The sequence below is a fragment of the Carettochelys insculpta genome, chromosome 8, assembly GCF_033958435.1.
Source record: "Carettochelys insculpta isolate YL-2023 chromosome 8, ASM3395843v1, whole genome shotgun sequence".
Taxonomy (NCBI): domain Eukaryota; kingdom Metazoa; phylum Chordata; order Testudines; family Carettochelyidae; genus Carettochelys; species Carettochelys insculpta.
Window position 1 is genome coordinate 5,112,457 of NC_134144.1, and position 109,545 is coordinate 5,222,001.

Genomic DNA, 109,545 nt, shown 5'->3' on the forward strand with positions numbered 1-109,545 from the left:
CTAGGCTTGATGATTGTTCAGGGTCCCATCCAGTTCTATGAGATCCGTATATCTACTTGGTTGGGTTTTCTTTGGGCATGAGGGAGGATATGGTGCTACAGGATGGCTGAGCTACCAGCACGTCCTCCCCAAACAAGGAAGGCCTGACAAAAGAACGATTTGATGTGAGTTATTCAGGACTGGCTCGTATTCACGTGCACTGTGGCTCTTGAAGTATTGGTTTTGTAAGTGAATTTGACTAAACGGCTCTTCGCGCTCTTGCCGTTGCAGACCCCTGATCTAGGATAGGTAATGTCCCCTCTCTAGAGCCAACACACACACAGAATCATAGAATCATAGAACTGGAAGGGACCTCAAGAGGTCATCCAGTCCAGTCCCCTGCCCTCTTGGCAGGACCAAATGCCAACTAGATCATCCCCGATAGGTGTCTGTCTAACCTGCTCTTAACTATCTCTAGCGATGGAGATTCCACAACCTCTCTAGGTAACTTATTCCAGTGTGTAACCACCTTGACAGTGAGGAAGGTTTTCCTAATGTCCAACCTAAACCTCCCTTGCTGCAGTTTAAGCCCATTGCACCTTGTCCTTCCCTCAAAGGCCAAGGAAAACGATTTTTCTCCCTCCTCCTTGTAACTCTCTTTGAGGCACTTGAAAACCACTATCGTGTCCCCTCTAAATCTCTTTTCTAAACTAAACAAGCCCAATTCGTTCAGTCTCCCCTCAGAGCCCATCTTTTCTAGACCTCGAATCACTCGTGTTGTTCTTTTCGGGACCTTTTCCAATTTTGCCACATCTTTTTTGAAATGTGGTGTCCAGAACTGGACACAATACTCCAACTGAGGCCTAATGAGTGCTGAGTAGAGGGGAAGAATGACTTCTCACAGATAACCCTCTTACCCTCCTCCCCAGGGGCCACCTGGAAACCCTCAACCCCCTTCCTTGCCTGAATCCCACAAACAAATTCTCTCACGGGGGGGGTCATTCTGGCAGGCCGTGTGGCCGATTTGCTGTATCCCCACCCGGATAATGCACCATGCTGGCCAGCTCACTTGGTGCTCAATGTACCTCCTGCTCGACCCACTTCTCCCGGGCAGGCCCGGTGCTCTCTTCAACTGCATCTGCCTTGGCGTGTTCTGCACCAACTCTAACTGCCAGACAGATTTTATACAACTGATGTCTTCAGGTTCTGGGCAGGCAGGAGGCCCCATACCTATAATAACTAATCGTGCATTTGTTATTTATTATGAGTTAGTTAATGCAATAATTATTATGGATTTAGAAACACAAGGGGGCGCAATTTTACAGTCTTGCATGAGGTGCCAAATTAGCCCTACGGCACTGTAACCTCGCCCTATCACTTGGAAGTGGGGACCGGCAGCTTCTTCTGGGTTCTTCCCTGCCTTGGGCAAACCCTCATATGGCTGACTGGGCAGAAAGGCTTAGGTGCTGAGGGGACGACACAATGTTCTCAGGCAAGAACTCACGTAGCCTACACCGGATTAGCAGACTAGGCTCTCATCACCGGCCTTGAGGGGCAGTGCTTTTTCCTCGCAGTAGAGTTTGATGCACCCACTACCTGACAGTGATGGTGGTCAGTGCTTATTCTCAGAGTAGGCCCACTAGTGGAAACCATTACCTTTACAGGTCGCAGCTGTCTAAATGGAGCCCTGCATTGGCTAACACACACCAAGTTTTTTTGGAACTGTTTATTTTTTTTTTAAATACACAGTGGACCAGTGTAGGCATTTTAGCTAGAAAAGGAATTAGATCCTATTGCAGCATTAAGAGGACTGTACTGCGTCCGTCATGCACGATTGCCCTTGTGAAGCTATGAGAGGAGGCCGTGCTGCCAGCCATCGGGGAGAAGAGAGGAAAGTGCTGCTGTTTATATGGGTGACTGAGCCCTCTCCCTGCTCCGCGCCTCCCCCCAGCTCCATTCCTTCCCAGGCTCTTGAGACAAACATTACTGAAGTGGACACCAGAGCAACGGGGGAATGAAGTAGCCCAGAAGTACCAAGCTTGCTCACCAGCTGTTGAGGCACAGGAGAGGGGCATTTTCAAACATGGGTGCCTGACATTAGGCATTTAAATCCTTGCCAAGTGATTGGCCCTGCCCAAGGGCGGCTTGTCAGTACCTCACGCTAACATCAGCGACAGCCGCACGTGCTCAGTGGGCGTGACAATCCGGCTGCCATTCACCCACAGCGCCTCCTTCCTGCGTTTTAGACACCAGACAAGTGAGGTGCGCTCTTTGCACGGTGCTGCAAATCCTGCGACAGACAAGCAGCTGCCTGACCCAGACTCATGGCCTCGGGCTGCACTTTGCAAAATGCATTGAAACCCCAACTAGAGCTAGTCGCTTTGGGCTCCGTTTTATTACCAATGCAATTGTGTTATGCCATTTTATGGGCCCTCTCTATCATGCGGTGGGGATGCTAATGACTTTACTCCATTACCACCCCTTTGAAACCATTCCCCTCCCCGCACAAGTGGTGTTCTTGTACAAATTCACCCCAGCCTCCAGAAAGCAACAGGGCCAAGGAACAGATGGTTTTAATATGACCCTGGGCCTTCTTCCTGCCTTGGGGAGTAACAAGGGTCAGCCAGATCCCAAGCATATGTTTGCCAACAGCTCACTGTGCTTGGGCTCTGCCAGCTTGTCATCCTCCTGTAAGTTCCCACTAATTCAAGCCCCGCTACATCTGACTGCCAATGAGCAGCAATCAGCCTCCCTGGAAGGCAGCAGGGCGCATGCATGGACTAATCCAATGCCCCTTGGCACCACTGTGTGGGCTGCAGAAAAAGGTGGCTGCTCCTGGTCACAGTGCCCCAGTAACACAGGGCACCTACTGACAACCAGGCCACAAGAACAGATGCATGGAGGTATCAGAGGCGGCTTCAGGGCACAGAGAGGGACTTAGGAACCACCAGACCTGCAATGGAAACAGGAGGTGCTGGGTAGGTGGCTGAGCTGCAGGCCTGGGGCTGACTCTGGCACCTGCCACTGGGCGTGGGGGAGAGAACTTGGCACCACTGGGCTGAGCAAGGTTATTTAGGGAGCTAGGAGTGCATGCAGCCGAACAGGGATGGCCACCTCCAGCTGCGCCATTGTCCCATGCCACCCTGCACAAGGCCACTAGAGGCCCTTGGGTTTAACTAGGAACCTGGTGAGGTTTGCTGGCACTGTGACAGTGGAAGGAAACAGAACAAGCGGCTGGGGGTGGGACCTGTGCACCAGAGCTGCTGCTACAGGGCTATCCAAACCAGCTGCCTACAGGAGCTTCTGCTGATTAAAACAGACTCTTATTGCAATAGGAATATCCTTCCCCTTGTCATTCAAGGAAAGTGGGGTGGGGGGGGTGTTGATCTGCACCCCCGCTCGGCTTGCAGAACCAAGCCAGAGCACGTGAGGTGGCTCATGCATGCAAAAAGCCTGGGTTGGGAGGCTATAGATACAAATGGCAGAGTAGACTGGCAGTCAGTGTCACCCAGCCTGCTCTGTGAATTAGGAGCGGGTAGCTTAACAGAAAGGGAAACTATACTGGGACTTACCTGCTGCTGTGTCCTCGATCTGGAAGGCAGAAGGTGCTCATAAAAAGACCCAGTGGGGATGAATTTGAACTGCTGATACCAGCCGTACGGTTGATTTCAGGATCCGCTTACAAAGAGCAAGCAAGCGACTTGGAGAGACTTGAGGGGCAGAAAGTAACAAAGGGAAGGGAGAGAGGACGGCCTCATGTGTGCCTCTGACTGGAGCCCCTGCAGGGCTGACAGTTAGGTGTCGCCCCTGAGAAATGGATGGCCTCAGCTTACCCCATTAAAGGGCGAACACAGGGCTGCAAAGCTAACCCTGGGTCTGCATTGTCCATGGTGTACTCTGACTAGGGCCAATGGCACAATATTGTTACAACCAGATTTTTTTTTTTTTTTTTTGACATCCCAGACTACGGCTCCAGTCTTGCAAGCAGCTTTGAATGGCTAGATCTGCAGCACTTTGGTGGGCTATTGAAGTTAGGTGAGCTCCGTGTAACTTTAAGCCAGAAGAAGCAGCTTTAAGAATACATAACCTAACTCTGCCAGCTATGTACCAAATTATTTTGGCCATACAATAGGTAATTTCACTGTCAAATGAAAGCCCCAAAGAGCAATGAAACTAAGATGGCAAATCAGAACCAAGTCATCTTGCAGGTGGTGCAAAAAGTAACTGTTACAGGTGCAGTCAGCATATATATATATGAAACCACAAACATTTATTTTGCTGCTTCATCTATTTTATTAAACTTGAATGGACTCAGTTTCCGCTCGCTGATCCCACCATGCAATGCACGGCAACATTTATGGCTTGATCCATTCATTTATCACTAGGCCAAACAGGCTCTTGAGCATCATTCTGATTAGCACAGGTGAGTAATAAGAAGCCAGAGCAGACAATACACAAACACTTTTCACAGCACTGATTCCAAATGATGCTTCATGCCATTCGTTTTGAATAGATTCTTTGCAGGAGGGATTTCCCCAGGTCTTCTCTGATGGGTGGGTGATTACATGAAGAGCGATTATAGCATATCATTCCTTCAGCACAACCCCTACCACGCCCCCTCCAGAATTAAAAAATAAATAAAACCTAGGCATAGACATAATACAACAATTGGGCAGTGTGTATTATTTGTTATTTCTTATATGCACTAACAGTACACTGCTCTGAGGGCAACAAAACACACAGAGGGGTCATTCACTAGAAAATTAATCCAAACACCATCCTCACCAGTTTAACAAGCTTCCAAAATTTCCTCTCCATCTGTGGTTCCAAAAGGCCTGTTTTGAAACATTAGACCTCCTGTGCAATTGTGCCGATTTTCTCCCCTCATACCACACATTTCTAGATTAGCATACATTTCTCGACCATCTTCCACAAACAATAGAAACTAAAAGTACGGTAGCCCAACTCAAAACTAGCAACGTACAAGTCACAAATTTGTGACAAAAAGTACTAAGATCAAACAAAACATTAGAATTTCAGCATTCAATATAACTGATTTTATGCATTCTGACTAGGCCTAACGACTTCTGGGGAAAGTAGATATTTCTGCTTCATCAAAGGCAACAGTACAATATTTGGTTGAGAGGGGGACCATTTTATTGCCAACATGAAGTGTTCCAGAAACACATCACTACTTTTACTAGGCAAGAAGAAAGGTGTAGTACAACTTTAATAGTGATTTCTTCGAACTCTCAAGCATATTTCATTAACAAGATATACAGTACAGTTTCAGAAGAGCAAACATTTTAAAAGTAAGCAAACTACTTTTTGTAACCAACATACACAATTTCTTGCTGTATTTATGTTGAACTGTCTATTTAACATAGGCAGTTGTGGAGTTAGTTTTCTTCTTCAGTACAACATGGACACAGGACTAGTACAATCTTAGTTTGCTGCTGTTGTTTTATAAGTTATAAAGACAACTCTATAGTATGAAATCCATGGTCCTGCCATCTGTCTCCATTCATCATCTTGCATACCGCTTAATGTAATCTTCAACTTTATTCCGAAAGTCCTCCTAGAGGAAAGAGGAAGAAACATTATATTACCTACATTAAAGAAAGCCTACAAGTTCTGGGGGGTGAAATTTCCATGTACGGTACCCAAGGAACTTGGTCTGCAGTTTTCTCTCATTTGCATTTTTGGCATTGTAGCAAAAGCTCAGGGAAAAATAGCGCATACCACACTTAGAATCCTTGACATTGTACTACGGACAGTTGTCAAGAAAGGTACTCAGAGCAATTCTCACAGGATTCCCTTCCCATTCGGTGGGGTCAAAGCATGAATGTCGCATCCCATACAAAGCAAAAACAGAAATGTGGCACTTTAAAGACTAACGATGATTTTTTTCGGTGATGAACTTTCATGGGACAGACACACCTCATCAGACCAATCTTAGTTCCAATACAGACTGACGTAAGTACAGAGGACCAAAATTTGCAACAAAAACTGACAAATCAAGTGCTACATGACTGCTTTTTTGTTTTGACAAATCAAACAGGACTGAAGAAGGGGGACGTTAAACGCTCCTGCCTGAGATAACTACAAACAAAGGAAGGGAAGCAGTCCTTGCAATGTGTGAGGTAACTGAGGTCTCTGTTCATACCACGTGTGTGTGTTGAGTTTGAATATGAATTCAAATTTACAGCCTTCTCACTGTAATCTGTTTTTAAAAAATTCTTTGTGCTCTAGGACACAAATCCTCAGGTCTTTAACAAAACAGCCCACTCCCCTTAAGTGCTCACTGACCCACTTGTGTATTGAGTTTCTTGATGTCTGCTCTGTGTCCATATATTCTTTGGCGAAGGTTTTGCCACATTTGTAGATGATACAAAACTACTCAAGATAGTCAAGTCCCAGGCGGAATGAAGACCCTACAAAAGGATCTCAAATCTGGTCAACAAAATGACAGCTGATATTTAATGTTGATAAATGCAAAGTAATGCACACTGGAAATCATCATCCCAACTAGACATAAAATGATGAGAAGTCCTGTGGCACCTTATAGACAGATATTTTGGAGCATAAGCTTTCGTGGGCAAAGACCCGCTTCATCAGGTGCGGGGGGGGGGGGGGGAAGAGAGGGAAGAAGGCATGTTTGAGAGAAGTATTTAAATACTGCCCCCACTCATGCATCTGATGAAGCAGGTCTTTGCCCATGAAAGCTTATGCTCCAAAATATCTGTTAGTCTATAAGGTGCCACAGGACTTCTTGCTGTTCTTGAAGATACAGACTAACATAGCTCTCTCTCTCTCTCTCTGATTATATATAAAATGATGGGGACCAAATTGGCTGTTACCCCTCAAGAAAGATCTTGGAGTCACTGTGGATAGTTCTCTGAAAACATCCACTCAATGTGCAGTGGAAATCAAAAAAGTGAACAGCATGTTGTGAATCATTGAAAAAAGGACAGTTAATAGGAGAGAAAACATCACATTGACTATAGACATCCACGGCAAGCCCACATCCTGAATACCGCCCACAGGCGTGGTTGTCACATTTGGAAAAAAAAGTTTTGGAACTGGCAAAGGCTCAAAAAAGGGCAAGTACCATTATTAGGCACATGGAATGGCTGCCGTACGAGGAGCGATTAAGACTGGCACTTTTCAGCTTGGAAAAGAGATGACTAAACTGGGATATAATTGAGAGCTATGAAATCATGACTGCTATGGAGAAAATGGATAACCAAGTGCTGTTTTCTTCTCATAACACAAGAATGAGGGGTCACCAAATGACATGAATAAGCAGCGGATTTAAAACAAACAAAAGGAAGTGTTTCTTCACAGAGTGCACAGTCAACCACTTAGAGAATGTTGTGAAGGTCAGGACTATGACAGGGAGGGGGGGAAAAAAACAAAATTCACAGAGGACAGGTCCATTAATAGCTATTAGCCAGGGTGGGCTGGGATGGTTTGCCTTGCCTCCGTTTGCCAGAAACTGGGAATGAAGGGGAGAGAGCACTTTACCATGATCTGGTCTGTTCATTCTCTCTGGGGCACCTGGTATTGGCCACTGTCAAAAGAGAACACGTGGATGGAACTTTGGTCTCGCTCAGTATTATGCTCCTGAAAAATCTCAATTAAAGCTCAGGCAAGTCAGGAGGCCAATAACGGCTGAAGAAATCATGGTATCAATAAAAAAAGTCTTCTGAATGGGAAAGCACTAGCTTATGAAGCAATTATGATGGAACTACTAAAAATATAATGAATGAAGAGCCTTATGCACTGTCAGAGGGGGCGCAGAGGTCATCTGAGATAGGATAATAAGATTTTATAACCTCATTGCAACTTCAAATCCCGCCTCTATTTCTGCTGTAGTGACAAAAAGTCTGAGATTTCCTATTTGGTTTTATTCTTTGCAGCTAAAAAAAACCAATATCTGCCAAATACTCAGGAAGTTGAGACTTCAATTCCTCTGCAGAAGTGTGCATTGTTGGGAAGAAGACAGGAAAATGAATGAATTGGTTCAAGTGAAATTCTTCAACTGAATTTGGGATGTAGAGGTAAAGACACTATCGCTATGGAGGCGACTGGACAATGTCCAGAGGCTCTGTCATCATCATGCCAAGATGATCATTCTTCATATGCTGTCTCCACCCCAGCACAATCCCTGGAGCATCCACTGGCCTGTTTCCTGGCCATATTCTCTGGATCTGGGTGTACCTGCGCCATCAGCAGACTGCAATAGGGACCATCACTCTGGGAAGTTGCTATGGTTCCAAAAAAAATACATCCCAACTTAGCAGTCCTCTTCCCTCTCACAGGAAAGGCCAGATGAGTTTAACAATACCGCATTCAGCAAACACCCTCCTACGGCAACTCCGATTGTAAGATATTAAAATTAGAGCTTGTTGAAACTTGGGGTTTCCAGCTTATGAGAAGTTGTGGCATTTCAAAATCTGGTTTTGTTCCAGACTGGAAACTGAACACTAAAAAGCTTGAAAAAATAAAATAAAGTGTTTGAGAAACTGACAGAAGTTGTCTCCCAAGAGTGGCCGTTGCTGACTCAAAAGGACATGGTCAGTTTTGCAGCTGCTAGTAATGTTTTGGAAGCCTGTCAAACCCAACTCTCCTTCATAAAAATACCTCAAACCACCACACGCTGGATTCAACAAGCTGACGGACATTGTCTAACAAAGCTCTTCCATTGAAAAATTTCTGACGGGCTCTAATTGAAAATACACTTTCTCCCAGCTCCTCATTAGGCCTCACCTCCCATTCTTCGAAAACAGATTGATCACTGGAATCAAGACTGTTCACAACATTTTAGCGGGCCCGCTTAGACGAGTCACACAAAACTTCTTCTAAACGCCCTGAAAGAATTCACCCATTCCCGCGCTGACTCAAGATTAATTCCAGCCAGGTATATTCTCAAAAGAAAAACACAAAAAGAAAGATACTGGAAGGGTACAAAGTCACGTCAACTGACTAGGTGGTGCTACTGGCAAGAAAGAATCGAGAGCTCTGGAGATGGAAGACCATCCATCTAGTCACAAACCACTTACAGCCCAGAGAGCAGCAGTGTCCTGCCCATAGGCCTCAGCTGTTGTGGAGGTTAATTCAGCTTCTGTGGTAGCCCAGTTCTGTCCCATCCAGGCTAACCCATGCCTAAGTCCCAGTTAATGCTAACTAGTTCCCTTTCTATTTTAGAATATGAAACTTGGTATCAGGTAGCCATGCCAAACCTTGACTGGGATCACAAAAACAGCGCTTCCCTAGTCAAACTACCCCAAAATAAATTAGTATTATGGAGACTGCAAAACAGTGTGAATAGTTTCCCGACTTCCCTGATGCAGCTTGGTCTACTAAAGAAAAAATTAACCAGTCGTTCATATTTGTACGCAGTATCAAGGATGCTACAAGCTACCACATTACAAACTCTTACTGTTGCCACTGAGAACGCTTAAGCCTCTGACTACCGCAACTCATCTGCAGAGGCGCTTCTTGTATAGTGGGGAAATTACAAACAGCCCACTCACCCATTTACAAGTGAGTCAATTGCAGGACTCCTGGACTCATTGCCTTGTCTACTGAACAGTACTGAGCTAACCAAGAGGAAATCACCACGAAGAAATTAAAGGTCAATCTTGATGAAAGTAAAAGTCATTTTCATTTTTTGGGGAGAGTGTCAATATTATAAAAGACAAGCTTTGCAACGAGCTAACATACAATCTGCTTCAAGCCTTAATTCAAAGGAAGCGGCGCCGAACTGCTGCACTGTCCCCATTAATAGCCACATGCTTACTTTATTACGGCTCACCTTGACAATGTCAAGGCACTATACCGAACAGCAAGCGGCAAACGAAATTAAGAGGCGGGGGTAAGGAAGACACACAAACCATTACAAATGACTGCATAGTCATTACTGACTAGAATAAGACAAGTGGCTACAGCAAAGTACAGGGAGTTGAAAACCACCGAGTCCAAAGCGTTATAACACAAGCTCCTCTGCCTTCCATTAATGCAGAGAGTATCTAAATGGCAAAGATGCTCCAGAAAAGCAGGCTGTCACTTTTACTTACCTTACTGATCTAGGAAGTGACAGCCTTGGCCACCGTATATTGAGTGTATCCTGTTTCATGTAAATCTATTTACTGAACAGACGGTTCTCATTACACAACTGTAATACTCTAATTTTAGGTACAACATATGGTTTAAAAGTTTATTAACCCTGTATATTTGTCCATGTGTTCATCTGTTTATGCGCCATTCTGAGCAATCAAAAGCAGAAAAAGATCAGAGTACATGTTTTGCATTAAAACTGGTTAATGTGTAATCTCAATATCAACACTGCAAAACCTTGAGAATTCATTTTAAAAAGAGTGAAAACTGTGGAATGTCAGTATAGCTAATCCGGAATAATATTTCTCTATATAAAATTGTATAACTGCATAGACAAGTTTAGAATATGATGAATGTACCACATGACATTTTTTCCCCACATACAGTAGAACCCCGAGATACACGAACTCAAGTTGCACATGTCTAGGATTAATGAGACTGAGTGGTGGGGAGCTGGAGCCTGGTCCCAGGCTGCCCACCACCAAGGGGAACTAGGAAATTGACCAGTGCTGCTTTTAGCTGCCACCCTTGACAGGAGTGGAGAAACTGACCAGTGCTGCTGAGATGGTCCTTTTCCTGACTCCCCAAGTTATGGGAAGTTTAACTTATGTAGGGATGTGCAAGAACGCAACCTCTGTGTAAGTCAGGGGTCTCCTATACATTGCTTTTTTGGATCTGCCACTGTTAGGTTGAGGAACAACAGGCTTCCCATTTTGTACATGTGAAAAATTAAAGGGAGTGGACCCATCTCTAACTGCACAATATATTACAAAGTAGCAGACTAGACATCTCTTGCCACAATCGTCTGCGTGCTCCTCTGAGCATCATTAAATCTTCCAACATTACAATTCAGTAAAATCCACACAAAGAGAAAAAACAGGGAATGTGTTTTGCTAAGGATTGTAGACTATAGAAATGGCCAAAACACCTGAGGGGAAGATTGTGGGACATGAGGAACACGTTAGAAAAAGAAAGCTTCAAGTATTTATACACAAGTTGCAGCAGACTGACAATGAATAGATGTCAGAATCTTTAACAAAAGATACAGCTAACCTAAATAATTAAGTCCTTTGAAGTTATGCAGGTTCACCAAGAGAAGAAGGGACATCCTACACAACTCAGTTCTAATATAAAAGTCTTAAGGGTGGAGATAACTAGTAGACAAATTTATCAAGCTGATTCACAAAATAGTCCTTTAAAAAGAAAAACCCGTTTTTTCATTAAAAAAGAGTAAATGGTCAGAACTGCGCACACGCGCACACACACAAATCTGAATAAATACTGCATTCCAGAATAGCTTATTTCAAAATAAAGCTGCTCTGTAGAGATATACCCTGGTGTGCACACTAGTATAACAGCAAGCTCTGCTTTTGTTGGTAGTGTTAACTCCCTCCCCGCAAGTGAAATTGGTACAGTCCACTGGCAAAACTGCACTTTTGCCAATATAACTGCATCTGCACAAGTGGTTTTTCCTGAGGCCTCTCTTCACACGTACCAGCCCTGCAGGCAGAGGTCTGTACTGTAGTGCTGCACTGGTTGCAGTCGGTGACATCTCTGCAACCAGGAAAGTTATAAACTAAGGCCAAAATTTTCAGTGTGGATGCCTAAGCTACAGTCTTAAATTCCTACTTAAGCATCTAGATTAGAAGTGGCTTGATCATGAGAACAGCTGAGCACAGGCACTTGCCTCAACAGACCAATGCTCATGCATCTGAATGAGGCCCCTTTTAAATCCTACAGAGCCCAGTCTGGCCTGACAGCATTACAGACATTCAAAACTGGATCACCAGAACAGGCTGCAGCTGTCATAAAAGTGAAATGACACTGAGTGGTTCAAGTCGGTGCATGTGGGGAGAACATCACTTCCCACAGCACATGTGATGTTTTGCTGTTTTTCACCCTCTGATATGGGCATTGTTACACAGTCCTTTGTGGCACAGACTGAACTAAGGCAGAGCCCTTCAGAAAAATCTATTCGCTGCTGGTAGCTTGAAGGTTTGGCACAAAATGGTTTGGAAGTTTTAAAGAATTCTGAAGAACTTATTTATATGCAAAAAGACAGATTCAGTTTGCATGAAATACTTAAGGTATTTTGCAGATCTGACATTATTCAAATAAAATTACAGTCCAAACGTGTGTCAGTCATTTCAACAGTTACATGTTTTATGCATAAAATAATTTGATTCATGCTGGTGATCCTAAGATTCATATCCATGTGCCACAGAACAAAGAGGGGTTACCTTAGAGGAGGAATGTTTATTATCTGCAACAATAATTTTGCATACCAATAGTTATGACCAACGGAAATCAACACCACCACCACCACAAGGGGGTCCGACCTTCAGATGAACTAAAAGATTTTACTACCACCTAACTTGGCATCAGTTTCTGGACAATGAGGTTAGGCTCTCTTCTGACAAAGTCATTCCTGTATGTTTGGGTAGCCCTGAACACCCCCAACCCAATTACACAAAACCTCACAATCCACTGCCTCTTATGAATTGTGATCAAAGAGTGCTCAAAGAGTATTTTCTATGGTCTGTTTGCTACCCCGAGTCCCTAGCATGCATTTCACTCTGTTCTGTTGACGGACAGCTCTTTCCTCTAATTCTTTTCGTTCAATACTCAGAATTGCTCTTTTGGAATATAAGCATCAACACATGTAATCATGTTGAAAGCACCAAGCGGCACCTCTCTACCCTGTGAGCAGAGAGGAGGGAATACCAGAGATGTCACTTGCACTATTAGGCAGAATTGCGTTCCTAAACCCAGGCCTTAGAGTGAAGAAAACCATGACACACGATGTACACAACAATGGCATCATCTAACACACAAATTATTTCATCATCATCATAAAATAACCGTGGGCTCAGGGCCCATTGGTGTCTGATGCCTCTCTCACTATTACCTTCCATCCTTCCCTATCCAGTGCAGAGTGGCTTAGTTTCTGTAGACTAGCTCCACACCAACCTACTACATCATCTATCCATGCTCTGTGGGGTCTGCCTCTCCTATTCGAACCAAATACTAGGGTCTTGATTTTTCGTTCGTTGTTCATTCTGCAAATATGTCCAAATAATTGTAGCTTCCATTTTATAACCTTCTGCAGCAGGTTCTCTTTTGGCTTGTATCTTTCTATATAATTCCTCATTGGTGACCTTCTGCATCCATCCTATTCTTGGAATCTTTCTATAACAGCTCCTTTCAAATGCCAATATTCTTCTTTTTGAATCTTTCGTTATCACCCATGTCTCACATCCGTACAATATGCTGCTGAATACACGTTTTCAAAGACGCCCAGCTTTGTTCTTATGCTAGTTGCTTCCCTTTTCCAGACCTGATCCATCGCCTTCAAACTCGCTCCTGCTTTCACTATTCTAGTCGCTCATTCCTTCTTACAGTCTAGATTATGTTATGTTGCTTCCCAGATGTGAATTTCTCTACATTTTCCAGTTCAATAGCATTGACACCGATCTTCCTTCCTATTTCCTTGTCTCCAAATACCGTTGTTTTTGTAAGTGTATTTGCCTAAGCAACCATTTTTCTAATGCAAACAAGAGCTTCCATTTATATAAAATGCCTGTTTCTATTGGATTTTCAATTGCTACTGGAAAAAGCTGACCTCTTCAAAGCTTTCAACCAACTTAAGGAATTAGAAAAGTAAAGTTCCAAGCATAGGTTCCAATGTTTACAAACAGATGGCTTTTATAAATACTTTTAGCACCATGAAACTAATCTCTTATTTATATCTATTAGCACATTGAGCAGATTTGCTGCTATTCATTCAAATATGGGTTTATTATACTGTAAGCTCATTAGGCAATCTGCATGTGCTGCATAAAAGAGAGAAGACAGATAGAAAAAAAGTAACGCTATAAGATACTTTGTAGTTCATTAAACTACTGATAACTGAAATACTTATTTTCACTTGCAGATGCTAAAATTCCTTGGAATTGAAATGTTTCATTTGGCCTCAATATTACATTGAAACTAACTGAAGGATACAAAATGCTACAATAGAACTTACATCATTTCAATGAGGAAACAAATATTTGAAAACCTTTAAAATCAAGTTCACTTTCAGCACATAAAGGTTTGAAACATTAAAACAAGTCTTTAAACTAATGGACTCAACTCCTCTGTTGAAGAGTTGATAATCAAAAGGAAAAAGTTTTAAAATCAGATGCCATCATTTTATAATGAGTAGGTAATTCCCAGCCAAAAAGACCAACCTTCAGAAACAGAGGCTCTGAATATGAAATGGAATCTTGGATATATGAAAATCTCAAGTCTCCGTATCAGAGGGGTAGCCGAGTTAGTCTGTATCTTCAAAAAGAAGAAGTCCTGTGGCACCTTAGAGACTAACAGATATTTTGAAGCATAAGCTCCTGTGGGGTAGAGACCTGCTTCATCACATGCAAGACTATAATTCCACATCCTCAGCTAATGTGGGTGGGGGGGGAGCCTCTCAGCCTGGCATTTCCTCCATAGCCCTTCTAACCTCTTCCAGAAATAAACACCGATATGCTAACAACTAATAAACAAACCATTATCTGTCAACTGTGGGTATTTGGTCTTTGTCCTGGGAAAAGCCCAAAGCATAATAAAAACACAAGGCCCTTTCGGAGATTCACAGCCAGTCAGCCAGACAAACGTTTATCGTTTGCCCGTGGATTCTCTCGGGTGGTGTGTACATGTGACTCCATAAATTACCGCTGTAGCGTGAAGCTCATGCTTTAAAGACACTACAGTTGTGCCAACCTCCACATTTCCTGGGGTGGCTGCCTACAACAAAACCAAGTCTATACGCTACAAAATGGTCACTACTATTTTTGGACTCACCAAAACATTTAAAGCCACTGTTGGTTGTACGCTGGCAGCGCATTCACAGGGACACAATAAAACTCAAGATCCAATTCCACAGATGTTCTCTCTGGATGATTTTAACTACAGTAGTGCCTTATCCTCACAAAATCTTAAACAGTCACTTTTATAAGAAAAAGGGAAATGACTCCATTCAGTTTGCTACAAGGTATGCATGGTTCAGGCAGGTTGATACAGAGAGTTAAAAAAATATCCAAGGCCCTAATGAAATACAGGCCTCTACAGAGGCATTTTCAAACACACAGACAAGGACATGTTTCCAAACATTCTTCAGCAGCTGTTTTCTTTTGCTATTATTGCAGATGGTGGACTTATGAAAGGCCAGCCCTTTCTCCAAACTCATCCCTCCCCCCGATCCTCTACTAAAGTCAGTCTTGTGCTGGTGACATTCCCCCCCCGCCCCCAATGGAACTACTGTGATTTTAGAAATTCAGCATAATAATTGAAAAAATCAAAGTACAAGGGTAAAATGAACGGAGGGAGAGAAAATCCTGTTTGATAATCTCAAACTAGTATATGCAGCAGATTTTTTTTTTTTTTTTTTTTTTAAATAAACCAGTGAAGCTCTAAAGAGGGAGCAAAGGTGAAAATTTAGGACGACATTTTCGGGCAAGCAGTTGACAGGATACATGTAAGTGGAGCATCAGGTATAAGAAACGTATGCCTTTTCTACTAGTCTGGAGAGAGTCACTTGCATGTCAAAAGGGCTAACAGCAAAGTCCGGACCCTAATTACCATAAAAAAAAGCTGTGGAATACATCTATTGGCATGGTAACAGCCATTAGTATGCAATACCGTGAATTAAAGATAAGAGAAAACATTGGTTCTGCAAAAAAGTCAGAAAAATTGGTACATACAAGAGCCTGATTAACAAAACCACCTTGACGTCTTTCTTTGTAAAGACAACACGAAAAAACTCACTAGCATCAATTTCACACACACACACACACACACACACCACACCAGCTAACACCCTGGTCAGTAAAAATAAGATGGTATCTTAATGACTCATTTATCTGGGCATAAGCTTTCCTGAGCAAAAACCCACATCGTCAAGGGTGAATGCTTTTATTTGTAATCCGCTCCGGCTCCACTCTAGAAATTAAACAAAGCCTCCTGAACCTGGGATCACATATTCGTGTTTTCATCCATTTCCGGCCTCCATTTCCTGTTTAAAAAGCAGCTGTGGGGGGAAATATTGGAACAGCAGCAAGGAACAGACAGCTAAGTGACCAATGACCTAGATACTAGCAGCGTACATTCATATTTTCAAAAGATCTGAAACTTCAATAGCTCTCCTTTGGATGCCTTTATTATAAAGTATTAGATTATTTTTCAAAGTGGCAACATCAAGCCATTGAAACGGAGATCAGGAGTTGCTGGCTGCTGAAACAGTATTTGAAAATCTGGCCAATATATTTAGGTGATACAATTAGAGCTGGTCTCATCTGAAAATCCAGTCCAAAATGTGAAAGTGATTCTGAAATCTGATCCACCTGTAATAAGGTCATTTGACAAAATTTCCTCTGTCTTCTAACAAAAACACACTTTCAGATTTTCTGAAACTGAATTAACCACTCGCTTCTTTCCCCTCACCTGACAAAAGAAACTGAATGCTTGCTAAATATTCCTTCCCATGTATATTTTGAAAGTGCATAGGGAATAGGGCATTAAATAGACAAACTACACTCTTAAATGGCTGAGTGTTTCTTATTAGTGGGATAAACAGGAGTGGGAGAGAAAAGAATGACAGTAAGCCTTTTGCAGCTATATTAACAAAAACAAAACCCCACACAATCTAGAACTAGGTTACTTCTTGCACCCTGTAGAGTGCTGGAAAAAACTTGCTAGGTGTGTATTTCGTCATTTACATTATACTCTTTCACCTTTGGGTTTTCTGTGAGGTCCAGAACTGGCAGTCTCAAAAATCACATTACATTTTTATAATAAAAAAGTTAATTATAGGAAAAACAAACCGCAGCAACACTACGGCTGACATTTCAGCCACACAGCAAACATAGGAATATTGCTTCTTAAAATTGAAATGTTCCGTTCTGGATTAATGGAGGAGTAAAGTTTTGAGCTAGCCAAGGTTACTAATTCCTTTAGTCTCAAATGTATACGAAGACTGCAGGAAGTGTATTTTGTAACTCACAAAATCATTTAAAAGTCCTCAGAAACAAACTACCTATAACCCATCCCTGGATTTTCTTTTTGCCATAGCCAATCACATTTTTGCAGCCTAGAAATTTTTAATTTGATCAGCAAATATTACTTTGAACTTGAAGCATCTGAATTTCTGTATCTATCTTCACTCACAATAAATTTGCATTAATTAACCAGGCAAAATTGATTGCCTCTAAAGATGTAGGAAAAGTCATTATTTTTACTTTCAGTATTTCAATGACAAAAATACCTGGACTAACCAGGTTAATGTTCGGTAGATTGACAGATTGTCGTAATTTTTTTTTTTTTTTTTTTTTTTTAAAAAGGTTCTATACAGACCTGTCCCCAACCTCAATAGCATGCATAAGATTTTCTTTTCAGCTAAGAAACTAAAAAAACATAGCTCCCATTAGAGCACCTCATTATTTCAACTGAGGTCACCACGGAGCAACAAAAAGCAACTGTACTCTAGCAGCCCATGGAGAACACAGTGAAAGATCTAAACCTTCTCTATGGCATTGAGAGGCACTATGAGGATATCTGCATTTTTTCCCCAACAAGAATTTTAATTTTTTTAAACCCCCACAATGTTAACACTCGTACTTATTGCCTTGCCAGACGTTGTTCACCCTATTCGCCACATGTGGCTGGTTTTTATGTCATAAGGTTGCATAAAACAATTGGGAATTTTTAGGACTGGGCAGAGGTGGACAAGGGTTGATATGCTGATAAACCTCTTACTACAATTGTGGCTGTATCTCCAGAATGTGGGAAAGGAAAATGCAGATTTCTGCAAATTTGCTGCATTTGAACAGAAAACATCTAAACCGCATCTATTTACAACAAGGTGGACTTCAATGTCAACTGTAAAGTTAGTGTTTTTGATGTTTTCACTGCATACATTTATTTTTCTGTATTGGGCTTGCCACGTTTGAAGGCTACATAGTCTGACAGATGTATCTTCATCTATCGACTAGCCTCTTGAGAAAAGAAAGCTATTATGTCTCAGTAAATTGGAAAATAAATTAGACAAAAGCAGTTATCTAAACAAGAAGCAAAGAGCTGTCAATCATGAATTCAAGGCCACCGACAAGCACTCAGCAGGAAACCGCACTAAAAAGAAATATCAGGTCCCACAACTTATCCATACACTTAACAAATACTATGCTACTTCCACTGCCATCGAGCGAGATCTCTTATAGGAGCCTTCGGTAACAATGAAGTTACATTTTTAATCTCCATTCACTTATGCAAGATTGTGTTGGATAATTTTAAGAATGTTGTTAACAGCTTGCTTCTCTCTCCATATTGTAATTAGTCCTTTCTTCCTTCCATAATGTAGGAAGCTATGAATGACAGGCAGCAAGATATGAATGACAGACAATGGGCATTCTGACATGAAGAGATTCTTTAGTCTGGCAGGGATATTGTTATGCATGTCAATGTGTCGGGCTGAATCAGAAGCAGGACAATTTATCTTACGATGTGGAACAGCACCATAATTCAATCAGAGCAAAACCTGGGCCTGACACTGCAAGAGTCTGAATGCTGTCTTTTATTTTGGGTGTTCTCATTCTCTCTCCTCTGCCCTCCCATGCTACTCCACAGCCCATCTGCGACTATGGCTTCAGCCCCATCATGGCAGGGCTTCCACTTCAGCTCTCTGACCTGGGTCCCAGCCAATTTAACAGCAGCCTGGCTTGACAGACCCCACGAAATCTACTCACAGACCCCCAGGGGATGCAAACCTCCGACTGAGAACTGCTCGTTTGTTTCAAATGGGAAATGAAGGTGCTCAGGACCTAGCAGAATAAGACTCTCAAAGACCGATTTATTTCTAGCATACAAGTGGTACACAGCACGGGGAGCTAGATTCTTCCTATTACATGATAAAGATGTTTGCCACCTCCTCAGAACATGGAGAACTTGTATTTACCATTATCTAAGCGCTGAGCATTATGTCACTAAATCAGACTCAGTGGTTGATTTACTCCCCCCCAGGGTCTGGCTTGTTACAGGAGGAGGATTACTAGTCACTGAGCACTTAGAAGTCCAATGCTGAAAGCAGATAAATTGTGATGCTTTTCTGATCCAGTCTGAACAGAGGTAACACTTCAGAACGCTCGGAGTTAACTTTCCAGGCCAGGAAGATACTGAATTATGACATATGTTAAGGAGGACAATGAACATTGAGATGGAATTTGATATTCCCCTTAGGGAAGGATATGGATAGAAGATGGAAAGGGGAGGGGGGCAAAAAAAAAAAAGATAGTGGCACTTAACAAGGGAAATCAGTTCTCCAGTCCACCTAGCAAATGATGGCAACTAGGAAGGCAGTTTTAAAACGACAATAACTGTAATAAAGTCACCCCCATAAATCCCAAAAAAACCAAAACACAGATCCAAGCAAGGCACTGTCTGAACAAATCTCTAACAAAACAGAGAAAAAGTCGCCAGAAAGGACGAAAAGCCATATCCTGATCTGAGATGGATGAACAGGTTTCAAAGACAGCTGAGTAGTGGACAAAGAGGGATCTGACCTTTCAAGAATCTTTATTTATCCTGCTAGTGGAAAGAACATCTTCATATTCTGAACTGTGCAAAAATTCAATAAAGACAACTGCAAACTACTACAATTAGGAGAAAAATTGCAAGTGATCAGCTATAAAATGGGAACAACTGGGGAGGCAGCAGTAATGATGAAAACAGTCAGGGTTATAAATTGCATGCAACTCTTAAACTGAATACAACCACACATTGAATCGGACTGACATTTGTACCACAGAGGAAGGAGGTAATTGCATCCTGTCCTTGGAGCTACCCTTTAAGAAAGAGGTAGACAAACCAGAGAGAGTCCAAAGGGGAATAACGAAAGTGATAAAAGGTTTAGAAAACCCAACCACTGCAGAAAGTGTACATGGTCAATGTTGAGCAAAGAAAATGGGGGGCGGGAGGAAAGAAGGTCAATCTTCAAATATGTTCAGGATAGAAGGCAACTACGATAGAACAATTAATCTAGGGATGGAAACAGTAATTAGGTTAAGATGCAGCAAAAGATTGATGTTAGATCATAGGGAAAATGTTCCTATCTATAAGCATAACAGACTGGAATAGGCTTCTAGGGGAGATTGTGTGATCCTGGTCATTCGAAAATAAAAGTTAGCCTTAACAACTGCTGTTTTTCTGTCTCTAGGAGGGCTGCACGGCCCAGGACAACCCTCTCTCGTGCACCACAGGACTTGCAACTGACACTTATCCCCATTGCTCTGCCCGCCCCCACCAATGTCCCTCCCCCTACCTCTTCCTGTCTTATTCCCCCTCCCCAAAACACCACCAGGAGCTGGTTGGGCAGCACAGAGCAACATGAGCTGGGGCTGGGTGCTCTTGGATGCTGGCGCCAGGCCCCCGGGACCTCTTCATGCTGCCTGGCCCCAGCACGGCCCCCATCACTCCCAAAGCATGGGGCCAAGGCAGTTGTTCCAGTCTATCCTATGCACAGAATGTCTCTGCCAGGCAGGGATGGGTCTTGTCTCACCACAAGAGGCTCGACTAGATGAGCTCCTGCCAGCCCTATATTTTTAGGTTTCAGTTTTTCAATCTGACTTTATTTGAAAAAACTGGAGACCAGGAAAACAATATTTCCTTCCTGTTACGACATTTTAAAGGCACATTGTTTTGAAATTCTGAATTTAAGCATTTATTTTCAGAGGAATTTTTGTATTCTGAGGTTGGTTTTCCAGCAGCCTTAAACCATCCCTAACTTTTACATAAGTGATCAATGGATAACCACTTAAATAGCTGCCATTTACATTTTTTGTCATTTTTCCCAGAGTGTACTGAAATTTCAGAACAGTACACGCAGAAAGTGAAGAAAAGCTCTGATGGCAAATTATATATATTACTCTTACAATTTTGCCTTCAGAATGATTTATGGAATAACAGTTTGTCAAAAATGAACAATAAAGGAAACATACTATTATCAGCATACAAATGTTATACATTAGCATCCCCCTTTTGAAAGGGGGGGGCTAGTGTAGACACAGCCAATGAGACACTTCAGGATACACTAATGAAGTAATGCAATGAATATGCAGCACCTCATTAGCATAACGGCAGCCACGGCGCTTCGAAAGTGCCGTGTTTCGATCGTGTGATACTCATCTACACGGGGTCCTTTTCAAAAGGACCCCATGCATTTTGAAATCCCCTTATTCGTATTTGGTTATAGGAATAAGGGGATTTCAAAGTGCACGTGGTCCTTTTGAAAAGGATCCCGTGTAGACGAGCCATGCGTGATTGAAAGCGGCACTTTCAAAGTGGCGTGGCTGCTGTTATGCTAATGAGGCGCTGAATATTCATTGCAGCACCTTATTAGCTTATCCCAAAGTGTCTCATTAGCATCCCCCTTTCAAAAGGAGGGCGGGGCGCGTTAGTGTAGACACAGCCATTATTAGGAAACCATGGCTGGTGATTAGATTACAGCACACCCACACTCGTTTACTTTACAAAACTAGAACATTTCATCTGTAAACAAAGAACACTCTGTCAGAGGGGACCATGCAGCTAATTCAGATACCTCATTTGCTTATTTGACTAAAAGTATATTTAATTATCCAGAAAAAGCAAGTGCTTGTTTAGAGTTTTCATGCAACTGTTGTGTGCCATGTGTTATCAGCTTTTCCATGATGCAGAGTCACTAAAAACCTGTTTGTGGGCCATCAACCATTTGATAATACTCAAATGACAACAAATGTTTTACTGTGAAGTATTCTTCATTAAATTTCAATCAATATCCAGGAAAAATTAATTTTTGCGATGCTGCTAATTATTGCAATTTAGTATACAAAATTTGGCATCAAACATTTAGTACATGGGATAGCTACAAAAAAATGAATGGCTACCAAGCATTAGAAGATACAAAGAATTAGCGTCAGCCAATTTTGCGGATCTCTGTCTCCAACCCATAACCCTAGAGATGTGACTGGAGAGGGTTATTCACAAACCACATAATGTCATAATTCCGAGATTAACCGAACTCAAAATGTTTTAAGAAAAGATAGTGTACCCCGAAAGAATGAAAACTCTTATCTTGATGCCCCATATGCCACTTCGCCTTTTATGATGATCACAGTATATTGACTTCTATGTTCTAATAGGATCAATATGCATTTCTGAGATGAAGACAAAGCATTACAGATTTTCCACTAACATTTAAAATTTTGTGCAACACAGGTGTTTAAGCTTCAGTTCTTCCTTTGTCACTTAACATGCAAGTCCTAAACTAAGACTGTAAATGCAATCAGCATCCAATAATTTGTCTAATTTTTTTTTAATTGCTGCTATGTTTTGCTATGAAATTCCTTAACTAGAGAGTAAACTCTGGGTTCATTTTTAAAATGCTCTGTGCATATTTAATAGGGACAACGAACTGAAATAAAAATTAGGTTGTGAGAGTCCAATGGCTTACATTTCAAATGAAGCCAAAAACAAGATGCAGTCAGATAAACTTCCCCACCTAGACTCTTATAAAAAATAGAAAAAAGAAGATACCAACACTCTTAGCTCTAAACGCTTCCTGAACATTATGGCTATATCTACACTAGAAGCATCTGTCTACAGAAGTTATTGTTGGAAGAGATGTTCTGACAAAACTTCCATCAACAAATCCTGTCTACACATAAAAGCAGATCGATCTTCTGATCTGTTCTGTCAAGAAAAGGGCCTGCCTGGAGCATCAACACAGCTTTTTTGTTAACAGTATTGGTCTACACCACACATTTTGCACGTAGACCCCCAACAAGTTGTCCACAAAACCCCAGTTTTGTTAATAAAACTCTAACAGAGGAAACCTAAAAGCTCTGGCCCTGAACCTAGAACATCATGAGCTCAATCTGTACCAACATGGTTTTCAATGCCAGGCTGATTTGTATGGGATAGCACCTTATCCAAACTGACTAAAAGGACAGGGCAATGAAAGTGATGAATTGTTAACACCTCTTGGGATAGAGGATATCGTTTTTTTTTTCTTCACCAATCACAGTGTAGGATTTCAGGGTCACTGTTACAAAAGCGCTAGGTTTCCACAAATTCAGCACATTAACACGTGGTTTAAACGGGGATGGGAACTTTGAGTCACTATAGGGGCTCATCTGCATATTTGGCTTAATCTAATTCTTGACCTCCCCCCCCTCACCCCTCCACTCTGATTTGCTCACCTGGATCTTTTTTTTCTGATTTGTCCTCCTTGATTACTGTTTTTCCTTCTCTGTGCCTTAAATATTGAGTCTGGTCTGGTCTGGCTATGGTCTGAAGAAGTGGGTCTGTCCCACGAAAGCTCACCTAATAAACTCTTTTGCTAGTCTTTAAAGTGCTACATGACTGTTTTGTTTTGATAGTGTATTGACTCGCACAGCTCCCTCTGTCACTATTCGTTATTCGGAGTGGAACTTCAGTTTGAAGTCCGGAACATCACAAATGTGTTTTCAAACTTTACCTAAATCCAAAACTAATGGTGGAACTGCCCTCCGGATAGCCCAGAAAAACAGAGGGATTAATTTAATTAAAAAAACCTAACGTGCGTCCCATTCATGTGCCTTCAACAGCACATCAAACAATGTGTCTACCAAGCACAACAGCTCATCTTTCTAATTGTTTAAACCGATTAGCACATTCAACAGGCAATTGAAGAATTAGATTATTGGTAAGTAAACAATTCTGCTTTCAGTCATTTCCAAATGCCCCTTTTTCCATCAATCTAATTTGTAGCTGGTGTTTGGAGGGTGGAGACGAAGAAAGCTGATGTTGTTTCTCATTAGACAGAAGATTCACTGCAGACAGCTAAGTTATGACTATTTCCCACTAATGATCACAATCCTAGTATATGGCTACTGATGGTAGGAGTAAGCACCTAGTCAGTTTCTATGGCAGTTTCACTCTACACCCCAAGAAATGATCAATCTGCACTCTAGACTGGGGTGAGCAAACATTTTATGTCAGCCCCCACTTTTCATTCCTGCAATTAGCAGCCCTCCAGAACCTAACGTAATTTACACTGACTGAAATTTTGATTATGCTCCTAGGGGGGAAAAAAGCTTTCAGCATGTGTAAGAAAATATGCGGAATGGGAAAGCTTTATTGGTTGGTATCTAAAAATTGGTATAAACAGTAACCTCTTTCAATATTTTTAATGAGATGGATGAGCCTAAGACCCAGCAATTAACTGTGTTGCAACCCCACCTTATGAAATTTTATGCATCCAAGCGGGGTAGGGGGGCACCCCCCTTTGCACCCCCCTGTTCTACATCATTTTCATACCAAAGGATTTAAGATAGGATCCTCCACAAACCCCAAGTCAATGGCTTTCTTTCCATTGACTTTAAATCAATTTTGGACAAGGGCTGCAGGGATTTGACACGTATAATCTCTTCTAGAGGCAAAGTTTAATATCTACCTCAAGACTTACATTTTACTTTTACAAAGTTCAGCAAAGAACAAAGCTGTACAAATAAAATGTAGGTTCCTTACCCCCTAAAGAGTACTTTCATGATTTAACTATTAGTATTTTAGCACCTAGAGCCATGCTGGATGCTTAATAGTATCAAGCGAAGACAAGAACCTTGCTTTGTAGGACTTGTAATTTTTTACAATTCTCATGTGAGAAGATGACACAGAAACAACATAGGGTAACTGGAGTGGTCGCACAAGGGAGTCAATAAGATTATGTGTTTACTATAAATAAATTTGGTTTTGTTTATACCATACAATCCAACAGAAAAAAGTTATAATCAGAGACATTTCCTTCAGATTCAATATTTAAATACAGTTTATATAATTCATGATTCTTTTGCTTCAGTCATGGATGCTTTGATGTATAGTTACATATGCATTTATGTTCATATTGTGCTTTTCATAAAGATGCATCAAAGAAGCTTTTATGTTAAGACAAATTAAGTTTAATGCAAAATCTACTAGTTTGGCTAAATTCTATCTACAGGGAAAACTAATCTCAAAAGCTAATCAATGAAAAAAGATCAAGAGTAATCTACATTTGAACATACTCCTGTTTCAAATGCTTTGCTGAACAATTAGAACCAACAAATGGATTTTCAAGGGAAACGTTAAAAACCTTAAGAGCTGAATTTTCCTTCTTGTGTGTTCACACTGAGATAAAAAAGCCAGGAGATAAAAGTATAGCTAGCTCTGGTGTTATATAAGAATCAGCATTACTACAATCACACATCAGCAATACACAGTGGGCAAGCAGCAGTATAGTTTATTCATTTAAGGGCATACCAGTCCCCCAAGGACAAGATCATTTTAAAATCTCTGCACAGCTGAGAGCTTGTCTTCACTACACAGGAAATCAATGCTGCTGCAATCGATGCAGTGGGTGTTGATTTAGCAGCTTTAGTAAACACTTGCTACATTGGAGGTCAGAATGCTCTCCGGTCAATGCCAGTACTCCACCACTCCATGAAAAGTAACATAAGCCAACAGAAGAGCAGCTCCCAACAACAGTGCAGCATAAGCACATGACAGGAAGTCAAGAGCTCAGGAGTTCTATTCCCAGACCACAGCAAACATTATTTTCGACTGTAATAAATACATACATAGTCGTGTGCCTGCTAAAGCTATGACAAAGCAGTTTTCGTACCGAGACTTCCATCTTGTTTAGAAACACTGGAATGGCAGTATAGATGAAATCACAATACCAGTTCCTATATATATAAAAATCGTGTTGTATTTATTCCCTATCAATTGTTTTTGATCCTCTGCTACAATTCAGATAACCTTATTTCTGATTAGTAACTGGGTGATTATTAGTTGAAAACACTGCAGTTAGTTACCTAGGTAATGCAATGGAATAGACTAAGTCAGAATCTTATTAAACTGTTTGTGAAGGACCCCTTCCCCCTGCTTTATGAAAACTGGTTTGTGTGACTATAAATATGCATAACTTGAAGATGCTTTGGGCAAATATCTCATAAAACAATCAATTTTAATACTATGCTCTGCCAAATCTGTATATTTTATTTTTGTGTCTGTCATTCTTGTATGCTGCTAGGAATATGAAGCATATGCCTGTTTATAGTTTTAAATGTGCTAAGGAGCATCATTACTGGTGCCCCAACCCTAATAACTGGTTGATCAATTTACAGAATAAACAAGGTTGTTTACAAAGTTAAGTCTAGAAGGTTGTTGGTGCTAGAAAGACATGTGACCATACCACCTGGTACTAAAAGCCATTTTGATCCAGTGGTTGTCCATTGGAAAACAAAGCTTCCCCTCCCCCTCCCCCGCCATGGGAAAGGCTATTTAAATAATGAAGACTATCAGGCTTTTGTCTTCAGACTGTTCTGGAATCGGCCTGACATACCCCAGGAGGAAACAGAGCCATGAAAGGCTGTTGACCCAGATCAGAGAAAAAGAAGTTTGGTCGTGAAGATTTTACCTGACATGAATGCTACTCTTTAGGATAAAAAGTCCTTAAGGAAGACAGAACTAGTTATACATTTTCTTTTCATTTCATTTTAATAACTAAACTTTGATCTATCTGTTTTCACTTATAACCCTACTGTTTAAGAACAAACCTGGTGTAACTAACTACTACCCTGCTGGGGGGCGGGGGGGGGGGGGAGAGAGAGAGAAAAAGTGCCAATTTATCTCCCTTTCATTGATCAAAGGGGCAAACTGACGAGCCCTCTGTGTGCAAAAATTCTGCAGGGTGAGAGATTTATTTGAGCATAGGTCTACACAACAAAACCAAACCAAACCAAACACTCCCTACATCCATGCAGCACAGTCTCCAAGCCTGGGTCTAAAGATTTGGGATTGAGTTATGGCACTAAAAAAGCCATATAGACACCAAGGCTCAAGGCCAGGGAAAGGAATGGATGTCAGAGTACTATACTTTTTGGGTCGTAGTGCAAGCCTGAGTCTATAGACCAAGGCTTTGAGACTGTCTTTTTTTTTTTGGGGGGGGGGGGGGGAGCCATACACACCGTACCCTTCTAATCCTTTGCAATAGTGTGCTGCTATCCCAGAAGGTTTAACTGAAGCTGGCCCTTGATTGTGGAACTGAAATAAGAGGCCCTTTAAGAATTTAAGTTATGTCTGTTTAATAATAGGCAATCCTACTCAAGCTGGGACTCTCTAGCTTTGGCATTTCAATTTATTTGTAAAACGAGTGTGACAAAAGGCAATGTAAAAGATTTTCATGTGGAGAAAGCTGTCCATAGATTCAGCTATTCCATCTCAAATGACACGGAAAAGATGTTTTCCCATGCACTGAACACCACTAGCCAAGTTCTCACTAGCAGCTGTTGGGGAAAGATCTTAAAGAGTGATGCACAAACCAAAAGTAATGCTTAGGGTTCGATTACTGAACAGCATTGAAATCTGACACACAGATGGGTAACTAGACAAAGGTGCTTGCTAACTTGGGAGTTGCCAGCAGTTATTTTATTGTTTGAAGTACATGTTTTCCTTGTTAGGTTTAAAGATTAAATGCAGTAGAGATAACATGGATGAAAAGATCGGCATATTAGCGCCAGCCAGACACGATGGAAGTTTCACTTTTACAAAGCTTTGCCAAGTAACCTCAATCTTGAGGCAGGATGGTCTCACCTGACCAGGCAACACACTATTCTGCTCTGCAGGCACACACTCCTTCACACATTCTGCACCCCCCATGCCCTCACGTACCTGCTGGATTAATAATGCAGTTCCAATGCCCAGTTTTATCCTTCTGAATTTTGTGGCAAGAAGTGCCTCAGACCAAAATGCACTATTTTCAACGTGGAGGAGTGGCCATGACTATCTAAGAGCAAGTGTTGTCATTGAAATCAGAGAAATGACCTCACAAGTGCCTTCCAGCCCATCTCTTACAGCCTCTGCCCTGAGCATGGACCAGCTATACCTGTACAGCCCCTAGCCAATCTGTTCTTAATGACCTTAATGACGAGGAAAGCACAACCATTCTTGCACGTCCGTTCCAATGCTTAAAGTTTTTCCCTTCATATTTACCCTATATTTCCTGTGCTGTGGATGAAGCTGATTATTCTTGTCTTACATTCGTGAACATTAGAACAGATGCTGTCCTCTTCGTAAGAGTCCTTAGCACATCCAAAGACCTATGCACTCCCACTCCAACTTCTTTTCTGAACACTAAACGTGCTCACTCCTTAAAACTTTTTTCCAGAGGCCAGTTTTCTAAACCTTTTAACACTTTGGGGTGCAGGTCTGGGTGGGAGTGTGGGCACTGGAGTCAGCTCAGGTCAGGAGCAGGGAGTTGGGATGTGGGGCAATTACCTGGGGCAGCTCCTGTTTGGTGGAGGTGGGGTGGCAGGGGGAAGAAGCAGGTGGCCCAGTGTAGGCTGCACTGCCCAGCCAATGGAAGCTGCAGGGGCAGGGAAGAGGGCAGAGCCTGCAAACAAGCAGTATGGGGATGGAGCTTCCCCCAGCACTCATGGCAAGGTGGCTCCAGCCCAGCAAGGGGAGTGGCAGCACATGGAGATGCCACCACCTCCCTCTCCCCAGCCCAAGCCAGGCAAGGCCAGACAACACACAGGGGCTTTAGTGCCTGCAGCCCAGGAACCCCGGGCTAAGAGGGCCTCACAAAAAGATCTGGACTTCTGGCGGCCTGGAGATCTTTTGGTGGGCCCTTCCACCTGAGCCTGGGCCCCTGGACTGTAGCCTCTAGAGCCCCTTTCTGAATCTAGCCCTTCCTGCATCCCCCTTGTTCCCCCTTTCATAGATAAGTATGGTTTGTCGTCTTGCAGCACTCTAGGACTTGAACCCACCCACCAAGATTTCTCAAAGATCGTTGCTAAAGTTCGCAGATCACTTCGGAAAGTTCCTTAGGCACCCTAAGATGAAATTCATCAAGCCCTGATGACGTCAATGCATGTAACTTACCAAATAGTTTTACCTGTCTTTCCTATTTTGGCTTGTGTTCCTTCCCCCTTGCTAACACTAATCATATGGAGTATCTGGTTGCTATTAACCAGTGCTCCCTGTGGGCTGAGTGCTTGGGCAGCCACCCAGGAGCCAGGTGCAGTCCAGCTGACTAGCAGAGCTCCCCCCAGCTGACAGTATGTGTTTCTACTGGGCATCCACATATGCCCACGCCCACACACCATATTCTACCCATGGATGCAAAAATTAGAGAGAACACTGCTATAAACCCCCTTTAATGAAGATGGGCCAAAATAGGTATTAAACACTTCCACTTTCTTGACATTGTCCATGATTAGCTCTCCTTCCCCTCTAAGTAGAGGGCATTCCTTGGCATTTCCTCTTGCTGTAACGTATTTAAAGAGCCTCTATTGCCTTGTAGATGTCCCAAACTAGGTATAACTCATCTTGTGCATTAGCCATTCTGTTTGTTATTCTAAAATTGCCTCATTACCTCTCTCCCCTAATTTGGTCGTCTATATTAGACTTTCAGCTCATCTGCCTCTCACCTCCTTTGGAACCTCAGAACAAGTGTATTCCCTCTTGATGTGACCACTTCACCTCCTTTCTCCCTCCCTGTTCTTCCTTTAGAAGCTCTACCTCTCTATACTAATATTCTACTCATGAGATTTATCCCATCATGAGTGACGCCAATTAAGTCATGCTTTATCTAAAGCTAGTGCTTCCACTAATACTCATGTTTATTCTGCAGTACTCCTGCATTTGATGACAACTGCTATCAACTCCTCACCAAGTAACCAGGGGACTTGAACATGGGAGGTTTAGTTGATAGATAGCAGGCCTATGGAGTTGTCTGAAATAGGCCTCAGTGAATATTTTCTTCTCCAGCATAACAAGTCTGATGCCCGAACACAGGAATTTCCCTTCATGTTGGCTCTTTAATAAGTTTTGAACAGCACTCAGAAAACTTGAGGCCTTTGGGAGACTAGCAGGGATAACTGAAAAATACCAGCTCAGTTGATGTTTCTAGTGGGACCAAACAGGCAGCTTGCTTGAACCAATACTTAGAGTCCTCAACAGATACAAAATTTTCATTTGCAAGAAATAAGCCATGGAGATCCATATTCACATCTGTGTATATCAAGTGGGTAGCTGCAGTTTGCAGGGCTCTACCAATACCATCTAAAACTTTCAATGATATGGAAGAAAAGTAATTTGACAGCTCATTTGGTAAAGTGAGCTTATTTGAACAGTGCCTTTTTTTTTGAATACATTCAAGTGCAAGATCACGTAGCCAGTAACAAAGAATGGAAAGTCACACTTAAGACAGGGGACAGTGTCCTAGAATGAAGACACTGAAAAGGTCTTTGGTTTATGGTTTGTGAACATCTGAACATAAGCACCCAATGGAATGCTGTAGCTAAGGCGCACAATTATTGCATGCATAGTCAGGCAAATCTTAAACTGGAACAGGGATGTACCACTACCCCGGCATATGACAGTGATACCATTCCTGGAATACTGCATCCCTGTTCAGAAAAAGGGACAACAGTTAAAGTCAAAGCTAGACAAATTCCCAAGGTTATGGGCTTGATGCAAAAAAGTTACTGGGCTTCCACATTATAGGATGTCAGATTAGATTATTAGTCTCTTCTGGCCTTAAAAGCTGCAACTATTAACTGTAGAACAGATTCAGAGGTATTTCCCTATTGCTTAGCTCTCAAACGAAAGACGTCTTTTCTAAGCATAACACTGGAAGTGTTCAAAATTTGCGCCTTAACACAAAATTAATAAAAAGGCTTTTTTCGAGACTCAGAGGACAGACATCTTTGCCATGTCTTCACCCAATCTAATGAGAAATATAAGCTTCAGTTTTTCCTACATAAATAGCCAGAGGCAGACTTTTAATTAGCTGTAACTATTCCTATCAGACAGGCATATTTAGTTAAATTGGCAGCAGAAGTGTCTCAGCACTTCAAATTTAAGTCGAGGGAAACGACATCAATAAAATAACGAATCACGCCCCTTAGTGAATCACAAGGGAACACTTAACAAGCTGGAAGCCCAACACACAACGCTAACTGCAAAAGCTCTTTTCTTGAAACATTTCTTTCAGACTCCAGGGCTGTGTTTGAAATTAAAGACATGTCTAAAAAGTATCTCATTAGTAAAAGTTACTCATTAGAAGTCTCCCTAACTTAATGGGATGAAAGCATTTCCGAAAATACATCTGATGAGACAGGACAAAAACCACTGCAGAAATTTAACTTCATGACAGTATGTACACTACATAAGGCATCCACGTCAAAAACAGACCTAATCATCAACCTTGTCTCATCTCATCTCCTGCTCTGAGGGTACATGTCTGGTATACTAACTTGAGTTTACTGTAAACATTTCTATTCCTGATAGGTGGCAGCCTTTACCTTGGCTGCTGGCATGATACACCTTTAGCTAGTGTAGATCCTCTGCTACTGCTGCTGAGTCATCTCAAGGTATGTCTACACCAAGGGGAAGATCAACACTGCCATGCGCCATCTTCCAGGGTTCTCTTCAGTGGGCCTCATAGGAATGCACTAAACTGAACTCTGAGGATGCCCCTCCATTGACCACAGTACTCCCTGTTCTCACTGTCGTGAGGAGTAAGAGAAGGCAACAGGAGAGTTTCTCCCGTCATCCTCCTGCAATGGGCCTGCACTGGAATTTCGACTTAAGATAGATTGATTCCACCTATGCAATTCTCCTAGCTGGAGTTGTATATCTTAGGCTACGTCTACACGTGCACCCAACTTCGAAATAGCTTATTTCGATGTTGCGACATCGAAATAGGCTATTTCGATGAATAACGGCTACACGTCCTCCAGGGCTGGCAACGTCGATGTTCAACTTCGACGTTGCTCAGCCCAACATCGAAATAGGCACAGCGAGGGAACGTCTACACGGCAAAGTAGCACACATCGAAATAAGGGAGCCAGGCACAGCTGCAGACAGGGTCACGGGGCGGACTCAACAGCAAGTCGCTCCCTTAAAGGGCCCCTCCCAGACACACTTTCATTAAACAGTGCAAGGTACACAGAGCCAACAACTAGTTGCAGACCCTGTATATGCAGCACGGACCCCCAGCTGCAGCAGCAGCAGCCAGAAGCCCTGGGCTAAGGGCTGCTGCCCACGGTGACCACAGAGCCCCGCAAGGGCTGGAGAGAGAGTATCTCTCAACCCCCCAGCTGATGGCCGCCATGGAGGACCCCGCTATTTCGATGTTGCGGGACGCGGATCGTCTACACGTCCCTACTTCGATGTTGAACGTCGAAGTAGGGCCCCATTCCCATCCCCTCATGGGGTTAGCGACTTCGACGTCTCGCCGCCTAACGTCGATTTCAACTTCGAAATAGCGCCCAACACGTGTAGACGTGACGGGCGCTATTTCGAAGTTACTGCCGCTACTTCGAAGTAGCGTGCACGTGTAGACGCAGCTTTAGTGTTTCATTTCTAGTGTAGATGAGCCCTAAGTAACTGTCAGTGAGACACCTTCTGATAAGCCCTCTGACCTTGTGGGATACATTCATAAATTAAAGCAGGTCTCTGAACGATGAAACATGATGAAAAATATGAACAGAAGATGCACCTGCTACAAAAGCAGCAAGAAATCCTGCGGCACCTTATAGATTAACAGATTTTTGGAGCATAAGCTTTCAAGGGCAAAGCAGCAGGTATTTACCCATGAAAGCTTGTGCTCCAAAATATCTGTTAGTTTATAAGGTGCCACAGCACTACTTGCTGTTTTTGAAGATACAGACTAACTCTCTGATAACTGCTACAAGCTAACCTAAGTAGGGCTTTTACTAATTTTTAAGACTGTGTTAAGAATATCAGCTTCTGCATAATAGAAAAAAAGTGAACAAAAAATGGTTTGAAAACTGAGACGATGTGTAACCTGATAAACCTTCCCAAGCCTGCCTAAAACCTGGAGAGAGATAAAGTGGGAGCGATAATATCTTTTATTGGGCCAACTTCAGTTGGTGAGAGACAAGCTTTTGAGCCATACAGAGCTCCTCTTCAAATATGGGAAAGGTACTCCCAACAGCCTGTTGATAATCCCAAACCACTCGTACAGTGGTAGATTTTCCTTGTATAAAAAAAAAAAAAATCAGCACGATACCAGAAAGTCAGTTTTTTTCTGGAACTTCAAAATAAGCAGTAAAGTCTGTGTGTTAAATTATACTTTCAGGGACTTCTTTGAAGCCTTATCGCCATCAGAAACTTTACACAGATTTAAATGACTTTATCTGAGAGCTTGTCTTCACTTCTGTGAAGATTGACCCAGAGTTCGATTTTGCACAGCTGGTAAACATGTGCAAAATTATCTCTGGGATCAGCAGTTGACCCCTGTACTCCTCGCTATTGCAAGGCATAAGAGAGGTTGACAGGAGAAATGCTCCCATTGACTTTCCTTAGTGAAGACAGTCAAATAAGTCTATTCCCAATATGTTGAACCCAGCAACGCAATTGCCATAGCTAGAATTGCATATCTGAAATCAACTTATTTTCCTACTATAGACCATGCCTGAGTGCATCGTCTTAAACTGCAAGAGAAGGAAGAAAATCCAGCTCACTCTTTCAGCTGTACTGACTCCATTTTCGTATCTTTTCCAATTATGGTTAATTTTTCTCATATTTAGTGGCTAGTAAAAGCTCCATGACACACCGCTCAAGAAGTGTTCTCGTTTTGTTTTTATCCTATTCCAAGGGACTAAATTCTTTAAAAGTGGCACCCATGGCAGGAGCTGAACTAAAACTCCCAATTCCGTGCTGAGCATCTCCACTCAATTTTTCTAAAAAGCATAAATACTGATTAGTATGAGAATTTACTGGATTGTCCTAAGCAGCAGCAGGAAAACTAAGCGAGATATACTGCTACTTCTCTTAAAGAAATTGCACTTGCTGGCTGACTTCTTGTTTTATCCAAATCTGAAGAATTGCCCTAATCGTCGTGCTTAACTTGAACAACAAAAAAGCCAGAAGTGATTATTTTGTAATTCATACTAAACCATAAGCATATCAAAGCCCTGTAAGTGCAACTTGCAGGCTAAAACAGGCAACTGAAACCATGAACCCAATCTTCTGCAAAGACCTCCATATGACATTTTAAAGCCTCACTAAAATCTCAGCAGACTTCATCAACGTTCCATGACAAAAATTGATTTTTAACTAGTTCAAATGAAGATGCTATCAAGTCTGCAGGTATATATGAGATACAGCATGTCCCTCAACAATGTGCCTGAGCAGCAAGACAATTTTGAGACTTTAAAAAAGCAGAAACAATTTGGATTCTCTGTCCCTGAAATACAGATCACAGGAACAAGAATTGATGTTAAAAGATATAGTTCTGGTCAATTACAGAGTCTATATCAGTTTCTCTCTTTTTTTTTTTTAAATATATATAGCACTCCATTAAAAAAAAGTTATAAACCGCCCCCCCGCCCCCAGGCTTCCCTCACACATCCCTAATGGCACACATACCAGCAGTTGAGAAATATGGTCCTAAGGTAATCTGATGTCTAGAAACAAGTGCCATTCAACATTTCCAGATTACTGTACCCTTTTTAGGAGTCAGATTAGTTTTGTATACCACCAAGTTACACCTCCTTTAAAGACTACTTACTTACAAAATCACGCAAAAATATCACTGAAGACCTCTCTCGAAAACTTACTGACTTACTACCATCTTATTAGCAACGAACTGAAATCGAAATATTGTACTTACAATGCAGTGTAAGGCATACAAAGCAGCAGAAACAAGTCACTGTCAGAATGAACTTTTATATTTTACTGACTTTACTAGCATTGCTATGTAGCCTGCTGTAAAACTAGGCAAGTATTTCAATAAGTTGACATAGTAGTAGCATCCTTCAGTCTACGTAGCATCCTTCAGTCTATGGAACGTGCCCTTCGTAGTTCCGTTTGGCATCCTCATTTGCAGTGTCGACTGAAGACCCACGAGAGTGACAGTCCTTGCTGCATCTGTGGCATATGTAATGGGTGTCTGGCAGGTCCTTGCTGTGCTTTCTGTGGGCTCGCTTCTCCTTTGCTAGCTGTCTGATCCTCAACTCACCCTTCTGAAGGCCCTTGTATAGTTCCTGCCTCCATCTGCTGCGATCGTCTGCCAGCTCCTCCCAGCTGTCTGGCCTGATGTCTGCTTCCCTGAGGTCTCTCTTGCAGACATCTTTGTAGTGCAGTTGAGGGCATCCGGGAGGTCTTTTGCCAGAGGCTAGCTCGCCATACAGGATGTCTTTCAGGATCCTTCCATCATTCATCCTGTGGACATGGCCAAGCCAGCGGAGCTGCCGCTGCCTGAGGAGGGTGTGCATAGTTGGGATTCCAGCTTGCTCAAGGACGGTAGTGTTGGACACTCTGTCCTTCCATGATATTCCAAGGATGCACCTGAGGCAGCGCAAGTGGAAGACATTCAGCCTCTTTTCCTGGAGGGCATACAGGGTCCAAGTCTTGCTGCCGTAAAGGAGGGTGCTGAGGAAGCGTGCCACGGACACTCTCCTGGAACCCCTACATGAGCTACTGTGCCTGTGCTGGAGAGAGGGAGAGGTTCCACAGGACATGCGTGATGCTAACATCATAACCTTGTGTAAGAACAAAGGAGACAGAAGCAACTGCAACAATTACTGTGGAATCTCCCTCCTAGGGAATCACTGGTAAACCGTTCGCTCGCGTCATCCTCGGCAGACTCCAGAAGATTGCTGAGAGGGTGTATCCTGAAGAGATCTACCGTCGACATGGTCTTCTCTCTGAGGCAGCTGCAGGAGAAGTGCAGGGAGTAGAGGAAGCCACTCTATATTGCCTTCATCGACCTAACCAAGGCCTTCGACTTGGTCAGCAGGGATGGATTGTTCAAACTGCTCCACAAGATAGGATGTCCGCCACGCTTACTCAAGATGATCCAGTCTTTCCATGAAGACATGAGAGGAACCGTCCAATATGATGGCACATTATCGGATGCTTTGAGCATCAGGAGCAGCGTCAAACAAGGATGCGTCCTTGCTCCGACATCATTCGGGATCTTCTTCGCACTGCTCGTTAAACACGCCTTTGGATCTTCAACAGAGGGCATCTTTTTGCACACAAGATCTGACGGGAAACTGTTTAATCTTGCAAGGCTGAAAGCTAAATCTAAGGTGCGGAAAGTCCTCAGAGACATGCTGTTCACAGATGACGCTGCTGTCGTGTCACACACAAAAGACCAGCTTCAGAAGCTGCTGAATTGGTTCTCCAAAGTATGCAAGGACTTTGGGCTTTCCATCAGCCTAAAGACGACAAACGTACTTGCTCAGGACGTTGCTGTTTCTCCATCAATCAGCATTGACAACTATACATTGGAGGTCATCCACGAGTTCGTTCACCTCTGGTCCACCATCACTGACACACTGTCCTTGGAGACTGAGCTAAATAGGAGGATCGGTAAAGCAGCCACAACTCTGTCCAGACTCAGCGAGAGAGTGTGGAACAACAACAAGCTGTACACTCGCACTCAAAAGCTGACATATCCCCAGGAAGATCTCTGTGTACAACACATCCTTTAAGAACAACAAAATAATTTATTAGGTGATGAGCTTCTGTGGGTTCTGCCCCACAGAAGCTCATCATCTAATAAATTATTTTGTTAGTCTTTAAAGTGCTACATGATTGCTTTTTTGTTGTTAGGATAGAGACTCATATGGCTACTTCTCTGTTACTATTCAATAAATCCTTTGAGTTTAGGTTCAAACAGACTCACTATCTTTAAGTCTTCAATGACATTCTCAGCTTAAGAGGCACAGTTTTTTAATATTGTTATTAGACCAGTATGTTGTTCATTGGTAAACTGTATTTTGATTTGTGCAGTAATTATTTTATAGCACAAATTTTACTTCTCTCCACCCGCCAAATAGCAGAACTGCTTACCATCCTTAAAAGCCTCTTCTTCCCTCTGGCTTACTATAAACATGAAATGCAGGGTTTGTGTAACAGTTTCACAAGAAACAGTTGTCTGTCTTGGGAAGGCAAAGGAGGTGATTTGCTTAGGACAGTAAACGTACATTTAGGGCAATACCAGATAGTTTCAGAACTATTAACCATCTGATCCACAAAATCCATTAGACTCTTAGACAGTGTACCTTGGAAAGATTTAGAGATCAGTTATTATATCTGGGTAAGTGTTAACATAGCAGAAATACATGCAACAGATCACATTCTGACAAATAAGCACCGTATACTGGAATCATCACTATTATAATAAATTATGGTGTCATATTTTGTTTTAAAAGCTGTTCTATGAAATCACTCTGCTTTCTATCGTTAGACAAGCGCTGATTTAGAACACTCAAGCACAAGCCATACATTGGTTTAGAAACAACATCCTTTCAGTAAGTTGCTGACTCACCTTGTCCCGCAAATGATGTTCTGCAGCCTCAATATTCAAAGGATCATCAAAATTCAAGAGATCCTGGAAAAAAAGCCAAGTGGTTTTTTAAAAAAGGAAATAACTATCAAGTTACTGTATTGTGCAAGTGGTTAGAAACACATTTAGCATGACAAAGTTAGATGAGGTCAGTAAGTGCATTGGGCTTAGCAGTATAGCTTCTTTTATGCTGGAGATCTCTGGTTTAGATTCCTTGTGCATATGTATTATATAGTGTTGAATCACAAGGTCCTGTGCCTCTAACAGCAGTAAATTCAAAAACTCAGCTGTTGGTCAGCGTCCAGCCCTGGCTTAATTGATAGCCACTCAACTACAGTTGGCGACTGCCATTGTTAGCTACACTCAACTTGATTGACTATCACATGACTATTTTTGAACACAACCTCTGGCCAATTTCAACATTTCCAGGAATGTTCTAGCATCAGTTGGCAGCTTTTGGCAAAAAGGTGAAAATTAGAACATGATTTAGAGGAAAATCAGCCCCACAAATTGGCTGGTCCTGCTGGCAGGAAAATCTCTGGTGACCTCTGCTACTGGCTACAGATATTGGAGGTACTCTTCCTGGGAGGTGAGATTGCACAGTTTAGCATCTGCCAGACATGAGCACCGTAGAAAGAGCGTTAGAGAGAAGCAGGGAGAAAAGAATGAGGAAAGCATCAGGCCCTGCAGGAATGGGGTAGTGGGATGTAATCGTCATGTAGAACTCCGATCACAGACTACTGGAAGTGGAAAGGTCTAGGGAGCAAAGGGATCATGGCCAAACTGGGTCACCTTAGTTCTCACTGTTATCATACCTTTCGCCTGCAGCAAGGGTCACCCGAGGTTCCTGGCATTAATCTAGGATTTTAAATGTTCCCACCAGTTCACCCCTAGCTACACTGAGCTCTAGGCAGCTGTCTCTTCTAGCTCAGAGACAAGGGCTTGCTGCTCCTGCCTACTCCTTGAGATCATGTGGGATCATGAACATTTTAGTTCAGTGTCCCATTTAGGATGGGAGATCCAGGGACCCCCCTAGCACCTCCAATTTGTGTTTGTAATCACAACTATCAATAATGAAACCTATACTGGGCAACTGTTTAACCCAACCCTCAATTTTTCAGGGTGACAGCAATGCCAGCTACCTGCCAAAGTAACCCTCACATTCCTTCCCCTAGCCCTGCACAATACTTGCTGAACGCATTTAGGTTTTGTGGAAAATCCTAAGTAACTCATTACCAAGGGTGACACCCTAGACTTAAAAGTAAAAGGCAATGTTAAGGAAGGCAGCATGTACCCTTCTGTGTGGTCACTCACACACTAACTATACGAAAAGGGAGAATGAATTGTTTAGAATTATACGGGACTAATTAAACACCACCAAGTCAGAGGAAACACAAATATTGAGAGAGACTGGATCAGGTCGATTCCACATATTTCAAAATCCACCTGACATGGAAAACAGAATGGACTGTATTCATTGCATAGACTCACTTACTGTAAATAAAGAGTTCAATCCCCAAACCACATCCTGAAAAAGGAAAGAGTCAGTCAGTCACATGCATTTAAAATACTTGGACATTTTAACACTTTATATTTCTATGAACACAGCAAAATAATGGAACAACTTAAAACCAAGGAAAGGAAGAGTGTTATTAGGCAGTTTTTCTTTACATCCAAAATGTTTAAAACTTTCCAAATACTTATTCAATACATAACGTGCCAAAGAGGGACTTATCCAGGGCTCTGAGTACCTCTGACACATTTAAAACCATCAAGTTTAAGTAAAGTTTCATGAATAATTTCTGTGAACAATATCATTTCCATTTAAAATTTTGTACCAATGTTCACTCTCTGCGGCCACAGTCACACCCTTTCTGTGTTCAAAGAAAACAAGCAATACCAAGTGACCAAACGTAACCATGAGAACCGAATTTCACTGCTCAGCTTTCAAATTGGTGGTATCAGACACATGGTGAATGGCACGTGACCTATCCCTAACATACAAAACGATTACAAACCATTTGTCAAATAGACACAAAGTATCCTATTTGAGAAAACTGATGTGTGTGTGTGTGTGTGTGTGTGTGTGTGTGTGTGTGTGTGTGTGTGTGTGTGTGTGTGTGTGTGTGAGAATATGCTAAGAGGCTAAATTTATCAAGGGATGTATTCATTGCAAAGTATTTGCTCACTTCTATCTTCAAGTTTTCTATAACCCAATAGGGACAGTTGTGCATTTACATAGTCGCAGTGAGAAAACAACTAGATGGAGTGTTGTCTGCTGAGATTCTATTTAGTGGCACTTGATGTAACATTTTCCACAACTGCTGTTCCACTAGGGTCTAGCCTATGGGTTTGTGTCCTGAATTACAAACTTCACAGGCTGACAAACAAGCATTAAGTGGTTAGACATTACTACAATTGTTTGAACAACATTGTAAAAACAGAGATCCTAGGAAAAACCTCTCAGATTATGCCTTCAATTTAAAATACACTAAGCTCTTTCATATTTAGCATTCTATCATCCGGAAACTTCAAATAACTGGGATTTTAACCATCAGTAAATTTGTTACTTTTTCCGTAAGTACAGTGTAAGGAAAGCAAGCACAACTAATACAGCAAATACAGCATAAGTTTACCGTGTACAATACTGTTGTTGGTAAAGTACTCAGCATACATTTGTTTATCAATATCTAATCTTGTTTTTCCTTTAGTGTTATGCATTGCTAGGTACACCTCTCTATTACCCAGAAAATCTGAATATCCAACCTCCTCCTGGTTCCAGGGCTGCTGGATATTCAAGAGTTTTAGTTAAAAAGAGGGGACAGGTTTTATAAAGCAGGTTGTCTTATGCACCTTTGCCATCCCACTGCAAATCACTACTGGAGATGAAGCACTGTAGTTTTTACTGTGAAATACACAAATTCACCACTGTATCTCCCGGTCTGGATCTGACCTTCCCTAGTTTACCCCTCCGTAAAACTATGGTGCTGTGGCTTCCCTAGGATTCTATACCTGGAGAACTAAAGGGGAGTTAGTTATCCTATTCTAAACTGACCCCTTTTTGGCCATGCAGCTAAGCGCTTAGAAAAGAGGACCATCCCACTACGGCATAGAAATCAAAATGCATCTTATGCTCATTTAACAGGTAACATCAATTGCTTATACAAAAAGTTGAGGGAATGGATGCATTTTAGCTTATTTACTACTCTGGTCTCTGAGCGGAGTCAAAATGACGACCAGTTGTAATATTTAACAATACTTTAGCAACAGTACCAGATACAAAGGCTGGCAGAGGACAAGGTGTCAGCATTCCCTAATCAATAGGGGTTTTTTTTTTTGCTTCCCATTTTCCCTGGCCCTGTTAGTTTTTCCTTTTTTTTTTTTAAATCTGAAAGCACTCTCTGGTCATCTATTTTTAATCACGCAGATCTGCAAAGTAACATTAGGAAATAATATTTTAGCTTGTTCAGCACTTTCTTCCAAAGTGAGTTTCTGAAGTCATCAATGCTCGGAAAGTCTGCATACCTTGAAGTCACATACTGCACAGGGACAGACCAACATTTTAAAAAATTACAGTCAAACAGTAAAATTCTCAGATGTTTATGGTGCACAAATAGCCTATAATTCTTCAGGAAATAGTGGTGAGCAGTCACCCTCACCAGCAATCTAATTAGCATCCTAGAATTCATTTTTGGGGCCAGAAAACAAAAGCATTTGGGGCAGGGAGAACTTAGCAGCCACCACCACTTTTTTTTTTTTAAAAAGGAAAAAGGATTTTTTTTTTTTTTAAATTCTGCCTGTTTCTAAAGAAGATTTGTGAAAGAAAAACATAGCTAAAGGCTGACAAAATACTGCAGAAACTTACGTAACTCCAAGGGGAAAATTGGGACTGACCAAAATAAAAAGGTGGGAAAGGCAGGTAGGGGACAGGAGAAATTCTTGATTTAAGGCTGTGGCTTGGTTTTGGCTCTCACTGCTCCTAGGTGCTGCAGAGACCTCAACCGCAATTAACAGAGGGACTAATAGGAAGGATATTTCCTTCGTGACGTGACAAGGATGAAAAAGCCAGCCCCAATAGCTGAGGAAAGAGGAGGATCCCCATTCTTCCCACAGCCTCCATACAGAGCCCGGGTATGCGTAAACAACCTTAACCCTCTTCACTGGGCCCTTCAGGAGTGTGATAGTATGTCTATATTTAACAGAGGATCGACCCAGGTAGGGTTGCTTCTGGGGTTCCATTTAGCATGCCTAGTGCGGATGAGCTAAATCGAACCATCTGTGCTGGACAGTCAGCTCTGGTGGCACTCATTCTCATGCGGAGGAAGAGAGGCCAACAGGAGTGATTTAAAATACAAACCGTTGCTTCTGAAATAGCTTCTTCAGGAAGACCTACTTCTGGTCTAGAGGTTGTTCTTCGCAAGGAGGTAACACACACCCACTTCACAATCTGCTATCAAACCAGTATCAAAATAATGCCTTGGGAACGTTGCTTTTGATGTCTGAAAGATTAACTACACCGTGTTTTTCAAAGTGTAAAAATGCAAGTTACAAAAGCAAGAGCTTCTTTTTGCATGCAAGATGTATTAACAGATATATTTAATTTAAAAAGGCAGACAAAGGCAGCTAAAGGACTCTGCCAAGGAAAATCCCCAAAGAACACTATTACAAAGTACTCTTTATCTAATAGACTCTAGCTAATTATACTGAAGACTGAGACTGTTACATCTCAGAGCTAAAACATGTTTGACAAGGCATTTGGTAAAACATTGATCCCTTGGAATCAAGAAGAGGAAAGTTGTTCACACTCAGACCTCTCCTGTTGTTTTTTAACTAGTCATCAACAGTAAAAAAGTTTATTTCCATACACTGTCACTTAATGCCTGACATTACATTGTTTAAAATGGTATTTTCATTTAAATAATAGAATAAGAAAAGCATTTACTTTAGCTGTACTTCATTCTCCTGGTATTTATGTAGCTGACAGTATTTAAAAGAGCAGCACAAAATAATTCAGCATGGAAGGAGAAGGAAGACAGGGAAACAATTCCTCCTATGCTCACTCATTTTCTTCCCTTGGAAGAAGCATTTCCAAAGCAGCAAACAAGGTCTGTTTGCGTTTTGGACAGAAAGAGGCAACCAAGCATGTCACACGCTCCAAATGTGTAACAGTGTGCAGATAAAACACTTTTTATTAGAGCCTTTGATATATTTGTCCCTAGAGTTCCATTACAGCACAGAAGACTTTTATAAACTGGCCCCATTGGATTTCTGAACTAGCTTCTGAATGAACAACGTTACAATAATGAAAACTAAAAGCAACAGCCCCCATGGGACCAGTCAACAGGCATATAGTCCCACTAGAGGGCTGAGAAAGTATTACCAAAGATTTCTGGCAAACAGAAATGGCTTAATTAAACCCTTAGTATACTTTGCCATGTCTTTTACAATATCTGGGAGCAATAATTACCCCCCATTCAAAAAACAGAAAACTTACACGAAGCAATTAAATGAAACAGTTTGCACATTTCCTTATAAAGAGAGAGATCATTAAAGGTGTTATTTAAAAAAACAAACATTTAAAATAATTTTTCCAGAAAGAAAAGATAGGTGCACTGTGTTACGCATTTCCTGGAACCAATAACACTATAAGCTAACTTCCCATCAAGCGTAAAAAATAAAAAGTGACTTCTTCAGAAGTCGATAATGCAGTTACACTGTAGAAATCAAAACAGCACAATTAACTCACAGCCCTGTGATGAGGTAAGGAGAAGCATGAGCTTCAAAATGGAAATATATTTCACGACAATAGCAAAGAAAACAGTAGGTCCTCAGTTGATGTGTATCCCACAGGGTGAATGTAGTGTTGTGGGCTGGTTCTCCAGGCTAGAAGACATTAGATTTCCTACAGCGTGCCTTCCTGATAGGGAGCAGCTCACCAGCACCCCAACACATGCAGGGACAAATGTGGTGATTTTTTGAAAGGCTGATTTTATAGCCCCATCCAACACTGCTCAGAAGACATGTGCCTGTGATGACCAATGGTAATTTGCCTACAAACAGCCTGTGTCTCACCTGTTATGGGAGCTCTGGCATAAGAGAGGTTAACCTGGGGATTTGGGGGGATTTGCAGGATGTGGGGGTAAAGCTTGGGGATGGGGGACAGATTTGGGAGCAGAGGGCTTGGGTGGGTAACCTCAAGATGGGGGGGCGGGTTGCGTGCAGGGTTGATGAGAACCATAGCTCCTTCCTGATTAAGAGCCTATCCCCAGGTGCATTGCCTTCCTCGTCCTCATTTGTGGACCAAGCCAGGGATGAAATTAACAACCTTCGTGACTGGTACAAATATCACGGTGTAGGCACTGTTCTTAGAACAGGGGCTATAAACAGCACCCGGATGTTTATTAAGGACTGCCTTATATTCACATGCATCATGGTTCTTGAAGTATTGATTCTATAACTGAATTTGGGGAGCTAAAAAAGCTCTTGTTGCTATTTTGGTTGCAGACCCATCCTATGCCCAACAGAACTTCTATCAAAACTAAAGATTCTCAGGTGTAACACACAAAACCAAGCTAGATATGTTTTCTAACTGTGGCTGCCTGAACCATCACCCTGTCACAAGGTGAGCTGGAAAAGATAAACGCCGAAATTCCCAACCAATCAGATTAGTGCACAACCTCTTATTTTGTTCTGTTAACACTGCTTTGAAACATTCAGTTTCACGTGATCTCAAAACACTAATTAAATCATCCTCCAATACTAAAAACAAAGGTAAACTTGCTAGCACCATTCTGTAATGGAGCCTCTCTCCACAGATGATTCTGATTTCTGTGCACACTGGAAACCAAATTTAATTGTACAGGATTATTATTTAAGTGGGAAATTACTTTGGCATGCATGTAGCAGATTTCCTTTCACAATTCAAACACCACTTCTTTCCTCCAGCTGTATATATTCTTGCTTGCAGGAAAGACTAAATCCCTCAGAACATTCATACTAACACAAAAACTTATTCATACCAATGATTTCCACACAGAAATGTATAATTAAAATAGAGTGATAAATACTATATAAAGCTGACCCACAACTGAAAAGTTTTCAAATGTAATCTTAAAACAGGTCCTTCCTGTCTTGCCTGTGCCATCTAATTTGTACCTTCCTCCATTATGACTACAAATACTTCTGTTTAAAACAATGGCTTTATATTTTAGTATTCTGTCACCTATAGTATATGCTGCCTGATGTAATTCCGCACAACATTTTGCATTAATAGTTTTAACAATTTTAGTTTGCATTGATACAGCAATAAATATGAATTTGAGTTGCCCAACAAAATGTTTAATATTTTGAGTACTTATTGATGACACTAGTAGAATGACATCTATCAAACCCCTATAATTGTTTTTAAACCAGATTTCACCCACTCTCTTCTATACCAGGATAGCCTTAATTTTATTTAGATTAGATTCTTAAAGATAAACCTTCCTCTTCCATTTACTAGACATGGCTGCATTTCATTAATTGGTTCCAGAGATAAACAATTAGACATAACAAATCTGATTCAAAGTAGATTAAAGAAAAACAAAACGTCAACTCAAAGAGCAAACAATACATTTAAAAAGCAAGTCTGCAGTGTGGACGATTGTTAGCAGTGATTAATGCAGTACAGTTTCATGATTCCATTTTTTTTTTTAAAAAACATATTTGTCAGGATTATATTTTGTTCTGTTGTATCCTAAAGTACAGGAGAGGATGATATCTGTTTGCAGCACAGCAAAACTTGCATATAGTTGTCAAGTGGTCATTCCTTTAGTATGCAGATTTAAATACCTCACAAATTTGTCAGATCAATACTTTCACCTTTTATGACCTGATTTTTCAGCATACATAGCATTACAGAGCACTCCCCAGGTTCAAAGCACAGCTTCCACTGACTGCAGCTGCAGCTCTGAGTACTTATTTCTGCAAATCAGACTCCAGGGTCTCGAGCTAGGCACCCAGAAAATGAGAAAGATCCAATTAGTTACCACCTGTGAGGAGTTTGGTTGAATTGACTTGTTTAGCATCACATAGCAACTCTGTGGCAGAGGCAGGGACAGAACAAAATTCTCCAGGGCAACCTTCAACTGCCTTAACTATGAAAACATCGTTTTCTTCCAAGAGTCACCTATTTAGCTCTCCACACACCTTCCAAGCTCAGCAACAAATTAGACAGGGTACCACAGAATACTATTTTTAATCACAAAATCTGACCGCTCCTCTGAGAAATTCCATCTTGTTCACTGAAAGAAGCAGGGATCCTGGGATCTCGCGGTTAATACATACGCAGAAGGAAGACAAATTAAAAAACTGCCCAGGAAATCTTAATTCCTAACAAAAGCTTGACCTTGAAGTCTTCATGTTCTTTTAGCACCCATTTATGCATAAGCTGTGAAGCCTTGAAGTTTTGCAGAACATTCAATGGATTAGAATGAAATCAACATTAAAGAATCAATGATGATTTTAATATTCAATTGTGTCTACTTCTGATTTTTCACCCAAACAATTTTTAGATGCCACTCTTCCCATCAGAACCTTGATAGAATCTACTCTGTTGAGTCACTACTGTTTCAGAGAAGGGAATACAATGTCCCAGATGGAAAGATAATGTGTTTTAAAGGTTTTGTCAGGATAAACTCATGCTGGCTGTACGATCAATATCAATAAAACCGCTATACAAATACAATCTTGTAATGTGAAACCACCACATTTAAAACACAGCCTGTTTTATGTCCGACTGAAAGATCATAATTGGGTGATTTTGGATCAAAAAAACCAAAAACAAAACCACCCCCCCAAATCACCAGCCCAGAGTCCAATATGAAATATTGAACTCGAGTCACTGGTAAAAGACTATTACCCTTTTCGCACAAGAAATTCATGACTTTGGGGAAGAGAACAGAGTATAGCAGATATGGGAGACCAAGTTTCACAAAATGGCAGCTGTTTGATGAAGTTCAGGAACATGGAACATTAGAATAAATACTAGGAGATGGACTAGTGGTCAGAGGCAGAAGAAAGGGTGACAATACACTACATTTATCACCACAACTACAGTTTTACAGACAACTCAACTTCAGGTTGCACCTCTCTAGGCTGGCAACATCTGTAATGTGTCATGAATTTAGTTGGCTACATGACCAATTAACATAGGTGTGGCCAACTTTCCCATGGTCCTGTACAATTTGTTTACAGCCACCAGTCCTGGCTCTCCATGTTCTCTGCTATAATTTACCCCCAAGTCTCCTAAGAGCTCAGTAAGCAGTGGGAGTGTTGGTAACGCTGCGACAATACTGACCTCATATTCCAGCAAATTCTCTCGTTTGGCACTGGTCAAGTCCCAAGGGTGCCGGACCAGAGAACAAAGGGTACACTTTTTTTTTTTTTTTTTTTTTTTTACACTTATTATATAATTTATACTGTATATCTTGTGTGTATGTCTAGTAACCATTCTTTGAATTAGTTTACACACACTAAACATACATTTCCATGTGCCCAATGAAGAATATAATTCTCTTATGTGGCGGTACCCACGGATCTGTTTTACAAATGCTGAAAAACACAGGCGCGAAATGCCTGTGAGGGAGGCCAGGAGGCATAATACTCATTTTATGGATGCAGAAGCTCAGCTGCAGAGTTTAGGTGACTTATCTTTGGCCACCCAGAAATCCATGCCAGGACTGCTTACAAACTTTTTTCCATCTTTGATATACAAATTGAAATATTTTCATTTCCAAACACTGTACTCATTTTGTGTATACTAAATTTGCAAAAAATGCACTCACTGGATGGACCAGAAATAATTAGAAGGGAAAGAATTAGTCAGCCACTGGATTTTTACGCAGTCACATTTGACATCCAAAAATCAAACTACAAGCATTTGCCATTACCACAGTGGCTAATTCAGCCTCAGCACTTATATCTTAAAACCACTTGTGTACTGAATAGAAGAATGAATTTACTATGCTCCCATCTGGGGTCTAATTTTCAAATCCCATCTGCAGGTTTTGTTGGAATCTATCACAATTATCCTGAACAACTGGTGAAGCCAAAACAGATCTATGAAATTTCTTTGCACTTCAAGGTATTTTCACATCATGCACAACAGTGTGACAAATGAAAAAAAGAATGAATGAAAAACTGTTTCAAAAAGGAGAACATTTTAGAAGAAAATATGCAAAAAGTTAAGATGCAAAGGCTTTACACTTAGGTTATAGGTGAGTAAGAAGACCTTCAGGGAAAGTATGATTTTTTGCTCTAAAACAGCATCCTGACAATTAGTATTCGAATCCCAACAGATATTCATCTGCTACAAGAACTAGGCAAATGATTCAACTCATTTTCTTTAAAGGAATTAAACACTACCTGTTCCTTTGGTTTTGCTGTATGCTAACTTCAGTTTTATGAAAACCATCCACATGGCAGGTTCTTTTCTTAAAATGGGAAGAGAACATGACCAACTTCACCAATAAGAAGAGCACTCTAGCCTAGAAGCATATATACGATTTATAGCTTGTAAGCTTATATCTCCAACCCTACCTATTCTCCTCCATCTTTCACTGTTTTATTCTATTCCAGCAGTAATGCAAGGACCTACAGGGGAAAAATACCCTGTAAGAAGTTAGTTTTAGCAGTAGTTTAGACAGGTATTAAGGTGATTTATAAGTAAGAGTTAAAGATTTTTTGTCTTGTATTTTTACATTTAGATCAGTGGGAGTATGTGGAAATTTCCATCCCTTCTAATGAGGTTATTCTAACTGCACTGGGGTCAGTGTGTTGATGCAGAACACAACATTATCTTGTGGATCTTTTGAATGCTCCAAAAATAGTGTCCCAGCCAGACTGGATATCCTGCTTTACCGAAAAGTACAGGTTGGGGTGTCGTGTGGTGTTTCTTGGTATGCTAACCACAGGGCCCCCTTTTAGAGGTTTGTACACAAGGGCATGAAGAGACATCTTATGCGTATTGAAAGACGTGTCCTAGTTTAATCCTGCAATCAAACGTGAACACTTCAGAATCTTAGGGTTTGGAAGTCTGGGTTTGGGGGGCTTAGCCCAAGTGACACAAGGTCTATAACATTCCATGGCCGATAGCGTTAGAGAGGGTTTGTCTTCCTCAAACATTCCTCTACTTTATCTTAAATCTTTACACTTCCTCTGCTATAACACTTACCCAGACCTCTGTCAATGGAGTGAGGCTGGTCCTCCCACTCCAAGGCAGCATTTCCCAACTTTGTGCGGCCGCAAATCCCTTGTTAAACTGGACGTAATTTTGTGGAACCCCTAATAACTCCTTAACCTGTCTGAGCCCCAAACCCACCCCCCGCCCATCCAACCCCAGGCCTAACACTTCTGAGCCCCAAACTGCTCCCCACCCCATCCCAAGACCTAACGCTTCTCAGCCCCAAACACATCACCGGACACAGCAGATGCATCTACCTCGGGCCCTCAGGACCAGAGTCGGAGGAGCAAAGGCAGGACCATCTGACTCCCCTTCTGGCAGCGGCAGGGCAGGGCGCCACAGAGAAGTCAGTGGTGGCAGCCCCTGGAGCCACAAGTCACTCCATATGGCCCGTGCCCTGACCACGGAACCCTTACTTTCACTTGGCGGAACTCCAGGGTTCTTCAGAACACCAATTGTCCTAGGGTCTCCAGGAGGGAGCACGAGTAGAACGTTATACTAGGCCTTTGCAACTGTACACTCAGGCTATATTTAGGTTACCAGCTGGGGCAATCGAATCCATGTATATGATTGTTGCCTTGGGTGTGATTTGAATACCTGTTGTTCTGATTTGGTACTGTCCCTAGTGTACATGTGACTGCTGTGGTTCCTGAGGCCTGCTTCCAGACACACAGCTTCTTAGCTCCTAATGTTTGTAGCCAGAGTGGAAGGAAAACTTAGATTCTCTGGTCAGATAACTTGGCGAGCCCACACCCAAACCCAATACTCCTAATCATATTCCCAACTCCAGTCAACACAATCAACATTCAGAGAGGCAGCTGTGTTAGTCTGTATCTTAAAAATCCTCCTCTGAAACCCTCCAACCCCCATGCATCTGAAGAAGCAGGTCTTTGCCCACGAAAGCTTAGGCTCCAAAATATCTGAGTCTATAAGGTGCCACAGGACTTCTTGTTGCTTTTACAGTCAACATTCTGAGTCTGCTACATGTAAACTTACAGGATACTCACTCTATGGAACTAATTATGCCTAACCGGATGCTGTAAACTAAACAATAAAGATGATTCAACCAAGAAGAGAAATGAATAAGTTAAAGAAGAGAGATAGAATTTATACTCTTCAAAAGGGCTCAAGAAAAATTATTTGCAGAATGCTTTGGAGTTCAATAAATCCAGGCTCTAAGGAAAAGGATTTGTCCTTCAAGAATGGTCCTTCACAGTACATGTCAGCAACCTCCTCTCTCTTACCGTAGAGGGTTTTAGCTTCAATGCCTCTGATCACAACTGGTATATAAACAAATCACTGTGGCATGTCAGCATCCTAATAGCTTCACCTTTATGTCAAACACACCACCTTAACCTCCATCCAGCAAGCACTGGGTAACCAGCATGGATCTCAAAACATGTATGTCTGAGGTTTAGCCAATGAGCATTAGTCCAAGCTTATTCTAATCTCAAGCATGGCCCTGTACGTGTTGCATAAGTTTAACCTCAATGTGACAATGGTCTGGGTAGCAATCTCTAGGACGACCTCTGAAAGGAACAGTTTTGTCATGGTGGCAGCCTGAGCATTTATAGATCTAATAAAGAGGCCCCAGAGGCCAGGACTACAACAGACATCAAATATTGCTATCAATACATTTCTCAGAAGTAAGCAATGCAGTTTTACAGACCTAACGCCTTTCCTCTCCCTCTGGTGGGGCTTCTCCTGTCAACATAATATACCTTCCTGGTAGTTAGCAACCATCTCCATCAAGGGGAAAAGCTCATCCATCATTGTAATAGCTTCTTCACTAATGCTCTGCTGCTGCAACATTGCAACACTGTATGCAAGCCCAAGCCCCAACAAACAAGAAATGGGCATAAGAGAGAGAGGTGGTTATATCAGAAAACTGACAAATTAAATTGTTAGTATCATCATCATCAGTATGACAAAGCAAAAAAATTGGGAACAATATGAGCAAAAAATTGTGCCAGTAGGAACATATTGTTCTTTTAGATGACACACAGTCCATTTGAATGAAAGTAAGGAATGGAAAGAGTGTGCTGTATAATCACAGCCTGCCCGTTGTTTACAGGCACATATGTTCAACTCTGATGTGTCTGTCATTAGGTGAGTCCTTTTAGTCCTAATCTTCCTCTCAGGACACTCGCCTGTAAACACTGGAAGATCCTAGATGTTTTCGTTAAACCGTATGTCAAGCTTGCCGCAGATCTCTTCAAACCCAACTGACTGAGTAGACCTCCAACTTCTGGGTGTGAAAGAACACCTTTCTTCAAAGTACAACAAACATAGTAAATGCTAACAAAAACCTTTCCTAATCCCGCATCCTCAGTGATGCTGCATTCTCTCTTCCAAAAAGCCAAATGACCATCCTTCAAATTCAACGCCCCCTTCCCCTCCCCACCCCTGCCACTAAGTTCCAAAAGGGGTAGTCAGAAAGAAGCTTCTTTCTAGGAGGCCAAGTTTCTGTTTCTGTGCCACCAGTGGCAAAAGTTCTTGTTGGGTTTTATTCCACAATATTCACCATCATACAATTTTGCTTCACATCACGTATCAAACTATTTCAAGTTATTAGTCCCCTCCCTGAACTTTTTGCAAATAAAAGAAGGCAGAGCTTTTACAGATTAAAAATATAATAATAGCATATTTTTGCATATGTGCATGTACAAAACAGGCACTGTGATGTAAAGATGGAAACTGAGGATGCAGAATTTCCTGTTGGAAATCAGCTTCTCAGGGAAGAAGGCTGAAGAGTTCTAGTCGGTACAGTTGAATACATGGTTGTGAAAATTATTAGATGCACGTGAAGTAGACTAAGTACTAGTTTTCAGGTTGTTCATATTCCCGAATGCAGAAGGAAATAAGGCAATTAAATCAGACTTAAAAAGTTTAGATTTGGCAGTATTTCCTGCCAGCAGAATAATGGGGGTGGCAAGAAAGTCTCCTGAGTGCAGTGGGAAGGGAACAGCACTAGCAATATCTTCCATAAGAGACACCTAGAAGGTGGAGTGTTTGCACTGGCTGGTGAACAAGTGTGCTCATTCTGCAACAGATCAGTCTGTTCTGTTTTCTAGGCTACTAGAGAGAAGTTCTTATATTGTACTCAGACCTGAGACCTTCTGGCATCAAGCCATGCAATTTAACTACACATCTGTCACCTGCTGTTTTCTCATCCTCTCTCAAGAGTGAAAAGCATGTCCCAGGGAGCAAGTTCCTTGGACAGGTTTTTCTTTCTTGGGTCTTTTTATCTGAAATAAACATCCATTACTATATATTTAATCGAAGGGAAGAAAGGTCCAGGAAAGGCACCTTGCACCTGAGGCAAAAGATGGAGAGGTCCTGTGTTCCTGGGGGAGTTCAAGTGCAATATAAGTTCTGCCCTTCGACAATACGCAACATTCACATGCGGAAGGCTTCCACTGTAGCAGAGGAACATAGCTACCAATTTCAAAGAGGCCTGGATTTCACATTAAGATTTCAGCGTCTCATGATGGAAAACTGGATATTCAGAATACTCCGTCCTGGCTACTGGGCTCTGCTCCGAGGCTCCCCTCCCAGCAGCTGACCCTGCTGCTGCTTCCTGCCCCAGCCAGGCTTCTGGCTGTCAGCTCCTCTGCCGCCGGACTCCCAGCCAGCAGCTGCCCAGGCTTTTGGTCTAGCAACACCTGCGGTCCTGACAGGTCACGGATGTTGCCAGACCAGTGCCCCAGACCAGTGAGGTTCAAGTGTATCTCAAAGCATACTACAAACATCAGCGAGTGATGGCATTGGCCACGTGGCCAGTTAGCATGCAGCAAAATTAGTGCACTAGGATATATACCACCCCCCCCCGGCATACTAGACACTGTCTCTATGCAGACAAAACCAGAAGTCTCCGTTTCATTGACGTCAACTAGGCTACCCACATGAATAGGGTTTTACAGGGTCTACAGAAGTGGGTCCTCTATAGTTCAGACTTCCATCATCTGGCAGCATCTATGGTCTGGCATCCCCGTGGGTGCTTCCAGGATAGAGCACTCCCAGGAAAAAGCAGGGCCCCATGCTCAGCAACTCCTCTCCTGCCCTTCATGAGGTTCTGGGGCACAAATATAGCTTACTTGCGGTGCTCATGCTCCGTACAGGAAGATGCTTGGAAGCAGAAGGCATTGAAGCTCTTCTAAAGATAGAAACAGTAAACTAATGTTCATAGTTTTTTTGCCCTTATCTGGCAAAGAACATGTTACATACACATGGAACTGTTGAAAAGGTAACTACATCAAAACAGATGTTTGTATCTTACGAAACAAATGGTACCTTTAATGTTCTAGTTGGAGCCCAGCCAGTGCCATCAATTGAATGTTCTCTCAATAAACTGGAACAGACAAGGAAGCATACATTATACAAGACAATCTTAACAATAGAAAAGCAGTTAAGTTTACTTAAAATTCTGACTGCAATGTCTTTACAAAGAAATTCAGAGCACTAAACTTTTATACCACTCAGAAAATTAGGAAATATGGTCATTGCTGGGGTGCAGAAATTACAGCTTTTTAGTATTATGTGAAGTATCTGAATCGTTAAAAACCCACAAACAATTGGGGGAAATCCCCCCCAGATAACTTTGTTCGATTTCATTTCGGAACTCCTGATCTTCACAGCAAAATTCAAAATATGGAACTGCAATCCAGAGCGTTTGCAACTAAGAAAAGAAAACCATGATAAGTACCTACAGATACAAAAAACAAGATGAGCCTAACAATGTCCCTTCTCATCTGAACCACACATATGCACAGACATGCCTGAGAAGTTTCTAATATGCCCCATTCATTCATAGCCTGGGTGAAAAGAAAAGAGAAACTGGGGGTGGGTTGCCAAAAGTTGGCTATTTTTTTTTTTGTCAGTAGCAGCAGCCTTCATGTTGAAAGCTGCATTTTCAGTACCACTTAATCAGGAATGGGAAAAAACTGATTTTTGTTAAGCAAAAAATTCACATAGTACTTTGCAATAGCCAGAATTTTGAATTATGAATTTATGTCAAACCCATATGAACACATCTAAGAAAAAGGTCAAAGCATCATACAATCCCTTGTTGGTTGCTCTTCCTTTTTTATGCCAAGTAACCTCCACCTTCAGGACCTCAGCTGATCAACAACTGCACCATGTGCCTAAAAATGTTCTTACAAGGAAGAAGGAGAAAAATTATTTTGCTCAGCAACCGACGACAAGACAAAACCAATGTGCTCAAATTGCAGCAAGGAAAGCTTAAGTTGGCTATTAGGAAAAAAAACATTTAGGATGCTTAAGCACTGGAATAAATTGACTAGGGAGGCTGTGAAGTCTCCACAATCAGATATTTAAGAGCAGGTTAGACAAACAGCTGCCAGGAATGGTCTAGCTGGTGCTTGGTTTTGCCATGACTGTAGTGGACCAGACTCGATGATCTCTTGAAGTTCCTCCCAGTTATATAAGTCTATGTATTCACAGGATTTTACAGTACTGATGTTTTATGTTGCTATCCTTTAGTGTCATTCATGACCACAACAAAATTCTTAAAAACATCCCCCCCTGCCCAAGTTCCCTAAATTAGAGTTGATAGTTCATCGCTGTTATCCTTATAAGAAAGCTTTGATTACTCCATCATACTTATGTATGCAATCTAAGTATGTCATTATCCAGTATTCCAACTACAGATGCATGAGATTAACGTAGTGCACCAAAGGCACTAAATTAACCTGGGCTAAAAACACCCTGATTTTCCTAAAATTCATTTATAATGACACTAGGCAATGTGACTCCATCCTATATGTGCCACTCAACTAATTATCTTCATCATCTGTTACCATAGTGCTAATCTTGTTGCTATGCCTTGATAAGAAAATTTTCAGTTGTCATTGTATGAGTCAAAATTTATTTCAGTAGCACAATGAACCATGGTAGCGCCTGAGAGTTAATCACGCCTCAGGAATGGAGACTGCTTGTAACGCTGAACAAAATGTTAGTTCAAAAGTTTATTGTTGAACTTTGACCTAATACAGCTTTGAAACTTTACTATATGGAAGGAAAATGCTGGTTCCCTTTTTTAAAGAAAAGGAGTTTGTTCTTATGCATTTGCTTGACTTTTGTTTTCGGTCTCTACTGCTGTCAGATTGCATACTCCCAGTTCCAAACAAGGCGCGTGGTTGACTGGTCAGTTCACAGCTCCGGTGTTTGTCACCAAGGTTCTACTGTCCTATACCGTGGTACTTATTTCTATTTTTCAGTCCTGAGGAAATTCTTCGCACACAACAACATTTTAAAATCCTGTTCTGGCTAAAAGCCCAAGTCTCATCATGCCCATGTGGTTGACAGCCCTGCTATGCCCCGGAGGGATGAAATCTACCGCAAAGAAATATTTTGGTAGAAATCACGTTCTGCTGGTGGGGGGCGGGGAGAATAGAGATCTGCAGGGAGCATTAATTCTGCTCAAATTTGGCCCTGTGCAGTGGTGTAAAATTCCCCCAGGAATTTTCACAGCAGAAGGAAAAACATGAATGATCTGAAAAAGGGATTATTTTTTATGAGTGTGTAAACGATACTGGTATTTTTGGCTTGATTTTAGAACTGCTGCCCACATAAAGCTTTTCTAAATTAACAGAATAGAATTCATTGGTGGGCTCGGTCTTGGACGTGACAAGTATCCTCAGCTTTCTGGTTCTTGCTCACAAGTCAGAAAAGAATTTTTACTCAGGTCTGATTGGCAGTGACCTTTTTTGTTTTTTGTTTTTTTTAAAAATCCTTCCACTGCATTGTGTGGGTGCAGATCACTTGACAGAATTATCCAGGTATCATTTAATCATTTGTCTGCAGGACCTCTGGGACCCATACATCTCAGCTCCCTCCTGTTCTCTTCCTGGGGCACTTCAAGTGTAATCTCCTGTGGACTGTCAAACTTTGGTCTGCTTTCAGTTGTTGGGTTAGTGTATTGGGGCCGGTGACAAAACTTAGACAAGGTGATCTGGTGGTTTAGAACTCTATGACAATCTCCAAGCCTGTTCAGATAGTTTACAGCGATTTAAAATTAGGTGAACTGCAACCACTGGGAGCTGCAAGTGGCCACACTCAGGGACTCAGGTAAACAAAATGTTTGACACCATCCCCACCCATCCCGGCCGCTAAACCAAGGGCAACACATCTGGTTCACAAGCCAGTTACTGATCACCCCAGTCTAGATAAAAACCAAGCTAAGCTATTAATTTTCAAAAACTAAATTCACGCCAATTGTTAGAATAATAGAAAACTGGTACAATTTTGCTGCCCCCTACCCCCGCCCCGAAACCAGATATGGGGATTTACAGGTGATCAGTGAGCCTCTCTGTCCTGGCCGTGGATCACACCTGAGTGCATGCAGTGCAGGGCTGCCTTGTCTTACACACCTCTCCTTCCCTGCCCTCACAGGGGCAGTCTCCATCTCGTCACTATCTGCTCCCCTAGGTACAGTGTCTGAGCCAGGAATATGAAAGCTAGTACATTTGAAAATTTCCCCGATTTTCCTGAGTCTAGGCAGGCAGAGAACTTTCACGCCAACTTCCTCTCGGTGGCCACCCCCCCACACCTCAAAATGGAGTGCCTCTTCCCGTACTTACCTGGGGTGCTTGGGGTTTATACTCCCTCCAAAGGTGCGAGGGAGGGCCAGGGGAAGGATAAAGCCACTAAAAATCTAACCCAGATTTCCAACAGCACATACTGGACAGAAGACTAACAAACTTTGGATTTAAAGGAGCAAAAATGGGTTCAGCGCGCTTCAGGCTGGAGCAGAGGGTTGCAGAGTGGGATGAGCTGAGGGCTCTGACTTGGGGTACAGGCTCTGGCATATAGCTGGAGATGAGGAGTTTGGGGTACAAGACAGGGTTCCCAGCAGGAGGTGGGGATGCTTACCTCAGGCAGCTCCCATCTGATGGTGCAGGGGGGGGCTAAGGCAGATCCCCCCCACCCACCCCCACCATGCATCACTGCTGCTCCTGGAAATGGCAGGCACACCTTCCCCACTGCCCATGGCTTCCACTGGCCACCGGTCCCAGACAATGGGGGCTGTGGAGATGGAGTCTGCAAGTATGGAATGTCCCTGATCACTGCAGTCTAACAGTTTCTTTTCAAGAAGTTTCTTTTGCTTCAAAGGATCAAATTTAAGCATGAGACATATCAGCCTACTGGTGCCAAACTGAGAATTATGGAGAAGGGTAATGATCTCCACAACAATTTTGAAGTAAAAGTCAAAGAAGGCTGTTACCTACCTTAAACAGATTTCACCCGTCTCGGTGATGTTTGGATGCCAGATTCTAGTCAAGCATTTTACCTTTGGAGGCTGCCAAAGTGTTAAACAAAAAAAAACAGATTACAATGCCCTCTTTTAAAATATGGAACATCAACAAATCGCCGAGTTGTACAGTTCCTGGAACCTAAATTTAAAAACGTAAGTGACCTCAGTCCAGGTACTAATGCTAATCTAGCAGCCATGCAAATTGGTGAAATACCTTATAAAGCAGCCTATAGTGAGAACTGCAGTCTATTAAACTACAGCAACACCGAGGCTTTCCCATTTCGTGTTACATTCAGGTCTTTGTAAACAAGGAGATGAAGAGAAGAGATTCCTTTCAGTGTGATTTCACCTGCTCAATAACATTTTGGGTAGGAAAAGTATTTCCTGTTTTTAAAAAGGTTCACAAAAACACAGTCAGGACTTTTGTTCCACTTTACTACTTCTTGGTGTGTGTGGGTGGTGGTGGTGAGGGTGTTCATCTTGGTACAGATTTGTATTTTAGTGATATCACTAAACACAATTCAGCGGACACTGTCGTTCATGCTTAGTGATCGAAAAGCAGATTCCAAGACAGGGCCTCATTGCTCCAGTTTTGAAAGTCAAACAATTCTAATTGCTACGGCAAGTCAATAGTCAAATTCTCCATATTACAAGATTTGCTTTTCAAATCAAGCAACCGGTTTTCTCCAGCTGATACACAGGATTTCCCATCACCACCCAGTATGCTTCATAAACTTCAAATAAATCATGTACTGTAACACTCAAACCTTTTCCCCCTTCAGATTCACCGTAGTTTACTATAAAAATCCTCAGGCAGGAGATAAAATCATTCTGACTGCACTGCTCCACAGAAATCATCTTCCTGTGACTCGTCTCACGCATCGGTCTCTGCTCCTTTTAATCTGAAGCCTTCATGGTCTTTAAAAAATTTGAGGACACATTCTGAACTGTTAGTCCATTTCACTGTGGATTAGGTGAAGGGAATAGAGATGGGAATTCATAGCCTTTGCTGTGCCTGTTCTGTAACCAGAGGACTGTGGCCTTGAAAGCTGTCAATCAAGCAACCTTTGCAATTACTTACTAAAACAAAAACAAAGAAAAACACCCACAGTGTCAGACACCTAAAATTCATATTACTTTTTAACTAGAAGATATCTGTTTCTACATGGGTGCATTTAATTATGTTATTCTGACATGACTACTCAGATATTAAAAACAGCCAACAGAGATCTGGCAGAGGCTTATAAAAACTTGACTGGCGTGGAGAAAGTGCGTAAGGAACTGGGATTTCCTTCTTCACAAAACACAATAACTAGATAACACCCATGAAACTAACAGGCAGCAGGTTTAAACAAATAAAACGCAGTACTTCTCACCATGCACACAGTCAACCTGTGGAACTCCAGGCCCCAGGGGATGCTGTGAAGGCCAACACTACAGCAGAGTTCAAAAAAAGAACTTGATCGTTTCATTGGGAGTAGGTCCATCAATAGTATTAGCAAGGATGGGCAGAGATGCAACACTGTTCCCTTAGTGTCCTTGGCTTATGTTTGCTAGAGGCTATGAACAGATGACCAGGGACCGATCACTTGATGACTGACTGCTCTGTTCATTCCCTTTGGGTCACCTGGCACTGGATTGTGGTCTAAAGGCAGATATTGGACTAGATGGACCATTGACCTGACCCAGTAGGGCCATTCTTATGTTCTGATGTGCCCCCACTGACCAAACACAGTTTATTCTGTACCTTTACTCTCCACATATTCCACACACACTTTCTGGCGAGTGAGAAATGTAACTATCTGCTCTATGTCATCACTGTTCCTCCTCAAGGGATGTAAATAAAACTGAACCCCCTGACTGAAGTACACCAGCATATAGATCTTAGAAAGCAGATGTTTTTATTCTCCCCTAGCAATATATAGATTTGCTATAGGAATGCTTAAGTACACACGCAAAGTCAGAAGGCAAAGGGAATAGGAGGGATTCTCACAGTGCATAGGAAGTCTTACACGTGTGATAGGGTGTTTAGAATACTGAGCAGGCTATTCCAGACCGCTGCAAAAAAAAGTCTACAAAACAGATCTTTTCATCTGCAAGGGAACATTAATTTGAAACTTTAGCCTCAAAGCATAAGCTTGGTGACATATGGGAGATTGTTACCTACAATACTGCAAACACGTCTGAACTGCAATTATGTGCAGAAAACGCGAAATGACATCACAAGAGCTCTAGTGTAAGATCTGTGAAAGCCTCATGCTGGTCCAAGAAAAGATATTACTTCATCCACCTTACCTACATTTACGAAAATGAGTGACACTCACCACCATGTTATAGGCATCAGGAACTTCAATTTCAAACTGAAATTTTCCTCCTTGGTAATAACCCTCATCTATGGGGAAAAAATGTGAAAAATTAGAGTCAAGAAAGGAAAAATGAATGTCATATGACCAAAGAAGATTCACAGATTAAAGATCACAACACGATTGAAATATTACCATTATACTTGCATTATATTTTTCTAATGAATGTGTCATTTTACTAAAACGATATTTGAAAAATCTCTAGCAGTTCTGCTTCTCACAACTTCAGGAGTTTGTCAGCCTGATGTATCTAATCTTTCTTGCCTAACAACCTTCCCTGAGCAAATAGAGCAAGGCCATCATAACCATTTGTTTTAATAAATAATTAGGTAAAACAGAGGCATAAGGATAGAGTGGAAATACTTTTAGCTGAATGTCTGAAACTGCTTCATATGAAGGTACAAGAATGTGTGTCAGGGTCAAATGACCAAAATTCAGGAAAAAGCATCAAATATCCATTTTGTACCATTTGAGTTTGAGAATATTTGCAATGTGTGTTGTAATAAATAATATACGTTTGAAAAAGCGGGAAAGCATTCCAAACTCTCTTCAACTGGTATTCTAGTATTGCAAATATTTGTACTGCAAAAAGAAATAGTATTTTTCAAGATACTTCATACAAGTACTGTAGTACAATCACTACTGTTAGAAGTATAGGTGTTTTTAGGTACATAACTGCACTCAAGAACAATGTAAAACTAGAGAGTCTACAAGCCAGCTCAGCACTTGGCTAAAGTAGTAAGACTAAGACAAACAGGTTTGTTTACATTTGCAAGACAATGTTGCTCACTTTCTATTTACAGTGTCACCAGAAAGTGAGAGGCGGCATTCGTACGTCAAACGCTAAACATCTGTATATGCCCCTTTATGCTTTAACCACTACTCCTGAGGAGGACGTGCTTCCATGCTGATGATGAGTTCTGCTTGATAATGATTCAAACCAGCTCTGACTTAGGTTCATCACGTGTGTCATGTCGATTTTTTCCACCCCAAATTCTACAGTTTGTGCTTTGCAGCCTTGCTCCTTTGCCTTCTGACAGCATGTTTCCCTTCTCAGCCACCTCAGTTTTTGGAAGGCACCTCAGATGCTTGAAACTTGAGTCAAATGCAGTACTTATCTTTAGAAGTCTCATACTGGTGCCTTCTTTGTGTTTTGTTAAATCTGCAGTGAAAGTATTCTTTAAAACGAACATGTGCTCGGTCATCATCCACGACTGCCACAACATAACATTTATGGCAGAAAGTGGGTAAAACAGAGCAGGAGACATAATTCTTTCCCACGTAGTTCAATCAAAAAAAATTAATTAATGAATTATATTTGATGACCAGGACCAGCAGGGAAGCATGTCTTCTGCAATGCCGGCCAAAGAATCAGAGACATACGAATGTTTAGCTCATCTGGAACTTAAGTACCTTGTGATGCCAGCTACAAATGTGCCATGCGAATGCCTCATCTCATTCTCAGGTGACATAAGTAGCAAGCAGCATCATCTCCCATAAATGTACACAAACTTGTTTGTCTTAGTAGTTGGCTGAATATAAAGTAGGACTGAGTGGACACGTATGCTCTATACTTTAACATGGTTTTGTATGTGAGTGCACTTACGTAACACCACCAACAAAAAAAAGCAACATTTATAAGTTGCAGTTTTGCAAAAGAGATTACACTGCTGAACTTGTATGAAGTGAACTGAAAAAGTATTCTCATTTTTGCTGTGAATATATTTGTAATAAAATAATATGAAGTAAGCACTGAATACTTTATATTCTGTGCTGTAACAAATTATATATTTGAAAAATGTGGAAAAGCATTCAAAAATACAATGAACTTCAACTGGTATTCAGTTATTATTTAGCAGGTGTGATTAAAACCGAGAGAATCACAATTTTTAGTTAAACTGCAAGAGTTGATTGACAGCCCTACAGAACTTTCTAAATGCATGTTCTCCTTAGATAAATCCTTACTAAAAACAAAAATCACTCCCCAAGACCATAACTGAATAGTCTTTCAATAAAACATCAGATTTAACTTATGCAACTTGCTACAGAATCAATCCTTTTCTCTGACAAATTAAGATTTTCACCATCTTCCTTAGTATTTTTGAGTAAGGAGGAGTTCTCAATATACTAACCATAGTAATAAAATGAACATATCACTAACTTCCAACCATTAATTTCTTTTGCCACAATGCTGCTAGTGTTCAATAAATAAATTTTATGCATATGGTTACTAATTATTCTTGGCTAAATAGAGACAACAGCCAGCTTCTTATCATTGCAGCAAGTTATCAAAAACAGCTGAACTTGAATCATTCTGTTACAGCACCCTTTGGCCTTGATTTTCAAAAATGGATGCCCACATTTCAAGCCAAAGGTAGCTGCTGGATACTCAATACTTTGAAGGTTAAGCCCTTATTCAGCTGCCTAAATGTGGATTTTAAATACAGATTTTTAAAACCTATTTAGAAGTACCCACTTTTGTATTTAATAGCTAGAAAGTCAAATCATTTCTCATACAACAATCTCCTTTACAGACTATTTACACAGACATGCGTAGTTGCAGTCAGTGTCCCATATAACAGTTTCTCAACCAGGAATACGGGCACCCTTGCGGCTACACTGAGGTCTTACATCAATTCATCTAGTTATTTGTCTAGTATTACAAACAGGCTACATTAAAAAATCCACAAGCAACACTACTAAAGTCAGTACGATCTAACAGTTCATTCAATGGCTTGTTTCTACTGCTCCATATGCCTCATGCTCAAACGTAAATAAAACGTTTATTGCGATCTATTCATTTGACAATAAGATGGTAGGAAGTCAGCAAGTTTTCAGTCCTAGTCTTCTGTGATATTTTTGCAAGTAAGTAGATTTTGAGTGACATGTAACGTGGTGGTATGCAGAACAAATCAGATCCCTGAAAAGGGTGCAGTAACCTGGAACGGTCGGATGGCACTTGCTTGAAGACCTCAGATTATTTTAGGACTGTTTCTCAACCAGTGGTACGCGTACCCTTCAAAGTGCACGAGAGAAAGGTTGAGAAACATGACAGTATAACATAGGGTTAGAAATAGAATTGGCCAAGGACAACATGCAGTGCACTCAAGGGTATTGAATCTCAAGTGTGATAGATAGCTTATCAAGATAAGAGATCCATAAAAACTCTGCATGAGTCACTGGTGACAATGTGCTTCTAACTGGTAAACAAACGCTAGATTCCACTAGACTACAGCAGCCCAATTTGGGGGAGTTATCCTCCTATAAGCTGCCTTCTGAGCACTTTGGAGAGATAGCTACAGCACTGTATCCACTTTCAACTAATTCTCAAGTGTTCTGAAGATCTCCGAATACAAAAGCAAACAGTGTTCGTGCTCAGATAATTATTCAGTCATGTCAGGCCCTAGAGAGGGAACTCACTCAGAAGGTTACTAGTATATACACCACACAGTTGTCAGTCAGAGACAATAAAAAGTTTTGTATGCCATGAACTATGCACCCCAGCTTTGACTGGGGTACCGGAATTCTATTATTCCTTGCAGCAGCCCTTCTGTGCCTAGCCCTTCAAACTACTTTTCTTCAATTTTACCAGCCGTATCACCAAAAACACACAACCATTAGTGTTTCAGTGGATCGTGTAGAAGAAGAATATGGCAAAGGAGCACGTGCAACAAGATGAAAGGTGTGCAGAATTGTGGTACAAGGTAGTTGTAATATGGTAATTAATGTGCTAGCCAGTGGAGTAAAGGCGCTGTGTAATGGCAAGTGAATGGACTTGCCACAGCCTTGATTTTGTCAGTTTCCATTATGTATGCAGCAGCCTTGACTGCTTCATAGTATTTTATATTATTTATGCCTCAGTTAAAAAAAAAAAAAGCATTTGCAAATATACGTACCCAGGCATTTCTGAAACGCAAACTAAACCCACAAAAAGATCTATGAAATCCTACCTAAGTGACAGACTTACGATACAAACACACACATTCTGAAGGATTTCAAACAAGCACAAATGGGTGCACACCACCTCCCTACCTGAAACAAAACACAAGAAAGGAGGGGGGGGAAAAAAAAAAAGACTCTCTCCTTGCACAGGAGGTTACCTGGCCCACAAAAATTCTCCCAAAAGGTTCAAGAACCCAAGAGGAATGACAGAGCCTCAATATAATACCAGGATAGCAGGCCTGTTCAACAATACTCCTTAAGAAAGGCAGAGCAAAAAATGAAGATACAAAGAAAGGCTGAACGTTTACCACTTGAAGTATACCTGGGGGTAAAAAAACTTGTCGTCAACTTCAAGCACACTGATCCAACAAGTACAAGAGAGCTATGTGTCATGGTGACACTACACAAAAAAAATGAAGCTTGCTACCTAACGGAAATTAAAAGGATAGGTCATAAGAGTGAAACGTCTGCAAGCTGCATGGAAACATTTTAAAATGCTTACAATGCAGGTGCCAATTAAATATTAAATTGGACCTCAGTCACAAACACCATACTTACCAAGTCAACCACACACCGCATTTGGAACTAGAAGTATGCAATCAGGTAGCAGCAGAGAACAAATTATTTTTTAAAAAAAAGAGCACAGTGCTGCTCTGTGTTCAATGTAAGTTACTTAAAAACAAAACCAAAGAATGAGGGAAGGCAGCATTTTTCTTCTACACAGTGAAGTTTCAAAGCTGTATTAAGTCAATGTTCAGTTGCAAACCTCTGAAAGAACAAGCATAATTTTGTTCAGCACTAAAGAATTAAAAAGAACCTCTCTTCAGACACTGTTGCTAAGTCTAAGGTTCTACTGACTATCCCCAAATTTAAAAAAATTGTAAGAAGGCCAAAATACACCACTATGACTAAGCAACAGTTTCAAAAAGGCAATGGATGGGGGGGGAGGGATCTTGGAAAAACTGGAAGTAAAATGTGACTGAGGAAAATAGAAAACAGCATAAACTCTGGCAATTCAAAAATATAATTAGACGAGCCAAAAGGAGAACCTTAAGACCCACCAGCAAAAAATACAAAACTAAACTAAACAGAAAAGAGAATTTTAACTGCATCAGAAGCAGGAAGCCTGCCACTCAAAGTTGCTGGATGATCGATCAGAATGCCAAAGGAGAACTCAAGCAAGGGTGCACGTGGAGAAGCTAAATGAATTCTTTGCACTGGTCTTCACTGCAGAGGATGTGAGATTCCCACACACAGGAATTTACATTTAAAAAACATTTGAAGTGAAATCTGCTGTCCCAGACTGAAGTGTTAATACAGGAAGCTTTGGAACAAAAATCGATAAATTAAAACAGAGGTAACTTAACATGAGCTAATAGTATTCATTCAAGAGTTTGGAAGCAACTCAATTGTGAAATTGCAGAATTATTAAGTATGATATGTAATCTATTGTATACAAGATGACTGGAGAATGTTATGCTGATTTTTTTTTTTTTTTTTTTTTTTTTTTAAAAGGCTGAAGAAATAATCCGGGTCAATAAGCCAAGCTTCAGTGCCAGGCAAGCTGGTTGAAGCTAGTCAGTCATAAATTATTAGTCACAAAGGTGAACAGGATACGTAGGCGAAGAGTCAAGACAGGAAATCATGCCTCACCAGTCTACTAGAATTGTATGATGGGTTCAACAAGGATGTTCCAGTGGACATAAGATACTTGAACTTTCAGAACATCTTTATCTGGTACCACACTAATGACTCTTGAGCAAAGAAAGATGTAATGGGATAAAATGGAAGGTCCTTTCATGCATCAGTAACTGATTAAGACAGGAAACTAAAAAGTAGTGTTCAAAATGGAGAGAGATAAATAGCAGGATTGCCAAAGGAGCTGTATTGAGACCAGGGCTATTCAATATTAAATGATCTAGAAAATGAAATAAACATTCAAAGAATTAGATAAGTTCATGGAGGATAGATCAATCAAAGGCTACTAGCCAACATGGTTACACCTCTGAGTGCCAGAAGCTGGCAACAGAAGATGGCATGTATCACAAAAAAAATGCCCTGTTCTATTCATTCTTGCTAAAGGGCTTGGCATTAGCCAGTGTTGGAAGACAGAATACTGGGCTAATGGAGCATTGGTCCAACCCAATATAACCAGTCTTACAATGAATACTGCATATCACTATCAGCTTCTGTTCCCTCAGAAGCTGGTCCAATAAAAAGGTATTACCTCATTCACCTCTCTAATACACTGGGACCAATGGAGCTATAATAGTGCATGCATGTTACATTGTGTATTTCAAGAAGATCACATACTATTCTCTTTGAACTTAAAACTCGTCTTGTTTGCCCATCTGCTGTCAGAAAGCACACATGCCGTACAGCAACCAATACAAAACCATTTCTAAGGGCTATGATAATTAAACAGGCATCTTAGTTCTTGACAGAGGTCCTGAATCAGATAACATACACAGGTGTTCATTAAACACAAATCCTCATTTATGTTAATGCACATAATTCTATTACAACTCTTGGACATACCCGAAGAGCACTTGCTCAGAAACAAACTCTTGTGATAAACACTAATAAAATGCATAATTACTGTACTAACTGGATTTCTTCAGTTTAGCATATAATTTGTATATGGCAGGTCCTCCTTTTCACAAAGAAGCAGCAGAACTCTGATGATTTTTGGCTATATTTATATCCTCCTGTTGCAGACTGCATTGACATTAAGCTTTCACAGTAGTTTCCTATAAGGGTTTGATCCTGCAAATACTTGGTACAAGACCAGGTGTTGGCTATTGTGAGTAGTTCCACTGATTACAGATAGCTAGAATAGGGAGTGGTTACATAAGTGAAGTGGGCAATATGGATCCTGCAATTTCTAGCAGTAAATGGGGCTCAAATTCCAGGTAGCTCCAGGCTTTTCTTAGCGTTTAACTCATTACTGCTACAAAAACCGAAAAACCAACAGTAACCAGCAGAAGTAGCTGCTGCCACAACAATCTTCTTTCAAGACAGAACAACTGGCTTGGGGAGCCTGCAGAAGGAGGCGGCGGCAGTCCTGATAGTCACAAAAGTCAATGATGTTTCTGCCTCAGCAATAATAATGAGTATTTTATTGCCACAACTGACAAATTTCACTGTTGGATACTGTGTAACATTAAACAACTATTGTATGGCTTACCTGTACTGCACAAAGCTAATTCCTGTATGAGTAAGAAGCTTCCCAGAGCACAGTAAAATTTATCATATGTATTCCACCTTCTAATATAAGATGTTCTACGTGCACATTTTCACATCAGACTCACATCCCTTCTCTGATAATTGGGTATTGCAGGAATTAAAACACGTACACTGACATGCTGACAAAGCCTTCGGTGGGGAGTGGAGAATAAGAGATACAGCTTTAGTATTCTGTAAATGACTGAACACGTTTCCGATTTAGCATTTCTGAAAAAAATTTACCTTCCCGTTTACCTTTTTCTTGAAGTGCCCATAGAAAACTTATTTTGACTGGCTATAAAGAACTAACCACAGACACCAAACAGTACATAAAAAGGAAAAGCATCTAAGAACAGATTTTAATCGCAAAGCAAAACATAAACAAGACCATGTGCACCAATTCTGCACAACAGGTTCTCTTAAGAATGTAAAAGCCTAGATAGAGCTGTTCTTTCCCTGCAACTGTTGTGGCCCTCTAACATTAGGATTCCTCAAGAAATTAGGTTAACTTGTACAATTTATACCAGTTGAATTCCATCCCTGACCCTTCCTTCTATCCATCCATCATATATAAACCAAATATCTACAGAAGGGGTGAGTCAACTGCTGCGTCACGCTCATCCACCTCATTAAAGATGTTGGAATAGGTTATTGTTTTTATGTATGTGTATTCACTTTTATATACCTATTAGTAGCAGTTTCTACGTTCCACATATTTTCTTACACCTGACAAAAGCTTCCCGCCCCGCCCCCCCCACACACATAGGAACATAACCAAAATTTCCATTGTTTTGGATTACTTTAGACAGGTGGGGGTGGGTTGGGGGCTGCCACTGAAGGGAAAAAAGTGGGCCCCAATGTAAAAATTTGATTATCACTGACCTAGAAGGCCCTCTGCTAAATAGAATGAGCCAAAAAGAAGCAATGTTAGTCATCCATGCTTGACATTAACTAGGATAGGCTTGGCAGCCAGTCTTCACAGTTTTGATCTCTAAACCCTGAACAGCGACGCATCAGAAGAGTACGACAGAGAAAGTACAGTATTCTCCGGCACCAGACATCAGGCTGAGTCCAACTCTCGGCCTGTACTTTGAAAACTGCAAGGCTAATCCTTCAGAAGCCATTCCTTGAACCACCAACCTAGAGAATGGCCTCAATAGGGCATTTCTAGAAGAGACCATTTGAATTTAAATATCCAAAACAGCTTTTAAGTATGGGAAAGAGGAGAAAGTCTGCCTTCTGCTGAATAGACAAGTTTGTTTAATGTTTCCCAGGTATTACGGTAACATTTTCCTCTGGCGCATCTGTAATACAAAACAGAGTCAGGACAGATCCAAGAGAAATACTTCGGCAACTCTCTGCTATCTCTGTCAGAGAACATGGATTGCGCTCCTCACAAACTGTAGTTATCAGAGAGGTTCCTTCTGGCTTGTTTTACTGGGTTAAAAGCAAAGGGTAATTTCTATTATGTTCACATGAACAGATGGATGGGTTAAGTAGCAGTAAATCATGGGTTTTGTAACTGAATTATGAACAACTGAAAATAGGTTTATTTTGACCAGATTGTAGAAGCCAGGACTTCATCTGTGCAGCTCTAATTAGTTTAACAAAATGTTAACTAAAAAGAATTCACCCTTCTCCATGTAATTTCAACTCAGTGAAGCTAGCACAGCTGTTGTCATGAACATGAACAATACAGATCACTCCATTTACCTGTAAGTCAGTTACAGAAGTCAACCACTAAGTGCTAAGTTGCTGCAGGTTTAATACAAAAAGAGAAACCCATTGTTGTTTCACACTTACGATACTGTCAACTAAAGTTTTAACTCCTATGAAGAGAGGAGTTAAAGGCCGACTGTTAGCATAAACCAACAGACTTGATGCTCTTCCCGTGTCTCTAATTAGCATACTCTTGACACACAACCAGCAACTAACATGAAACTTTCGTGAGGCTGAAAACATTCAATCTTTGCCATGAGTTCTTGTGTGCTCAGTGGGGCAATCTGATTAAACTTCCCAGTCCAAGAAAATACAAAATCACAGGAGTAGACTGTTTAACTGAAAGAGCCAACATTTCTCCAGCCGATGACATGTTATTTTTTTAATTTACTAATGAGTAACAACACTGACATCTAGTGGCTGCCTGGTTTAACTCTTGGTACCAATGCCAAATTATAAGCAGGTAGGTTAACCAAAATATTTACTAAACAGAATAAAAATCAGCTTTCTTCTCGTAACTTCACCTCAGTAATGACACTAGCACAACGGTTGTCTTAGACCCATATTTCTGACATTTGAGACCCCAGAACACAGTTTTTTTATGCTGCTCACCGATGAAAATTTTCTTTAAAAAATTGTCAGACAAAAAACAGCAACATAAATAGCAAAAGACAAAAATGTAATAATTTACCCAGGTATCACAGCAATTAAGTAGTAACTGTGTATCTGGTGTTTAAACAGCAGAAAATATACTATTAGTTGTTAAGCCGCTGCATCACACCTGCGAGTTGTTCACAGAAAACCAGGGTTCCGCAGAATAATAGTTTCAGAAACACGGTCTTAGTTTCACAAAACCTCAGAGTCAGGACCAGTGCTCCCTATCACCTGTGGACTTGTGCAAACACTCAGGAGAAATTCAAATACCACCCAGCTGCTTAGCAGAGTACCCATAGTAAGGTTTCTTGTTTCTACTGATCGTGCATATCAACAATTAGTATTGGAAACACTGTTTAATAGCACTACAAGTTTAATCTGTACTTTCCACAGACAAGACATGTTTCCTGCACTGATCAGCGTGTTTATTGGAAACAGCTTGGTACAAAATTACAGGGACAGATCTTAAAAGCTCAGTGCAATTAAAAAAAACTTTTAAAAACAAATGTAGAATCAGAAGAATGAATCAGGTATCACAGCAGACACTATTTTAACACCTGGACTTCACTGCTCTATGCTTTCTCTCTAAATGCTTCCAGTTAGTTTCACAAAATCTCAGAGCCAAAGCCCATGTTCCCTGTAAACTGGGAGATTCAAATGCCATCCAGCAGAGCACTCACAGCTAGGTTTCTTGTTTCTACTGGTGCTGCACATAAAAAATTATTCTGCAGAGGGATGGGAAAAATCAGAAGGAATGTTGGTCATGACCAAGGTCAGTGGAAGCTTCACCGGCTCTTTATCACATATTTCACACAGCTTTCCAAAATGCTACTGGGGGATGGGGAGGAGGCAGTGGATATGCCTCTGCTTTGTTTTATGTTCATATGCAGTGGGTTTTGTTTTTTTTTTTAAACACACACACACACACACACACACACACACACACACACACACACACACACCCCCCACACCTCGAACATCACTGTGAAACTCATCGGGAAGTGATGATTTCTGCAAACCAGTAAGTAAATCTCAGCCTTTGTATCAAAATGCATTTTTCATTTTGAAAACTACTTCAGTTTTTATTGCTGATCTATTTCACAGTGTGCTAGCAATTTTTTTGTATTTTTATTTGAAAAAGGATGGCTGCAACATGATCTCACAGTACTACACTTAATGTTTGCTAAGAAGCTAGCAGAAGACACCTGTTCTGAAATGTGCAGATTTGTCAATTATTCCCAAAATCTTCAATCATTTTATCATGTCTCCATTGACTTTACTGCACCAAAAAAATCTACAATAAAGATCCTTATAAAACAGTTTATGACATATGCATAAACTGTTTTATAAGGATTTTATTGTAGATGAGAAATTTAATTTTTATAAGGACCATTTCCATTGAGAATGGTTTCAAGTGTATTTTGGCAATTAAAAAAATAACTCTCCTTAAAGGCTGAAACTAAGCCAAATCCAGCTTGCATCAACCTATTAAAAACTAGCAAAGGAGATCTAAACACCTTTCTCCTCTTTTGTAGCCTCTATTGATCTTCAGATCTTAAGACACCAGTTTAAAAAAAAAATTAACTTTCCCATATGCCTCAACATAAAAATCAATGCCTAAAATCTGCAAGTTTTTCAGTGGTCTATTATCCCCAGAACCCAAGCAATCCACACTCATTACCAACGTTGCCAGTACATGACAACATTAAGCCAAAAACAACACTAAAAAACGTTACCTGGGATTACAGTTAGCTGAAAGTAATGAAGCTTGTTTGGATCTGGAAAATTCACTTTACATGTACCTGCAAAAGGAAAAACAATGCATGAAATCATCTCTTTCAATCTTATCAGGCCCAAACGTAGAATCACGTCAAGTATTCCGCCTTCATTCACTGAGTCGTGCTTTTATCCCAGTGAGCTCAATTTGCTGGGACTTTCAATCACTCTCATGCCCCTTCCTTTGGGTCAGTATAACTAATGTCACCAAATCCCCTGCCGTGCTGTTAATGAGCTGCAGTTAAGAGAAAAAGAACGTACCAGTAAAAGAGAATGGGGTACGGTCTTCTAAAGTGATAATCAGGCCCACTTATAGTGCAAAATCGGTTACCACAGACAGATAATCAAAAGGTAGAAAGGGCAGATATACAGAACCACTAGTATTTCCCCCACAGTTCTAGAGGGCAGCTCTGCTTTTAAAATCTTTTCTGTCCCAAGTAATTCCTCTTCAATTCACTTAAAACGGCACTTGAAGGGGAAAGTACCATTCCCTCATGGAGAATAGAAAGATTTTTCTAGGCAAATAAGGGAAGAGATCACTGCCAGAAACTGATGCAGATTTTAAACTCAGACTTACATAAAAGGTCGACAGACTTAAATACAATTCTGGGACTCAACACGACAGCAAGCCATACGGTGTCTGGCATTGTAATACAGTAAAATTCTGTCTCCCTCACCCCGACAAAGTTTTGCATTTTAAAAGCAAGAACTAAATCCCTCAAAGGTATGCACCCTAAGTTACTTCCTTCACAAACTGGAGAGCTGTTAATTCACTATTCAAACCTTTATATTTTAATTTAATACCTTCTAAAAAGCTCCCTTTGCCACATCATTTGTATCCATAAAGAAAAGCAGAATCCAAGATTGTATGGTACTGTAAATCACTCAGGAGATGATTGGCATAACATACTGCTAAAGTAAGGGGAGTCCTTACCAGACAAACCCTGTCTTTTGTGGCACTGAAGGTTAATAATTACTGTTCCTGAACACTGAGGTTTCTAGCTGAGCCAGTAACCTCTATCAAGGCCTCTGATACAACATGCTGTACCATATTCCACACACTAACTAAAAAAATACTATTCAGACCCAAAGTGTAACAGCGAGCTGTACTGAATAGAATAGGCCTCTCTATGAGCTAAGGACCCTCTGGGCTGCAGATGGCTGTGATTCTACAGAGATCTCAAGTTGGACATCTGCATAATAATTCACCAAACGGTGGCATGTGAGATGTTTACTGAGAGCCAGTAACCAGTCATTGTAATTGTAAAATGCAGGTATAGATAACATTTAAGGAGTCGGGTATCTACACTGAAAATAACGCTCTCAGTCTTGAAATTAAGGTGGGTTGCCAGAAATCTGACCATACCTCAACACTATGTCTATGGGGACACTGAGACAGATGCAGACTGAAAAAACCTACAAGAAAAGGTAGCAAGGGGATGTCCTTATAAATGAACACAAAGGACTGTTACAGTATGTCATGGAGCCCAGAGATACACACTGAATCCTTCCCTTAGGAGGCCAGTGCATGTATGAAAGAAAGGCCACAGCCTACCTGGCTACAAAGATCTTCAAGGTTACATCTAAACAAATAGTGTATCTTACTCAGAGGTCATTTTGAACTAGGGTATTTCAGCATTTGACACTGTCTAAATGGTGCCAAATGTCAAAATAACGCTCTTTTTCGAAGCATCCCTTACTTCTCCTGCAACAGGATACCAAGGTATACTGAAATAGCCCTGGCATGTAGACACACATCAAGATACTTGGGGTGAGTAATACTTCAGACAGAGTATTTTGTTAACAAATCTAAGCTCTAGAATGCACATTAGGATTTTATAACTATTTGTATCCAGTACATCTAGTTGCTATGAATTGAATCTCCAAACTTGGTTAAATACGATTTCAGTATAAACAAATTACATTATGTAAATTAAGTGAAGGTGTGACCTGAGATGGGATGGATATGCGAGGGAGTGCTGTTTCTTTAGAAATAGTTGAACTGGTGAATACTGTTTAAGTGTCCGCTAGCCTAGGGACTGAACACCCAAGGAGATGCTTGGAGGACTTGAGGGTGCCTATTGAAAATCTGCTTTTGGTGCTGAGGGAGGAGTGCTGTTGTTGCCCGTGCCTGATGGAGTTGGGAAGCCGATCCATGGCAGGTACCTACAAGGCTTCCTCAGGCTAGGGCTAGGTGCTAGCGAAGTGCCTAACAAACTCTGGGATCCTCTGGGAAGCAACAAAGTCTTCCAAAATGCATTGTGTCAAATGGCTCATGGTATAACTGTATCAGAGGGGTAGCCGTGTTAGTCTGGATCTGTAACAGCAACGAAGGGTCCTGTGGCACCTTATAGACTAACAGAAAAGCTTTGAGCATGAGCTTTCATGAGCACAGACTCACTTCATCAGATGCTGGTCTTGGAAATCTGCAGGGCCAACTGCAGATTTCCAAGACCAGCATCTGATGAAGTGAGTCTGTGCTCATGAAAGCTCATGCTCAAAGCTTTTCTGTTAGTCTATAAGGTGCCACAGGACCCTTTGTTGCTGGTATAACTATACTTACCTGGCATTCGATGCACTGTGATCAATCTCTTGGGGCTCGGCCATCAGCGTTGATGGAATATCAACGCTGATATTCCATGCTAATGTGTTGGAGTAAGGGAGATCGGTGGGAACCCAAAGAATCCCGATCTTCACTAGGGAACAAAGTCAATACTGATACATTGATTCTAGCTACACTAATGGCATAGCTAGAATTGCATACCTGGGATCCGCTTTGTTCTCTAGTGTGGACCAGGCCTCAGAGAAGACGTCCGTCTCTGAACTTAAGTTTTTCTCATTCCCTCCATGGTGACAAAATGAACATCACACAACCATTATACCTGCCCCAGTATCAATTTTAAAACTAACACGATACCAGACCAATATACTCTCCCTCTGAAAACACTGTCCCCAACATAATTTCCTCCTCATGTGACTTTTAAGTAACATCGGAGAGTTTAAATTTCAAGTGCATGGCTTCTACAATTCCTTTGGATTTAAAAACTTTTTTCAGGAAACCAAACAAGCTGAAATCGTGTTTTGCCTGCCTGTGCATTTTAAAATCAAAGACATCACATAGCTTGGCAAGGACTACTTGAAGCTGGTGACCCAATTTCTCCTGAAGTAACTTTTGACAGAACATTGTTTCAGAGAACTGCAACCATCTATACCCTCAAATTAATTCATAAAGCTATGTGGTCAGTACATATAAAGCTAACTCAGCAATAGAAGCACCCAAGAGCAGCATGCAAAGATGCAGTAGCGTTTTAATCCCAATGTCTTCTAAGACAGAAAGATTTTAAGTGAGAAGCTAAGCACTAGTAGGCTCTCTGGAAGTGGAGATACCATGCAGAAGGAAGAGTAATTCTTGAGCACAAAACCACTTCCTTTCATAGATTTTTTTTAAGGCCAGAAAGGGCCATTGTGATCATGTAGCATGACTTCCTCCACAGCAAAGGCCACAGACCATACCCCCAAAATAATACCTACCACATTATCTTTTAAGAAAAAAAACCACTTCATTTTAAATTGGTCAGTAATGGAATATCCACCACAACTCTTGCTATATTGTTCTAATGGTTTATGATGCTCATAATGAACAATTTACACCTTATTTTACAGTCTGAATCTGCTACCTTCAATTTCTAGCCCTTAGAGTAAGGAGTCCTTTACTACATATTTGCTCCCCATACAAATAGGTACTTATAGACTGCCATCAACTCACTACTTAACCTCTATTTTGTTAAGCTAAATAGATTTAGCTCAAGTTATCAGGCTGACACACCTTTTAAATAATTTTTGTGGCTCTCCTGTGAGCCCACTACAATAATGGTTCCCAACATGAGGTCTGTGAGGGTACTGCTGAGGGTCCATGAAAGCAGAAATAAAGTCACAGAAAATAAGTTCTAAATATATTTTAAATAAATAAAGAAAAATTGATTGCATCTTTGCACACTAAATATCTTCCAGTGGGATTAATCACTGTCTTAAAAAAAAAAAAAATCTATGTTGTGGTTTCCTTTTTCATTAAATGAAGTGTATGTAGCATACAGAATTGCCTTTGATAGGGCTCTGCAAACGGTTTGGGGTGGGTAGGGGGGGGTGAGGTTGATTGGGGATTCACACCACTAAAAAAGGTTCGAAAACCATGATTCTACAACTATCAACATCCTTCCAGAAAAAGCACAGAGAACTCAAGCTGCAGCCACACCAGCGCCAGTGACCAGCATAAAAACAACCACACCTGAGATATTTGGGCATCTCAGAAGCTCATTATGCTTTTGGCCCATTCTCATACTTAGTCTGTTTACTTTGACTTAGTATTACTTACAAAATGCTATGCAATTCTTGCCCTTTTTAATAAAATAAAAAAAATCAGATTCTATATCTCAAAGATTTGCAATGGTCGGAAGGGGTAAAATTAACTTCCTCAAATTTCTAATTAATAATTTCTCACCACATATTTTAACGTCTTCCCACACAAACACAAATATTTTAGCATAAAATGAATTGCACATCCAAACCTATTCACCATCTGCCCCTGTATATAAAGATGCACTAGACATCAGATATTACCAGTGTTACACACAGAAGCGTGGAGGGGAATAAACCAACATATTTGGCACCATATTGAAAGATCACCTGACACTGTGACAGACACATTATAGTTATTTAACTGAAACCAAATTAAGCTTAAGCTGAGTAAACACACTGCTATATAGTAACATTTCTAGTGCAGACATAATGCACAAACCACCCAAGTTCCTTTATAAAAATCAAGATTTAGCCAGCCAAGTGCATATTATGAAAAGCTATCACCATGTCTGCACTGATCTAGCTTTTGACTTCAAGAAATAATGCATGCAATAACGTGAAACAGCACCATGGCACAGCAAGGAATATAAACATTTTATTTACAGGCTTGTACATGAAGTGTATCCATGTAATAACATTAAGTATTTTATTAATAAAGTTGAACTTACTCTTGTAGAGCGTACAATAGTTCCATACAATGGTAAAAAGGGAGCAAAAAACAGTCCAAATGTGAGAGAGAAACCATCAGCATTTCAAAAAAAAAAAAAAGCAGAGAAGTAGCACTTTAAAGTGCTACTTGACTGCTTTTTGTTTTGATAGTGTATAGACTAGCACAGCTTCCTCTCTGTTACATCAGCATTAAGTTACCTTTCCTTTTTCAATTACCTTCCCCTCTTGCACATTCACACCTTCCCTAGTACCCAGCACCAGCTTTGCCTTCTCCTTTCTCCCACCCACCCACCAATCAAAAGGTAATTCTTATACTGAGAAGATGGAATTTGATGGTAAGGAGCTGCTCCAGGTTTGGAAATGTTACAAAAGGACAGTGACATGGCAGAGACCCAAGCACCACCACTCAGCAGCTTTATCTACATGAAGGATTTTTTTGAAAGCGTCAGTCGAAGAAAAGGCTAGAGATGTCACACTAGCTTTGCCTTTGCTATATGGGCTCATGTAACTGGGAACAGAGTTCAGCATTCAGCTTTTGACCGTGGTTTCTGAAAAGGCGCGTCCACAGTTTTGCACACAAGCACAAACAAAGAAACAGCACCTGGCAATGGTTCAGTGTATCTGTTGCCAGTACCCATTCTAAGCAATATATAAAGGATTTAGCAACCTGTCTCATCATCCTTTCTAACAACTTTTTGCCGCCCTCCACCCCGAGACAGCCTAACACCCACCCCCACCACTTCCCTTACGCCGATAGCTTAGGCAACAGAACACAGAGGTTCCAGGGATCCAACTTAACGACAGCTGTTGAGTGCAGAAGCTTGAATTCGAAGCTGCTGTACATTTAAAATCCCAACCAAAAAAAACTCAGCACAAGTAGGGTTCTGCATTCAATACACAATTATCTGCTTTACAGTATCAGCATTCACAGTAACACCGACACTTCCATGCTCCTCTAAGCATAAAATTGCATATCCCATCTTGCGGTATTTTTAAGTAATATCCCTAATATTCTAATCTTGTGACTGTGTCAGATGACATCAGCCTGAAGCCAAAGAACTATGACTATTTACTCTGTTTTACAGAAAGCGTTAACTGTTTCCCCTTTATCCTTTAATTCATTATCCCTCTTATCTTGGAAATATTGAGAGCAGTGAGGGGGTACCTGCAAGTACAACCACTCAGATAACAGAAACCCTTTAATCCCTGGGAATATTATTAGAGAAGGGAATTTAGTCTCCCCAAATTTGTACACGTTGAACCTCTCAAGGGTGGAAGTCTCCGATCTGGCAACATCCATGAACCCAACGTGATTTGAGTTAGCCGGATGGCCACTTATGTGCGGCCAAAGTTTAAGTCCTGGCTCTGTGCTGTTACTTAGAAAACATTTAGGGGTAAATTACAGCGAAGAGCCCAGTAAGCACCAGAAGCGTTGGTAATGCTATTAGCTATTGACCTGTCATTCAAGAAGACGCCAGACAAAAAAAGAGGTTCAACCTGTAGTACAGGCTGAATTCCTCTAATTTGGGACTCTCTGGTCTGGCAACATCCGTGATCTGACAGGAAGCTGGGCCAGAGGCAGAGAAAACAGTAGTCAGAAGCCCATTCGGGGTTGGGAGAAGAACCCAGCCTGCAACCAGGCATTCAGCTTAAAAAGGAGGAACCTCTTTGTTGCCATCCACAAAAAATACTGTCAGTCAGAGAACAAGCAAGCTGTCTCCATGCCCTTTATTCTTTTTTGTAAAATACAGAATCTCATACTTACTAGGTAAATTAGCTTCAAGTTCTGCAACCTCTGTTGAAAAGAAAAGAAAGATTACTGTTAATTCTGGCTTCAGCTTGTGCATGAAAATAAAAAGATATGAACAGCAGGATGTGCTCAGTTTGAACACATTTTTAAACCAAGTATAACATTTTACAATTTCAAAGTTATCATTTACTCCTTTCGAGACACGTCTTCTTCAAATGCCTCCTCAGACCCCATTGCTTCTGGGGATTCTTTTTAAATGTTCCACATCAAAGTTCACCTTCTCCTCACGCCCCTTGCATACATATTGAGGTGACAGACAGCGAGGCCAGCATTTTTAAAGATCGTATGTATTTGAACAAGAATGTTTTCTAGACGCACACAACTTCACATTCAGGGCTAACAAGAGTTATGCTACTGGGTAAGTTTTCTATTTACTCTTTGGTAATAGGCTTAAACAAAATTAAGTTAACAGTTAAGGAAAAAAAAAGTTTACTGGCAACAAAAACTCCCAAAGCATTTCCTCCTGGGCGACACAATGACATCACATAAAAGTCATCTCTGCCCCACCAGAGGCTGGAGGCAGAGAGAAGGGCTGGTGGAGGTAGGGGGGAGCCTGACCCAGGAGGGGCTGGGCATGTGGCTCCCCAGCCCATCCAGCCACAACCCTCCCACATTCTGGTCCTTCTCCATGCCTCCACAGACTGGGCCTCACCTGGGAGGGGAAAAGCTGGGAGCAACTGCTGCCACCAGGCCCTGGCAGGGAGGGCAGGTGCCTCTGAGTTGAGCACAGGCTGCCACTACTGATTCCTGCCACACTCTGGCCAGGTAGCAGGACATGGCTCCCATCATTATTGGCAATCAGAGCTTGGCTCTGAGCTGGCCCTCCCATCTCCTCTGCTGGGAAAGGAGAGGACCACTCACAGCCGAGCTCCAGCGGCTTTTGCTAACAGGGAGCCACTTCCTGATGCCTGATTCAGGCGGGGGGGAAATCAGCTCAGTTATATGCTATGTCTTGGCTCAGTTTTCAGTATTCTACAAACAAAAGTTGAAAACATTGACTTGTAGGAAAATTATAATGCAGAGTTGTAGACATGAAGCATTAAACAATCAGATGCACACAGACCTGCAGATTAGCAGTCCAGGTCCATTCGACCACACAGCACCCTGATGTATCAATCAAGTAACCCTGTTCCTAACGTCTCAATGACCGTATCCAAAGCTTGAGAAGATTTGTTCCATGCATGCAGAACTTGGACACTGATGCAATTACTTTTCCCAGCGTAACTTGGGTTTAAGCCCGTTTTAGCGCATGTCAATCCCAACACAATGTTTTTAATAGGAAATTGCCAAACCTGTCTAGATCCTCTCTTGTAATTGTGGGGGAAGCCCGCCACAATAAAACCCCAATTTACTTGGGGAGTTGTGTTCCTGCAACCCCCATGTAACTCAAATTTTTGTGCAAGTCAGGGGTGGGAGGGAGATATGGGAAACCAGGCTGGGTTTGCAGGATCCAGGAAACTGACCAAACCACCAGGGCTGGTCTGTTTCCTGGGCCCATGAGGGCAATGAAGCAGGGAACCCAGCCACTGCCTGGTTTCCTGCTTCCCACCACTCTGGGAGGTAGGCACTGCTTTTCCCTGGCTTACCCCAGTGGGGAGCCTGGTGGGCAGACAGAGTGGCTTCAAGTTGTTTAACTTGCTTTAATGCGTGTTAAGCATGAAACTTGAAGCAGCATATTTTGGGGGTTCACCATTTTAGCTTAACACTACATGCCTGAAGCCAGCCAGTTAAACCTGTGCCCTCAGCTTCCTGTCTTCATCCCCTCGCCATTTTCTGGGGTGCAATCCAGACCAGTGAGGGGCTGTGTCACCACATACCTACAACTTTGTGTGCCTCTCAATACTGTTGTACCTCCCTGAAAAGTACTGCATACTCCTAGGCTGATTGGGAGCAGCCCAACCTGAGTGTGTTCAGTTGTAGCCGGGGTCCAGCTGCCCTGAATCCAGCAGCCTACCAGCAACATGCTAGTCATATCCTTGCTTTGGTTACTACTTGCAGGGTAATCCAACGCACTGATGAACTCTCCCCAAAACTGCATGTTCTACACTGTCTGGCATTCTCCCAGGTACTTCAGATATCTGAGGTCTGCTGCCACTAACAAGTCAACATTCAACAGTTTGCTGCTTTAACCGGAGTTAACACACAGTTCAACTTAAGCACAAACACTAAATTACTGTAAACTCATGTCCAGCAGCCCCAGGACTGGGAGGTTGCCAGCTATTCAGACATTCTGAACAACAGAGCTTTACCTAACAATGCATAACACTGAAGAAAAACAAGATTGGCTATCAAACACAAATGTATGCAGAGTACTTTATTTACCAACAGTAGTATTGTATGCTATAAATGTAACTGCTGTATTTGTATTTACTTTCTTTGTACTGTACTTATGGAAAACCTAACCAAAATTTACTTGTGTGTAAAAGGAGGCTAATTTGTGAATTCCAGATATGAAAGAGTTTTACCATACTTTAGACTAACTATAAAACAGATTTATATAATTAGGGAGAGTTAGGTTTTGAGTGCATGCGACCACAAGGTATTAAAAACAGAAATGGTTCAGAGAGAAAAAGACAGTTCCTTGGAAGAGTGTTGAAACTTAACAAGTGGGACTTGGTTCGAAGTAAAATTCTTTCATATTTCCAGGAACAGGGCTGAAACTCCCTGGTGACGATCGCGCCCAGAGTCAAAGGGCAGGCTCCTTTTCTTCTTATTTGGGAAAGAAAGCTACGCACTTTGGAAGGTGTTTTGCCCCTCATTTTTGTACTCTAGTCACCCCTCGAAGAGGCTTCTTTTGAGGATCACCCCCAAAGCAAAGCTTATGCAAACAGTAAAGAAGGTGGCAAATTCTAGCAGTGAGCGTGCTACCATGTGTTTGCTTCTCCCTGTGTATGCGCCAATGCAGAGCTGTCTTCTCTCCTGCCACTGCTCCTTCTTGCTGTCTTAAGGAGTCTGTGTGCTGTTTATACGTAGAATGAGGTAAAACAGACATTCCTTTATCTAAGATAGACAGGTTCGAACCCTGGCTAGGCAACCTTTGCTAAACGAGCACTATCACCACACAGGAGGCACTTGTAACTTTATATACAATGTGGATACATGCACTGCCACTATATTGTTGACCAAAGTTTTTGGTTTTTTCCCCCCCAAAGGACACCTCACAAGGCAGAGCATGTACCAAGATTACAACAGCACGTAGGATGTGAGTACAGGATCCTTTCCATCAAACCCCTTTTCTAAGCTTCCCCCTTCCAGTTCCTCCTCCTTGTTGTACCTTCTCTTTGCTGTGTTGCAGCTCCTACACTTTCTCCTCACCAAACACAGTCTGATGGAAATCTGTTAACCCCCACCCCCCCACCCTCCCAAAACAATAGCTCAGCAGAGTGGCACAGAGGAATAGTCCCGGGCCAATAACCCAGAGGTCTATCTCATAGAAGTGGAAGGAACCTTCAGAGGTCATTGAATCCAGTCCCCTCTATTCACAGCAGGACTTATCACCATCCCAGACTTTTTTTTTTTTTAAGTCTGTTTGCCCCAGATCCCTAAATGGTCCCCCTTTAAGACTAGCCTGATAAAACCAGGGTTGCGAGTTCAATGCTCAAACCACTGAGCGCTCTCTCTTCCTAAGTGTCAACGGATTGAATCAATTTTTGGAATTGTCCAGCCATTAGTGAAATCTTCTTATAACCAATATAGGCAGGAACAAACTTACAAAATATATTAGAGACACAAATACAGGATCTGAAAATATTAGTGCTTTATGTTGAACCTCTCTAATTTGGCACCCTCAGGAACCAGACCAGTGCCAAACTAGAGAATCTACCAGACCGCAGGAAGTCATATTGTCTAGCACATTACTAAACACTTCCACTGCATACTGGGCTCTTAGACATTTGGGGTAAATTACAGCTAAATAACTGCACAGATCAGAGCCAGGACTGGTGGCTGGAAACAAACTTCATAGGACCACAGGAAACTTGGCCACACCCACGGTAAATGGCTGACTGGCTAATTAGAATCTGACAACATCCATAATCTGATGAGTGTTCCAGATTAGAGAGATTCAACCTGTACAGGGAGAGAAAAAGCTACCCCACCCTCCCAAACTGCCTCACAACCTTTCATTTTATGGCACAATGGAACACCTGAAATCTCTCTTTAGGCATACAGGCACTTCCATAATAGCAATTTTTTAAAACAAGAGTGCATAGAATATTAGCATATCCTGTATTGCGATTATTGGCACATCATAAAATGCCATGTTCTCTCAGACAGGAAGCAAGCCCACATCCATTTCAATTGGCATGGACTGCAAGGGAATATCAGAAAGCAAATGCTATGAAAACTACTTTTCAAAGTGAGATGACAGAGACAAGGGAAACAGAAGAATCAAATTCGGGTATCACATGGTAAAATTGAACAGAAAAGTTAAAATCAGCAAAAAATAGGATGAGAATTAGTGAAAACTGATGAGAAAAATTTAAGTCAAACATCTAATTATTAGCATTAGAACAGTAATTTATGGGCATGGCAAAAGGCAATATAAAAGTGGCTTCCTAAACTTGCAAGTGTGACATCTAACAGCAGTGAAGACGACAGTAACAAGGGCACCTATACATGAAGTTCCATGTCTCATGCTGACCTCTACTTTAAGAGCCCATTCCAACTCAATTTACATTAGCTGTACACTACTAAAGAAACCACTCAAAGTAAATTAATTTAAAAGTTAACCTGCTTTCAGGCTAAATGGTAAAGTGTTTGTCAAACTTATCAGGTGGGACCAAGTTACTCTATTCAGTAAGCATCTGAAATTGGTGATTTAGTTAGGCTAAAGAACTTACAGCGTAATGTGTAACAAGCTTCCTATTCAAAATACAGTATAATCAGAAATTAAGCTCATTAAATGTCAGTCTCCTGTATGCATAATAGAAAAATAATCAAATGTTTACCATAACCTTAAGATTACCTCTAGAATTCTGCTGATGTTCTACATATCCACATCACAACAATTGGCCATTTGAACCAAATTTCATTTGTGTACTCTGCAAAATACATCACATGCTTACAAACAAACAGCTATTACAATAAAGGAATCCTCTTTTATTAAAAGAAACTGAAATAAAAAGGTACTTTATTAAAAAACAAACTTCAGTCAAATGCATGTACATACTGCGATGAGTTAACTACTGTTTTGAGATTCCCACAATGCAGAACAGATATTCAAATCTCATCCTTATATATATTATATTATATATACATATACACACACACAGTTTTCTTCTTTAGATTTCAAAAATATTTGTTGACTTCAGGCTTTCCACACACACATTTTTGGTACAGAATCTAAGCAGATCAGAATTTTTTTTTTGAAAAGTAAGTTGTGACATGAAATTTAAGGGCTCTCTCCAAGACATGGCACATGACAAACACTTGAGTGAAATCTGTCTTGCCACTTCTCATTTTACTTTTGTTTACTGCCCAGTTCAGTGTTTTCCATGAATAGCACATGGTTTCCCTGTTTGTGTCAGTCTTTCAGGCAACAGGGAAGTGAAAAGACACTTCAGAAACTGGAACGTGATTCTAAAACCACAAAAGATGGTTGGGTTGGGGACAAAAGGAACAAGAACTGAGAGGCAATTGTGGAACCTGAATATGCCATTAACTCTCCTCCAGACTCCATTTCAAATTGATTCACCTTGTTTAGATTATTAACAAATGTGAAAAGGTTTAATTTAAACAAACGAATTCAGTCTTTTCAAACAAGAGTTTAACCAGCAAATTCCTCCTTCCCCACTGTAAAAATTCACCATTAGTACCGATACGAACACAAACCATGATCTAGCTTTGATGTAGCTCAGACCTGAGCCCTCAAAATTAGATGAGGCTTCCCCGCCACTTTATTGAGCGAGACGCCACAAGGAAACCATGTTCTGTTTGGTATGTTTTTTAATCCTGCCAGAGTTCAAGACATGTATAACTGTTTTCCATAGACCAGTTCCAGTAACATAATATCATTCTTACTGAAAATCGTATCAACTCTACTATTGAAAGCAGGTGGACTTTTCGCTCCCTCAAGCTGTATAATTAAATCGGGGGATTAGTATTACAAATAAACAGAGCGTGTAAAGATTGTCCAATACCCATTTGTAATTAGCATAAAAGATATGTTTCTATATTTCTTCTAAGTGCACACGAGAGCGAGGAGGGCGTCAAATCGCACGCATGGTCTATATACCACATAACAGTAGCCTATTAAATTATCAGAACACTAGCACCACTAAGTGATATAAGCCACCCGGGTTCAAGGTGCAAAGGAATGGAAGCCAGTAATGTCTGTCTCTAACCCAGGAAGAACAACCCACTGTGCAACCTTGTACAATTTCAATTAACTTTACCAGAGAGATGCATATATGAAAATTAGGTACAAATAAGGGCTAACATTAAAATCAGACAGTATCTGAGCAAACCTCTCCTGTGTCAGTTAAACACTAGAATGAAATCCAGCACAAGCCTTCCCTTCGGATGTGCTCCGAATTCCTCTTACCATAATTTATGCAGTCTTTAGTGTAATTGTCACATACTGCCATAAACATTTCACTGTAAGCCATTTTAATTTTCCATCATTACACTTTGATTTATCCTGCAGTTTTTCAGGTCTTCCTTCCCAAGGAGAACCATTTCACAATAAGATGGTGCTATGAATCTAGACAAATATATTCCCTTTTGAGCATGCAATGCCTTGTGACACTGCCTCACTGTACATAACAGGAGATATATGAATTTATAATTGCACTTTTTTTTTCCCCCCAATCCTTAGATGGAAAATGCCATGGAAACAAAGAATTTCTTTCAATCATGTGGATATTTTTGCCTATTCTTACGAGCAAACAACTCGAATTATTACAATAGAACTAATTTTGCTCTCTTTCTCCAGATATATTCACACTTACCCGACTTTCTTTTTCACATCACAATTTTGGAAGTCTTTCATAAAGTAAAAAAAAACCACACAAATTTATCAGGATGCTTACAAGACAAGCACAGTATCTAGAATTACTAGAGCTGCTTTTTAAATATTTGACTAGATTTCAGGTTGCCAGTATCTCTTCAACAGAACTAAAATAGACAAGAGCACACATGTTCAAATGTAATTTTGTCTGTATTTAAAAGATACAGCTGAATAAAGTGTCTTAATGATTCTCTAAGCACACGTTACATTTTCATCACCAACACGTTTCATTTAAATAACTATTATAAAATGTGAATCTCATAACACTTCTGCTTGCAGTCCCCTGGCCTCTTCAACTCATTCAAGAATAATCTGTCAGTGGCTCAGTCCTCCAAGGCACTGACCTTTTTGATCAGCCAATCAAGATTCATGAAAAAGCTGGTCTTCAACACATGAAGGCATGGTAACTCCAAAAAAAAAAAACAAAACAAAAAAAAAAAAAACACACTCTCCCACCAGCTGAATTTGATGGCTTTCAAAAAGTTGAACGTGAAAGCTGTAAATGTTATTATTCCATTTTCTGAAAACTAGCCTGCCACAGTCTGTCAGTTTCAAGGAACTGACAGCAAGAACAGAACATAGGTGACTAAGTAGAAGGGGTAAGAGTACAAAGACTGGGACTACATAAGCTGCTTTTTGTTGAGCTGGTTATGCGTGTACCCACATCTATATCTGTCTCCCTCTGCTGTGACTCATGTCAAGGACATAGTAATACCACTTCCCCTTGTAGCCAAAGCCACGGCCAATGTACAGAGGTCACCACATTTTGAGCGTAGACATTTTATTACTTATGTCAACCTTAACAGTCCTCCAGCCTTTGCCCCAAAACGCACAACTGCCCACATTGGTCACAATTGTGAGCTACACTCACCAGGTAATGGAGACTTGAACACCTGCCCTCCAGACACCCATTCCCCAACTAAGCCTCTCCCACCCCACAGAAGTTTTTCAAATGCTTTTTATTGGTTATCCAGCTTGGGGAGCACACCTCTATCTTCTCCAGTACCATGCACATTTGCCCAGCTGATCACCTGCCAGACATGCTACTGCCAGGAGCGGAGAAGAAATATTGGATCTCCTAAGCCTGTAGGGAGAAGAGGTTGTGCTGACACATATCCGAACCATCTGTAGAAACAATTACATCTATTAACACGTTGCTCAGGCAATGCAAGAGATGTGGTACAACAGGAACCCGAATCAGCACCATGTGAAAGTGAAAGATCTACAGTGGACATACTAGAAGGCCAGGGAGGCCAATCAATTTGGTGGTCAGCTACATGCCTGCAACTTTTGATAGCTCAGTGGTTTGAGCACTGGCCTGCCACACTCAGGGTTGTGAGTTCAATCCTTGAGACTACCATTTAGGCATTGGGGCAAACAGATGTCAGGGATGGTGCCTGGTCCTGCCAAGAGGGCAGGGGACTGGATTAGATGATCTCCTGTGGTCCCTTCCAGTTCTATGAAATGTGTGTGCGCATATATAAAACAAGTTGCATGGCAAAGACCCCAGCACACCACTGTGGATACTGCCAACAAGCCAGTCACAGGCTATCTGCTTTTCATTCAGCCACAGATGTAGGTGGGTTTAGCCACGTGGAGCCATTTATGTGCACATCTCTCCCCCTTGAGTCCTCTAAGATCTCAAAGCAGCTTTCCGGGAGTTACACAGCGATCCACTTCCAACAGTTTCTAGGCATGATAAGCTAACTTCCTCCTCTGTACTAGGACATGTGCCCACACCAGGAGGTAATCAACTTCAGCAAGCATCAGTGCAGCAGGCTAACTAGCTGCACACAGGTTCCAGAAGCCTGAAGACACCCATAGCAGCTGTGGGCTTTCTGCCTTTGTTTCTCTCAGTGGCGACGTGTCAACTAAAACCATCACCAGCAGGGCAAAAAGTGCCAGTATGCAGCGCCATTGCCCCGTATCCAGTATCATACAACCAAGCAGTTTTCTCTGTGTTTCTCTCACTTGTGGTGGGTGACACTCACCATGACTTGAGTGGCACTGGGGAGCAGGAACACCAAAGCAGAAACGTCAATAAGCTCATCTTGTTTAAGATTTTAGGGAAGCAGGGAGTGCTGAATCGTAAGTTTTACCTTCTATTCCTATTATCCAGATAATAGTAACAGAGAGGAAGCTGTGCTAGTCTATACACTATCAAAACAAAAAGCAGTCAAGTAGCACTTTAAAGACTAGCAAAATAGTTTATTAGGTGAGCTTTCGCGGGACAGACCCACTTCTTCAGACCATAGCCAGACCAGAACAGACTCAATATTTAAGGCACAGAGAACCAAAAACAGTAAGCAAGGAGGACAAATCAGAAAAAGATAATCAAGGTGAGCAAATCAGAGAGTGGAGGGGTGGGGGAGTCAAGAATTAGATTGAGCCAAGTATGCAGATGAGCCCCTATAGTGACTCAAAGTTCACAATGGTACCTTCCTGTGTTCTCTGTACCTGCAGCCAGCATGGTCTTGAGGAGGGCTCCCTCCACATCATAAAGTGGCTACCTCTGGTAAGGAGTAAACAGGATGTGGGAGAACATGTCCTGCAAGACCCTGTGAGCCAGGGCTGCACCACACCTTGCACAGAGAGCCTGGAAGGTAAAGGCTGCCTAGAGGAGGAAGGAGTCGACAGAAGAAAAGGGAAAAAGGCACCAAGGCATAACTGAGCTTCTAACACCCAACTCGGATGCTGCATGCACCTGTGAAGCTCCAGGTTCTAAACTCCTTGGCGTGACTCCCACCGCATTCTGTGGAGACTTCAGCAGTGCCTCCCTACACCACTACAGTCATGAGTAAGGCCCTTGCCGGTGCCGGCTCAGTACTTCTGATGCCTCAGCAAGCCAGCTAGGTTGCCTCGTGCACACTGTCCTGCCTGACAGATGGAGGAAGCCAGCAGGCCGGTGCTTAAAAACATAGCAGCAGTAATAGCTCACACCCATGGACACTCTGCCTTACCAGACTAGTCTCTCTAAGTGCTGCTCCAGCCCCAAACCTAGCATGCATCCAGCCTTGTTCCACCTCCCCTCACTCCCAGTAATTCAGTTCCTACCCTCAGCTCTGACTCCAATACTGCCTCAAACTCAGCTCTGGCATTCAGACCCTGACCTCACTCCTGCTCCAGCCTGGTAAGCTGACACCCCCTCAGCATTCCTCATGGCTTCGGGGGTAGCCCGCCTGCCCCATTCACTCAGCACTGGGGAAAGCATGGTCCTGCAGTGATCTCAGAGCAGGACTTGATGTGTGCGTAGTTACAATGGACATGCAGGTTCCTTCCTCTCGTTTATTAAGATTTCCACTTTTTTTAATTAAGTGAAATGTATTTAATTTTAAATTCTTCAGATTATTTTTAATCAGTTTTGTTGAATAAAGATGCTTTTGTTTTGAAACGTATTCATCTTAGTTGATAACTTAAAAAAGAAGCCAATAAAAACATGATGCATGACGACTGCTAGCAGTGAAAGAAATGCTCTGACTACACACGAAATGCCAATAGTGGGCACAGGAGACCCAGCTCCCAAGCAGAGCACACACCACAGATGGGATCGCAGCCAAACATTGCAGCTGACAAATGTACAGCAATTCCCCGCAACATTAATATGTGCGCTGTCACCACACAATTCCTAACAGGCCGTGAAACAGCTGCCCCAAGTGGAGTATGGTACTGCATAGCACTTTACTGTGGCTAACTCTTACAGTGCTGGTTCCCAGCCTCCTTGAGCAAGGAGCTCATGGGATAACCCTGGTGCCTGACTGGTTAATCTCAGCAGACAGCCGCTCTGTGTTTACAAAGACAATTGTCAGGCGTGCCACACAATGGGCAACTAGTGTCACAGAGGTAGAGGTGTTAGTCTGTAGCTTCCTCCCACACCTTAGAGAGCAACCAATGTATTGAAGAAGTTATGAAGATCAGATGCAGTCATATTTTTTCAGTCTCTAAAGTACCAGAGAACTGCTTGTTATTAACAAACAACTACAATTTCTGGGATGTTTTTCACAACGCAACCCAAATTGGGTGAGTAAATAATGCAAGTGCCTTTCGAGACTTCCCAAAACACATTCAACTGTCCTTCTGCACGTGGTGAGCCTACAACCGAACGTTTCCTTGCTGCTCGCAAGCTGGCCAGTGCAGATTCCCGAGCCAGGGAATTAAGTAGGCAGCTGGTCCCTCAGGATCAGTACTGGCATTTCAACATCACCCATGGTAATTCATCTAAGGAAAGGTCCCTGCTTGTAGCTCTCTGAAGAGTCCTGCGTTCTTAAAGATTCCAGAATCAGGCATTGTCCCAGACAGGCCAACAATGATGCCTGTGAAATTTCTCCACGATCCACCAGTGCTCGTATAACCACAGAAAAACAGCCCTGGCTGCCAATGTAACCTGCAGAAAAGGTACCTGAGTGTGACCAGAACCTATCTGTGGTGCACCACGCTGCGTCCCAATGTGAGCATTCCTGGTGAGTGTGTGCTGTCACGATGCAAGAAGCCAAAGCAAGCGGAGGCACAAAGGATATATTAACTGTCCTAGCAGTATGCCAATTGGCAAAACTTTGTAGCGTGGACATGGCCTAAGACAAGGAGCTCTGGCAAGAATGTTATATGTAGCATTCCTCATTGGGGGGCACCTCTTATTTGACTCCAAGATCTGGAGCTCCTAATTGTGCTGTATCAATTGCAGAAGCAATTAGCAGGGGAGAAGCAGCCATCAGTAACTGCTTATAAGCACCCAGCAGCTAGAGAACACAGCTGGAGAACAATTCCCATATAATTTTTTCCTGTAAAATCTTCAGGACAGGGGCCATCTTTTTTGCTACATGCTTGTACAATCCCCAGCACAACAGGATTCGTGTCCATGACCATCATTAGCACTAATAACAATTTTGGCCTTTGTACAGGGGAGTGGTCAGAGGCAAGCCAACAGACAGAATGCGACTGAAAGGATGGGATGCTTTTAGCAGAATCTTCTAAAACTCAAGTTAGAGAGGCCTTTTAAGCATTACATTAGGGGTCATGCCCCTAACTAGCGATGTCTCCATCTGTATCCAATTGTCAAAATTGCAACTGGGTTATATGTGCCAGCTGGTTAATAGCTAGATTTTTTTTTTTTTTAGGCTGCACTGTGATTAATATTTCAATGACATCCAGTTCCACTTCTTTCACCAAACACAAATTCTACCATTTCATTCCTTCCCCAAAGCCTGGCCAAAGCAGACAACTGCATGAAAGTGAACTGGCTGGGATTATCAGGTCAAGACCGAAGTGACACCTTGTTGAAAGCATGAAACATCTAGAACAATGGTTCCCAACCCGGGGTCCACAGAGCCCTGGGAACCTGCAAGGGTACTGCAGGGAGTCCGTGCAAAAAAAAAAAAGTAAAGTAAAAATGATCATAGAAAATACATTAAATAAATTGCAAAGTAATGGAATTATTATTTTAAATTAACTATCTTCCAATAATGTTAATTGCTGTCTGAAAATCTACACTGTGGTTTCCTTTTCCATTAATGAAGCATACAGAGTGGCTAGAATTGGTTTTGATAGGGGTCAATGATTTGTGGGGGGGGGAGGTGATTGGGCATCCGCCAACAGTTTGGGGAGGTGATCGGGGAGATCCACACTCCTGAGAAGGTCAGAACCGCTGATCTAGAAGATTTGGGCAAGACTGTGTGCACCCAAGTAATGCCTCCCTATCACCAAAATACTTTGCAGTCTGAGTTTCCTGCTGCATTCATCGCTACTTATGGAATTTGTTTTAATATGCAGACAGGCCTCAATCTGTCACTGACAAGAAGCATCAGGCACAGGAAGAACACAATTGAATTGTCTGTAATACTGGTTCAGCTGCACGCACAGACAAGGATAAACGGTGCTGAACATTGCTAATTCTTACCTACACTCACTGCTAAATTGTTTCAGACCTAGTTCATCCCTTGCTGAAACTCACTGCAAACAAGGGTATTACCTGCACTGCAGGAGACTCATCACTCCTTGACACACTGTGCAACAGTCACCAATGCCTGGAAGAGAGACTCCAGCCTAAATAAATGAAGGTAATCATTTCTGCCTCGGGCTCCCTTAAAATTCACCAGCAGCTTTGTCTCAGCCTCTGGTGGCTGCCTGCAGCTGAGTATGAGGCAAGTCGTTCTGGTCCCCTCTAAAATAGGAAGTTTTGAAGATTGTCTCACCATTGCCCAAACTGCAAACAGTTCAGCTGAATCAATGTTAGGAGCCCTAGCGCATACAGGCTTTTGGCTGTATGTTGGCTTATCAGTTCCTGGTCAAGTAAAATTTGCTTCCAGGAGGTCTTAGTAATAGTTGTGTGTTGTTTTTTTTTGTTTGTTTGGTTTTTTTACATCAGCCCCACCCCCAGACTCATTACTGCCAGCTCCAGTTCAGCTGGACCAAGTTTAACAGTGGGAAATTTTCCAGAAATGTATCTAGTTTAGACAAGACCTATGCAGGTAATGTGCTAGTGCATTTTTAAGTCTGAAATTTTCTAGGCCCCCCAACTACCAGAAAGACACTCTCCTCCCCTACCCACAGCAATAATTAAAATCAGCTGGTATGTTCTCTTGTCAGTTCCCATGATGTTCAGGAGGCCCAGCCCCCAGAATCTGTGTCTCTGGACCACTTCAAGACAGGCCATAAATCTCATTTAATTTGATAATTGGTTTTTGTGGTTGCGATTTCTCTGCTTGTGGATTTTAACTCTAATTTTAATTGCCAGTTTGGGATTTGTAACTTATCTGGCAGTCTTATAAAGTTTGCTAGAGATGGTTATAGCAACAACTGTATTTTTGTATCCCTTTCCTCCTGAGTGGAGGAGGAAGAATGTGAACAGTTATTAGGGTACCGTGAATATTCATCTGACAGAAAATGAGAGATGTTTACCTAGAGTACAGTATTTTACTCTTTTGCATTCTAATCACTACTTATGTCCTTTGAAAATAGTGATGTAAATGTATTAATACACACGAGATAGAGATTCTTAAAGCGAAAACTGAAAAAGCAAATCATAAATTCACCCTTCAATTCTCTCAGCTGGAAGATCCTGGCAAGTTCTTTTCCGAGAGCCCTGAAATCACAAGCATCTGTAACTTGATTTGAACCTTGGGCCCCATTCCCTGGCTACACAAAGGGGGAAGGAAAGGAAGTGAGGAGAATTGGAATGTGGACTGCAAGAGGATGCAAAATCATTGACTTCATACTTAGTTCCCAGAGCACAGCCTTTTCCCACCCCCCTTACATTTATACACAATTGCAGCAAAATTTTTACTTGGCTGCAGCAGAAATCTGCAGAAACTGCAAAATCTATAGGAAGATTCCCCAGCTCGTGACATGCTACAAAAGCCCTTCTATAACAGATTAGGATGTACCATCAAGAAAATAGTTTTTTAAAAAAATCCACATCTCTTATCCATAGTTTTCTATTGACCCTAAGTAGGCAGCAGCATTAATTATGTCAAACACTGGACAACACATTAAATACAGGAAGAATGATTTTATTTACAGTTTTTTTTCCTTTTATTTAATTTATTACTTGCACCTATGTAGTTTCCAGTAACACAAAGTTTGAATGCAACACTGCAGTAGCTGATCTGCAGGTTACAGCTTAAAACCTCATACATTATAGAGCGTACAATATGCTTCCAAACACCAGTAATAGTAAAACGTAATCCTCGTACAGCACATTTTATCAGTAGCTCCTGAAGTACCTAAATATCTTCCATCATCGTATGCTTGTCTCTCACCAACAGAAGCTGATCCACTAAAATACGTTCTCACCCACTTTGTCTCTTACTATCTTTAAGATATTTATCTTCACAACCCTTTGGAAGCCCTTTAAAAATATGGATAAAAGCTCTTTTGTACAACATTTTGACTTCCTAGGTGGTTAAACAAATCTTTTAAACATGAAGGATTAATTACCTTTAACAAGCAACTTATCTCTAATAGATACTCTCCGAGTAGAATCGGAAGCTGGGTTGGATGTACGGGGTCCTCTGACACCATCATCCCGCTTCAGTTTGCTTGCCAGCGTTAGCATTACTGCTACCTTCCACCTAAAACGCAGGCATCAGAATAAGATTAGTCACTGCAGTTCAAAGTGCCTGACAGTCACAAAGTGTCAAAAGTTACAACTAAAAGTAGAGACAAGTGGCATCCATGGTTTCAGACGTCTTGCTTACACTTGAAAGGCTACAGCAACACGGTTATAACGCTTCAGCATGAACATTAACTGCACTGAGAGGGAGGGTCTTCCTTTTGGTGTACCAACAACAAGCAGCCCCGTAGCACCTTAGACTAAAAAATTTATGAGGTCACGAGCTTGTGTGTCAGACCCACTAGTAATCTACCTCCGGGAGAGGTGGTAGCTAGGCTGATGGAAAAATCTTCCACTGAGCTGGCACAATCTACACAGAAGAGCTTTATTATGGCACTCAAGGAAACTGGAATAGTAACAGAGAGGTGGCCATATTAGTCTGTACTCCAGCAATACAACACAGCAGAAATGGAGCATGTTAAAGACTAACAAAAGGATTTATTTGGTGATGAGCTTTCGTGGGACAGACCCACTCCAGCAGATCTTTGAAATAATTTCAGGTGTCAATATTAAAGGGTTTGCTTACCATAGAAGCAACTGATTATGGTAGAGAAAATTCACTTTTGCTGATAATTGCCTTTCACACTTTCAGTAGACTACACTCTGAATCCAGTGATGCTCCACTGTACTAATCACTTCTTGATGTCACGGTCCACAGAGAACTACACATTGTCTTACGCTGGTGGGGCTGGGGAAGGCACAAGGTGCCCAGAAGCCTTTTACGTAACTAGGAGCATTAGAGGGCTCTCGCGTATCCTCTGGAGGTTATTGTTTGATAGGTGTTAAGCAAGGATTCTCTCTGAACGCAGCCACTCATCAGTTCTGGCTCTGCAGATGGGAGGAGAGGGGCTTATCGTGCTGTAAGGAGAGATAATAGGATATCTCCATTTTTACTGCATCTGCTCTTAGCAGGGCATGAAGAATCACCCCCTCCTTCCCATCAGGCCCTCCCCCACATCTGCCAGCAGCCTAAACAACTACAGTGAATGGAGACACACCAGGCTGATCTATGGGGGGGGGGTCATCTGAGGCTACACCATGTGGCTGTTAGCCAGACAGCTGCCACTCCACAACCTTGTTGCGTAGCTGCCAGTTGTTGGCTCTTCAGTTAACAAAATACTTCCACCTCCAGTGAGTGGTAGTAGCTTTGCTGCAGGGGAGCACAATGCCTGTCAACAAAGCACTGTTCCAGTTGGCACCCCTTAGCAAAACTTGTCTTCTGGGAGTTGGGCAGGGGGTCACTTTCATACCTCTGAAAGGCCAAAGTGTTGCAGTTCAGTTGCTGGTGTAAACAAAGCCTAGTTTACCTTAGAAAATTAGGTCAGCCCAACTACATTGCTCAGAACAAAAAGCAGTCAAGTAGCACTTTAAAGACTAGCAAAATAGTTTATTATTAGGTGAGCTTTCGTGGGATAGACCCACTTTTTCAGACCATAGCCAGACCAGAACAGACTCAACTGTTCTGGTCTGGCTATGGTCTGAAGAAGTGGGTCTGTCCCACGAAAGCTCACCTAATAATAAACTATTTTGCTAGTCTTTAAAGTGCTACTTGACTGCTTTTTATTTTGATAGTATATAGACTAGCACGGCTTCCTCTCTGTTACTATTCCACATTGCTCAGAGGTGTAAGAAACCCACATCCCTCAGAGAAACAATTCAATTGACAAACATCCCCCCCACCCCCAGTCACAGGAAGTGCTAGCCACTGCATCTTGGAGAGGTGAAGTATCTACAATGAAAGAATATATTTCCCCCTTCCCACCCACTCCCAGCACAGCTGGAGCATTTTAGGGCTACCTCTACAATACCAATGTACACAACACCCAAAAGTTGACGAAACAAGAACAGAAGGAAAGCCTTCACATTTGCTCCCTCTGTCAACAAATCATGCCCAGGTCACATCCAATGGGAGCAACTCTTTCAGCTGTCAGATACTTTCCAGAACTTTGAAAGGGGACAGGTGCATGCCTGCAGGGCAGCAGAGACCAAAACAATGAGCAAAGTGATTGGGCACCCTGGGATAGTCACGGAAGCCAGTATGGTCAACAAAACATACAGCACTGTCTACACTGGCTCTTTGGCAGCAATAAAGGGAGGGGCAAACAAAACTCTTGTAAGGGTGGAAGTCTGTCGTCACCAAAACTGGGCTTTTTCCTGGACAAAAAATTTCACAAGTTTGTGTGCTCTCACCATTTTGTCACCACAAGGCAGTTTTTGGCGACAACTTGGCAGTAGAGACTTGCCTTATTGTCCAGTTAGATACAGAGCATCTGGACAGATGAACAGGCCCAGATGCTACTCCTAAGATACAGCTACGCCTACTCTAGAACGCAAACAATGACGAAATTGCAAGGAGCTGTTCACATTTGTGCCCTCTGCCAATGGATCACATCCACACTGGGGCACCATCATCAATACTCTCAGAGCAGTAGCCATGCTAGTCTGCAGCTTTGTAAATAACTAGCAGTCCTGTAGCACCTTACAGACTAACAAATGTATTAGGTCATGACCCTTCAGGGTAAGGCCCGCTTCCTCAGATGATATCAATCAACAGTGGAAGCAATACACATGGTATGTATCCCCCAGGGCAGTGTTGCGGGAGGGCAGAGCTGACCGCACCTTGGGATTTCTTAGGCATTCTTGAAAAGCCTCCCCAGCTGCAAAGAGCAGCACCAGAAGTAGCTCCGAGCTCTCGGCACTTGGGAATGCCAACACAAAGAAGCGGCCTGCCTTTGCTCCTGGTGCAGGGCACAGCAAGAGTACTCCAGTTATTTGTTCCCCAAATGGAACAGCACACTCAGCTGTCACATACTTTCTGGAGTTTTACATAGGGAGGGGCACATGCCTGAAGAGCTGCATAGAACAAAACACTGAGCTAGTGCTATCACAACAGGGCATTGTGGAATACTGGCAGAAGTCAGGTGTGCCAGCAAAACAAATAATGTCTACACTGGCTCTGAGTCAGCAATAAAGGGAAGGGAGAAGAAAAAGGAAGTCTCTCCGAGAGGTGGAATTTATTTTGTCGTGGCAAGTGGGGGCATTTCCCAAAAAAGAGCAATATTGCAGTATGTGTGTTCACCGTTTTGTCAACCAGTGAAGATTTCTGTGGTACAATCACTGTGGACCTCTACTGTATAGAGGTCAGCACTCACAAATTACAAACACAAGCCTAATCAATATGCTGAACAGGAAGAAGGTACATCAGCAAGATCACTGGTACTTTTACAGAAGATTGCTGCTTGTTAGGCCAGGACCTAAGGAGCCTGGAAAAACCCTATGCTGAGTAAGACACTGTCTTCAATGGAGGAAAGGGGATATGCTCTTATTTTAGTAACTAGAATTAGACTACCTCAAGGCAAAATTCTACCAAAAGCAAAGCAGTTACCCTTTTCTTGGAAGTTAGCAAGTTAAGTCACAAGTAGAGAAACAGGAAGAGGCACAAGTAAGTAGGGCCTTAAAGATATTCTTAAGAAGCAAGAACTTAGTGAAGGATGAACGACTTGAGGAACTCACAGGCTATATGATGTGGTCAGAACAAAAATAGAGGCAATGTGGGTGTCAAGGAGACCAGTAAAGTGACATAAAACTTGACGAGAGATTTTGCTCTGTCTTCAGCCCTGGAATGGTACATTTTATTTCTCTGAGCAAGTAGTAATAAGTAGGCAGGAAAGTGAAATGCATCAGATTGCTGCACCAGCAATTTTACTTTCTTATCAAACCCACTTATATTGCTAATTAGGGACCTACCATGAAACACACGCCACAGACCATGAGATCTGGTGGTTTTTGTGCTTTTACACATACGCAGTGATGACTGGTGAGGCGGGACTCGCAGGGGAGCGGGGGACGCAGTGGCACTAGCCACATACCCATCCATGCCCCTCCCCTGCTCTGCACTGAATGCCACTTCCTCTAGCTTGTGCGGCTCTGGGGCAGTGCCGCTCCAGGGGAGGGGCAGGGTCACCCCCACGCTCACAGAAACTGTGCTGATGTTGGGTGGGGGGGTGGAGATGGGCACTAGCAGGTGCCTGTGGTCCTGACCAGGGAAGGCACAGTATTCCCAGGGCATAGCTTTCCCAGTGGGCCTGGAGGTAGGCCCTGTTGAAGTGCTGTTAGCAGGGCTGTGGAAAGCACTATCACAGAAGTATTGCAGCAATGCGGCCCTTCTCCTGTACAATAACCTTGAGAAAACCCCACACCTCCTTTTTGAGTCAGGATTCCTACAATTAATGCACCATGAAAGTTCATATTTAAATAGTCAAAATAATGAAACTTATGATTTTTAAAATCCCATCATCCTGAAATTGATCAACACGGACTAGGAATTTAGTAGGGCCCTATACATACTAAAAAGCTAGGGGGAAAAACAGACCTAGACAGCGCATCTATAAAAGCAGTTATTTTTCAGAAGTCTGAGGAGTAAGTAGTATGCATCCAGGCTGTGATTCATATGCCAAACCTTACAACCTCAAAATACCAGTGCAGTGATTTGGTAATAGAGGCATTAACAAGAAAATGAAAATTGTGAAACACACACACACACACACACACACCAAGGAATTCATTAATAAAGTTACAAACACCAACAAATCACATTTATGGCACAGTACGTTAATAAGAAAGGCAAAAGCGCTTGAATGCATTGGATGTGGCATCCTTTATTTCCGGACCAGGTTTACTACTACTTCGGTTAGTCTGTTTCAGCAAAGACGAGTCCATTGACACCTCAAAGGCCCAACCATCTTACTACGGCAGAAGCTTTTGGTGAGCTGCAACCCACAAAGGCTTTATGCCATCATAAAATTGTTCATCTTTAAAGCGCCAGTGGGGGCCTCGCCGTTTCAGTTCGCTGGTGAGGTTGGAAATCTTGCCAGGCAAAGCGAGCCAGGCTGGGCTGGAAAACCAGCCCTTCCCTTTCGCTGGGCGGTGGGGAGGGGGCAGGAACCAGAGAGGAGCCCAGCGGAAGAGCAGATGGGGAGTAAGGCACGAGTGCCACGGGCTCCGCAAGACGTGCCAGGGAAGGAGAGAGAAGCTGGAGCACCTACTGCTGCTCCCCGCCCGGGGTAGGCGAATCTAGAGCCGAGTGAGGACCTGGGGAGGAGAGGCCGCTCTGTGCCCCCTCACGAGGGTAAGGCCCAGGGGGCTCCAAGGCGTCCAGGCGCACAACTCCCATTGGCATCAGTGGAAAGGGGGCACCTGAGCGCCCCGGAGGCCGGAGCCTGCACGCGTCCCGGAGGGGAGGGGAGGGCCGGGCCGGACCGGGCCGGGCCGGGCCGGACCGGGCCGGGCCACGCCGGCGGGTGGAGGGGCAGGCAACGGCAGAGCCCCGCCCGCGCGGGGAGGCAGAGGGCTGGAGAGCGGGGCCCCCCGACCCGTCTCCACTGCATCGCGGGGGCGCTCCTGGGCGCCACGCCCAGCCCGGGCGGCAGCGCTGGAGGGGGGAGACACACGGGGGCGGCACAAGCGCGCAGGGCCCAGGCCGCTGTGGGCGGAGAGGCCCCGAGCTAACTGCCCGTCTGCCCCGCGAGCGGCGGCGGCGCCAGCCCGGCTGCTGCCGGGGCAGGGGAGAGCGGGGCCGCGCCTGGCCCTGCAAGGGGCACCCGCGCTTCTCCGCCGGCCCCAGGGCCGGGGGTGGGGGTGGGGAAGGGGCCGGCGCCCCTCGCTCCGTCCGTGCGTGCGGCGCCGGGCCGGGCGCACTCACCTGCGCACCGAGTCAGGTCCCGGCTGCGGCGGCGGCGGCGGCCCCCACCATCCCGGCCTGCCCGGCTCGGCCCCGCCCCTCGCCCTCGCTTCCGGGTGCGCCGGGCCGCTCTTTCAACACCAACTTTATTAGCAGCCGCCGCCGCCGCGCGCCAGCCGGACCTGGCCCCGCCCCAGCCGGACCTGGCCCCGCCCCCAACCCCGCCCCTCCGTGCGTCAGCCCGGCCTGGCCCCGCCCCGCCCCTCCGTGCGTCAGCCCGGCCTGGCCCCGCCCCCGCGAAAACCATCCCCCCCACCCCCTCCGATCCTGGGCTCGCTCCCGAGGGCCCTGCAGCCCCAGCCTCCCCCTCCTCTCCCCGCCGGGCGGGGCGCTGCGCTCGGGGCCGGGGATTGGGACCCCCAGAGCTGGGGGGCATCAGAGCAGGGAGTGTGGGGGGGGCTGAGGGGTTCAACGCTGCGGGAGCGGGGTCTGGGGCTTGGGCCGGGGCGGAGGTGCTGGGGGATGGGGCGGGGGCAGAGGGGATGGGGGATGGGAATGGGGACGGAGGTTATGGGGGCGGGGGCAGAGGTGCTGGGGGATGGGAATGGGGGTGGAGGTTATGGGGGTGGGGGCAGAGGTGCTGGGGGATGGGAATGGGGACGGAGGTTATGGGGGTGGGGGCAGAGGTGCTGGGGGATGGGAATGGGGACGGAGGTTATGGGGGAGGGGGCAGAGGTGCTGGGGGATGGGAATGGGGGTGGAGGTTATGGGGGTGGGGGCAGAGGTGGTGGGGGATGGGAATGGGGGTGGAGGTTATGGGGGTGGGGGCAGAGGTGCTGGGGGATGGGAATGGGGACGGAGGTTATGGGGGAGGGGGCAGAGGTGCTGGGGGATGGGAATGGGGGTGGAGGTTATGGGGGTGGGGGCAGAGGTGCTGGGGGATGGGAATGGGGGCAGAGGTTATGGGGGCGGGGGCAGAGGTGCTGGGGGATGGGAATGGGGACGGAGGTTATGGGGGCGAGGGCAGAGGTGCTGGGGGATGGGAATGGGGGTGGAGGTTATGGGGGAGGAGGCAGAGGTGCTGGGGGATGGGAATGCGGGCAGGGGCGGAGGTGCTGGGGGATGGGAATGGGGGTGGAGGTTATGGGGGTGGGGGCAGAGGTGCTGGGGGATGGGAATGGGGGTGGAGGTTATGGGGGTGGGGGCAGAGGTGGTGGGGGATGGGAATGGGGGTGGAGGTTATGGGGGCCGGGGCAGAGGTGCTGGATGATGGGGGCCAGGGTGGAGGTGCTGGAGGATGGGAATGGGGGTGGAGGTTATGTGGGAGGGGGCAGAGGTGCTGGGGGATGGGAATGGGGGTGGAGGTTATGGGGGCAGGGGCGGAGGTGCTGGGGGATGGGAATGGGGGTGGAGGTTATGGGGGTGGGGGCAGAGGTGCTGGGGCATGGGAATGGGGGTGGAGGTTATGGGGGTGGGGGCAGAGGTGCTGGGGGATGGGAATGGGGGCAGAGGTTATGGGGGCGGGGGCAGAGGTGCTGGGGGATGGGAATGGGGGCGGAGGTTATGGGGGCGGGGGCAGAGGTGCTGGGGGATGGGAATGGGGGCAGAGGTTATGGGGGTGGGGGCAGAGGTGCTGGGGGATGGGAATGGGGGTGGAGGTTATGGGGGTGGGGGCAGAGGTGCTGGGGGATGGGAATGGGGGCAGAGGTTATGGGGGAGGGGGCAGAGGTGCTGGGGGATGGGAATGGGGGTGGAGGTTATGGCGGCAGGGGCAGAGGTGCTGGGGGATGGGAATGGGGGTGGAGGTTATGGGGGCCAGGGCAGAGGTGGTGGGGGATGGGAATGGGGGTGGAGGTTATGGGGGCCGGGGCAGAGGTGCTGGAGGATGGGGGCCAGGGTGGAGGTGCTGGAGGATGGGGGCAGGGGTAGAGGTGCTGGGGGATGGGAATGGGGGTGGAGGTTATGGGGGTGGGGGCAGAGGTGCTGGGGGCCTCATTCAGGCAGCGGAGCAGAGTCTGCAGAGCTGGAGCTGCGTGAGTTATCACCGGCCTCCGGCTGCCCTGGGTGTGCACAGGCAGAGCACGGGGCACTATTAGTTTGGGACACGGTGGTGCCTGTACAGCTGCGTGCCCTGCGTGTGCCTAGGGACAGCCCTGCCCGTGAGCCTGGCTGGTAGCCACAGCGCCAGGCCCCTTCAGGCAGGTGCTAGGCGAGCAGAAGAGGGTTGCTGCAGAGGAGAGTAGCTGGGACCAGGCCTGGCCACCAGTTGCCCTTTAAGGGCCCAGTTTTTTGGTCACGGTCCAGTCAGAGGCCAGGCACCAGAGAAAATACAACCGTGGTAAAATACAAACATTTCAGCCTCTCTTCCAAAGCAGCTGGGGGGCTGAATCGGGCCAGTGGGCTGGTAAATGACTATGGGATGCTAGTACCAGCTTCTTGGCTCATTGGGCTTTGACCACATTACGTCCTTTCGTATGTCGCTCATCTGCATCAACCAAGACCCTTGGGTTTGTCTCATGAAAGCACAGCTGCAGGTACTCCCGTCTGTCATACCTACTACCTTATTGAGACATTACTCCTTGTCTTTGCAATCAGTTACAGCAGTGCTTTTCAACCAGGGGTTCAGGACATCCACCAAAATAAACTAGAGAGTAGGGTCTGGTTTTGGATGTGCAGGCAATCAGGGCAGAAAGCCAAACCCTACTGCGTGGGGCTGAAGGGGCAGTCTGAGGAACAAAGCTTTGAGAAAGCCCCTGTGGCTGGGGTCGTAGGCAGCTGCTGTTCCCTGATGGTTGTCCTAGCTTTAAAGCTACAGTAGACCCCCAAGTTAGGCAAGGATTGCATTCCTCACGCCCCCCTGCATAAGTCGATTTTCATGCAAGTCGGGGGAGATGGGAACCTGGTTCCCGGCTTCCCTGGGCTTGCAGGAGGCAAGAAAGGGACCAGTCCGCTAGGGCTGGTCAGTTTCCTGGTTCCCAGAGAGGCAGGGAGCCTGGTTTCCTATCTGCCTGTGGCTTGCAGGACCCAGGGGGAAGATGGGAACCAGGCTGCAGCTTGGTTTCTGTCTACCTGCCCCTTGCAGGACCTCAGAAACTGACCTACCCAGTGCTGGTCAGGTTCTTGGGTCCTACAAGTGGGGGGGCTGAGGGGAGGAGCAAGCTGGGAACCAAACGACAGCCTGGTTCCCATCTCCCCCCTGCAGGCTCCCAGAGTGGCAGGGAACGGGCAGGCAGATAGCCTCAGAGCAGCTTTGAGTTGTACTTAACTTGTGTTTATGCGAGTTAAGCGCAACTCAAAGTCACACATTTTGAGGGTTTACTCTACTGGATATACAGAAAAATGGTTGTGGCACAGGTGGGCCATGCAATTGTTAGAGCAAGCTGGGGGCTTCAGGAAGAAAGAGATGGAGAACCCCCAAATTAGAGTAACCTCAATAGTCTTCTCCTTGAAGTATCTTCTTCCCGGGCATTAAGGAAAGGAATCCGTAAAAGTGCCACTTTTCCATTCCTCCTCAAAGCCCCCGCTCCTGCCGCCAACTAAACTGTACCCATCAGCTATTGGCTTGGCAATTGATGATCTAAAATTACTGTTCTCCTAAGCATACTTTATTATATGAATGGCCATAACAAGCAGAACCAAAGGTCCATCGAGCCCAGTAGCCTGTCTTCTGACAGTAAGTAGCCAATACCAGGTGTTCCAGTGACAATGATCAGTGATCCACCTGCTGTAACTTCCATTCCCAGCTTGTGACAGACTAGAGCCACCATCCCTACCTGTCCTGGTTAATAACTATTGATGGACCTATCCTCCATGAATTTATCTAGTTCTTTTCTTGGACCCTGTTGAAGTCTTGGCCTTCCCAGCATCCTCCTGCAAGTACTTCTGGTGGTTGACTGTGCCATGTATGAAGAAATACTTCCGCCTGTAAACCTGCTTTCTATTAATTTGATTTGGTGAGCCCTAGTTCTTGCTTTATGGAAAGGGTGAATAACTTCATCTGTTTTTCTCCACACCTGTCATGATTTTAATAGACCTTTATCATATCCTCTTCACTCATCTCTTTTCTAAGCATTAAGTCCCAGTCTTATTAATCTCTCCTTACATAGCAGCTGTTCCACACCCCTAATCATTTTTGTTGCCCTTTTCTGAACTTTTTCCAATTGCAGTGTATCTTTTTGAGATGGGGTAACCATAACTGAATGCAATAGTCAAGGTATGAGTATACAATGGATTTGTATAGAGGCCACGGGATATTGTCTGTCTTACTACCCCTCCCTTTCTTAATGATTCCCAAAATTCTGTTTGGTTTTTTGACTGCCATTGCACAGTGAGTGCATATTTTCAGAGAACTATTCACAACCACTCCACACTCTCTAGCTCGAGTGGAAAGAACTCAATTACCTGCAAAATTATGGGGTCTATATTTGGGATTATGTTTTCCAGCATGAACTGCTTTGCCTTTATCAACATTGAATTTGCCATGGCGTTGTCACCTTGTTTTGTGAGATCCTTTTGAAGCTCTTTATCCTCTGCTTTGGATTCCAGATCATTTCGCATTATGTTAAATAGGACTGATCCCAGTTCTGAGCCCTGAGGAACACCACTAGTTACCAGGCTCCATTCTGCAAACTGACCATTTATTCCTACCCTATGTTTCCTTTCTTGTAAGCAGTTGCTGATCCATGAGAGGACCTTCCTTCTCATACCCTGGCATCTTATTTTGCTTAAGGCCTTTGGTGAGGGACTACCTCAAAGGCTTTCTGGAAAGCTAAGCATGCCGTGTCCACTAGCTCCCCCATGCTTGTTGACCACCCTCAAAGAGTTCCAATAGATTAGCCAGACATGATGTCCCTTTACAAAAACTATGTTGACTCTTCCACCATGAATTATGTGCATCTAGGTGTCTTGAGTTTTTTTCCTTTATTATAGTTTCAAGCAGTTTGCTCAGTACTGAAAGTGGAATTATTGGCCCTTAATTGCCAAGGTCACCTACAGAACACTTTTCAAATGGCATCATAGTAGTTATGCACCAGTCATTTGGTACAGAAGCTGATTTAAAGGATAGGTTACAATCCACAGTCAGTAGTTCTGCAGTTTCATATCTGAGTTCCTTCTGAGTTCTTGGGTGAAGACCACCTGCTGCTGCTAACTCATTTGTGTTTAGCTGGTCAGGGTGTTCCAAAACTTCCTCTAAAGATACCTCATTCAGGGCCAGTTCCTCACATTTGTCACCTAAAAAGAACGCCATGGGTTTGGCAATCTTCCTCAAGGCCTCAGCTGTCAAGATCATGCAAAAAGAATTCATTGAGTTTTGCCACGGTGGCCTTGAGAACTCTTCTAGCAGGTCCATCAGCAAGTAGCCCTACTGGTTGGTTAGCAGACTTCCTGTTTCGGATGTACTTTAAAAAAATTCCTATTACTTTTTGACTACCTGTTCTTCAAATTCTTTTTTTTGGCCTGCTTAATTGTATTTTATACCTCATTTGTCAGAAGTTATGCTCCTTTCTGTTTTCCTCATGAGTATTTAACTTCCACTTTTTAAAAAACAATGAGACTATAAATGAGGGAGTTAGTTAAAAAACAGAACTTAAAAAAAAGTATCATGCCAAAAGTGAAATCCCTGTAAAGGTACATGGAAAAATTTTTTTTTAAAAGACACCATAGTAGAGCTCAGCTTAAATGTTTACTCCCAATTACAAACATAGCAGGAGAACCAAAAAAGGACCACTGCGGCTTAGCAACCAAGTAAAAAAAGCAGTGCGGGGAAAAAGGTATTGTTTATAAAGTCTCAGAGGGGTAGCTCTGTTAGTCTGTATCTACAAAAAACAATGTGGCACCTTAAAAAGGTGTTCCTTTCTCCCTCCTGCATTTTCCACACTAACTTGTCCCATGGGAACAGTGTTTGGGAAAAGGCCGTGAAAGTGATATTCTCTGCCCAAACCACTTACGCTGAAAATTTAAAATCACTAAAAATAGACATAAGAACATAAGAACATAAGAATGGCCATACTGGGTCAGACCAAAGGTCCATCAAGCCCAGCATCCCATCTGCCGACGGTGGCCAATGCCAGGTGCCCCAGAGAGGAGAACAGAAGACAAGTGATTTATCTCCTGCCATCCATCTCCTGCCCTTGTTATGAAGGCTAGGGCACCATACTTTATCCCTGGCTAATAGCCATTTATGGACCTGACCTGCAAAAATTTATCAAGCTCTTTTTTAAACCCTAATAGAGTCCTGGCCTTCACAGCCTCCTCGGGCAAGGAGTTCCACAGGTTGACTGTGCGCTGTGTGAAGAAAAATTTCCTTTTATTAGTTTTGAACCTACTACCCATCAATTTCATTTGGTGTCCCCTAGTTCTTGTATTATGGGAAAAGGTAAATAATTTTTCTATATTCACTTTCTCCACACCATTCATGATTTTATATGTAATGGTGTTGTACAACCCTGTTTTAAGCATTTTTCAGTGTTTGAAAAAGTAAAACAAAAACAAAAAAAATCAATCAACATTATCCACCAGAATAATAAGAAAAATTAAAATCCAGTTCTCCAGCCCTAATTATGATTTGGTCTTTAATTATATGGTCATATACTATGTGTCCTATGGACAAAGTAAAGGACTCCAAGCTGGCAATGAATCAAAACTAATGAAAGAAGCAGATTTCAGCAGGACTTCAGCTTCACTGGTTCCAGACGTAGTAAAGGAAGCAGGACATTGCAGGAAGAGAAAGGATGGTCTCATGGTTGGGGCAGACTACCCAGGACTGTGAGGGAGTCTTGTCTGTGGTAGCTATGTGTTAGCTCCTAGCACCACCACTTAAGCATACACTTCTAGACTACATCAACTGCATTTTTGCCTTGTAGGTTAAGAAGAGGTGCAGGCCAGTCTGAGACCCCTTGAAGTGTTCTCTTGGGATAACCAGCCTCACTCCTCACAGAAATCCCCGATTCTCTGCTACCAAAAGAGCAGCTCTCCTCAGTTTATTCTTCACTATTCCTGTGTAATGTATAGCACTTGTGAGCACGTACAAAACAAAAGGTTTAAGAAGGCTCCACTAGAAACTGGAGTGATGGAAACAAATGGCTACCACATAAAACAAATCACACCACACAGCCCAGGGCCTACACTTCTTAACTGTGAATGAAGTAGCTTTCCCCTCTCAAAGTTCAGTCTACTGCAGAACTTGCAAGAACCAGGCACCAACCTTTCATGAAAAATAACCCTGATCCACGAGTTGTCCTCTTTGAATGGATAGAGTGCGCCTCTCTCCACCCTAGGATACAATGACTTAATCTTTTGGCTTCATTCATGGATGGGGTCTGGTATCTTCCTTTTTATCTCCAAGAAGCTTCAGTGCCTGTAGTTCAGCTTTGATGATTTTTCATGGTTTTTCTGTATTGTTGCAGCAGTAGACAATTGAGCAATATTACATGATTGGCTAGCCATTGACAGGTGACACCTCCCTCCTGCTCAAATGGGCCATCACTGAGAGAGGGGATTTGCTGCTAACTTTCACTTCAAGACCATAAAGGGATCATCATCATCATCAATAACCGTGGGCTCAGCACCTGTTGGTGTCTGACGCCTCTCTCACTATTTCCTTCCATCTTTCACTGTCCGGTGCAGAGTGGCTTAGTTTCTGCAGACTAGCTCCGCACCAATCATCTATCCATTCTCTGTGGGGTCTGCCTCTCCTATTCGAGCCGTCCATTATGCCAAATACCAGGGTCTTGATTTTTCATTCATCGTTCATTCTGCAAATATGTCCAAATAGTTGTAGCTTCCGTTTTGTAACCTTCTGCAGCAGGTTCTCTTTCGGCTGTATCTTCCTATATAATTCCTCATTGGTGACCTTCTGCATCCACCCTATTCTCAGAATCTTTCTATAACAACTCCTTTCAAATGATGTTTTTCCAATATAGTTACCTTTTTCCTTAAATGTTACCCATATGCACATCTCGCAGTGACTAGGAGTACGAATAAGTTACAAGCTTTCAGCAAAGACTCCTCACATGCCACCTTTTGTGGATTAATAACGCCAGGAAAGTGGGAAATTGGGTGTAGTGAGTTTTGTCAGGTCTGTGACAACACTTGGTGGTAAAGAACAGCGAATCCTCCACCAGTAAGCATCAAAGGGTCTTTGTGTCAGAATCAGTAATTATGTGCTCCTCATTTTCTAGGTGCCCAGCCTGAGGTCTCATTTGCAGATCACCAAGCACTCACAAATGCAGGTGGAGTTAAGGGGAGCTGTGCTTTCAGCACAGGAGTTGCTACATAATGTTAAATAATCCAGGCGGGCAGGTGGCAGGGAAGAGGGAGTCCCACACATATCAGAATTAGTTGGCTTTACTCTGTGCCTCAGCTCCCTGTCTCTAAAGGAAGCAGCAATCCCCCTCATCTCATGGGTGCTCTGAGAATAAATTCATTATTAGTGCATGGTGCGCCTCAATACTAGAATGGGAAGAGCAATTCGGACAAGCCCATAAGGCAATTATAATTATGTCTTCAGAGCAGGCTTTGAAGCGTCCCCCAGATAAAGCCTAGAGCCACACAGTGAGTCTAAAACGACATGTTAATAGCAGCTCATTCAGTGACCACCATCCTGTGTATTGCATAAGGCAGGGGGCCTGTAGAAAACAATGTGATCATGTAACTAAAGATTGCATCACAATGCTTATGTACAAGGGCAGTGGGGCTGACACCCAAAGTGGAAGGGGGGGCCTGGCCCTGAACCCCCAGGCAGGGGCAGGACTTAGGGCAGCCACCCCTTAGCACCACTAGGACTGCAGCACTGCTCTCACGCTGGAGCCACATGTGCGGGGACAAAGCAGGGCTACCGGCACTTCAAAAGGAACCCAGAACTCTGGCCACTGCCAAAGTAGCATCAGCGGTGGTTGCCAGAGATCCAGGCCCTGCTGAAAGGCCAGGCTCTGGGGCAACTGCCCCTTTGCCCCACCCAACCCAGCAGACCTGCACAAGAGAGACAAATAAGGTTACACAGGTGAGTGCATTAATTTCCTACATTTTCAGTCCAGTACTTGCCACTGCAGCTTAGCAGTCTGGTAACGTAAGTTTGTGTCTATAATAAACAGACTTGATGAGATTGTCAGTCAGTTCTGTACCAAAGACAGCCTGCTGCTGGGTTTCAAATCTTGCCGAGCATTCAGAAGCCAGCACAGCATTATTATTCCTGGACACCACCACCACCTCAGCCTTACACTGGAGGAGCTGTAAGGTGTGTGATAGGGGGACACACCAGTTTGGTTATGATTTTGTAGTGACCTCTGCTGGGAATAATAAAATATTTTTATGAGCAAGTTTACATGCTGGAGTTCCACACACCGTTCCTTTCTCTGAAAAGGAATTAAACCAAGCAAATAGTCATGATTAGCAGATTGCATAATGAGGCTGTAATTAATCCTCTGGCCGGTGGGGAGGGCATCTCAGGAAGTCAAATGTTTTGTCACCTTTTTGAACTACGTAGTTAGGTGAATTTACATGACTGATGGAACGCACTTGCAGACCTGGACTAATTTAAACCCCTAATGAGTTTTGATTTAGAAAAAAAAAAAGCTAACAAGAAGAAACTTGGGAGAGAGTCTCTTATTACATCCTCCAAATCTAGGCTGGTATAAAGGGTGTGCCCACACATATACACACCCATCCACCCCATCTATCACACTGTAGAGCCAATATTGTTTTTGCCATCTCATCTCCCTTCTCCCCACCCCGCCGTCACTTGTATTTGCTCCTTGTTCTGCTCCACCTTAACCAGTTTCTCTCTGCTCCTTTACAAAGGCAGTTCTCACTGTTGCAGGCAAGAGAGTAGAGCAGGGACCTGGCCACTCCTATTGAGCTTCTCTGGCAGTGTACTGGTATTCTGAGGACCACACAGTCTTATGCAGGAGGTGGGTAATATGAGGCAGAGAGAAACTACAGCCAATAGTCTCAAAAGCATCAACTAGTTTTGGTGCCTCAGACTGCAGTACCATAGAGTCACAACATTCGTGAATATGCGGTTCTCAGAGAGCTGCGGATGTGGCAGCTGCTGGTGTTCTCCCCCCGCCCCAAGGAATAACTGAATTCGTGAATGTCGCACTTGCAAATGTCGGGACCTTACAGTATAGCCAACTTGAGACATCCCAGGATAAAAATTTTCCAGCTCAGCCCCCCACAGTTAAAGCACCTAATTCCATGTTTAGGCAGCTGAATAAGACTTTTCAGAAATGCTGAGCTCCTCCAGCTGACATCAGTGGGAGCCACAGGTGAACACCACCTGTGGAAGTCAGGATCCTCAGTATTTCATGCTGAGTCCCAAAATTGGAGGCACCTAAAATGAGTGTAGACTTTGGGGGAAAAAAAAAGTTGACTAAATGACTTGCCCATAGACACAGAACAGGTCAGTAAGTGACCTGGGAAGAGAATGCAGATGTCATGACCAGTGTTACCTTTCATTTTTTTTCCATCCATGGGCAGAATACATTTTGTGATGTGCACCAAGGCATTTATGGATGTACACAACCCATAGAAAAAACACAGGCTGTGGTCTCTCTGCTAATTAGCCGAGCACACCTGACTCTCTCCTGGACAGCTGCCCAAGTGCTCAGCTTACAGGGAACACCGTCATGATTAGAGGGGTCCTTCTCTAAATCATGGAAGCAGCATTTGGTTTTAAATGAGAATGATGTTATAGCCCTAGACTAAATACCTCCTATTTACTATTAATAAAGCCATGAATAGTTAAACATGTGTTCTTAACTTAAACAATTAGAACTCACTTTCAGGTGACAGTTGAGTAGGCGGGGTATTTTTTCACATCAGTTTCTTCAATCTGGAATGTCACATTTCAGCAGGCAAAAGTTGAAGCCTCCCCAGATATCAGCCAACATGTCAAACAGAACAAAGAATTCGTCTCTACTGGAATTCAAAGAATTATGAGGTGTTTTCTCTTCCCCTCTCTGAATCCACTCTTCTTCAAAAACTTGAACTATACAGTTCCACATTCTAACTACAGCAATACTTAGTATTTTAGCTCATTGTTCTCAAAGTCTTCAAACTTCCATTTCACATTTGGTTTCCTTTCCATTCTGATGGGAATGACAGTAAAGTGCAGACTTTCACAGGGTCCACCTTCTTCACTTAAGTACAGTTTTAACAGTGCTGTCGAATGAAACATTGCGATCATCTAAGGCGTATAAAGGAATCTTCAGAACTGTCTTACAGCTT

At 42.7% G+C, this 109,545-nt stretch overlaps 1 protein-coding gene across 1 annotated transcript; it reads right to left on the reverse strand.

Moving 5' to 3' along the window:
* Positions 1-4,696: 4,696 nt before the first annotated feature.
* On the reverse strand, positions 4,697-98,467 carry UBE2F (ubiquitin conjugating enzyme E2 F (putative)). Its single transcript, XM_075001303.1, has 10 exons — positions 98,341-98,467; positions 92,465-92,598; positions 77,482-77,511; positions 70,652-70,717; positions 59,337-59,404; positions 56,987-57,057; positions 53,031-53,088; positions 39,012-39,044; positions 37,499-37,561; positions 4,697-5,557 (listed from the first exon to the last, which is right to left on the reverse strand). The coding sequence occupies exons 2-10, from the start codon at positions 92,580-92,582 to the stop codon at positions 5,507-5,509; spliced, it is 558 nt and encodes a 185-aa protein (XP_074857404.1). The 5' UTR covers positions 92,583-92,598; positions 98,341-98,467; the 3' UTR covers positions 4,697-5,506.
* Between the last annotated feature and the right edge of the window lie 11,078 nt (positions 98,468-109,545).

Coding starts and splice junctions, on each gene's coding strand:
- UBE2F (XM_075001303.1), bottom strand. CDS start 92,582: ATGCTAACGCTGGCAAGCAAACTGAAGCGGGATGATGGTGTCAGAGGA. Junction 70,718..77,481: donor ACTTGAAGCTAATTTACCTA/GTAAGTATGAGA, acceptor TTCCTTTTGCAG/GTACATGTAAAGTGAATTTT. Junction 39,045..53,030: donor CTCCAACTAGAACATTAAAG/GTACCATTTGTT, acceptor TTCCTTTTTCAG/GATGTGGTTTGGGGATTGAA.